The 144,179-nt window shown below is 38.8% G+C and overlaps 2 protein-coding genes across 2 annotated transcripts; both read left to right on the top strand.

Moving 5' to 3' along the window:
* Positions 1–72,108: 72,108 nt before the first annotated feature.
* LOC140248533 (desmoglein-4-like) lies at positions 72,109–95,102 on the top strand. Its single transcript, XM_072329338.1, has 16 exons — positions 72,109–72,156; positions 78,603–78,638; positions 78,986–79,114; positions 80,329–80,484; positions 80,608–80,755; positions 81,358–81,521; positions 81,847–81,981; positions 82,240–82,425; positions 82,605–82,864; positions 83,865–84,007; positions 84,211–84,426; positions 85,641–86,216; positions 88,175–88,323; positions 88,814–88,874; positions 90,936–91,144; positions 94,131–95,102. Exons 1-16 carry the CDS (start codon positions 72,109–72,111, stop codon positions 95,100–95,102), a joined length of 3,588 nt encoding a protein of 1,195 aa, XP_072185439.1.
* An 11,077-nt stretch (positions 95,103–106,179) lies between these two features.
* On the top strand, positions 106,180–126,264 carry DSG2 (desmoglein 2). Its single transcript, XM_072328727.1, has 15 exons — positions 106,180–106,323; positions 111,219–111,254; positions 111,815–111,949; positions 112,634–112,792; positions 113,038–113,182; positions 114,420–114,580; positions 115,383–115,517; positions 115,664–115,849; positions 116,774–117,033; positions 117,863–118,005; positions 118,668–118,895; positions 119,907–120,137; positions 121,117–121,244; positions 122,350–122,709; positions 124,490–126,264. Exons 1-15 carry the CDS (start codon positions 106,270–106,272, stop codon positions 125,453–125,455), a joined length of 3,327 nt encoding a protein of 1,108 aa, XP_072184828.1. The 5' UTR covers positions 106,180–106,269; the 3' UTR covers positions 125,456–126,264.
* Positions 126,265–144,179: the final 17,915 nt, after the last annotated feature.

The following is a 144,179-nucleotide window of genomic DNA, read 5'->3' as shown; positions in this document are numbered from 1 at the left end:
TCAATTATAGGGAGCTGAAATGAAAATTTGAATGCATGGAGGGAAAAAGAAAGAAAGTATGGATGAGTAACTGATAACATACAGCTGGATGAATGAAACCAATCAAACAACTGGCATTAGGGCTGGGAGAAAGGAAAAAAATAAAGAAAAAAATAAAGGTAAATACAAAAGTCAAATTTCACTGCCATTTAAATATACAAGTAGTGATCCCAGAAGTGACTTACCAGCATTGCTAATATATTTTATACAACACACAGAAAATACATTTCATAATTAACCCCTCTACAGTAAGTAAGCTTACAACTGCAGTAAATAAGTTTATAGCTTATTAACTTAAGAATATAAATTCCTTTTTTCAGTTATGAATTTTCCTTCTAGTATATGCATGTTTTTATTGTCAGTTGCATACTGATTTCCATGTCCTGTGTGAAAACAGCCTCAATAAAATCTGCTGAGGCAGATTTCACCTGTTCTGAAACTGAAGTTTATATTTGGTTGTCAGTTCCTTCAGAAAGAGTAGTAATTCTTTCTAACCTCTCAATGAAATTAATTCATAAATAATTTTAAATGTCATTAAATACTTTGAAACTGGAATTCATTATAGAGTTCACAACAGTAGACTTATTCAGACATGCAGAAACAAAACAATGGACTTCACTAGCCTCATCACCCAATGGTCTTTTTGGAGGCCAGACTGTTTATAGTGACAACTTATTCAATTGTTGATGTTCATGGTGCTTGAATTCCTTGCTTCTATCTATCATCAACTTTACTCTCCAGCCCTTCAGTCTTTCCACATCCTTTGTGCTCCACCCCATGGCTTTGGGGAAGTCCGCTTTCATGTTTTCATTCTTCAGGGAGCCGCCATCCCTTTTAGGCTCTTATTACCACAGGAGAGGAGGTTGGTACTCAGTATGGCATACAGTGAGTCAGTTAAACTGTGTTTACTGACTTCGCAAAGATAGCTTTTTTTTTTTTTTTTTTTTTTTCCTGTAGGGCAACTGTGTGTTCAAGTCTGCCTCCTTTCTCATTCTCTCTCCTCCCAGTCCTCTCCCTTCCCATCCCCAGGGCCTGAAAGGGTTAGCAATCCACATGAGACACTGCCTGAAAATTATGCAGAAAATACGTAGGGAATTAAGAAGAGGGATAGTAAGTATGAAAGGGGAACATGAGGGAAGAATTGAATTAACAGATGCAAAAGAAAATTGGAGAGGGGTGAATGAGAAGAGCAAAGAAGGTAACAAAATAAAATAAAATAAAATAAAGACTGCAAAGAATATGAAAAATAGTGAAATAACTAAGAGGCAGGAGAAAAGAAGCATGGAAGAGTGAAGGTGTCTTGTAAAGTCAGCTTGTCAAAAACTTGTTTTCAGTACTAGAGAAGAAATAAGTACTGCTTTGAGAAACATCCTACAGCATGAGCTAAAGGGCATGACTGGCATAGAGATATGCAAACAAGGAGGAAAGATATAAAAGGTACCCCACTCAAAAAAAAAAAAAAAAAAAAAAAAAAAAAAGGCATACAGAGGATGTGTAGCATAAGCCTTTCTAATGTTTGTTCTCACCTCCTTTCCTTATTAATGAGCTGTCCTTACTGAGCAGGGAGTGTTTGGCTAATGGAGTTGGAGTCTGCCCCAGGGCAGACAGGAGTGCCTCACCTCACCCAGTAGCCAGCACCTCTCCTCATTTCTGGAGTGGTGTTCACAAGCTGGGAAGAAACTTCAGGAGGATACCAGTGCACCTCCAGCAAGAAGGGGTGGCAAACTCTGTACCAAAACTTGCATTACATTCCTCTTTCAAAGAAGAGAAAAGAAGATAGCTTAAGTGCCAGTGATGCAACTTAGAAACACCTGAGCATTCCTCTCTAGAGTATGTTTAATATAACCTCCTGGAGCTTTCATAGAACTGGAATGGGGAGGCCCAGTTTTCTCATCAGCTGTGCTGTCTTCTGTAGGTGTAAAAGTACAGACTGGTTCAGACTTAACTAGTTTCCAGTCTGTAAGCAGGTAAGTAAGCCTTGGGGAAAACAAAGTTCAAGGTAGAGAGTTGTTAGTTCACCTGTAGAAAGCAAATGTTGGGGTCTGTACCATGATCTTCATGCAGATCTTATGAATTTAGCTAATTTAAAAAAAAAAAAAAAAAAAAAAAAAAAAAAAAAAAAAAAAAGACAAACAAACAAAACATTCCAGTAGTATGAGAAGATGGATTTTTCCATGTCTTTGCTTGATTTTTATGTGAACATATATAAGACAAAATGGAAATGTACCTTAGGTTTACGTGGACACAAGAGAATCAGTTATCTCAGACTGAAATGGTTAAATAGATATTGGCATTTCACAGAAGCTCATCATTTTTTGAACAAGCTATATCACACCTAAATATTCTGTTCTTTAACAGAAGAACACCTTGACAAAACTGAATTGTATGCTATCATTTATCCAAATGCAGTATGGAATATGTCATAGTAATATAATGTGCACAAATGTATTTGATTGGTGAAGAGATGTTTTAAACCAATGTAAGACAGTTGCAGCAAGCGATATAGTTTCTGATGAGTTCAGCAGTGCAAGCTCAGTCATGCCAGTTTGGTGAGAAAGCTGAACCTCACCCAGTTGTGAGATTTTGCGCTGGAACCTCAAAGTATCATGAGCAATTACATCTGAATGTGGGCAACAGCAATAGCTAAAGCAGCAAAATACTTTGTATGGGATAAAAACAGTTGACGTAAAGTCAGCTTAAGAGTTGTGGTCTTTTTTCCCCAGACAAGTTGTTTCATTGTATGTGGAACATGCCCAGCCTTTGTATGGAGTTGCTCTCCACCCCTATCAGTGGCAGAGAAGGGCCAGCACAGCTGAAGGCAAGCATAGCTCTGGTGCAAGAACACCTTAAGAGATCCTACTTTCATATAAACAGTCTTCACCACCAAGAGTTTCAAGAGCTAACCTACAGAAACAGTAATAAAGCAGAGTTGATATGTTTTCCTGTGGCTGTGTTTAATTCTGGCATGGTGTATTAGTAGAGTTTTTGTCCTGAAAAAAAGATTAAACATCCAGTGGTGGTGTTTGCAGTACTTAGAAGTGACATTTAGGACAGACTTCTTGCTAATGCTGAGTAATGTGACATAAGGAGATCTTTAAGGGCTGCCACATTTCCAGAGATTAATGATTTCAATAGAGTGATTACCTACTGTGACCACTTCTTAAGTCCTTCCTTCAAGGTGCAGCTGGAATATTTGTGGGAAATTCCCCAACACCTGTAATACAATTGGCCATCTGCCAGAGGAATCATGTAAATGCATACAACATGTGCTTAAGGTCAGCATCACCAAAGTAATCAAGTAGTGTTAATAGGAAGAATGATATCAAAGTGGTTATAATTTTTGACGCTGTCAGGAGGAAGAGTAGACAGAATTAAACAACCTGACTCAATGCCTACTGCTTTTACAGAAATCTTCCAACTTTTGATTGGTGGAGTCATCTTCTGCATCTTTGGATCATCATCTATTTTTCCTTGTTAAATAACTTATATTCATACGTAACTGTATGAAAATGAATTCAGTATTATTGTAATAAGAAGCATTCATTAGCACCATAAGTCTTTTCTCTATTATACGTGGAACTGCTCAATGTATGTCTTAGCAATGTGAATGGCATCAGCTATACATTATCAGAATTTTCAGATAAGGCCAGAACTGGTCGACTCCATTTATACATTAAAAAACCCCCTCAACTGTTGCTTCAAAATCATAGACTATTTCTTATTGTTTAGTTCTAGTAAGATGAACACAAATGACTGAAGATCAAAATTATAGCAGAAACCTTCATTTAAAATGCCCTCAGTATTATTTCATGATTTATTATTATTGTTGTTGTTGTTTAATACTCTGCTGTTGTTAGGGAGTATTAACTGACAGTAACATGCCCTAGTGCAGCAGGTAGACTTCCCAATACATATTTTTGGAAGTAGTCTTCTATGTTTAGTATCTATGCTTGCTTAATTATTTATTGTTGTAGTATTCATGCATCTTTTGATATTTTGCTGTTGTATATTCATAGGCTTAAACATAAAAGTTCCTCCTTAAATTATAAATTATCTTTCAGTGGAAGTGAACATTGTGTATGCATTTTACCATGTGCATAGAAAGATAGTAATTAAAGTCTGGCATTGAATAGCAAATGTACTGTTAATGTATGCACATCAAATGTATCACAACCATGTGCCTTTCAACTACCATCTCTTCATTGACCTCCTTCCTGTCAACTTTTCTTCACCAAGTATCTTTCCATTGTTTTTATCTCTTTACTGACAAACTAAATCAATTTTCCACTCCTGAAAATAACTCTGCAAAAACACAAGCAAAGCAAAGAAAAAAAAAAACAAAAAAAAACATTTGTATTAAATATCGAGAGAATTTTTATACAGTACATGGTTATAAAAAAGAAACACGGATTAGACACATCTTTTCCACAAGTCTTTTCCTAAAAAGTTAAAAGTTAGTATTGCTACTCTTGTTGTTGCCTGTTGTTGGACCTACTTCATTTTTCTAAATTGCTTATGTTATAATGATGGTATTAAGCATTATACCTGCACAGAAATCTGTGTGCTATTGTTCAGACTGAAAGTGAGAAAATATGCCTGAGTTTATTTATATTGTTTCAACACTTAATGCAAATTTCTAGTATAAGTTTCTGTTAATTAATTCTCCAACTACCTTCTCCAACTACCTTCTGTTTATTCTTGTAAATTAAGTGACTGATGTTTGATATTCTGGAAATGTTAGTGTCATGGAAATAATTTATGTGTACTAAATTATTATTACATGTCCTTAGGTGAGCTTTCTGTTCATACAGAATGAAAAACACAAATAAATATCTAAAGAAGAATTGAGCAATAAGTTTAATATATTCACAATTTTCTGAAAGTAAAATGAATTATTTTTATTACTGGACACTCAACTACCAGTTCAAAACACTCATGAAAAGTCACAGCTAAATTTGCCTAGTACTGACATGTTTCAAGAGTGTATCTTGTATCTTCTGAAGTCACACGGCAGTAAAGTCCATTTATAATGTATTCCTTTTCTTGAAAGAATGAAACAGAGTTTACATAGTGATTCTATCATTCCAAGACATACTAATACAATATCTCCTTAAACATCCCTTAGAGTTAAAAAGTTCTAAAAATATATATTAAGCATAATTTAGAGATCTGATATTTCTCTAATATTCAGTGAGTTAATTGTTTTAGGACAGAAAAGAGGAGCTACTATGAAAAAACAGTTTTTATTGGCTAAGAAAGAGCAATACTGTATAATTACATACACACTACCTTCTTCCTTTGAACATTTATTCCAGTGCAAAGTGTATAGTTACAAAATCTGGATAAGTAGAGAAATTTCTTGCTAATAACCAACCCACTGCTATGAAAATAAATTTATTATTGGTGTTTCATGTATTCTTAAAGCCTACACATATGCAAGCTTATACAGAGTCCATTGTATAGTTTATATGTTTGGCATGTTACATGTAATTAATATTAATGTAATTTCCATTCAGAACACTCTTATCTTAAAGCAATTTCACTTGCTGAACTCTAGTCATTGAGATTATTGCTGGTCAAGTTATACACATCATCAAATATTCTCAAGAACAGATAGATTTTTTGCTTAAAAAAGTTTACATATACTTAGTAAATATATCTATATCACATAAAATACAAAGCTGCATATCAGTATAGCCTGTGTACATAATGTCAGAATCTGTTCTGATATATTTGCCTTTCTCATCCTGTATTTAATCAACAACTGATTAGTGATGAAAAGTAAATGTTTGTGGTTACTTTTAGACCATACAACCAGAGTTCCTGAAGATCACAGAGAGACTAAAGAAGTTTGAAACTAGTTGTATATAACTGGTGATAGCAAAAGGTAGATCAGAGCAATATTCCAAAGTGTCTTGAAATTAGGCATACAGCTCTCAGCTCTATGTTGTTCTTTGTATTTCTTTTTTTCACTGTTAGTGAAATGTGAATGTGAATATGTGAAACGTGAAGAACTTTATGGGTATGGGCTACGCTAAGATTTAAAAATTGTGGTAAAGAAGTGATAATTGTTAATAGATTCTCAATTCAAAAATAAGCAAGTAGCTAGTTACACACTTAGTGTAATAATAGTAGATGATATATTTAATCAGTAAGCCAGTATTAAATAGGTCAGGACTTTCTTATAGTGTCTGCTTTTGCTATTGTCACATTACCTATGTACTGAATTTAAGCTGATAGTTTTATTGCTAGTGTAGACCATGTTGCTGGAGATGTTATGCATAACCCAAAACTTAGAACTTCCCTTTCCTCTAAGCTAGAAGTCTAAATACAGGAGCAGGTGAGAAGACATTTTTAACATCCATGTAAACAAATAATGAAGTATTCAGGCTATCCCCTGTTAGAGCAGCCTTCTTTATTTCTTAGTTCGCTTGCAATGAGAAAATTATCTTGTTGTACCCTACTAACCCACACTAGTACTGTATTGAGTTGAACCACTGAAATTGAAGAAATGAAGTTAGATTACTGTTTTATGCTACTCTTGCTCTTTACAAGAGCTTATGTATTTTGATGTAGAACAAGTAAGCAGTTATTGGTATACTTAAGTTTGGACATCAAAATAAAAAGGTTATTCTACAAAAGTAGTCCCATATGCTCCCTGATCTCTGCATGACAGGAAGTAAAAATGGTAAACAGGTTGTTTGCAAACCCCAGAAGGGAAGGCATGCATGTGTCAAGTATTAAAATTGAGAGACTATACATAGTATGTTAGAAGTTCCTATCATAACAGTTTTGATTAAGTTTGGAAAGGACACATTTAAGAAAGGTGTTCTCTTTTTAAGAGTCATCCTTCAGTATGACAGAAAGCTCTACCTGTGACTGTCATGAAAAATAAGTTTTTATTGTACATTCCCACACTTGGCAAGTGAAAAAGTGTTGCAACCATAGTTCATTTTCATCAACACTCACATATGCATATCAACATACTATTTCAATGAACACTTTGTGCCTCTGAATTATTGGTGGAAAATCACTGCCTTCCAAGGTTCATTTGGTCAGAGGACTTGTGCTTTATCCAGGAGATTGGTTCTTTGAGGCTCTCTCAGATGCTGGCAGGCAGCCAGTCCTCTCCTCATAAAAGTTTACAGGCACTGTCTTTGAGTTTGTTCATCTTCTTTGAGCATGTAAGTGTTCTTTTCACATGGTAGCAAATATGATTTTTCCTTTCACTGGAAAATTAGGATCCCACTTGCGCTGGTATTCAGTGCCCAGCTATCTTTACTGGTGCTCAGAGTAATCATTCCACATATTTCAGTGAGACTAATTATAGCTCCAGTCTGCTGTTTAGGAATGCTTTTGTGATATCTCAAAATACATTTCTGTAGCGTTCCTCAAAAGGAATTTTGTTTCAGATCTCCAATACAGTTAGAACCCAGCTCATTGATTAAATGGGACTGTATCAATGCTTTTCTGCAAAATGAAAGGCAGAATCTACACCTTCCCCTGTGTAACTGTGTGCCTGTCCCAGGGAACAGGCAGGCAATTGAAATCTGAATGTAGCTCACGTGCTCTTGGAAATGGATTATTCATCATATGTGTAGGCACTGTACAGAAGCTTGTCTTGCCTTTCACTTCTGCAAGACCAGATTTGGAAATGTTAATAGTACTACATACATGCCAGAGATACTTCATCAGATATTTCAGTTTCATGAGGAAATTTCATATGTTGTAGTATGTGCTAATTGAGTTCAGTACTTCAAAGCTTTTGATCTTTTTGTTTTGTATCAAAGCTCAGAAAATGAATTAGTAATTCCTTTATAATTTCAAACATTAGATCTGCAAACTCTTATGTGTACTATATGATGTTATGATGTGGAAAATCTGAAACCAAAAATAATAAAAACATGATGCATATATCTGCTCAAAAGGAACAAGAAACAAAGTAGAGTTAGTGAATTCTATGTTACTTTGATTAACTCTCACAAATCCATTTTTATTCAAATATTGGTAAGGTCTACCTAGATCTATTTACACTGGACTACTAGTATAAAAAATGTTTTCCTGTTCAATATGACTATTTGGACCAAGCACAGAACTATTACTATATATACATATATATATGAGATCAAGGGAGATAAGATTGGAAAAGCTGCTATAAAATTCTCATTTAAATATCAATCTTATTTCCCAACTGCTAACTTTGAAATCACAGCTCGCTGATCAGCAGAAACACGCAGCCCAGTAAACAATCTGTGTAAACAGTTTCTTAGATAGAAAACATAGCTTCTTGTTTTAAAAACATTGTTTGTACCTCTTCTTACTCAGGACCCTTAAAACATCCTCAAGACAGGTGCAGTGACGCGTAAGTGACGTATTCGCCAATTAACCCGACTTATCCCGGGACCTCTACTGTCCAGGGGAGAGACATAAACATGGATGCCATGATGTCTTCTCTCAATTTATTGCTGCGTCACATTCCTTATATACCATCCTAAATCCCACGCAGACGCGTGCACCTGCAGCACAAAACCCGATGCACGAGAGAACCTGTACACACACTAACCTAAACCCCCCGCCCACTAACTCTTAACCTACAGGCCTAACTTAGCTATTCTGGAACACTCCATCTACTCAGAACTACTGTATGCACTCATAAATCCTTGCTAAGACAACTCAGTACCCCAACAAGTAAGTTGTTTTCTTCTAATTCAGACAGAATAATTATTTACTATACATTTTATATTTTCAAAAATATTAAAACATTTCTTTATAATATGCTAGTGAGCTTCTATCTCCCATTCTCTTATGGCTTCCAGCATCAAGCTTACAATCCCAACTTCATGTCTATTGGGTATGTTGCATGCCATTATTTCTTTGGCTATGTGAAGGCATCTCAAAATTAACTAGTGACAGAGATGTATATTAAAATTATTTCATAGGTACCCTTAAGGACATGTAGTAAGATAACTTGCCTTTAAAAGGCTACATAATGTTTTCACCACAATTTTCTAGGCTTAGGTTGCTTTTCAGTGTTTACCAGCCACTCTTAAACCTAAACCCAGTTTTCCCATGTTGTTAACATAATTGCACAGAGGGAAAAGATAGATCACAGAAATCTTCCTGGTTTTTGTGTGACATGGACAGCAGTCAAAGTCTCTCTCTCTCTCTCTCTCTCTCTCTCTCTCACCTTCCTCCATGTTTTCAGGATTTTGTGTTCAACTGCTCATTTGTGTGTTCCCCACATATCCTCAGATCCCTGCAAATCCACACAGATACGTGGTTTGGCTGGCATCAGCCTCCTTTCTTATGAGCCACAAAAAGAGATGACAGCAACTGATTCCATTTCCTGGCTTTCTCCTACATCCACATTTTTCACATTAAGATGGAGACTGCAGGATTCCATGAAGCCTATTATTTATACACATGTATGGAATCAGAGCTCAGATTGGATTTGAAAGTGACCAGGACAAACCGTGTGTTCTGTGTAGAAAGTGACGCTTCAATTGGTGTTTATTATTATTAACTGCATCAATGGGAAATAGGTTTATGCTCATTTAGTTCTCTTTTTTTAAAAAAATATGTCATTTCATAAAATACAGATGGTGCTTGAGTGTCTGCTTTTATAGATAATTTATCAATGAAAGAATGACTTATTAGTCCATTTGCTGTTGATTTTCCACTGCAGACTTGCATAAAGTACCTTGGTCCTTGAGGGACAGACCCAGTCTCAGCTGGAAAGCAGCAATGCTGTTTAAAGTTACTGGGTAGAACTGGGGCGTGTGCTGCAGCTGTGCTCACTCCTCCTTAGTCCTAAATTTGAAGCACTGTTACTGCCAGGCACATAGCTTTACAGGATTATGCTCTGGGGCTGTCTTGGCTTGTTTCTTTTTACTCAAGGGAAGAGACTGTACTTGTCATTTGGCAGTATGGGTATTACTTGTCTTCATATCCAGATGCATTAATTGAATCCTATATTTTCTTCAGCATTTCTTCTTCACTTTTCTTTTTTTCCCTAATTGGAAATACCATTGCTGCACCTTTAAAAATCAGTAAAAATTAGATATTAATAATGTCCATGACAAAATTCTTTCTTTTCCTACAGCTACAGTAAAGAGTGGAAAGTACAAACATTTAGTGGGTTGTACTCCATTCCTTTCACTGACTGCAGAGTGAAGTAAAAGCAGCATATTTAATGTGCCTTTGTGTATCCTCTGAAGCATACATTTATACTTATGGCCAGAGTGATGTGCTGCTGGTAATTCTAAATTATTTCATTGTTGTTTTGTTTTTCACATGAATACCAAACCACACTGAAGTATACACCTTTAATTGTTAGCTGAAATATCAGCTTCACAACCATGGTCTGACTGGAACCAGAGAAACACAACATAAGATATAAAGTATATTTGTAATTTTTACTTCTTTTTCTTCTTCTGTATTCCTAGATTATTTTTTGTATCCTTTTCATCTGACCTTTTTGAAAACATCTGAGTTAAAAGACATAACTTAACAGGCTTCTACTTGCTTTCATTCATGACAGTTTTCTTAAGGGCAAAGCTTTATGCCAATTTCCAGTTATGATCTATGATTATTTCATAATGTATTTCATTCAAAATATCTTCTGAAAGAAATGAAACACTGAAAATCAAAAGAAAACATTAAAAGTGCATCTTGTACTCTAGTGCACTATAGAGCATTGCATTCCCTTCACTAAGCTTGTGAAAGTAACTCACTGACAGGATAGGATATGTGCTTCTGAGTGCATTTTGTCCATTTCTCACATTTTCAGCAAAATAAATTTTAGTACACTATTTAGTAGAGTTCAGTATTTCTCTTAATAAGGAGATTTCCTTTCTTTTTTGTCTTCATACACTCTACTATATTGTTCAACCAGCAAGCTGTATGTTTTCTTTCCACTGTTGCACAACACTTTTGGCACTGACTCATCTGACATGTTAGGTGCTGCTACCACAAGTATCTTGCTGACGATCTGAAGTAATAATTGAAATTGGCTGCTGACCCTGAGAAAGTAGAAGACTGTAACCAGAAGAAAATAACAAGCAGATATTTTTTACATTGATTTATTACAGGGGGTCATATTAAATGCCCTAGAATCATACTTTAATATAGTAAATGCTGTAATATCATAAATGCACAAGATAGAAAGAAAGAAAAGAAAAAGGAAATGTGATCAGTAATAGATCGTGTGTATAGAAAGAGATTTATAGGTGCCAATGAGCTGGCAATGCTCTGAAAATTCAGGAACAAGCTCTAGGCACACCAGCAGGCAGCTGGCAGCTGTACACACTGCACTAGGACATGGGAGGCCTTTGCAGATCCTCTGTGGCAAAGACTGGTGGTGCTGGAGGCATTCCCTGGCCACTTGCCTGGAAGACATGCTTTGTGCACTGACTCAGCTTCTGTGCACACCTGTCCTCATCTAGGTGGGGACAGACATGAGTCCATAGCAGGCAATGCTTACACTGGGACTAGGCTGCATACAGGCCCCACCATACACATGCTGGCAAAGGAGCTTGCATATGACTGCCCTGTGACTTAGTTCCTCTGAGGGGATGGGATGGAAAAGTGTGGTTTCTCTGTGATTACCTTAATTTGGCCTGCAGGCTGTAAACATAAATGGTTAGATTAGAATGAATTGAAACTCAACTCATGTGCTTCTTGCTCATCTTTAGGATGGCAAAAGCTATAAGTTCAGGAACTAATTTTCCAGCTCAAAAATGAAAGAAATATGGGGCATGGGAAATCAGTGAACTACTGGAGCAGGCTGCCCAGGGAAATGGTGAAATTGCTGCAGGTGTTCAAGAAACCTGTGAACGTAACACAGAGGGATATGAGTTAGTGGGCATGGAAAGGATTGGCTGGTGGTGATGGGCTGAACTTGATAATCTCAGTGGTCTTTTCCAACCTTAATGATTCTGTGATTAATTTTAGATACAAATAGCTCATATGCATACCACTCCTTACCTCCCCTTTTTTGTGAAGGTCATTAGGTCTGTCCTCCCCAAACCTTCCAAACAGTCAAAATTCAAATTTCTTTCAGAATAGGATTTTGAAGAATTTTTCAGGCTAGTATTTCTGCTTGGAAGAATCTTGCTCTATTTGTGATTCAAGTGTTTTTAAATGTCCTATTAAATCCCACCTCTGTCAGTTAAACTTTCTGACTTCCTCTGTCTCTTTCAATCTATTCCTGTGCTTAATCCTTAAATTGTTAGTGTTGTGGTTGTTCAAAATAGGTTTCAAATTTATCAGGGCAGGAACCTCATCTAAATTAGTATTCATAAAGCACCATCCACACATTCTGTACCTGGGGCACTATGCAGGTAGTAAGCACTAATGATTTTTTGGGGTAAATACAATATTTGTCTAAAAATTTTTAGAGTACTTCTTTGAAAGGAAAAAAGAAAATCTAAAGTTTACAATACAATTATGACTGGAACAGAAATGTTACTGACACAAGTTATTTAAACTTTATTTCTTTTGTTAGAAACAGAGTTCAAGTGCAGTAACTAACAGTAGATTTCACTTTAATTATCACTTATCTTTTAAATTCATTTCTTTTGCTAATTGCGTTACTACTAAGTTAAAGAAAAGTGGTATTGTCTTAAAAATAAATCCTATTTTTTAAACATAATATGAAATGTACAAGGACTGGAAGATATTTAATCATGTATTTTGCATGGTTCCACAGGAAAAGAAAAACAATTCTTATTGGTCATATATGCATATAACGTCACAAAATTTCCATGTTATTACTCTCAGCTTGCACTCTGCGGTAAGACGGAAGCACGTCACATTTTTCTTTAGGAAGTTGCTATGGAAAGGATTGCTGTAGGCTGCATGAGCTCACTAAAAAAGTGCCAGTTCATACACTGTGTTCGTATACACTTCTCTGGATCTGTTCTTGGTTACTGTCAGAGACGAGGAGCTGGGCCAGGAGGATCTGTGGTTTTCATTTGTTATGGTTACTTCTATAGCCTTAGATGTCTGTGGAAGCCTTAAGCTCATGCTATAAGAAGCAGACAAATAAATAAATAAATAAATAGCTTTTAAATAAAGCAATACAACTATTGTTTAATAATCATTCCTGATACTTTTGCAAGAACTGACATGATTTAGGAGACACATTTCCATAGACAAAAGCCTGGAGATACTCTTTTAGTGTTATCTGACCTTCTGCAGTAAACTTAGCTGGATTTCTCAGTTTGCAAATGAGAAACAAACTTCTCTGAAATGAGTGGAATGTCATAAAACTGGATTTTAAATTAGAATTGGGTGAGTAATACTGTTTTAGAGTATTGTCTCACAACTATCTTCAAAGACTTTTCTATGACCACCAAGATAAGGGAAACTTGGCTTACTGACTTCATTTGAGATTTTAGCTTAAAATTACTCAGTTTAGCTGCTTCTTCTTAATTCTAATGCAGATTGTAGTGCAACATAATTACAGTTCTGTAAAGTTGAATTTTTATGAAAACACAGAGGAAGATGCAACAGAAAACAACAGAGGGAAAGCCAGGCTTCCCCAGTGCTGTTAAAAGTCATAGAGCCTGTATTTCATGGGATTTACCAGCTTGTATTCAGCTTGGCAAAGTTTACATAGCTTTAGTGAACATCTGCTTTGAGCTGTAATATGGGGACAATGCTACTTCCAGAGCTCAGTTTCCCATTTGCCCCCAGGGCTTTTTATGCTTATATATGCCCCACCTGCAAATGTGCTTAACTAAAAGGCTAGTACTTACGAATGACGTTCAGTCAGCATTTTCACACGATCAACTTGCCAATTAAAAATGGGCTTGGTACTGAGTTTAGAAGTCAACTTAGATACTCCTAGCTTGGGCAGAGAGTTGCTTTCAGGCAGGGTGAGGCCAAGTCTGATGTTGTAGGAGGTGTCACGCCTGCTTTGAGAGACGCCATGACTCGCCTCTGTGGCCTCCGCCAGAGCACCCGCTGCAACCAGCTCTTCTCCTGGCCCTGCAGACACAGGCAAGAGCACCGTTGGCAAATGGAAGTGTGACTTGTCCCCAGCCAATGACCACATCTTCGCCTTCACCTCTTCTTTGTTTACTGGGGATTCTTTCACATCCCCTGCCTTGCTTAATGCTGTGTATGATGGGTTCAGAAAAAAATAATTTCTGTCATTGTTTTAAAATCTTTAAAATAATTACTCTGGGCACAGCCTAATTACATGTTGGTTCCGCTGCAAGAGAAAAACTGTATGTGTCTTGTACTTGATGACTGTAGAGCTCATGAAAGAGCATTTATAGTGTTTTAAGTATATTAATTACACAGTTTTATATTAATAGAGAAGATAGGAAGAACTACAAAGATGCTTTTCCTCTAGGTGACAGAACAAAACTGCTTCTTGTCTTTGGAAAAGTACACCTGCAGTAGGTTTGGTTCTGCAGTTGTTTTTTGGTTTTGATTTGAGAGGAAAATGCTTATCTTAGAGATCAAAAACATGAACGATATGGAAGAATTCTGGTGTGATGTACGTGTAAAATACACACTTCAGTATGGAAACAAACTGGATATTATTGTGCAACTTATCAGACATGCACATAACAATATTGAGTTTGTGTAAATAATTGTTAGAACTGTGAATACAAATTAGGTGTTTGTCATTTACACATACTATGTCTGATATTTGACTTATGTATTTACAGATTTACATATGAGATGTTGTGACATAGGTGTTTACCTTCTTAACTTCTCCACATAATAATGAAAATGAAAATTTCTGGATAATCATAAAGCAGAGGTTGATTATTTTAAACAATTGCAACAATTAATTTTGGTCTGTACTAATATCCTGAATTAGTCTGAATAATCATGAGGAAAATTATATTTCCCTATCACTGTCCAAATCAAACAGCAATACAAGTTCTCCCAGTGGCACCTGTGTAGACATCACTCGTCAACACCTCCTACTGTTTGTGATAGCTTTTAGAGCCTTATCTTCTGTACAAGATGAAACTTGATTCGTTTATGTCTTCCCTTTTCAAAGCAATAAGCATGAAAAAACAGAAAATCACCATGACTTACATTTTTCCGCATGTTCCCTGTCACTGTCATTCATGCTTCCAGTCATCTGTAAAAAGAGATTTTCTAAAGGAAATAAGCAGTTCTGTGAAGGAGCATCCCATCAACAAGACTGTCTCACTGTATTTTCTGTTCTTTGTTTTGTGATGTGTTCCAGAGCTCCTAAATAACATTTGATTGCTTATAATGTTGTACCATCTTTGGCATTATTGGTACTCCTATAATACAAATACATAATAACATTAAAAAAAGTCAAATAGCAACAAAATTATTCTAATAAATATTCCAGCCAGTAATTTTACTACTCTCATAAGATTTGTTTTCTTCCCAAAATTTTTATCTTATTATTCTGATTCAAACTGCGGAAAAAGATGGTTGGACTGTTGGACTAGATGACCTCATAAGTCCTTTCCAAATTTGAGATTCTATGATTCTATGAAAGTCCATACCATTGAGCTTTAAAGTACCTCTTTGTCTCGTGAGTGAAATAATTACTTTTTTGTATACACTTTCATTATGATTTTCATTCTGCATATCCTGTTCTGCTGTACTTGCTGTATAAAATAACATAAATGACCAATAAAAACAGAGTAACAAGTATTAGTGTCAACTAAAGCAGATTTACTCATGTAGTCAGAAACTAAAATGAAAAACTATGCATAAAACCTGTATACCAGTCTCCTCAGCTCTGGCATTTTTAGAATGGATAAAGTAAAAATGAAGTCATATAGTTTTATCTTTGTTGATGATGAAATTCAGAATGTGAATTCTGCCTATTCGTTATGTTTACCCTGTTCCTTATCAGATTGCAGAAGGCAAATGCACCCCATCAAATGCTGTTTTTTCAGTCAACATCCATTGGCAGGGGTCTCTAAATGAGCGGTGCTGTGCCTGGTGTCTCTCAACATAAACTCTTTACCAGCTTTCGTCACACCAGAGGATTTTAACATTAATCACCAGATCCTGTGTTGGTTAACACAGAATCCCTTTCTTAGTTAGCGACTGTGACACTGTCTTTCTTCATTCAGTAGTCAGTTGCACTCTGAGAAACACATTCACTGACTACTGTCAATCACATGTCCATTTTCAGTTTTAAAACATCTCCATCTCATAAAAAGCTCTATGCTAGCTACAGATGCCCACCTCACTCCAAGGGTGCACCTATTGTATTACTTTCATGCCTAACAACTGTGATTTTAACATCATACAAACTTTACTACTAAGTTTTGTTTTAAAAATGTATTGGTAGGTCTGGAAACGCACAGTAATGGAGGAAGAGTAGATAACAATTACATTAAGGTAACACAGGGCAGCAGCATGTTTTTAGAAATAATGGCAAATTAACTCTTAACTCTTATAGTAAAACTATTTAATCATTTTTGAAGGAGCAAAAGAGTTCCAGGGATTCAAAAAGCTGACACTTCAAGGAAATCTTTGTCCTCATTGTCTCCAGATTGATTAAATGTCATTAAAATGGCCACCCCAGAATAGACTCTCATAATCTAAGGCTACAAAAGACCTTGACAGGGTCAATGAGTCCAGCTCCTTCTTGTTGTGAGCAAAAACGTCAGAGATGTCTTTTCTCCCAAGTTATCAAATTCCCATCTCCTTATAATTAGTTGTGTAGTTCTCTGTCCTTTAATTATAACCTAATTGATGCTGTAGAAAGCTGATCCTTTCTTTCATGGCTTTCATTCACTGAAAAGTAGTACACCATTGGGTGGAACATCCATAGGTTCCTCTCTTTCATTTACTATAATAAACCTTTCCTATTACTGTAACAAGATGTTGTTAAAATACGTGTTACAAGATCAGAAGATTTCTATTATAACTTGTGGAAACAGTGTATGATCAACAATTAGAAAATTTTTGTATGAGGATACTGATTTATTGTAATATATCTATGTAAAATATAAACAAAGAGACAAAAGAATAAATAAATTCTAAATAGCAAGAAACTTCACAAATCATTGAAGACAGTCATGAGACAATGTAAAAAATGTCCTTGACACCAGAAAAAAGATAGTCTTGTTTAAAAGGAGACTTTTCAGAGACAGAGCATGGTAGCCCTAGAAGAAGCCTAACATTAGGGGAAAATAATATTTGTGCTATACATTGTATATAAGCACTTTTTTATATATATTCCAGTAAAAATGTAATTTCTGACTGTTAGAGTAAATACAATTTTGAATTTAAAATATTAAGGATTTCTATAGCAAATAAATGTCAGTTCTGATTTCAATTAGACTGACTTGTACCCAAAGATAATACCCCAAAGATTTGACTGGCCTCCAGTAGCAGAGTTGCAGATTTCAACTATATGATAGAAAGGAGGAAAGAGCATAAAGCCTGGCATCTTAAGAATGTCTCAAAAATAGGACAGAGGCAAAGATTTCTCCCTTTTGGCTTCTATGATTTGGTGCCCTTTCAGAGAATTTTGTTAAACAGAAATTCAGTCATCTGGATTGGCTTCCACACAATACCACTTTTCTTTGAATTTCTTTCTGCCTATTTTCCATACTCCATTTGAGATGGGAAGGGTATTTCCATCCCAGTATTATCTTTTAAACATTCAGCCACATTTACTTCCCATTTCAAACTTCTGTGCAAGTTTGGTCACCTATAGTCCTCTTCCTGAATTCCTTTCTCTCAGTATCTTTCTATGGTTCTCATTCCCACATTATGTTAAACATAGGCTCCTTCAGTGCTAACAAGAATTACCCACCATTTGCATGTCTGGTTCCCTTCATTCCCCTTCTGCACACTTGCTCTACTTAACTTAATCACATGTCTCCTAATTGATTGCTTTGTCTCTTTCTTGCCACCTGTTGCTGGAAAGCTCTTTTACTCTTTCCCACCGAACTTTGTCCCAGTGAGAGAAAGGTCCATCTCTGCCTTTGGATGACACTTTCCCCCTTTCCCAAAAGTAATTAATACATCATAAACTGCTTTCACAGGTTAGCTTTGTTAGACTTTCAGAATAATGAAATATCCTTCTTGATTAAAAAAGAGACAAGAGACTTTGATGAGGTACTAAAGTGCAGTTTCTTTGTAAAGTGAGGTGCCCTTTCCCACAGCATCTCACAAAGAGGTTGATACAGAGTCTTACCCTATTTATTGCCCTCTGGAGAAGTTGTGAGTTCCAGGAAAGGTACTGCTATTAGTAGAATAGCAAAGTGTTGGAAAGACTAAATAACCTCTCACATAATGTATTGCACTACTATTGAATGGATTTCTCTGTCTGTTTGCTGCTATTTAGTTTTAGTAAACTGTTACTAAGGCAAATACTTCCCTCTTCCTCAGAAAAATCAAAGTGTAAGGTCTTTGCTTTCGTTTATACCAAAGTGTCATAAATTTCCCTTTGATATCTGCTTATTATACTTCCTGGATTAACATTTGCTTATGCAAACTTGTTTCATGTGAGCCCATAATAATGGGTTCTCACCAAAATAGAAAATGTAATAGAATCATAGAATATCCTGAGGTGGAAAGGACCCATAAGGATTATTCTGTTCAACTCCTGGATCCACACAGGATCAACTAAAAATCTAACTGTATGACTGAGAGCACTGTCCAGATGCTTCTTCAATGCCAGCAGCTGAGTACTGCGATGATTTCCCTGGGGCATCTGTTCCAGTGCCCAACCACTCTGTGGTGAAGGACCCTTTCTTGATATCCAGCCTGACCCTCCCCTGTCATAATTTCATGCCATTCCTTCAGGTCCTATCACTGTCACCAGAAAACAAAGATCAGCACCTGTCCCTCTGCTACCACTGTAAGGAAGTTGTCAGTTTTCATAAAGTTTCCCCTTAAGTCACCTCTGGGCTAAACAAACCAGAGGACTTCAGCCCCTGCTCATACATCTTCCCCTCTAGACCTTTTCCCATCTTTTTAGCCCTCCTTTGGACACCTGAATAGTTTTATGACCCTTTTGTACTATAGCATCCAAAACTGCGCACAGTACTCAATGTAAGGCCACAGTAGTGCAGTGTAGAGCAGAATAATCACTTCCCTCAACTAGCTTGAAGGAAACAGTGCTGTTTTATGCACCCCAGGATATTTTTGGCCTTCCTCACTGCCTGGGTACACTGTTGACTCATGTTCAACTTGCTGTTGACCAAGATTCTCAGGTGCCTTACAGCAGAGCTACTCTCTAGTGTCTCATCTCCCAGTCTGTACGTATAGCTAGGGTTACCCCATTACAGGTGCAGAATCTGGCAATATGTCTATATATTCTGACCCTTTTTCCATTCTGCACAGCTGAGGATAACAATTTGATTAAAAGTATTATCAGTTCAGCAGTCTGAACAGTACAGCTTTCTTCTTGGAACTGAAGATGTTTTTCACCTTCCAGATAGGTAAAGCAGATCCACCAGGACCAAATAAATACTTACTCATTTAGTATCTCATCAAGGTATTTTTGAATTTCCTGTCACTAAATTGTCAAGTAAAACAGATAATGGACTGATGTATTTCACAATTAGAACCCTGATCAATTGCAGAGTATATTTCACTAGGATTTCAGATAGAGTAATATTGTAAAAGGAGTTCATATGGAAAGTAACAATACTGACTATATTACAGGTCAGATTCTTCAACATGTAACTATCTGCCTTCCCATTCCTTATACCTCGTGCATTTTCTTTCTGTCTTAAATGGGTAAGTATGTGGTTATAAGAATGAAATGACTTCTAAAAATATATTTTAGCATTTAACATAACTGACTACAAAAGATAATCTAATATATTTTCATAGCAGAGTTAAAATCTCTTAAATATTTTATATCATAATGGAAGATGTGATAAAAATATAAATGCTTATTTAAATTTGAAATATTTTTCCTACTGCTTTGTGTTTTCTTCCTTTTTTAATACAGATAATGTTTTATTTATACTCTGACACATTTACTGCAACATTCTTTGAGAATTAATCTTGAGAGACAAGCTCATAGTTATAGGGTAAGGACCCAAACATTACAGATGCACCATATAACTTTGCTGAACAAGACTTAGATAACAAACAAAACAGAATAAATCTAAAAGCAGGGCTGCTAGGTAGTAATTATCCCAAGCATCTCAACAGACTGATTATTTGCTACTTGCAGACCTCCATATATTCTGTGACTCTGTAGATTTTACTTCCATGAAATTATCCAGTTTGTCTTTCAATCTGTGCAAGTTTCTAGCAACTACAAAACTCTTACAGTAGTTTTTAATCCTAATACATTCTGCATGAGAAAAGAAAAATCTCTTTTTGTTTGTTTTGAACCAACAACTTAGAGGTTCATCTGAGGTCACTATTTCTGCAATTGAGAGAGACAATGAAAAACTGATCCCCAATCACACTTCCCATGCCACTCCCCATTTTTCATAGCGTTATCATATATCCCCTTAGTTGACTGTTTGCCAGGCTTAAGTCTCCTCAGCAGTCTAATTGGAAGTTGTTTGTACTTTTGATCATCCTTATTGCTCTTCTCTGAATCTACTGAAGCTCTTCAAGGACCAGAACTGCACAGGACACTCGGGCTGCAGAGATCAAGAAGACCCTGATAACTAGAACAAATATTTCTCATATAAACTTGATGTTTACATTTATTAAAACATTTATTTCTCTTGATTTCCTATTACAAGTCAGGATTTGAAATTCAAGGTTGACTAATGAATACAGCTTTTGGCATAGCAAATTAAAGTTTGTTTTTAAGTGATACAGCTCCAGGCAAACACATGTTTGTAAGCTGAGTTTGCCTATGCTGGAACCAGACAACATAGATCCAGTTCTAGCTTTGAATGTTTAGATAATAATGAGTCACACTAATATAGGCTGTCTTCTAGAACAGTTCAACTCCAACGCAGTAAAGGATTTATTGTAAAATATATTAAAAAGAGGCATATACACAAATAAGTCACAGGTGTGAAGAGAGCAGAATAGCCAAACACAAAATAACAAGCATTGCAAGTGAGATGTGTCATCCTAAAGATGCCCATGCCATGGTGACAGCCCAGCTGGGACCACTTGTTTTGTGATATGAACAAGAGGAATGCACACAGTAGAAGAGCATGCCCTTAAAAAAAAGGACATTTACCTTTCCCTTTTCACATAGTTTGGTGAAGTCTTTCAAAAAGTTATTTAGTGGAATTTCATCCTATACATGTGAGGGACCATTTACAACTGTAAGCAGGGAAACAAACGGGCCTGAATCATCCCTTTGTGTATGTAAGCAACTTGAGAAAATGACTCAATTTTTATTGAATTTAATATGGTTCTATTAGAATTAGAATATCCTTTTTAAGATTTTCCCAAGCATGATGCTTCAGTCAGTGTAATCAGCTCATTTGTGATTATAGCATCGCATGACCTAAACAGCTGTGCAGAGAAATTTCAACAGCTGGGCAAATCTTTCTTGAATAAAAGCTGCTTATATTTTACACAAGTATTCTTACTTTAGAAATTACTGTTTCTGAGATTTCTTACTGGCTCTTCTGTAAAATTAAAGCTATGGTGTGTGTGTTTTATTACTCTCCTTCAATAATACATAAGTTGCTGTTCTGTAACAAACTTTAGGAATCATTCAGGGAGTCCAAAGTGAAAAATTATTTTAATGGGCATTCATTTATATCTATGCATCACTCTGAAAATGAAGGCACTGAAAAAAATGTTGTCTATTTGACATCATGACTGAGAATTTGAATGACACAATATAAAGATGCTTGAAGTTCATGTTTCCTATCATATGAATTTCTAGTTTGGAGTATTCATGTCTTTTATCATGCTGCTGCAACAACTGGAGTATTTCCCCCAGCCTGTGTGTTTAGCAGGAAAGAAACTCATGGCCTACAACAACAAAATCTTCAAATTTCCTATCTTGGACTGTTGAATTCACCAGACATAACCTCCTCATTATGAGACTACATCTTGTGCCTGATAAAGTTTTACCAAATTGGCACATATCTTCAAAAGTAACTAGCATCAGGTAGCAAGTTTTCTCTGAATAAAAAAATTTTTGAGAGACTCCTGAAATCACTGTGAAACTCCTAAGTATGTAATCACTTAGCAATTTTTAAGTGTGTAATGGAGGTTTATAAGACTTCCGTGGAACAGTTTCTTTCTTGTTGAACAGGTTTAAGCTGCCATGAGTACTCCACCCATGCATATGTGAAAGGTTAGCAATGAAAATATTGTTGAAACATATAAGCCACGAATGAATTAGTAAGTATATGTCATACAAGTCCACTTTTCTCTGGGGGTACAGTCATACAGTTTTGAGCATAAGCAGTGCAAAATACTTTGCTTTGAACCAGCAAAACAAAACGAAACAAAACAAAACAAAACAAAAGACTACTAGATTTCCCCATGTGCTTTGAGGCTATTTGTTGTCCAGAGTTGAGTAGTAACATTATGCTCAAGTGTTCCTGACTTTCCAAGATACACATAAAATTGACTGAAAAGAGTCAGAATTACATTTACTTCCCAACTCATGTGCAAGTCTTCAGAAGAACTTAAATAACACTACACTACAAGGAGATGTTCAATGTGTTGCAAGCAGATTTTGCAAGATATGGGAGTCATACTGGAAAAGCCAGTGGTGAAACAGAACATACGTAAAAGGGTTGTTTCCGGGGAAAGAGCAGATAACAGTAGCCATCTGCATGTGACGCATGATGTCGTCAAATAGAGAAGCCATGTGTTCCAAAGCCTGATACATGTCCATGAGGGGACAGGCTGAGTGGGACCAAAAGTGTGAGTGAGTCTACTAAGCACATGTGAACTGACGGGTTTGGACTGGCTGTAGATGAATCCTTCAGAACTGTAATATTCTTGTTAAGGAATGAATAAGTGATAATGAATGTATGGGAGTTACCATGTTGAAATCACATATCTTTTCCTTACAGTCAGTTCACTGCAGAACTGAACAAGAAAGGACTAACCACAGTCCACTTCTACCTAGCATACAACTAGACTTCATCTCTTGAAGCTAGGCAGCCACGTACAGTGTGAAGACTTTGAAGATATTTATAGTTGGATCTGTATCACAGAAACATAGCAATGCTGACAAGATATACTGATATGGTAAAAAAGGTCTCTATGCTGTGGTTTTGCTCCACACGGTCTAATTATGATCATCCAATAACAGTAACACAGGTGGTGCCAATATCATGACAAGAGAATAAGAGGTGAGCTGAAGTGAGGAAATAAAAGCTTCTTTAAAAGCCCATAACCTGTGGCGTCGTCCCTAGGTTTACAGATACCTGTTCTGTTCACAACCAAGATGAAAGCATTGCTACATCTACTGGAAGAAAAACTAAGTTGATTACACCTTTGAACTGTTCTCCTTTATGAAACTATATTGTGAGAGACTTATTCTTTATCCAGAGTTAATGATTTAATGATGCCTTTTAATTTTAAAATCAAATATTTAACTGGGTTTTATTGTTTTTTGTTTTCTGTAATTGTTACTCTAGTGACTGACAATCACCTGTCTTACCCTGCCATTACTTCCTTGAGTAGAAACCATTTCAGGTAACAGCAAAGATTCCTACAGCCAACAATCACAGCAATTTCTTTGAAACCTTCTAGGTGATGTAGCCTGTGCACAATCTGTAATAATGCTTTTTGTAAAACAAGGCTGCATGCACCCTCCCATTATAAAGAAGCATTTGATGAGTGAAGTTCATTTTGTTCAGTGGCTAAACCATTAGGATTCCATCAGCACTGAGCCCTCCATTCTGCTTATTAATAATCTCTGTGAAAGAGACTAGCATGACCCTAAGACTTGACTGCCCCACTGAAGTCCGCACAGGTCTGGCGATAGATTTCAGTACGGCTAAGAACAATTCCTAACCACAAGAACTGGAATAGATACGTTCACATAACAAAAGTTGTGTTGGACAGGGATTTCCTCATTTTTTATCCACTTCACCAGCAGCAGGCCACATCGTCCTTAAGTTAAATGCCAAATCTTCCCATTGCACTTAGAGACAGAGCTGAAGATCTTATGTGAGGATCCTGAAAAAACAGCACTAGAAATGGGAAGGAACCCAAACTGATTACTCAGCTGTATTATGGAGGGAAAACTAGCAGTTTATCCATGGCTGTGAAGATATTAAGAAGCTATCTATCTGTTGACTGAATCTCCTGTTCAAGGCAGATACTTTAATCTTTCCTTTCTCATTACATTTAGGAAGATAGAGTTTAATCCAGATATGTATGATACTCCATCCATAGTACTTCCTTTATGAGAGTTTAAATTCATCCTCTGCCTCATTTCTACATCTCTCATAAGAGTGCCCTAGGTATTAGCCATCTGCCAAAGGAAGTTAAAAATGACCATGACAACCTGCTGTTATTTCCCATGAAACTGAGAGCTGGGAGGGTCAACCTTGAATCCTTATTCCAAAGAACACAATGTAAAATATAAAAATGTTTATTAGTAAATTGAGATGACCCACTCCACCTCCAAGTCTGTGTTCTGTGTGCCAAGAAATCGCATATAGAGACCTGAAGTAGGACATCATAGAGCTGACTAAGGGTTTCTCAGGGATAAACCTTGTCCTTATAACTTGCTTTTCCATAGTCAGACTAGCTTCCCTACATCCCATGGGAGTCTCAATGACATGGGTGCAAACAACTTTTCATCACATGTATTTGAAACACTGTAGACTGAATACTTTAAAAATATTGACTTATACATGATTATTTATTTGTTGAATCAATAAATGATTTCCATTGTCCCGTGCATATCAAGGCTATTTCACAGTCACTGCTCCTTCAAAAACTGCTGGATAAACACAGATCTCAGCAGAGATGCTTGGAGTGTAATCTGAGCCATGGTAAAGCAAAACAGTTTAGAGAAAAGAAAACAATAAAAAGGCTGTGCTGTTTCTGCTGTTTGAGTTAGCACATTGGGCCCATTAACAAAGAGGAAAAATGGGAACAACAAGAAAAATCTGCTTCTATTTTCATTTTGCTAGCTATCATGAAAATCACCATGACCCAGTTGTTTGATGAGATTTTCAATCTGAATCTTCTTTTCTGTTCTTTACATGCTTGTATGCCTTTCCCTAGGGGAAAAGCCTGCAATGATTACAGTTTGTGTATCAGCTGAGACACAGTCCTGGACTTCTGAAATTGCTGTCTAAACCCTAGGGATCCTCCTAGGGGGTGAAGGTGCTTCCAATGTATCTCCCCATATCTCCAGGAAGACTCAGGACTGACAGCAATTCATATAACCGAGATGTATGGAAATACATAACTTGTTAACCTTTCACTCTTCAGTGCACAACATAATGAGCATCACAAGGATTTGTCTATACTGAAACTAGGAATCAACTCCAAAGGACCAGTTCCACTTGGGCCATGCCACATCAACTTTCTTTGTCTGTCTCTGCCTTATCTAGAATGGAAATCAGTTTCATCTTCTCAACTTCGTGTCTCAATGGAAAATACAAACAGAAGCAGATGTGTGTGGAGAAGGGAAAGGAGTGAAGAAGTCTGAGAAAAAAAAAAGTGATGGATGGCTGATAGTGGATTTCGTTTTTTGTTAGGTACGTCCTTGCAATGATTTCTATGAGCTTTGAAGGATAGAAATGAGCAAAGTTGATAACAAAATTCAGTGGTACTTCTTTGTTCAAGCAGAATGGTTATTAGGTTGAGGGGAAGCAGAACAAGGCAATGATGTCAGGGGGTTTGTTTGTTTGTTTGTTTGTTTGTTTTTGTTGGTTTTGTTTGTTTGTTTGTTTTGTTTTGTCTTGGATTTGTTGTTTTAAAGTATAGATACTCATAGAAAATATGTTTGAGAATTAATCAGAAGTGTCAGTCAAATTTCTTTTTGCTGGTGATTTGAAATCTGGAATTCCTTATTAAAAATTTATTTCCCCTTCTTATGTTAATCATTATTAGCCATAATTTTAAAAAAATGCAAATAATTGGTGCTGTTTAATATGTTTTTATCACTGTTTTTTATTTATCTAAGGCCAGAATCTGTGTGTGGGGCACTAGTGCTTTAGATAAGTGAAGGTACATCCTAGGTGAAGCGGCAAGTAACTTACAGCTACAGTCAGCAAATGTTGTAAAGAAATAATTGAGACCTGTATGCATATACATAGTATCTCAAATGCCTCTATCACTTGGTGTCTACCTGGGTTGTAGCCGCATTCCTCTGTCATTACATTAGCATCAGTAGAGACCCATTGACACTTAAACCTCTGACGTGAGGACTGCCTGCAATGCTACTAAGCTTTAGTCATATCTGTGTCTCTTGACATTTGCCAAACAGGGAATTTGGATCCGGGGATGGCTTTAGGCTTAGGCAAAACAGGAAGCCATCTAGGTCAGTAGGCTGCCAAGTAATCACAGTGCTGGTGGCAGCACCACTGTCAGCACCAGCTTTGCGTGGGTGCCAGAGGAAGAGCATCAACTTTTCTGGCAGCTAGTATGGCTCAAGTGGCTGATCCGTGCCCTTTGCTTGGAGCATCTCATAATGCTGCTCCAGTTGATTATAGCTCAAAGGAGAGCAATTGCCTGACTCTTTTCCCCAAGTGTCATTAAGGTTTAATGCCTGGATTTTTGTATACTTTTCCAGCTTTTCCGTTGGTGAGAGAGATATATATCCACTATAAGGATCCCAAGAAATGTGATTATCACTGATGTATCAGATAAATCAGTCTCTGCAGTGAAATAACAGATAGCAATTAAGAACCAGTGAGAAGATTTTCTGACATTTATGGCTGATATCAGTAAAGAGCAGAAGACCTCTAAGGGAATGGGAAGAAGATCTGCAGAACAGGTATAGGACTAACTCAGTGGCTGGAGAATATTGTAAGAAAGTGTTTTCACTCCATGATAGGAACTTTTATCTGTACAGTGCTTTTTATACTTAAGCAAACAAGAGTCTGGCAATGTATGACATGGAATAGTAGAGATGGAGCAGATAGGAAAAATCATAAATATATACAGGAAAGCAAAATGTGCCTTGAGCATGATACTGAGATGACACATGATCAGCTAAATGATTTCTGTGGCTTTCGAGCTTATTGCCATAAGGAGAGAACACTGTGGATGGTACTGAGATCAAAGGACTTTTGATTATTACCAGTGTAGAAGAAAATGAGTCCTTCACAGAATGAGATTTGAAGGGAAGTAAGTTGGAAAGTTGTATTTGTTTCTTACATGGAGAGGTGGCAATACCTTATACAGTAGGATTAACTAAAGCAATAGTTTTATAAAATCTGAAGATCTCACTGAAATTGTTAAAATAAATACTTACAATAGAAAAAAATAAAAATTGATATAAAATATTAAAGCAAAATAAATGGTTGAGGTTAAAATGTTAAAGAAATTGGATCATTCAGTTGCAGATAACAGTCTAAATTGCAAAGAGCTCCCCTTGGGCCAGGCTACTTGACAGGCAAAACCACATGTGTATGTAAATACATATGTGAGAAAACAGTGTGTCTGTCCCAGTGTTATCTTTAATTGGAGCACTATCAAATAATCTCATTCCTTTGCTGTTAGTTATATCATGACAATTTTTGCACCACATAGCAGGTTTTTACATGTTTTCTGTTCCATTCATAGCTGCTACTTTCTTCATAAGTTCATTTCGGAAATTTGTTGTAAGTTCATTGGTGCAACATCTATTTCATCTGTTTCTGTAAGGAGAACTTTTTAAAGTGTTTTTAATTATTCTTCTCGTGTTCTTATGGTTAATTGCTACTGATAATATAGTATCATGCCCTGTAAAATGTGTGGCTTTTTTTTCTCATTTAGTGCTTTTCGGCCTCTCCACAGTTGTTTAAAAGGGTAATATTGTTAATTAGACACTAACTATTGTTAAGCAAACACTATGTCTCTCTTTGAAGCATAGAGAATTGTCTTCTAACTTCCTTGTGACAGCACATAAACCCTCAAAACAGTGCTTTCGTACAGTCAAGGTCAGACATCCTTATGACACAACCTTGCTCTTTCATTTCTTTGCAGAGGCTGTGTTTCCTAGTATTTTTATGTTCAAACCTAAAGACAAGTTCATTTCCCTCGCTCTAGAGTCCATCTGTGCAGCTCAGTTTATCACAGTGTGATACTGGGTCTATCAGTGCAGCTGGAATAGGTGTAAGACCATGGGAACACACAATTCTTTCCACCACATCAAGGCTGAGCACTCACTAAATGTTTTGTTGTTGTTTTGGAAGAGTTTTGTTGTTGTTTCTATTATAGTTAAGTTACATTTGAACAGATGACTATTAAGGCAGATTGTTGCAAAGTCACTAACTGATAGGTATTTGTATAATAAATAATAAATATGTACATAGTAGGGACAGATAGGGGTAGAACAGCATATAAGCAATTGAAGCAGTGTGTAAATACAGTGAGATACACACGTACCACAGCTGGTTTTATTGGAAAGCAAGCGGGCTGAGTGGTGATAAACATCAGGAAATTCTGCATGTTTTCTCACTTGCATTCACATATTTCCAAATGAATTATCAGTATATCAATGATGTTCTTTTTCACTTCTATAATCAAGTAAAAAAAAAAAAAAAAAAAAAAAAAAAAAAAAAAAAAAAAAAAAAGAGGACTACCGTTTGAACAAAGAAAGAATTTTTAAATTTTGAAGTTAAAAAGAGAGTGAAAGCAATCTTAAAGACAGACATTACTTGTTCTCCACGTAGTCGCAGTGATAACTGTGATATGGATTGATGGGCAACCATTAACCTTGATATGAGGTTAATTGCTGTTTTGTGTCTCTGTTCATATATAGCACTCTTCTGAAAATTTCCTGGAACATCTTATGGTAAAGAAAATATCTGAAGCCAGCTCCCCAGGGAGGGAAACCAAAGTAGAGTTGTGAACTGACTTGTCTAAGAGTATGGGTTCTGCTAAGAGCCAAAAAGGATTCATGTCAGCTAGTCAGCTAGTCTTGGTCCAGCCTTAAACCTCCAGCTGATTTCTCTTATTCAAATACTGGTTCAAGCCAAATCATTTGGCTGATGTGTCACAGAAACCAAGAATGGCTTGAGCTGGAAAGGACTTTCAGTTCTAAACCCTCTGCTGTGGGCAGGGTTGCCACCCATTAGATCAGGCTGCCCAGGGCCCCATCTAGCCTGACTTTTAACACCTCCAGGGATGGGTGTACAGCTTCTCTGGGCAGCTGTGCCAGTGTCTCAGCACCTTCTAAGTAAAAAAATGGTTAACATCTGATCTAAAACTCCCCTCTTTAATTTAAAATAATTCTACCTTTTCTATCACTGTCAGACTGTGCAAAAAGTCTTCTTCCTAAGTTCCCTTTAAGTTCTAGAAGGCCACAGTAAGGTCTCCCCAAAGTCTCTTCCAAGCTGGACAAGCCCAGTTCCCTCAACTTTTCTTATAGGAGGGATGCCTCATCCTTCTCATCATGTTCATGACCTTCCTCTGGACACACCCTAACAGCTCTACATCTTTCTTGTGCTGATGGCCCCAGGCTGATGCAGTACTCTAGATGGAGCCTCATGAAGGCTTATCCATGAGGGCAGTCACCTCCCTCTGCCTGTTGGCCATTTTTATTTTTTTTTTAATACAACTCAGGACACACTTGGCCGTCCTGGGTGCAAGTACACTCTGCTGGCTCATGTCAAGCTTTTTATCCACAAGAACCTCCAGGTCCTTCTCTGCAAGGTTGCTCTCAGTGATTTCTTCTCCCATTCTGTAAATGTGTCTGGGATTGCCCCAACCCAAGTGTGCTTGGCCTTATTGAATCTTAATAGGTTCTTTTGAGCCCACTTCTCTGGGTTGTCTACATCCCTTTGGATGTCTTCTCTTTGTTCTACTATATTAACCTCACCATTCATCTTAATGTCATCAGCATGTTTGCTGAAGGTACACTTAATCCCAGTGTCTACATTATCAATAAAGATGTTGAAGATCGTGGTTCCTAAGATGGACCCATAGGGGACACTACTCATGACCAGCCTCCACCTGAACATAGAGCCATGGACCATGACTTTCTGTTTGTGACCATCCAACCAATTCCTTATCCACTGGATAGTTTACTGTTCAAACCATATCTTCCTAATTCAGAGATAAGAATGTGGTATGGGACCATATCAAAGGCCTTGAAGAATTGAAGGTAGATGACATCAGCCACTCTTCACTCCCTCACTCCATCATAGAAGGCCACCAGATTGGTCAGGCACAATTTGCTCTTGGTAAAGCTGTGCTAGTTGTCATGGATTATTTCCTTATGGTAGTTGTCGCTGAAACTTATTTTGTGGAGAGTGTTACAGGAAGAAGTCCTCCTGAGAATTTGACAGGAAGGTGAAGCATTAGTTGAATCACCCAGGAAAGCATTTTAAATGCCAGCATCAATGAAACAGTGGTATGATTATAGTCAGCATCCCCCTCCTGAATTAATTCTCCACTCACATTCTGCAGTGCCATTCCCTCAAGAAGCTCCATCCCTGCTCTTAGGTTTTCTGTTTCAGTGATGGCTGGACATATAGATTACATGGTTTATTTGCAGTTCACATGCCAGAGTTGCTATACTAAAGGGCAAAAAAAAACCTCTGCCAGTTGCTATATGCCAAAAAACCCTAGTAAAGAGAAAAAAGAATCATTAATTCTGGGGCAGCTCCCTTGGACCTGCTTTGTTCCGCAGTGGTCAGGATGCTTGTAGGAATCTCCCATACTCTCCACCTGGAGCTGAGTTTTCTATATTTGTCAAAGACAGTAAATTTATCCAAAGGTTGCAAAGGTTGTTGATGTTTGTTTTATGTTGTTGGTGGTGGTTGGTTGGTTGGGTTTTTATTTGTGGGGTTTTTTGTGTGTGTGTGTGTGTTTGGTGTACTTTTTAAAAAAATTTTTACATAAACATCTTATTTCTTTGAAACAATAAATTGTTCCTGTCCTTCCTCTGCATCGCAGCTTTTCCTGACCTATCCTTTCCTTCTTCAACCAGTATCAAATATTTGAATCACTGCAATTCTACAACAGTTTCAACTAATGTTGAACCCCACACAAAGGAAATAGAAATGAAAAAAAAAAAAAATCAACATGATGATTGGGCTAGAACAGAAGTAAGTAAGTGGGGACTTCTGGGTGACTCTATAGCTCAGCTGCACATCCACATGAGATGTACCCAAAATGGTACCTTGAACAGCTGGGACAGCCACATGTTGACTTCTGCCTTTCAGCTACTCAGGCTTCATTATGTGTGTGGCATTCAAACACATGGCAATTTTAGGAATTGGATGTATGTGAATAGTTTTCCAAGCATTTGTAGTGGTACTTTCATATTTAAAATGTCCATAAAGAATGACAGATGGTATTTGCTGTGTACTTAGAGATGGTAGATGATTCATCCTTCCTAACATTCCCCTGATACTTCCAGTACTAAATAGAATCCATAGCAGGATAAAGTCATATTTTTTAAATTAAAATAAAATAACATGACATAACATAACAAAACAAAACAAAAAACAAACAAACAAAAACAAAACACCCAGCGTAATAATAATCTTTGGAAAGTATGCTATAGGTGATCCAGCTTGAGCTCTACTGGACTAGGTATCCTCCTGAAGTCCTTTCCCACCCTAACCATTCTGGTTTTTTTTGGCTAGAAAAGGGTTCTGCTTTTGATATATTTATCATTTTGGTATTTGTTTTTTCCCTCTTCTTTTTCATTCACACTTTTAATAGTTTGCTTATTAATAAATAAAATAGTTATTTATGAAATTCAAACAATTCTTTGATATCTTCCCCAAGACTATGGCTGTCAAGCTGAAATACCTACAGAAGTACATGCTACTTAAGGTATGATTAAAAATTTCCATTATAGATATTTCATCGGTACTGGCTCTATTTTATTTAGATACTCTTATAATATTAGGCCTGCAATTGTAGGAACATTTTAATAGTCACCTTGTCCTTGTCATATGAGCTTTGCTGTTCTCATGAGATATTAAATTTGAGGTGGAGTCTGTCATGTAATGTCTGTGGGTTTTGACTGTGACCCACAAATATGAAGACAGAATCCATAAAATGTATAAATAACTGTTATGTTTATCTTCTAGTTAAGTGGGAATAATAAATATGTGTGTGAATACATTATTCTTTTCCTCTGTTGAAATACGACCTTTGATCTTTGGTAACTACTCCCACGTGCACACCGCAAGTGCAAACATTGTCACAGAGGATGGTGTCAAGTTTCTTCCTCCTGTTTCTTTGATGTCTATAAAGCCTTGTATTTGCCTGCACAAATATTTTTTGTGTGTTTCATGCATTTGCTTTGGCATGCATTTTGCATTTTCTGGTAGTAATTTGGCTCTTTGTTGTTATGTTCAGATCTTGTTTAGGGTATCTCCAGTACAAGAAAAGGATTTAAAAAAAAAAGCATTTTCTGCTGCTCATGCCTTTCACAGGAGGGACTGCAGACTATATCTTGGCTCCAGCCATGGAGTTATACTGACCTTAAAACGTTGTTCTGTTGCAATAGAGCTGCCAGATAGCAAGTGATGGCATGTGAACATATAAGAAAGTACTCCTGTGTCCTCTAGACTATTTAGTCCTATTCAGGGTTAACTAGTCTAAGTAGGTAATCTCCAAACTTTGTACATCAGGTTGCCATGTGTGGTCTTGCCATGTTCACTAGGCTCCACAGCATCTGCTTGGCTGAGCAGTCCTCAGAGCCTTATTGTGGTCACCTGCTTGGTCCAGCTTCATGACTTTAGATTTATGGACAACCACACCAGCTACCCAGCCTTACCAGATTAAGTTGCCATATTTGTTTTATCTCGCAGCTTCAGTCTTTTAAATTGCACGACTCATGTTTCCAAGAGCAAACTTGATTTGGGACAAAGAGGTATACGTTCAATAAGCATGCAAAAGCTCATCAATTTTTATCAAGCATAAGATATTTATGCATATCCAGAAAGACTGTGCTGCCAGCTTCATGTGCTTTTGTGCCTTACCTCATAGCTGAGAAGTCACGTTTAGATCCAAGATCAAATGTAGAAGATGTAAAAACATGTAGAACGTAAAAACTAAAAGATGTAAGAACATTTTCCTCTTTCTGTTTCCCAAGACGAAGATCCCAGCCTCATTCCAGCAGGGGATATTATGATCTTACACAGTTACCAGTGAGATGCCATCATAACAATCGTTGTCTGTTTGCTCCCTTTACAGTGAAACTCCAGCATCAGTCTTGTCAGAACTCTACCCCAGATAAATGCACTGAATAGTTTCATTCCTTTTGCAAGGGTTCAAACTAGAGAAAAGTATGCATCCCACTCAGAAGCCAAGTTCCTAAAGTCATCCTTCCTTGGCTTCTGACAGATAAAAGCATTGGTACAAGCTGAGGAAAAACATAACTTCCCCTGAGGAAAAGTATAGACAAAGGAGCCATACATGAGCCAGTACTCATGTTGCTTGATGTGACTTTAAAAAGTAATTAAACAGGTAGAACACTGAAGTATGAAAAGAATAGGATTTTTAAAAAATGTCAGATATATAGAATGCAGAATATGTTTTCATTTTAATGTAATGAACTTTTCTGGAGATGCTGTATTGGAAGAACTGATTTATTCTAGTTCCAGTGGAAAAAAAAGAAAAAAAAAAAAAAAAAACAATTATGTCAGTTTTACTTAGAAGGATACTCCCTAATTTATCATACCACAACCAAATTAAGCTTGAGAACTACTAATCAGTAGATGTCTATTATACAACAAAGCATTAGCCTTAGCATGCACAATGCCTTCGGCATTCAACAGGGCATATACTGGAAATAAGAATTCTTTTGTCATTTGGCCAGGGAAGCAATTATCTTCGTAGTTCATGGTTTGTATAATCATCGGTTAAAATAAGGTGTGTCATCTACAGAAGCTCATGAAAATATTAACTTTCTGGTTCTTATTTGACAGCCATAACTTCTTAAATACTTGCAAAGTTCCTGAAAACACTGATTGTATGTTCATACTGCCCACAGTTTCACTTTCTACAGTGCTTCCTTCCCTTCCTTTCCCCTCTGAAATACACAGTATTAAAAGAGAATAGAAAATCTCAAGTCACAGTTGAAGACTTTAATCTACAAAATCTCTCTCATTCTGATCTTCTGTTTCTAATTTCATGTTTGCACAGATGAACTACATATCATCACATAGAATCACAGAATCATAGAATCACCAAGGTTGGAAAAGACTTCCAAGATGATCTAGTCCAATTCTCCATCTACCACCAATATTTTCCCACTAAACCATGTACATTAGTACCATGTCAATACAATTCTTGAACACCTTCAGTGACAGTGACTCAACTACTTCCCTTGGCAGCCCATTCCAGCACCTGACCCCTCTTCCAGAGAAGAATTTTTTCCTAATATCCAACCTTACATTTACACTCGAGATCAGCTCCTTGCTGCTATTTCCATACTAGTTGGCGAGACATTTCAGATCAGATCTCTGAGCTAGGCATGACTGGTGTGCTCCAGCTCACCTTAGGGTACTCTCAGGAGGCACTGTGTCCCTGAAAGAGTTCTCTGCAGTCTCCTCCTCTCCTTCCTTTCCAAAAGGAAGAAATGATTTATGTTCTGTGCACAGCAACAGTAGCAAATTGTGCCATCTTGTTATGTTGTTTTATATGCAGTTTATTTAGAGCTATTTACACTAAATAATGTACAGGCCATTATAAACACTACTTATTTAGAATATACTTAATCCCCACCCATTTGAATGAAGCTATAATACAGGTTATGATAGTCCACATGGATTAGAGCCCAAGGTCAAGGAACATACTGAACTTCCATTTTTATCATGTGCTACAAATTAATCCAAAATTTTTCTATTAGATAATTGCAAAGTTATATCAACAATGGTATGATAGCAAGAGAGAGAGACTTCTTTTATACATTTTTTTTTTCAGTGACTTGAGCAGAAGAAAGCTAATAATTAACGTAAAATGGCCAATGTTGTGATTATCTTTAAGACCACCATCTATGCAAAGGGTTCACAACACTTTGCATTTTAGCTAATGAAGATTGCAGGTGGTCATCATATATAATCTGTATTAACAGTCCAGTTGCTAGGAAACATTCCTCTAATTTTTTTGATTAAAACCATTTTTGGCATCACATCACTAACAAGTCTTTCTTCATACATGAGATCAAAATACTTAAAATCAAGTCAGTGAAATCACAGTCATGTATTTGAAGTATTTGAAGTTATCATTCATTTCAGATACTGTTACCTCTCTACCTATGCCAAGACCACATTTGGTTGCATTAATCTGTTGTCTGATGGCTCAAGCTAGTCTCATGAACCCATTGCTAACATCCCAGCTAACTCCCACTTTCTTCTATAAGCTGCTGTCACTTAAAAATCTTGTTTTGAAAAAAACCATGAAGAATTCTTTTGAACTTTTTATGTGGGACTTAAAAAAAAAGCCTACTTTTGCCGAAAGCCCATCCATAACATACTGAAGACAGGATGTACATTAATAAATATGTAAAAAGTAATCTAGGCTATTGCAACTTGAATTCTTCTACTTTATATTGTTGACCTGAAAAAGAACATTACTCTTCTCAAAAAGTATGAGAAGTTACATTCAAAATGAAGTAATGTAATTTTTTTATTATTATTTTTTTTTTATTACACTGCACATACATTTCCAGCATTGGAAATCAAGGGAAACAAACAAACAAACAAACAAAAAATGATTATGCACTAACTGAACAAAGAACAAAATCACACTTGGAATCAAGATTGCCTTTAAAAGCATTGCTTATTTTATTTCAGCTTTATTTTTACAGTGTTAAAAAGGTCATACAAAGTTTTCTCATTGGTATCAAAAGTATTAATTGCATTGGCATACCAGTACAAATTCTATCTTCCCAAAAGGTTGTAGAATCCTGTGTAGCCACAAAACTCAGAAGCAGTTTCTGTTTTCTTATTCATGATGGCCATAACCACGTAATAAAGTTAAGTGGCTAAAATGTTGTTTCACTGAGGGAAAGAGGATACTTGCTTGCCAACCCTGAAGAGAAAGCCAGTGTTTGATGGCCTGTGGCCATACCAGAGCATCTTGTCCAGTGACCCAGTCAGTCTGTCTCTCTGAAGGAATAGCCCTTAATAACTGGGTGCAGTATCTTATGGCAGGTGTACTTAGTGGACTAAACGCAGCATTAAAAGCCAAGCATTCCTGATCCCAGTAAGAACTCACATAATCATTCATGTATATTCCTCTTTCCTCTAATAAAGTCATGGAACCGATACCATTTCACTCTCCTTATTTTATTGGTTTGTTGATGTTTGAAATATCATTTGAGAGCGAGAAGTTCTTCATATGTCCTCTTGTGTGAAATTACTACTCATTCCTGAGTCAGATGGAAATTGTATTGTCTTTGAAGAGAATTTGCACTAAGAGACTCATCTTTCACTATTAAATTCAAATATTCATTTAAATTAACTGGTTAGCTCTCTTGCCTCTTGAAAACTCTGTATGTGACAGGTGCTGGTACTTTCCAGGACTAGTCATTACTATGACTAGTGTCTACATCCAGTCATTACTAACAGGTAGATACAGAAACACTACAGCAGAGAAGAAAATAGAAGCAGTATTTCAAATGAGAACAGAGGCAGTAGAACCAGTACCCCAAAAAAATCTAGTGCTCGGAAAAATATGTTATTGGAAACCACTTTAATAAGTGAGCTGCTATTAGTGGAAAATAAGGTTAGTGTTTTCTGTAGAGTTCTTAAACAATTGAGTGAGGGTTCTGACTGGTTCAGTTGTACAATTAGGAAAAATTTAAAAAAAATAAATAAAAAAAGAAAAAAGAAAGAAAAGAAAGGAAAAAAAAGAAAAAGAAAAAAGAAATCCAGAAGAAAGCATTGAACTGATTCAGAACACTGTAACAAGACACAAGATTGTCTCTGCAGCTTAGTTTTAAGTTGATTACTATGACAGTTTCTGTCTCAAAGTCCTACTGTTTTTCTTTGCTAATCGTCACGTAGCTAGAAGAATAGATGATTGAGATAAATCCTTTGCTTGATCACAGCAGATGACTCATAAGCAAATAAATGTATCTAGTCTCTTTTAAAAAGGTGTCTTAAAAGACATACTTTTTTAAGCTATGATGAGAGCTTCTTATTTCTAAAGGATTTATCTTTTATGATACACACTGTAATGTTTCATGCATTTTGGCTGTGTTCAGAAGAGATGTGTTCAGTATATTCGTTTTTCACGGAGCCAAAAGTTTCAGTGGTGTTTTCAGTATTGTGCTTCTTGTCTGTTCACTGCAATTGGCCTCAGCATGATCTCAAGGTCCTGGCAATTCCTGTCTCCTTCTGCGAGAGAAAATTACATTCACGTGTAACTGCAGTTGGTCAAATATCTTGTAAAACCAGTGAAATTTTTTTGAGTGCTGTAGTGTGTCATATGAAATAGCTGAGCTTAGGTAGCATCTTCTCTAAAAAGTCTACAAGTCAAAAGATAAACCTGTTAGTCAACTTTCTTAGGTGGGGACATTCTGTGAATAATTAGCCCTCAGCAATGAAACTCTGGAGACACGCCTGGGCTGAGTCTTTGATCTGTCTTTATACAGCTAGAACCGCATTATAGAGTTTATGCATTATCCTGATGTTGCAGGTGATAAAATCTATACTCTTGCATACACTCTGCAACAAATATATGTCTATTTGTGTGTGTATGTATGTATATGCATCATATATATGTTTTTTATATATATGGATACAGTGGATGCTGTAATGTTTCTTCATTGCTCATTCTGGTGTGGTTTAATCACTTTTATGATTTGTTATTTTTTCTTTCTTTCACATAAAAGATGAAACTCAGTGACACATTCTTTTTTGATAGCATCAGTTTTAAGAACAATATGTACAATAATCAGTGTGCTGACAGGGCAGGATCTGCACCTGACCTATTTAGCAGCTACACTTTTCAAAGATTGTACAATGAAATAAATTTATATCATTTATTAATCATTTATACCATATATGTTTAATTTTTAGACATCATATCCTTGTTTTAAATAGGTTTTGTTACATAAGAGAAAGATTCAGGTGATCTCATATAACTAACCAAGCTCTGCATGGTCTTTTATGGACATTCCAGAAGAAGTGTGAGCTGAATGATAATCAGTTTCTCTTTAGTTTTAATCCTTGATGCACTTCCAGCTCTATCTATAGCCTTGGGCAAATCCCCTGACTTCCCTGTCTATCTTATACACGCAACAAGTTTTACAATAATATAGAATTAATTGGTTATTTGTTTCCCAATTTGAGGATTATTAGCCTGAATCTTCTTTTGTTTTTGCTCATGTAATATCCCAGTTGAATGAATTTGTGGCTGTGCTATTTAGAGAAATTCAAACCCAGCTTCTACCCTCATACTTAACACTGCAATAGGTCTATCATTAAGTTCTACAAACACACATTGGAAATACCAATGTTGTTATTAAATTTAAAGAAATAAAAATAAAAGTAACAGAAGACTTTGCTTCTTCCCTCTCATGTAGTGATAATTACTTCTGCTATTAGAAAAAAAAAAAACAAAAAAAACCTGTTGGCTATGTACTACAACTCTAAGATGATTAGAAATGTTATTAGAAATTGTTTTCCTTACCCACTAAACTCCAAGGTTCACCAGATCATTCAGCTAATAAAATAAGCCTACTTCTGTGGAAACATGTTGTTGTCACACCAATATGTACCTATATGGTTGGGCTCTTGACCCTGCTTCAATTACATTCCTCATGTGAATACTCAAGTTAATGAGAAGTAACCATCTGAGCTCATAGCAGATAAATTATCAGTAACTGTTTGTGAGTTTTAATTCTTTCATCTCTTTTTGAGTGTTGAAGCTGTCAGGATAACTTCCACAAACCCAAGGACAAATTCAAGATGAGGAGCATTTAATTTATTTTGGCTTTCAGAATTGCCAATTTCAAGGAGTAGAGAGCTTTATGAAATTTGACATCCTTTGGAAATTAAGCTACTCTAAAAATAAAGGAATAATAAATACCACTTGCCTTCTATACTACTCTGCTGTTTAAGCAAACTAAATGTTCTGCACAGAAGGTTCAAACAACATTTTGTAATGACCACATTTTAATGTATCTGATAAAAATATAAAATGTTTTTCCTTACAGACATGAAGTGGCACATATTTCTTTCCCCAGACATAAAGCACGAACTTTCACGTATTTTCTCTTCCAGTCAAGCTTTTATGAAACTATGGTGATAAACAGTGAGGTTTATTCTCTAACTTCAGCTCCAAGGAGTTCAGTGTTAGGCCTGAGCTAGATGTCTAAAAAGGGATCAAATAATTTAACACATCAAATTTCACTTTTGTTTGAGCAGTTTTGTCCTTTTGTATCTCCATACTTCTAAGGACAAAAAACTATCCTCTGGTCCCTTGTGTACCAGGAGGTTCTGAACAGAATACCTTCATTACTTTCAAGCTGCAGAACATTGTGAATCCTGCTTGTACTCTCTGCTCTGCAATTATGACTCTGCCATGTGACATCCCAGTTGTGGGTCCTGTCCTGGGTGGCAGTGGGGCCAGTCCAGGATGCTCCAGGTGCAGGGTATCCCCTGGCTCCCTCTGCAGAAACACTGAACTGGAGGAGCCCATCTGTCTTCACAGCTCCAGTAGCATGATGCTTGCACTCTGCCATCACCTGGGCTTGTTTTGGGCTTGGACTAACATCTAATACTCCAACAACATCCAACGAATCTTGCATCTGAGCAAGGTTTCAGTCAAAAAAGTAGGGTTAGTTAACAACCTTGTTTACAGTGCTGTGGTTTCAACTTCAGGCAGTGAAAACAAGCACTTAATGGGCAATAACTTTTTTAAGAGACTTGGCAAGTAGGGGAATGTGGTTTTCTTTTGCTATATGCTGGCTCTCATGCTGAGATACCAAGTAATGCATTTAGTGAGAGGTTACTTTTTAAGGCCTATGCAAAATGTTTTATCTGAGCTGAAAAAAAAACTTCAGCTAGCATTTTAGAGCAGGATTCATGTATTAAAGCGCTCTACAAATTTTGCTAACAGGGCTGGTGACAGCAGAAGTCCAATTCATAGCTCAGAGCTAGAGCGAGCTCCATTTCCTCGTTAGCTTCACACCACAGAAGCCTTTTTTTCTTTATTTATTTTAAGTCTACTGTTCACCCTGTGGACATGCTGTGATTCCCTATGTGTCTAATTTTTAAAAGCTGTGACTCTAACCATCAGCATCTCACTTGGTGTGCTCAAGAATCACAATTATTTATCTTATTTGCCCCACACTACTAAACCTCCAGCCTATACAGCTACTAATTAGTACAGGACACACTCCAGAGAGAGGCCTGAACAGAACACAGTTCACACATAGGTTCAGGCTGTAGAATGATGGTTCTTTCAGCAAAAATAAACTAGTGGGGAAGGATGAGAAACATTCACAGTCAGAGCAGAGCAAGACATCAGAGCACACGAGGATTTCTTCCTTGTCAGTTTCTCACAGAGTCAGCAAGGTTGGGCCAGCATTTGGCCATCATAATACGCAGTTGAGTGCATTACATTAAACCAACATCAGCTTTGGTACAAGCTAACGTGCTGGGAGGTGAACTGCCACACCTGAGGAACTGGTTCACTATCACACTGGTGAGCAGCCACAGGCTGTGAGATGGGGCCGGGCTCCGCAGCGATAACTTTCTAAAATGTCTCCAAATTTATTTAAGCATGAAGCATTCATACTTCTTAGAACTGGCTAAAACTAGCTAACACAACATGACTGAGAAAATACAGGATTTCAGCATAAACTTATTTTTCATTCTACATAAAATCACAGAATGCCCTGAGCTGGAAGGGAAGCTTTTGCTTTGCCCTAGTTGGTTTGCCTGTCTGCAGGATTCCCCTTTGAGGCGTGGTTGTGCACAGCGTGCTGTGGTTAACTAGACCACGCTTCATGGCCCCGCTTTACGTCCTCTGCCTCGCTCCATACTGCGGTCACACCACAAAAGCACACAGAAATGATCTCCAGGCCATGCTACAGGCTGCAGATGAAAACTTCTCAGCGTTCACAGGAGGTTCAGATTTCAGCCTGGTGTTTTTGAAAATAGACTAGGAATGCCAGGGGTGAAATGTTTTAAGATCGTACCATATTTTATTTCCTTATGTGGTTATAACCTCCAGGCAGTAAATACAATGTGCTCTTCTACTGAGTTGCTTGAAACAAGAAATATTTTTTGTTTGGTTTGTTTGAAAAAGTGCCTGTGTACAACACAAATGAAACATATATGTATATAAACATGAAAATCACTAATATTACTGCAAGTGTAAGAATTCCCACACTGCCAATCAACTACTCATTAATATATATATATATGTATTTATTATTGAGTATGAGTCATTTATTCCAGAAATATTTCTAAATCATTTTGGTACTAGAGAGGAATTACTTTTTCCAGAAGTATTTCTATGTAATCAGATGTAGAACAGCGATACCACTTTATTGGGTCATTTAGGACTGATAATGCAAGCAGAATACATAGGAGCACCTCACCCCCCTAGTTCCTAGTTCCATCTCTGTGCTTTCACCAGCCAGCCTGCAGCAGCACTGGGCTTGTCCCAGCCTAACAGGGCACCATGTCAGGGCCGGGGTGCATTATGTCTGCACACAGGCCTATAAGGACTGCACTGAACTGGGCAGAGACAGTGAAAACAAGATTCAGCGAAATGCACTGGCATGTCCCTTCCCTTATCAGTTTTGGCAAAACGATAATAACTTCAGCAAAAAAGGAAATTCAGAGGAATAATCAATGCATGGAATTAACTGCTAAAGAAATGAGTCATATAGGTAAAATAATCATACCTCTTCAACATATGAAAATTCAGTGTTCCTGTAAATGCAAAATTGATTTTTTATAGTAATTTGAATTGTATGTGGAAACCATGAGTGTCTTCTTTTCCTTGACAAATCTAGCACAAAACCCACCAAACTGTCTGGGCATTTCTTTATTGAAAGTGAATGGAATGTGGCTTCAATTTACTGTCAGCAAATAAACCTGACAAAAAAAAAAAAATAAAATAAAAAAAATAAAATAAATTTTAAAAAAATCTCACTCTCTTGATATATAGGAAATGGATGTAAATACAAGTTCATAACTGCAATCCTTTATGTAGCTTTTTCATTGTTTTGTAGAATGCATTACGGTACAATTAACACCAGTATTTGATCATATGGAATAGATTGTTCCTCTTTGATCTATAGTACCACTTCAAGCCTTTTTCTTGTTGCATGAGACTGCATTTGCTTCAGGAAATCTGTTTAACTTTTGCCTTCTGTCATTCAAAAGATTGTATTGAAAAGATAAACCTGTTTATAAAAAATTGATTTTAGTATTTATCTGGTTAACAGCCAACACTATCTCTGTCCTTATCTATTGTTTATTTTTGTCAGTCTTTAAGCACAGTTGTTTCTCATCTCAGTCTTATGGGACTCTTCTGAGTTTCAAGGTGCTCTCTCTTTCAGCTCCAGTCATATAATTCTATGAAAGATTTTACTCCAAATGTGATAGCATATTCTCTACAAGCTGAAGTCAAAAATGGCTAATGGAACAAATATTATCGAAGAAGAATCCTCTCCAAGTACGATTAAATTTAGGAGATTAGAAACTGTCAAAATATTCTAGAAAAATTATTTTATTATTGGCAAAGAAGATCTTTTATTTCAATCTAAGATGTTGCTCTCAGAAAAGGGTTAATTATAACTAAGACTTCAGTAACACAATATTACCTATTTTTTTCACTAACATAGTAAATTAGTTTAATACATAATAAATGATCTTAAACCAAGCAGGAGCGCCATCACTCACACTTACTTCATAATCATGATCATGTTATATGTCATTGGCCACTTTCGCCATTTAGACAGGAAATGCTTTGAAAAATAAAAAGATGCCTGCAGAACAATTTAACTCCATTTACAGTCTTTCAAAATCTTTTGCTTGACAGCAGAGTGCTGCAGCCCTTATTCAGTCAAAATGTCTTTCACAATTAAACACTCTTGCTCTGTAGTCATTTGTCCATGTTGAAAGTGTGCAGAAAACAATTACAGTCATAAAGACATAAATACATAATTACTACTTATTGTTTTATAAATAACTGTAAAAGGAAAGAGTGTAACTACTTAGTGGAAAGCAACTTCTGTGAACAACTATATACACCGTGGGCCTTGTATACTTATCAACTACACCCTTTTACATCAGCATAATACTACTGATTTTTTGAAAACAGCTCTTGATAGAATTGATATTATTGAAGTGAATTGAGAAACAAGCCTCTCACCATTCTTCAAAAATTTTAATATGCATGATGAAATACATTGAATTGCATAACAATTAAGCAGAGAACAACTTGTCACGACTATTTTCTGGTATTTTCTTGGACTGCTTCATTCAGTAGAAGCTAAGCAACAGGTAGTATCTTGTTCTGTATTTAGAGTCTGTATACTTCACTATGTCTTCACTATCTACCGTATCATCAACATATAAAACCACAACAAAACAGGTGAAAAAAGTTTGCCCTTTTCACTGTTTATGTTTTCCTAATGTGTCTATCATTTTCCTGATTAGTATTCCCTCAAAAATGATATAAAACCCAACTCCAATTTGAAACGCTCACTTGTCCTTTATGCGGTAAAATGAAAACTAGGAGAAATGATTTAGCAAAGTAAATCTACCTCCAGCCAATTTTACCCACACTTATTTATCTTCCTTTTTGCAGAAAGCCAAATGAAAGTAACAACGCTGCAATGAACATTAAACAACAAATGTATTCCATCTTCAGAAAACTTTTCTTTTCAGAGGCATGCAAATATGTAGCAGTCCTAAACAAGGCCAGTAGATACTCAAAAGAGCAAGGAATGTTCTGATCTGTGTTAGTGGAATGCTATGAAAACCAAGCTGCAACATGCATGGTAATGTATAAATGCTAGGAGCGATTTACTGACATGATTTCCATATACTCAAGCCCTCTATTCAGCCCACATCTACACACACACATGAAGAATACACATTCAATTTTACTTCTACAAAACAATGAAAGGAAACAAATTCTATTCATCATAACAACTGTGAGTTTCTCTTCCCTGCTATCCATCAGCATATGTAGCCTTTATAATTTTAAAGAAGCAAGTATTTGCAAGTATCTCTATACAAAGGTAAGGTGATCTGTAACAAAACAGAGGAGGACCCTTTTCCATGCAGTTTATGAGCTTACCTAATTCCCACAGCATGGGTAATGTGCCTCCCTAGCTTTCTTTCCTTACATTTTTCCTTCCTGAGCCACCTCTTCCACCCCACCCTGACAAGCAGAGGCCTCTAAGAGTACCACTGTGGTTCCTTCAACAGTCATAACCACCACAGCCCTTCCAACTATTTGACCCTTTCCTTTCACCACCGCAGATGCACATACAGCTCTGTTCATAAAGGGCCTGGAACTGGTCTGTGTGAAGGCCCTGAAGGACTTCATCTCTGCCGAGAACTGAAATTTCGTTACTCATAGGGCAGGGTACCTGCAAGCATGTTTTTGTGAAAGCCTAAAACATTTTAGAAAAATTAACTACTTGAGCAGTCAACAGAGCATCTGAAATAGTTATGTGGTCAGCTTGGTTTTCATAGGGAAAAACAGATCCTGGGAAGTGGTGCATATCACAACTCTTCTTCAATCACAGAAGCAAGTAATGTTGAAAGAGAGAATAAGGGGTGGGAACTCCTACACTTTGCACTTCAACATCAAAACTCTTACTAGTAAATCTGTTTAAAAGGAGAAAAATTAAAAATAAAAGAAAGAAAAAAAGAAGAATCATATCTTTACCAATATGAAAACTAATCTGAAATGCAAATGAAAAACAGACTTAAAGTGCCTCTCTGTATTTGAAATAGCTAATTTCATTGTGAACTTTGTCTCTAATTTCTGCCTATGTTTAGATTCCGCACACAGAAGAAATTATTTTCTCCATACTGAAAAACTTTTTTGTTCTTTACTTCATGAAGTCATCACTCAGTTTTTAAAGAATCGAAACCAGGCCTTGCATTCCACTTTTATCAGATGCTTGATAAACTACAACTCATCCACATGGTTTTTGGGATTCGTAAATTACCACTTCACTTATCTATGCTCTTACCCTTTTTAATTTTGCATTGTTTTATAGCCAGGCCAAATATTGAGTTATACCAAGTCTGAGCTTTGTTTTAGCTTTCTGAGTGATGTGACCTGAAAGCAAAAACATGACAAATATTATTGGTTTTCTTGTTGTTGTTTGTATGTTTATTTGTTTAGTTGTTCAATGGATATAAAATGGATACTCCTCATGCTGAATAAATCACGCATTCCAATTACAACTGCAATTATCTAAACATTAAATTTGAATTCCTGTACAAAATAAAACCTCATCTGACAAAATTCTTTATTCTTCACTCTAATGTTGTTTGTTTTGTTTTATTTGTTTTGTTCTTGGTTTTGTTTTTTTCCTACAGTGAAAGTGATTGCTTCTCTTGGAATGCATCCAGAGAAGGGCAACTGGTGAGGGCTCTGGAGCACAAGTCTTATGAGCAGCGCCTCAGGGAGCTGAGGTTGTTTAGCCTGGAGAAGAGGAGGCTCAGGGGAGACCTCATTGCACTCTACAACTTCCTGAAGGGAGGTTGTGATGAGGAGGGGCTTGGCCTCTTCTCCCAGGCAACAAACAGGACCCAAGGAAATGGCCACAAGTTGTACCAGAAGAAGTTTAGACTAGACATAAGAACTTTTTCTCTCAGAGAGTGGTCAGGCACTGGAATGGCTGCCCAGGGAGGTGGTAGAGTCACTGTCCCTGGCAGTGTTCAAGAGGAGTCTGGATGAGGAGCTACAAGAGGTGGTGTAGTGGTTTGCTGTAGCTATGGTAAAGGGAGGACAATTAGACGAGATGATCTTGTAGGACTTTGCCAACCTTGTGGTTCTATGATTCTATGATTCTACGATTCTTCTTACAAAGACAGATCTAAAAGGGGAGGAATATTTATATCCTAAATGTAATGAACTGGAGATGACATTTTAGCAAACCCTTTATACAGCAGTTATCGCATAGGGTGCATATGGCGGCAATGTTGAGATGATTAAATGATGTTAAGGTACTCTATACTGTACTGTGTAAGACAAAAGAAACATTGTTGGTCCAATGCTTTTCACAACTTCTTCGTGAAATTTGTAGTTGTCACAGATATCATTGGAAACTGATTAGTAAGATATTAATAGCTAGCAGCCTCATTTAATGCCACTTTTTCTGCCTTTTTCTCATAATTCAAAATGTACTTGCTTTATGATTTGTCACAAATGCATCTCAGTGTAGACAGCCTTCTGATTTATGCAAATCAACTTGAAAGCAGAAGCACAAATAAATTCTTTATCTGCATTTAACATGGTTAGTTGCAATAAAGACAATTATTTATAAAAATGTAAATAAATTTTTGGTTCTAAGTTTTTTGTATATTCATATCCTTATCGTTTTCTTCCCATGAATTCTTATATAAAAGGTGGTAATGTAGGAATAATTATCACTGGATTTAGGGGAAGACAAAAACTTTTCCCTGTAATTACAAAATATTTCTTCTTATTAAAAGATACTAAAATACAAATTGTTGTTATTCCACAGGTTTTTTTTTAATGAACACATTCCCTTTCCATTTGCACTCTTTTTTCTTAAACTTGCACACCAGAAAGGACGAGAATTACTGTTACACCTTGGGTATTCTCCTGCCACAAAAAAAGCTGTGGTAAGTGATACAGAAAAGGGCAATAGCTGAAAACTTATGCTACAACCTTTCTTTGAGAATAAGAAGGGCAATTACTTGGTAGTGATGCAGTAGGCATGTATTTACACCATCAGGGTTTCTTGTTTGCTCTTGAAACTGACTCTTCAAACAGGTATCTGCCTCAAGTTCCTATCAAGACAAAGTAGTTAATGCCTGATAGCATCCTCTCCTTTTCTGGATCCAGTCCAATTCATGTTGAAGTCATCAGGAAAAAAATATAATAAATCTCTGGCTTGAGCAAGAGGTTAAACTGGGCTTTCTTGGGTTTGTGGTATAGCCCTGGGTGAGACACAAGCCCTGTGTCCTATGATTAATTTGTCTGTTTGCTACCTTTCAATATTACAGCAAGCCAAGTTAATACTGCATTTGGAGTGTATAATTCTTTTATGCTGTATTTCAAGGAGTTCAAAGCAAAGTCTTATTTTACGTACCCGTGTATAATTATAAAACTGAGATCATAATACTTTAGAAGCAGATAAAATCAGTAGGGTACAAAAGGATATTACAAAGCTGTTGTGCTATGCTTTTTTTCCTTCCTACTAGATAATTAACTTTCTGTTTACTGTATTATCTAGAGTAAGGACTGTGTAAGATGGTGACTGGCTGACAAAGAGTAATAGTAATAATATTCATGATATTTACATTTTTCCCTTATGATGTTTAAAGTTATGATACATGATACACCAATGACATAATACTGCATTACTGTTTTTTCTGGTTTTGTTCTATAAAGTAAAAGAAAGGAAGAATTAACTGCATTTCTGATATGAGAAAAAATATCATAAGCTAAGGTTTTTCTATCAGCATGCATTCATTTTTAGGCAGGAAAGCTTAAATTGTTGAGCAAATTCCTATGAAGAGTACATAATAAATTGTGAGCCTACAAGTCTTTGTTTCAGCTGAAACAAAGGGCAGCAACAGAAAAAGCAAAAAATAAATAAGTAAATAAATAAAATAAAATTTAAAAAGTTGCAGAAACAGCTTGAAAATCTTATATTCTACATGCTTTTTCTATGTTAAATACACAATCTGTAGTGGCTCTGAAGGAAGCCTAGCTCACTAATAATCAGATATGGACAGTAAGGAAAATGTGTTTAAGCCATTAAACACAAGCTTAACACAAGTGATTGCCAATGTTATCAAGTCACAAAATAAATTTTTAGTAATTTTTGAATGTTTTTCCTCTTCATATAAAGATCATGAAAAATTCAACTTTTGATATGCAGGATTTTTAATATTTCAGAAAATTATGCATCAGGAGGGGGTTCCTTATTAATATAATGTTTGCAGACTAGTTCTTACTTTGTTGATTGGGGTCTTCATTACAATGTTACAAACCCAAGCTGAAGCCATATTTTAAAAAAATCAGATAATTCATAGAACCAGGTTTGATAACCAGATAGTATTTAATTGTTTTTACAAAGTGGACTGAGATTAGAGGAATTTGAAAAAATAAGCAAAGGAAACATTTAAACTTTGTTTCCAAAAACCCATTGCAAGTGTCCTTGTGAACTCCTGAGATGCGCTGAAGGTGGGTAATTGCAGGAGACTGAACTGACTAAATGTGTGTTTACTACATAGATACAAACTTCTGAGCTTGGAATTTTGTTTTATTCTGCAGAGATTTGATCAGAAGTTGATGGATGCCTTATTCTAAACCAGAATCCTGCATTTGATCAGATTAATATTGCCCTGTGTGGATTGACCCATATCTACTCTATTTCCACTGAATATAAATGGTGACCCTAGATTACCTGTGTTACTAGCTCAGGTACAGATGTCACAGACATGAAAAGTTGGACTGAATTAATACAGTGAATTGAATTTTTGTTGCATTCATTCATATGTTAGACAAGTCTAATAAAAGGGCCTGAGTAAGGTACAGTATAAAATAACCAACTGAATAGGCTACTTTCTTGGAACATGGAAAAAATGAGGTATTTCTTCTGAATTACTCAAAGCAAGGTCTGAAATCTCACTAAATCTCACTGTATTACATTCTTGCAAACTGTATTAATTACAGGTCTACAATAGTCAACATTCTACTGCAAATAGTATTTAAGACTTTGGAAGATCCTCTTTTCATTCAAGTATAGTGCAGGATTCATTTGAAAAATCTCTGATAATTCAAAGGAATGAAAAAAATATCTTGTTCATTTTAGTCCCACATCTTTGTTTGCTAAAGCTTGCACCTCTAAAGAACATTTGAACATCTAATCCTTTTGAACCATGTAGGGAAATGTATAAGCAGAGCTGGAGTAATTTAAGTGGGAGTAATCTTGCTTTACACATTCATAATGCTTTTTGCTATCTGCTTAACATGACACATGTTTATCTGGTCCTTTGGCACATTAATTGAAGCAGCCTTAAATTGCCTTTGAATTTTTTAGCCTTACAATATGAAGGCTAAATTCAGAGATGATATATAAGATAAGTAAAGAACCCAGTTTGGATCTTGAGAGATTTACATGACTGGAAATTAGATAAACGCATTACTTCTAGTGTTATTTCATCTCACAACTACAGTTATTTTAAATTTACATAAAACTTAATTCCTGAAGGTGGCAGTATCATAAGCAATTCTATATATAGCCTACAGTGCATGCAGAAATCCAGAACATCACCATACAATTATAAGTGTTAATTTAACAGTAGTGCAACATATGGCCTATGAACACGTATAACTGACAGTACATTCTGTGCTAGTATTAGGTTAGAGGTCTGCACTGAGAATTTTCAGTGCCTTTCCTCTGAGACGTAAAACATGAAAAGAACATCCTTTCCCTTTGATGTCTTTTGGCAGTTCATGCCATTGTTCTTCATTAATTATCATAAGAATTGCATAACAGAAATGGTGATTTTTTAAAATACTTTTCTGGCCCAAATATTTGTTTCAAAAAGACTCTTTTACACAAAACATACATATTAAAGAGTCAAAACATAGGTACACTCTGATCTCTGTTGATAATCTCTGTGCCTCTTCAGAAACTAAAATGAATTCAGTAGTTCTGAAAGTGTTTTTATTTTACCTTATTATTCATAGTCAGTAGCTATGTCTGTGTAGGCAGGCTGGCAACAGAAAAAGGTGGGGAATAGGACGTTTCATAGCACCTGTGTCGTATACACAAAAGCATGAATCACCCATTTCTATGTAAGTAATTTTTTTTGAAATTGCTTCTGATAGCAAACATTTGAAATTGTACTAAAATCAGAGAAAAAGATTTTAATAAAATATAATGATTAGAGGATAAAACTTTGATTTAAGTGGACTGAAAAGAGCCAAGGAGGGGAAGATGTACAGGCCAGTCCTGCAAAGAATCTCACTCTGTCCTCAAAGAAACATCAGCTTGACTCCATTTTCCTCAGAAAATGAAGGCTCTTTAGAGAGGGTGAGTCCAGTTTTTCCTGCATGGAAAAACAGGGCAAACCACTTCATGCAAGCTGGCATTGCCACATGGAGGTAAAGCAGACTGTGGGCACGTTTCCAGGTGGTTCCTCCTGGAAGAAAAAGTTTGCATTATTTCTTAATAATGGCTACACTGGAATGCTGCAAACTAGCCCTCAGTTCATCCTCCCCATCATCCTGTATGTGCAGTGCATTTTCCAGTTGAGCAGGACCTGTTGCTACTGCCACACAGGCCTCTCCTTCTCTGATCCTGAGCAATGGCCGCCAGGTGGAAGTCAAGGAGAGGACCCTGTATCCCCTGCCCCAAAGGGCTTCCTGCTCTGTCACAGGGCATCCCACAATTAACTGGCTCCACAAGGCATAGATTTTTAAATTAGAAAAAGGAGAAAAATGCACAGAAATGTTTAAATAACAAGAATTATATTTTTAAAAATAATAAATATTTAACTATTTAAATAATAAAAACTTACCTGCTTGTCACACAGTTTCCACATTAAGCTCCTCTGGAGGGTTTGCCTGTGTCTTGCTCAGCCTTACCTCTGTCAGGGATTAGAGAGGGAGCTTGTGTTTCCCTCATGTTGGAACTCGGATTCTCTGCATTTTCATATCCTCCATCATCTAGCACTTCCCAAACCTGACTGAACTAGCCTAGGTGAGTCCCACGGGGCAATACTTCAAAAGACTTTTTTCTGCTTAATGTTAGCATTACAATTTACCCTCATTATTTTTAGTTCTTACAGCGAACACTCCCCAGTTTAACAGATAAGCCAGGAAGACTTTAGATAGCTCTTTGAAACTGTGTATGTAACCTCAGTAAAGATAGTTATTGAACATCATGTGCTGCATCTCCCAAATCAGCCCAGCTGAAAATGACACCAGTGTTAGCAGTCTGTTATTTTATTGAGGTGTCCCTGATGCAGCTTGTTTTGAATTGAGTTTTAAAAAAAAGAAGAATAGCAGTTCTCACTGGCATAGATGCAGATGTTAGAGATCTACCGTACTGCCTGTGGCCTCAGTCCTACCAAGGCTGAATTAGCTCATCTCTGCTGTGGTTGGACTATAGCTGGTATTGTGGCTGGGGTTTTGTTTTCACTGGGGCCACTCTGCACTCCAGACATGCTTGCAGACTGAGAAAAGAAGCTGATATGTTGGAGTGTATTGGAAAGAAAATGGAGGTGGCTGAATAGTATTACTTCAGCGATGGCAAGCATTACTTGCATGCCATTCTGAATAATCACCAGCATAAAGAATAACGATTGCAACAAGAGTCAGAAAAATATAACACAGAGCAAAAGTTAAACCAAATATTAATGAATCCTGTAATCCTCCACTAACTCTGAAGTAGACTAGTAGAAAAGTCCTGAGTGTAATCATATATCTAAACAAGATAGCACCCATATGAGGGAGAGTCCCCTCCAGACTCTCAGGAGCACAGCTTGTCCCAAGCACCCTTCTTGCAGTGGCAGTTTGTCTGTCTCCTGCCCCTGTGGCCACTCTTCCCCGGTGACCATCACCAGGGAAGGAATCCCAGTTCTGTGCTGCCTTCCACCCCTTTTTCTCTGAAAAGCAATACTTTCAGGAATCTTTTTTTTTCCTGCTTTCTACCTCTAGCTTCCATCCAGGTTATGATTGTGTAAGCTATATTTGTTTGCACACCACTTACATCTAGCTGAACAATTTAAAAATGATTTTTCTATTAGTTGCTGAGCAAAACTTTTTCCAGTAGTGGAGTAATGAATGTATACCACATATTTTGTTGAGTGGAAATGAATCTGCATTTGGTAGAGAAAATGTCCTTGCAAATTTTACACTGAAAACACTGAAACCTCTCCAGCATTTCTATGAAGATTAAAAGGTAAAAGTCTTTATCAAAAGATAAACAGAAATGTACAAAATCTTTCTGTCATCAGTAGAAAGTTTCACCATTATATTCTGTTGCTGTGCCTCTAAAAATATTCTGTGTTTTTCTGACAATATGGAAGTGGCTGGAATTCATCACAGAGATTTTCTTCAGTCAAAATTATTAACAGCACCTGATGTGCAAAGACATTGGAAGTTCACATCTGTGCTTGATGATCTAATGCATGTAAACAGATACTTTCAATTGCGAATATTTCATTATATTAATTTACAAAGACCAGTGTGTGCTACACAGGGGTTTATGTGTCCTAAAGCATGTTTGCACTTCTGCTTTTGTGTAGTTTACACAGACAAAGCCTCTAAATGAAGTGTTTCACTTGTATCTGGATTTCCGACTGTTAAGTAGATATTGGGCCTTCATGGGAACCAAGAGCTTCAGAAAATGGTTTTTAAATCAGGATGACTTGGCTTGGGAGTTTACTTTGGCTTCTGTCCAAGGAGAAAGATCCAAGAGAGCCAATTACACCTCCACACCCAGTTAGAAAGTCTGCAGGTATTAAGTTGTTTGTTAAGTAGACTCATTGCGTTAGTAATTTTAACTGTGTTTGTTCTTTGCGGAAGGCAACAGGCTTTTCCAGATCATTTCAAAACATGGCCAGGCAAAACTTGATCTTATTAAAGCTAAGTTTCCACACAAGCTTTTGCTTCTTCCTTCTCTGGTCTCACCTATGCTTTCCAACCAAAATTATTAATATAAAATATTCTGTAAACTATTTATTTTAACAAATATTTATTTCACATATTACATGAGAATCCTTTATTTTAAAGAAAACAAGCAAAATCTCAATGTCCACAGCAGATTCCTTTGCCTCCTTAGCCTGACTTTTTATGGGTATTATTTTACTTTTGCACTTCTCTCTTGCAGAAAAGTTCTGCTAGTCTTATTAAAAAAAAAAAAAAAAAAAAAAAAAAAAAAAAAAAAAAAAAAAAAAAAAAAAAAAAAGGTAAGAAAGTAAGAAAGTAAGAAAGAAAGACTCTTGCACAAGATCAGTAAATCAGATACATGCTCATTAAACTTCCTTAGACTACTACACTAAATGTTTCAGGTTATCTCAAAGCTGAAGTTCAGTTCTGAACATGCCTTATTATAGATGTGTGGTCAAAAAGCAAAGATGACCAAGTAACTGTAGTAATAATTATATGTTCCAGTTCACAGTATAGTAGTAAACTAGGAAAATGCATTTGGAATTTCAGAATGAGTGAAAAGGTTTAAAGCTGCTGTCTTTCCTCTGCTATAGCAATGAAACTTCCTAACTAGAATCAGTGAAGTGCAAGACATGCTTCAACTCACAGAGGTATAACTGAGGGTAGAGTTTAGTTCAAAGGATGTTATACCCTACAAGCCTAGCTTGTTCCTCTGGCTCAGTGAGACTTCTCATATGAAGAGGGAAAACAGGATTTGGTTTTGCAGAGGGAAACTGCTTGAACTCTTACCATATTAAACCACAGTGTAATCCAGACGACGTCTGTTATGCAGGAGTATGCAGATCTTAGCAAGAGTAATCCTCCTGGCAGAGAACTCCAACGCAATGCAGTGCCTCCAAACCTCCCATATATTATGGTGTCCGCAGACTACTGGCATATCTCAGTGAGAGGTGCAACTGTGACAATTGGATGCACAGGATTGAAGGCACAACTCTCTTGGTTTACATTTGCCTTGCTTACCTCTGTGAAAATTCTGTGCAGAATGCTGTCTTAGGGAGCTCAGCTGCTCCTCAGGCTTCGTAACTGTTAACAACACTGGCTGGGGAAGTCTCTGCTAGTTCTCTGAATGACTCAAATTCTCATGCCTATGTCTCCCAGTATGCTCAAAAACAACATATTTCAACTCACATACATTTTCTAGGTTCAGCAGCCATTGCTGTGGATTGTGATTCATTTCCAAGTCTGACACATGCAGATGCCTCTTAGTTGAATTTTTCATCTGCAATTGATGAGATAGACCTTCTTTTGTCTTATTTTATCTCTGAAGAATTTGTCACAAATTCAGCCTCAGCTTGTTTGGCAAGAAGTGGATTGGTAACATATTCAAACATAGAGTAAGCCTTGGGACTTCTTTTTCTGTCAGTCCTTCCAACACTTTGAAACTGTCTTATGTTCAAAGCAATAAAAGACCTGTGGAGCAGGGGCCCAGTGGAATGTGTGGTATTCATTATCTCTGGAAGCTTGCAAATCCTTCCTAATGAATCAGAGCTACAGAGTGATGAAGTCTTTCACGTCAGAAAGAAAGAGGCTCAGAAGACAAAAAGCCTCTGCAGTTACACAAGTTACTCAAAATCTCAAGTTCACCAAACACAGACTTACTCCTTCATTAAAATGTTTTCCTACCTAGACATCAGCAAAGCCTTTGACACTGTCTCCCACAGTATTCTACTGGAGAAGCTGGCAGCCTGTGGCTTAGACAGGTACACTCTTTTCTGGATAAAGAATTGGCTGGATGGCAGGACCCAGAGCCTGGCGGTAAATGTAGCCACATCCAGCTGATGACCGGTCACAAGTAGTGTTCTCCAGGGGTTGATACTGGGGCCTGTCCTGCACCCCCAGTAAGTTTGTAGATGACACCAAGATGGGAGGAAGTGTCAATCAACCTTGGGGGTAGGAAGGCCCATCAGAGGGCCTGGAAAAGCTAGATAGCTGGGCTGAGGCCAATGGGATGAAGTTCAATGAGACCAAGTGCTGAGTCCTGCACTTTGGCCACAACAATCCATGGCAATGCAACAGGCCTGGGGCAGAGTGGATGGAAGAATGTGTGGAGAAAATGAACCTGGGGGTATTGATCAATGCTTAGCTGAACATGAGCCAGCAGTGTGACCAGGTGGGCAAGAAGGCCAATGGCATTCTGGCTTGTATCAGAAATAGTGTTGCCAGCAAGAGAAGGGAAGAGATCATCCCTCTATACTCAACACTGGTAAGGCCACACCTCAAGTACTATGTTCAGTTTTGGGACCCCTACTACAAGAAATACATTGTTGCCCTGGAGCGTGTTCAGGGAAGGGCAACAAAGCTGCGAGGGGTCTGGAGCACAGGCCTTAAGAGGAGTGCCTGTGATTGTTGATTCTGTTGATAAGGCTCAAGGGTGACCTTATCACTCCCTACAACTACCTGATAGGAGGCTGTGGTGAGGTAAGAGTCAGCCTCTTCTCCCATGTAACTCACAATAGGACGAGAGGGAATGAATTTGAGTTGCAGTGGGGAAGATTTAGGTTGGATAGTAGAAAATACTTCTTCTCTGAGAGAGTGGTCAGGCACTGGAATGGGATGCCCAGAAAGGTGGTTTCTCCATCCCTGGAGGTGTTCAAGGAACATTTAATGTTGTACTGAGGGACATGGTTCAGTGGGAAATATTGGTGATAGGCGAACAGCTGGACTGGATGATCTTAAAGGTCTTTTCCAACCTTGGTGATTCTGTGATTCTTAATTCAAGAATGATTTATAATAACTACAGAAAATGACAGTATTTTCCATTTAATGGATAGGTTAAGCACAGAAGCCAAAATGTGAATATATTCTTGACCCCACATTGAAGAGGAAGGGTGAAAGGAGAGGGAATAAGGCATGTGTACAATTTAACCATATAATTTTCCTTCTCTATTTTTGGAAGAAAACTTTACCTCTGTGTTAAATGTTCATAAAGGTCTGCAAATGGCTCTGCAGAGAAGACAGAAAAGATGATATGTAAACAGTTCTTATTGCAAACTTCTTGTTTATGTATTATACTAGTATTGCAAACTAGGAGTAAAGACAAACTTAATAATTTGCATATTTATTTGTAATTTAGTCAAAATGGCAATGGCACATAAGTTACTGTGAAACCTGCTGAATCATTAAAACATCGAAAAATCAAAGTTTAGAGTTGGAACTGCCATGTACTACATCTAGGTCATACAACATTGTTTTTATCATCATGCTATGCAGAATAACTTTTATAAGTGGATAAATACATTTAGAGTAGATTTCTTCAGAGAGATGGAAAGCCAGCTCACTGTAGGCCTCTGTCTGATGCTCTGACATGCTGAGTTTTGTCACTCTGCACTCCCTCTGTAGTCACTGGGAGGAGACGAGCGTCTCCACCAAGCAAATCAGATCTTAGACGCTCTGATTCATCTTAGACAGGTGATTTCCTCTCTACTGACTGAACAGGGATTATGTGCTCTTACTCGATTTTCTCAAGTTAGTTGCACAAAGCTGAGGGAATAAAGGATTCCTCCAGACTAGCCAGGGCATTCTAGTATATTTTTCTCTCTTTGTTCTTTCTCCCGGAAAGCAAGTTATGTTGAATTTGTATTTAAATACCTGTATTTCTTTCTGCATATGAAAGAATAAGAAAAAAGAAAAAAGAAAAGAAAAACAAAACAAAACAAAACAAAAAACTATGAGGCTCAGGATGATATCCTTTTTCCAGAGAAACAGTTGGAATGTTTTATTATTATTCTCAAAAACACTGAGACTTTTAGGAGTGGTTTTGGGTCACTTGACCCCTTTCCTTTTTAGCCATAAATCCTGTTCTCCTACAGCTAGAATTTCCAGCCTTACTGATGGGCCTAGTTTAAATGGTAGGAGTGAAAAACCCACCTCCTTGTCAGATGTATTTGTTGCTTTTCTGGGTTGTTGCCTTTCTGCCTTTGGGAAGAAGGAAGATTGAGGGATTGTTCTTTGAATGTTTGCATGAGAAGGAAAGGAGAAGGGAGAGCAAAGAAGATTGTGGCCTGTTGTGTGGGGAAATTATGAGGAGTAGAAAGAAAATGGCATAGGACTGTTTGGTTATGGAGTCTACAGTCCCCTAGTCAATCATTCTCACAAACAGAACAAATTACTTGGAGTTTTTAAATAGTCGTTGTGCAGCTTTCTCACTTCTCCACTCTCAGAGTCTACTGTTGGTAGCATGTAATCAGCCGTATAGACACTTAAATTGAATTGCACAGTTCAGATGCAGAGAACAGGAGTGTGGAGCTCTTGATTAAAAGATGGAGACTGCAACTGAGGAAAAAATCTTGCAGTTGGGGTTGTCTTATCCTAGAAGTAAAAGAGATGGGAAAAAAAAAAAAAAAAAAAAAAAAGAGTAGTCATTGCAGGAGCTGCTGCTGATGTTACTGCATGTGACATGGAGAAGCCCATGTGCCATAAATACTTGTGCAAGGGGAAGATTTTGACATTAGAAGACTCTAAAAGTGATAAACTCAGAATCTGGATCTACATTCCAGAGATAAACAGCCTATAAGAACTGTGAAAATTTTTAAGGTGGAAATACAGCACATATTAAATAAATAACCAAGGAAAGTGATGGAATATCCAGCAAACAAAGTCTTTAAGTCAAGACCATGCATGTCTTTGAATTATGTATACTAGGTATATTTCTGAATTCTGTACTTTTTATCTGTGGCAAATGCAATTATTATAATGGTTCCCTCAAGCCTTAAAATACATGCACTTCTATCTTTGGTGTAGGAACCTAACACAGCAGGTTGAGGGGAGAATGAATTTATCACACCAACCTCTACTACTGCTCTTAAAACCACACCCCAAAGGAAAGGTGCTGGAGAAGAAATTGGTGCAGTAGGTTAATGAAAGGCAACAGTGACCAATGCAAACAAAGAATTCATCTATACTGTGCTCTGTGCTTGCACCATTCACCAAAAAAAAAAAAAAGCAACCATGTGAAAAAGCTTGTACAAATCAAATACAAAGCTTGTATACTACAGATTACTTTTTTGCAGATATTTGAAAGTTTTCCAGGTCTCTTCCACCTCTGTAAAAACTGGATAAACCTGCGATGTGTACTTTTCTGGGATAAAGAATCAAATCTGAAAACACTTAGGAAAAATGCAAAGGTTTCAATGACGTTTTCTCAAATAATTTTGAACTTACAGCAAAATCAGTTTTCAAAATATTAGTTTTCTTCCAGCAAATCAGAAATTCCAAGTTTGTGCCAACAATTATAAATACATGATTTTTATTCAGCTACTTCTAGAGATCAGCAGCAAAGGACAACAAAAGCAGAATCTGTAGTGCAGGCTATTTACTTTAACCTGATAACTGTGATAAATCATGACTGGTGTTTAACAGGATTCTTAGAAACATATTCCTAGAAAAACTATTTCAGCTCTTAATCTATGCATTTCAGTGAACTAGGTTCACAGAAGAAAATGACAACTTGCTTTTTGCTTTCTTAGTAATTTCTGTACTAAACTACTGGCTGCGTGTCTTTCTCAGCAGTTTCCAAAATCCAGTTGTACCAGTAGTGTTGGTTGCTTTATTAGCCTTCTTATAATATTTTTTGACAGCTGCTAAGAAGGATATTGGGTTGTTTGAAAAGGTCTTCTTTACACAGAAAGAACCAACACCGTTCATAACACCCAAAATTCTCTTATAAGCTTATTTATTATTAGGTACCTAGTCTCATTACACATAATATTCAGAATTATTTATCTTAGAATAAATTTTTTCTTCTTTTACTTCTTATAAAATTTTTATATATCTTTCTTTCTCTCGTGTTCCTTTCAAGTCTAAAATGTCTAAGCAAAGGAGTGGGGAGCAAAGGGACTATATCTTGTAGGCAAAGTAGCATATTCCTGCATAGCATGCAGGATTGTACGCATTGCTTTCTCACTCCATAGTTAACCTAAAGGCAACACTTCACTGCAGCATGCCTATTGCTCATGCCTCATTTTAAAGCTCAGCTGGCAGACTTGCACATCTCTGATACTCAACTGAAATGGCGGATGAGGCATTCTGACTTGTTGGAGCGCTGCTTATCGCCTCAGATGTGAAGTACTGAAACTATTTATCAGTTTCCCCAGTGACTGGTTGTTTACCTAGGTGTGTGCTTGTACTCAGTGCACCATAAGGCCACACCTCTCTGTTCTCACCACTCTCATTCCCTGCATAATTATATGTGCACCGTCATACTCTTGAGAAACTAAGTAGACTTTTTTTTATGGTTGAGGCATCAATTTTATATCTAACAATGACAAAGATGTTTAGAGCGTTTAATCTTTGCTTCTTCTGACAACATCCCTTATTCATCACAGTCATAAAGGCGCAAATTATCAGTAATGATTTTTGTTTTCAGAGCAAACTGCTAGTGTTGAATCCAAAATTTGGAAACTTACGATTGTTCTTAACACTTGCCTTTTCCATATTAGCTTCACTTTCTCACCGTATATGCATGAAGAAACCCGAATGGTTTTAAAGTATTTTGGAAGCCCGGTGAGAACAATCATTGGTCATAGATTTTTTTTATTGTATTATGAGCGATACTGTTCTCTCCAGATCTGTGTTAAGTACATTTCTAGCTGAGGGATATTGTAGGTGAACAGATAAATGGAGGAGTAGGAATGACCTTGTGAATTCACATGAATTCGGTCAAATAGTAGACAATTTAATATTGTCTGAAGTTACACAGATGTCTCACTATCATTTGGCAGATGCAAGGTATTCATACATTCTGATTACTTTCATTAATTTCTAAACATATGTCCAAGTTCACTGCCATATTTTATGCATGCATTAGATATGCTAGATAATCAGTAATAGCACTTGAAATAACCTGTGTGTCTTTCACAGAAGTGAAGAGGGCACCAGAAGTGGAAGCTCAAGGGCTTTGCAGAGGTCAGAGTGGTGAAGATCCCAGAGACAGGTGTTTGTGCAGGACATACACAACGTCTGTCTTCCTGAAAGAAACTTCCAGGAGAACCCAAAAAATACCATAGGATTCAGCACCAGTTGGTGCTACTGAGGATGCCTGGCAGGTGCTGAAGTAAAAGGTTCAGTTTGGGATTTGAATAACTCTAGCATGGACCACTTTGTCTAGCAAACATACACATGGTGTTGAACAAATGGCATCAGAAAAAAAAGCTTCCCTATAGCTGTAACAATTCATACAATGTTAAAGATAGTGTTGTGTTAACAGGGATGCATCTTTCCAACACTTTAAGAATTTGAAGTTCAGAAGCACAAACATTAGTGCATGTTCCGTGTATTTTGCAAATAAATTTTCACATCAACATTTTTCCACTGAAATAATAAAAACATATAAGTCTTTAAAGGGAAAAAATAACTGCAGGGGGGAAAAAAATAGAAATGGAAAAAAGAAAGTAAGAAAATGTCTTTCCATGTTGAGGTCTAATCACTGTTTTTTTTCTGGACTAAAGTCTCTTCAGAAGTGCAAGAATGTAAGCTGCCCAGAACTGGAAATAAGTGAAATATCAGGAAACGTCTCCAATTGTCAACTTGTTTTCTCCCCCTGCTTCCACTGTCTCATACTGTGTGTCTCTGAGTAGGAAAAGAGCTTCCTAGATTCAGGGTGGCTGGGGACTGCATGGATTTAAACCTACTGAAATTAAGTTAATCTGTGGAGCTGAGATTTGGATCAGGGGTAAGCTGCAAAGCCTCAGGAAAAAGCTAAGAGTGTAAATGGCCTAAATGAGTTAGTTGCCCGGAAAGGCACCCAAGTCCAGCTTGTTTCTCACCTATCTCCAAAGAACATATCCCTGCCATGGGCACACCACTGTTTGTCTGAACCAATTCCTCAATTACCCAGATTGGCTGGTAGAAATGTATTTCTGCCACACTGTAGTGGAGCAGGTTTTCAGTTCCCTTCACATCTGTATGAGCAAAGGAAGAGAGGCAAGAGGAACATCTCACTCAGTGAACAGGAGCAGATTTTCATCACTAAACACTGGAAGTTGTGGTGGCTGTGGTAGGTGTTATCTGGGAAAACTGACAGCACGCAACAGAAAGCAAGGATTTTCAAGAGACACACTGAAGAATACATTATTTAAACTGGAGAGCAATAAGAACTGAAACTTTGTCAGAGGGACAATATCTTTCTTCCATGTTATGTTGACCAAACAAGAAAATTAGTCTGCTGATCAAGAAGAAAAAAAAAAAACAACACTGTTTATTCTGAAATGCTGGAAAGACACAAGTAGAACACAGAACTATGTAACAAACCTACATTTCTGCACTGTGTACACAATTAATGGAAATTAATAGGTGAATAGGTACGTAAGGAGTATTTAAAAGGAGAAGCTTCAGTAAATGCAGAAGCATCTTTTTGCTTGCACAAAAATTCATTTGTGCTATGTAATGCTGGTAATTGCTTCCTTCTAATTAGACTCGTAATAGGTACCCAACCCAGTCTAGATGTTCTTCAGCAACTTGTCAGAGATGTCCATGGGCCATATTGCAACAGGAGATGACATGACCAATAGAGCAACATGCAGCAAGCCTGTCTGTAATTAAATGACCTGTGCAGGGGCTGTCACATCTTCAGTTCATGTACAGTTTGTAACTCGGGCCCACATAAACCCCTCCTGACTAAGTGTCCATCCAATGAAGGCACCAGGGCAAGAAGCATAAGGTTAGAAGCTCAGTCATTCTGACTTCCAAAACAGTCAAAAGGAGCCATCTCTGGAGACTCATCTTAGGACTGTCTTGAGTATATGACACACTAATCACTGTATATATTCACGATGCTTAAACTAGGGGGGTGCTATGTCTCTAGTCTTCAGATGGATATTTATATTTCCTTTAGGAATGTTTATCCACATAACAGGCCTATTAGGCTATAGGAAACAAGTTGCATCAGTACCAATAGCAGACACTCAAGCCAAAGTTACTAATTGCTGTTCAGCCAGTGATGATCCACTTCAGGCCTTATGGGATTTATTTCTTGGATTTAGAAATTTAAGAAATCACCACCATCTGTTCTTCAGTAGAGCATTTGCAAAGCCCAGCTATGGTGACATTTCCACATTTTCTGGTACAGTGCTTAAATGCCCCTGTGATAGCTCAGGAGAATAAATTAAAAGTATGATTCACGTAGTTTAGGTCTTCATGGGTCTAGATTCAAACCTTAGCTAGAACTAAATGAATTTGAGAAACTGATCTGTCCTACAGAAGTGAATTTTCTCTCATAGGACTAATTCCAAAGTTCAGCAAACTCAAAGATATTCCTTCTTGTGAATTCAATTTGGGGTCAGTCACTTCTCAGAGATGAAAAACAGAATACATTATGATTGGAGAGATAAAACAAGCTAATCTTCATTTTCAGCAATACACCATATTCATCCTTAATGGTACATAATGACTGTCATTTACAGGAAAGGCTGAATCTTGATTAAAAGAGAAGTTTAAAAGTCTTTCTTAGAAGGTATGTGCTTCATTTTGTTGTGTAGGGCCCCATCATTCAGTAGGTTGACAGTGAATGACACAGACAAGGTGACTAATGAACAGCTACTTGTTGTCTCTTATAACAGAGTACACTGAGTGAAATAATCAGTCCTCATGTTTAAAACAACATGAGGAAGAACATTTTCACACTGCACATAACTAAATCTGTGGAACTCATTGCCAGAGGATGTTTAGTTGGTATAAAAGTGCTAAAATAAATTAATGGAAGAAAGGCACATCAAATACAATTAGACATAGCTGTATGGATGTAATTTCCAGCTCATGAAGTTCTTAACAACCAATGACTCTTTTCTGGGTGTTCCTTTCTGAACTTGCCTATTGTACTAAGCGACTGCTGTTGGCCACTCTTAAAGCTGTTGTTTTAGAGGAAATCTTTGTCTGCTGTCTACAGCTAGTGATGTGACACATGCTTACGTCATTATCTCCACTTAACACTTCTATTAAGACATCTTCTCACAAATTTAATACACAACCATAGAAAATGCAAAGATATCTGGTTAGATTCACTATTTTATAATATTTTCATGAGCATTTGTGGAACAGTTTGGATATTACTAGTGCTCATATTAAAAAAAAAAACAAAAAACAAAAAAAAAAAAAACAAAAAAAAAAAACAGAAAGTAACAATGCTATTACATTAAAGGTGGTGCAAAATATGTAATGTAAATAAAATTTAAGACATTAAAACATACACTCTTTTACCCAATAAACAAGAATTGTAACATCCTAAAATATTTTGTTGGATGATGTGGAAAATTGTGATCATTTCACAAAGCTAGTAGTTGAAATTGAAAGAACAGGAGACACTACCAAGGAATTTCCAGTATTTACCACTGGTCACAGAATACTGAAATGCCAGTTTTCCCTCTTCAGAGGGACAGGGAAATGATCTAAATTTTACCCAGTCACTTTCATGTCCAAGGTCTATTTTTAAGTAGAGCACTGTATTAAAGAGATATATTTGACTTTACTGTTTCCAGTGGTGATATTTTAATAATGACTGCTGAACCATATGGCCCCCACTTCTTCACAACCTCAATATTCAGAGAAAGTTACACAATGAAGGTCTTCTCTGAGAACAAGACATGAAATGCTGCCAAATGATTTGGAGAGGAAAGGAAGAGCCTAAAGCATAATCAATGTAGTAAACAGTAAAACAGCAAAAATATCCAAGCAAACAACTACTAGCTACTTTCTTCAGGACCCTGGTTCACACTGGAACAAAACTATATTCAAGATATATTTATGCTATTTGCCATACTATTCACACAAAATACTATGCCTGAGCAGTCAGATTAGACAAGAAACAGCACACTTCGCTTGTGACCCACATACCTGCTCAGAACTATCAGTTGAAAATAAGTGATCACACTTCCAGTAGTGTCACGAGAGCTGGTTAGTTAGTGCTGTGGAAGCATCATCAAAGGCAGTATGTAAAGACCACTGACCATGCCTCACAGTAGTGTGTGTGAATATCCAGCCATTGTCATCTAAAACCTATACTGGGATTTCTGGAATCACCAGAAACATGCCATTAATTAGAACACAGATGTATGATCTAGACATAAAGGCACTGCTTTCCTTTCCCTCACTTGTCCTTCCTTTCTCCTTCCCAGGAAGAAGGGCAGAGAAGACAGTAAACTTGCTAGGAGTATCCACCCCACAAAACTTCCTACTCCATCTTCTCTAGCTCCATCACAGCAAAAGCTGGAGGAAGTGTGCCTCTCTGTATCTCACACACACAAGGCTTACAGGTGCAAAAGATGGCCAAAGCCATATGTAGGCTTGGAGGAAGAGAGATTATTAAATAGAAATAGAGAAAGATGGGACACTGTACCAGATAGCCTAAGTGAACAATTTAGTGCTAATTAAAACAAGAAACAAGAGTGCATGAAATAATAAGTTTAAAAAACATTGTGTTCTGAGATATGTCTGATGTTAGCCAATGGAGATTAGCAAAAGATGAATTTGTTAAAATGCCTTTTAAATTGCATCTGAAAACCCTGCCGATGTCTCTTTCAAGCTGCTGCCCAGGGTTAATGCTCTTGTAAGGCAGGGCATGCCAGTGTCATCACAGATTATTAGCTTTAGTGTCACTCCTGACATACAGCCCTCTTCACACTCATCATCTTCATCAGTTCCTACCTTCAGAACTCTCTCATCTTCCCATCCTACTCAGCAGTTTCTCTTTGGCAAGAATGGAAAATAGAAATGAAAGAAAAACTAAATGGGAGCACTATACTCCATGGGGTTGTTTGGCTTTAGGTATGTTAAGCAGTAAGGCTGGAAAAATATAACTCTGCTCAGGGTTTGGACACGGGGTATGTTTTAGTACAGTCTATTTAAATTAACTTGGGGAGTTTACTTGTATGAGTTCAGAGATTTTTTCCTGGTTTGTGCAGAGCTGATCAAAGGTTTGGTGTGTAGATACTGTGTGCTCAGGCCTGCTTCTGCTCTTTCACTTGCTTATCTTAAGTCAAACCTGTGGAAAGTGATACCTAAATTTTCACCACCTAAAGAAGATTCATCTTTAAACTACGTAAGTGTATGTGTTCATGTTTTAGATTGCCAGGCCTATATTTTCTTTTCTGTGACTAATGAATTTAGATGCTTAAAATCATATTTCTTTTGAAGAGATTCTGTGATGTTGTTACCCAATATGTTTTTCTAATTAGTAGCTCTGTTTTTTAGCAGCACTAGGCTGGTTAAGCTTGACATGATTTATAGTCATGCTACTTACTTAGATGCTAGAATATGATTTTAATAGCCTATTACTCGGTCCTGCCTGACCAATCTTTTTGTTTTTTTATGGCAGTCTAACTGCGTCAGTGGAGAAGGGAAGATCCACTGACGTCATCTGTCTGGACTTCAGTAAGGCCTTTGATATGGTCCTCCATAACATCCTTCTCTCAGAATGGGAAAGAAACAAATTTGACAAGTGAACTGTTCAGTGGATGAGGAACTGGTTGTGTGATTGTACTCAGAGAGTGGCAATCAGTCTCTCAATGTCTGTCAATGGATGGAGATTTGTGAAGAGTGGAATCCTTCAGGGTGCAGTACGTGGACCAATGCTCTCTAACATCATCAGTAACATTGACAGCGGGATCGAGTACACCCTCAATAAGTTTGTGGATGGCACCACGCTATGTGGCATAGTCAAGATGCCTGAGAAACAAGATGCCATTCAGAAAGACATAGACAGGCTCAAGCAGTAGGTGAAAATCATGAGGTAGATAAAATCAAAGTGCAAGGTCTTGCATCTGGATCTTAGCAGCCCCCACAGTCAGTAAAAGCTGGTGGATGAAAGGATTGAGGAACTTGGGGATACTGGTGGATGGGAAGCTGGATATGAGCCAGCAGTGTGCCCTTGCAGCCCAGAAAGACAACACTATCTTGGGCTGCATCAAAAGAAGCGTGGCCAGCAAGGCAAGGAAGATGTTCCTGCCCCCTGCACTGGTGAGACCTCACCTGGAGTACTGCATCCATATTACACAGCCTGGAGGAGGCTCAGGGTAGACATTATCACTTTCTACATCTCCCTGAAATGAGGTTTTAGTAAGGTGGGTGTTGTCCTCTTCTCTCTGGTAACAGTGACAGAAAAAGAGGTAATGGCCTCAAGTGGTGCCAGTGGAGGTTCAGTTTGGATATCAGGAAAAATCTCTTCCCAGAGCGGTGAGGCAGAGGCACAGGCTGCCCAGGAACGTGATGGAGTCACCATCTGTGGAGGTGTTCAAGATACATGGAGATGCAGCACTGAGGAATATGGTTAGTGGTCACAGTGGGGATGGACTGATGGTTGGACTAGATGATATTAGCAGTCTTTCCAACCTTAATGATTCAGTGATTCTATGATTTTATGAACTTTGTGCTTTGTGGATGTTGTGATGTAGAGGAAAGTCAGCTTTACACAGTCAGCACAACAGAGTGACAAGTTTGGCGTATGGCCTTGTGGAGTGCTTTGGCAGTGTAGCCTGGGCCCAGGAGCTGGTAAGTGCTACTATGCTCATCATAGCAGAGAACTGCCAAGAGCATTAACAGTGACTTCAGTGGTGGCTATCCATCATTCAGAATGAGTCATGGTTACTAAATGTAGGAAACAGCTTTCTGCAGCTAACCCTAGATGCTACTGTAAGCCCTAGAGTCATTGAATTTGACTTCACCAGAAGATAGAATTCACTAATAATAATATACATATATATAACAGAATATAGATAAGAACTTCAAAAAATAATATATGAATCAAAGGAAAATTGTACTCCAGAACTGGGAAAATAAAAGTAAGGCAGCCATGAATCCCTACTGGCTTGCAAAAGTAGAAGGCCACTGACAGACATCGTGTCCAGAGTTGGCAATATCATGATGGCATTTCTCTAATCAGTCCCATTTCAACACACTTCTTTTTAATTCTTCTCTCCTATTCCTTCCATCATGTTTAATTTTTCTAGTTTTGGTGTAAAGCTATCTTTCTCATTGGGTTCCACACACATTTTCAGCATCTCAGAAATGACATTTTCTCAGAAATCACACTTATTGCTATCAATGGTTATTGGCAATAACACTGAGCTGGAATGAATAGCAAGTAGAAATCGTCTATCTGAAGGAAGCTGAAAAAAATGCCTCGGACACAATCCAATACAATCAGATTTTAATATCCAATTTTTTTATCCAGACAAATGAACTGATAATATAACACAAATCAATGTTATTCAGGCTGATAACAAGAGATACTTCCCCATCCGAGCAACAATTTTTGTTAGGAATATCTTCTTTTGGGGCTGAGATGGATGTTTAGCTGTTTGAAATGATCATTACAAGAGAAGTCTCTAGTAAAAAAATATTTTATCAGCAACAAAATTGATCCTGCTGATTTTGAAATGTGATTCTCAAAAAACATCAAAACCAAAAGTATGCAACAAAAGATAGACCTGTATATTATATTCATTGCAGACCGTCTGTGTGCTTTACATTGCAAGCAGTTCCCAGGAGCTACAGCTCCATAAATTTAAAATAAAATATTTTAGAGGTGAGTGCACTGTCATATGCCACCTGTCACATATCCTAAAATGTAACAAGTGAGATTCTTCCTGTCCCTGCTTTGCTTGTTTCAGAAAAATTACTTCATCTTTCCATGCCTCAGGTTTCTCATATTAAAATAGGCCTAATCATGTTGACTTCCTCATCCACTGCTTTGAAAGAGATAATGGTACTCCTCATTTGCCTTCTCTTGGGTATATGTATGCTACTACAGAAACTCTGTTCTTTTACCTTCCATGTGGGACTGAATATGGCACTGGTAAAATAATTTAAATGTATGTTCCTGGTTCCCAGAAAACAGACAATTTAGGAAAGTCTTACACTAGCTTGTTCTGTTAGAATGGGGGTCTATACTGATGTAGGAATGGCAAATCTTCCAGGTAACTTCTGGAGAAACACACATCCTTTAATCAAGAAAGTAATGCCATAGTAGAAAAGTTTAATTATTTAGGTTGTTGTTGAAGGTGGGGTAGGGGGGTTGTTTTTTGTGGTAGGGTTTCTTTAATACTTCCCACATGGGAGACTTTCACTCAAGGCAATGTCTGAGAACTATTTCAAACTTCAGTTTTAGGGTGTGTTTTTGTGGTTATCTCACGTAGATCCAAGCTCTTGCTGTAGCCTGAAGGGGCTGTCCTACCCATCCTCTGCCCCTGGTTTTGCAGCATTAGCTCTTCCTCCCTGCTATCATCTGCTCTGAGATCTATTACCTTTAAAAATTGCGCAGTTTAAGCCATAAAGGAAATCTGAAAATTATGTGCTGTCCATCAGACAAGGGAATATATATATGTTCTTTACAGAGGTGGATAATGCAAAACTGTATTAATGCATATATTTCGTTCAGATAGAAAAAGAACATGAAAATATTTAATGCAAATTTCTGGGGGGTATGGGGGGAGGGGAGGGGGGAAAGCATGAAAGTTCCCTGAAAAAAAATCATACCAAATCAAAGCAAACTGAAAAATAAATGCTAATAAGTAAGAAAACATTTACAGGATGTGATCAATACTATGCAACTGAAGAACAAATATGAATAAATCAGTAACAATACAGTTAACAAAAGCAAAATATCATAATTTAAAAATTCAGTTAAATATCCACATTATTCTGCTCTATATCAGTATAATAAAGTCATCGTGAATTTATGACTAAGTTAGTTCAGTGGTTAGCATCCAAGACTGGACTATGCTGGATTTTAAAGGTGCTTTTAATTCTTTTCATGTATTTTCCCCTTAAATTCTCCTCTTCAGTTAAGGTTATGAGCTTGAGTCTTAAAACACTGAAAAATTAATGCTGGGAATGTGAAAAAAAAACACCAACAACATAGGTTGAGACTCGTCAGGGTCTGCTGGCATTATCTGGAGATGAGCAAACTGTTCAGACTGGAGAAGAGAAGGCTCTGGGGAGATCTCACCATGGCCTTCCAATACTTGAATGGAGCTTATAAACATGAGGGAGAACAACTGTTTACAAGGATGTATAGTGATAGGACGAGGGGGAATGGTTTTAAACCGAGACGGGGAGGCTTAGATTACATATTAGGAGAAAGTTTTTCCACATAGAGGGTGATGATGCACTGGAACAGGTTGACCAAGGAGGCTGTGGATGCCCCATCCCTGGAGGCATTCAAGGCCAGGCTGGATGTGGCTCTAGGCAGCCTGGTCTGATGGTTGGTGACCCTGCACATAGCAGGGGGGGTGAAACAACGTGATCATTATGGTTCTTTTCAACCATTCAAATTCTATGATTTTATGATATGAAATTTTTTCACTCCAAAAGAAAGGTGCTATTGTACCAGAGATGTAGACTGCTTAAATGCTCTCTGAAAAGAAAAAATAGGAAGTTCACTAGCTAGGCTACACTACTCAGCCTGCCACCAGGTTTTTCTGAGTTCTTTAGTATTCCCACCTGGTAACCTTGTTACTTGTCCTGAAGGGAAGGACTGCAGAGCAGCTCTCCTCGAGAAAGGCTTTATGCCAGTATCCACACTGAAGCAGAAGCTGACAACAGATTTATGCTAGTAGGAATTCTTTATCTGCAATTCAGTTTTCTCATCATCAGTGATTGCCTCCTTCTTCATGTGTGACACAAATAAGCAAAAAAAAAAAAAAAAAAAGAAAAAAAAGAAAAAACCCAAAAAAAAAACTCACAACGTCATATAGCATTTTCTTTTGTAGCCATATCACATTTCATGGTAATACCGATTCTTCAGAACATGTTAATTTACTTTTCATTCATTTTGCAAAATGATATGTAAGCTGATCAGTTTTGTTCAATTAAGAGCACTAATATAAAGTTAACAATCACAGAAACTGTTTGAAATTTGATGAAGTGAAAATTTTAGTCACGTTTTGCCATCTAGATGAGATGCAAACAGTTGTACCATTTAAACCATTCATTAAGGAAATGTATGTGGAAAGGCACAGGTCCAGAGCGGAACTGCATTACTATTATCACTGCTTTTACATGTATTTTACACCATTAACTTTTTTGAGCATCTCCCTCTCAGTGGGCACCTTACAGATTCTGTACCTTTTTGTCCTTGAAACCTGAAGAGTTTACAGAAGAGCTCTCTTATCACATTACTTTAATTGTTCTCATAAAATCAAAGTATGAATAATATCAACATTTCATCAGGATAAACAAATATATCTACTTTTTCCATGAGGGCAGTACTTAGACCAGTGCTCTCTAACATAATCAGTAACATTGACAGCGGGATCGAGTACACCCTCAGTAAGTTTGTGGATGGTACCACGCTATGTGGCATAGTCAAGATGTCTGAGAAACAAGATGCCATTCAGAAAGACATAGACAAGACAGGCTCAAGCAGTAGGTGAAAATCATGAGGTAGATAAAAATCAAAGTGCAAGGTCTTGCATCTGGGTCTTAGCAACCCCCACAGTCAGTAAAAGCTGGTGGATGAAAGGATTGAGGAATTTGGGGGTACTGGTGTATGGGAAGCTGGATATGAGCCAGCAGTGTGCCCTTGCAGCCCAGAAAGACAACACTATCTTGGGCTGCATCAAAAGAAGCGTGGCCAGCAAGGCAAGGAAGATGTTCCTGCCCCCTGCACTGGGAGACCTCACCTGGAATACTGCATCCATATGTGGAGTCCTCAGTACAAGAGAGATGTGGACCTGTAAGAGCACGTCCAGAAGAGGGCCACGAAAACAGTCCAAGGGATGGAACACCTCCCCTACAGGACAGGCTGAGAGAGCTGGGGCTGTTCAGTGTGGAAAATAAAAGCTCCAGGAAGATCTTCAACAGCCTTTCAGTATAAAAAGAGAATCTATATGAAGGAAGGAGACAGACTCTTTAGCGGGGTCTGTTGTGAGAGGACAAGGGGAAATGGTTTCAAAGTAAGAGAGGGGAGACTTAGATTGGGTGTAAGAAATAAGTTTTTTATTATAAGGATTGTGAGTCACTGGAACAGTGTCCTTGGAGACTCTCATGGTCAGGCTGGATGGGGTTCTGAGCAACCTGATGTAGCTGTAGGTGTTCCTGTTCATTGCAGGGGAGTCAAACTAGATGGCCTTTAAAGGTCCTTTCCAAATCAAAACGTTCTATGCCTCACTCCTCAGTGGGCTCAAGTAGCAAAAGTATGCCAGCTATATTGTACTTTTGAAAGTTGGAGCTTGTACCCTCCTCACAAGTCTACCAGCATAGTGATTACTCACTTTTTTTCCCTCCGGTGTGCCAGAAGGCAGTTACAAAGCCTTCAGTGCAGCAAAAAGAGATCAATTGCTGAGTAGAGGTTTCTTCATCCCTCACATATTTGTTCCCATGCTATCCCAAATGAGGCCTGAAGTGAGTACATCCTCCCTTTGCTCTCCACCACCAATCACTTCAAGCAGCTCTCCAGGTTCTCTGGCACAAGGAGTGCATTTTTCCATCTCCTTCATGTCAACAAGAGCACAACCCATAGGAAAGGAGAGGTATGGCATGCAAGTAATGAAAGCAAAAAGTCTCCTTTCTCTGTTTCTGAATGTTTCTTTGGTCCAAGAGGAAAAACACTTCCCCAAATAAATATGTTCATTTTTTTAATGACAAAAAAGTGCTTGGAGTACTGCACTTCTGGGGATAATGTGCATGGAACTGACTCCTTGCCTGACAGTAAACAAATGAACATGTATTTTTAACTCAATCATTTCTTAAAGTCTGTATTCCCCTACAGTAATATTCATAAAGCTCCTCTGTTGTACTCAGTGTAAGGAGAAAACTGGCAAATGCATTCAAAGAGAAGATAAGTTACCATTTTAATGATTCCTTATGTTGTAATTTATAAATCACTCAGTATCTTCCTCGCAAAGCTTGCCTTCTGTTTTTAAAACGTACCCTTTTGTATCTAACAAAGGGTTTCAGTGCAATAAGCATTAAGGTGTGTCTCTTAGCTTTTACCTGCAAGCAATAATGATGTTGTCAAGCATTTCAGATGAGACCAGCCCAGGATTTTGGGGTGGGGAAAAACACTCTGTTATACAGCAACTTCAGTGCTTCCTTCAGAGGGAGGCAGAGACACCTTGAAAGGCTGAGTATAAGGACATCTACCGAGTGCCTTTTTGCATAGACACCAGAGTGGGGGGGGGGAGGGAAAAGGAACAGGCTTGCAACCATAACTCAGTTGGACTTGTATCCAAGAAGTCAGATGCAATGGATTGGCTCCCTCACCGAACAGCTGCTCTTCTGTTCCTCTTATTGGTAAGTCAAATTTTACAATATCTGGAAACTTTGTCCTTGCGCCGACTGAATCCTCCTCAGCAGCTCATTACATTTCTAGGTGTAAACTAATAACGCCTCCCCTTCCCCACCAGAAAATCTTGTGAATTTAGCATGAGTCTCATTTTAAGTTGCATGTCTAAAGATTCTATAAAAGTAATTTAGGTTTTCATTAAATGCTGACAAACATTTCTTTTGATTACAATTTCTTAGTCTTTTGATGCTTAATATATAATTTTCCACGTTTAATGCTTGACTTTTCAGGAGAATGTTGTTATGGATATAATTTAAGGAGTCCCTTTTTAAAGTAAAAATAACCTGATAATCTGACTGGATATTATTTTGTTCTATATTTTTTCTTCAATTGAGAGAAGGCAAAGAGCAAATATGCTTTTCTAAACTGGATAGTTTCACAACTGGATGAATCTTATGGCTATAATCAAGAGAAAAGGATGAAATGTAGTGAAAATTATATCCAAGCAAAAATCAAGAGGTTGCCCATTATTTCACACTACAAAGAACTCCTACCTTCCAGTGAGCATGTGTCGGGGCAGCCATGTGCCAAGCAAGTGAATGCATGATGAAAGTGTCACTCCTTAGGTTTGTTTTTCTTACTGTAGAAGGAAAGTTGTGGCTATGGTGAATCGAAATAGTTGTACAATGTGTTCATCAAGGCATGGAACTTACCAAGAAATGACTTAAAGGAATTACAGTCGCCCTTTTCTCCTGCATTGTGTTGTTGTTTTTTTTTCCTTTGCATGGACTTTTTCACTCATCTGTGCTGCTCATTTAAATTCACGTAGAGCATTAGAGCCCTGAAGACTAAAAAGGATAGAATTTATTATATTGTTATGTTTTCTTGTGGCTTTTGATTTACATAATGTATTAGTTTGTTAACTTCATGTCACTGTCATCTCTGGGGCTGTGGTGGTCAGGAAAAAAGGGGTATGTTTTGTAGCATACAAAATCCTGAGACTTGCTTAGAGAAGGAAATCCATGGGTCGTATCTTGCAGGCGTCAGTAAGGTAGAACTACCTCACACAAGGCAGCTGCCAGGAAAACAGTGACTAAACTTGGCGAAAGTACGCTGTTGTTCGGATGCGTTTCTACTTGTATAATGAAGCAAGCAGGTCTCCAAGATTGGCATGTTGCACATTGTGCTAAGAGTGCCAGATTTTTATACAACATCAGTGAATATTAATTTTACTCAGTTACCTGATGTTACATACTCTGGATGGGTTAAAGTTTAAAAAAGAATTTCACTGCATTGCATTTGAATCTATCGATTCAGAGCTTTCACTCTTTTATCTTCCCTCTTCAACTCTTCAAAATTTTCATTCTTTCAGTATATTGTTTTGATTCTGACTCATTTGGGATGTGTGAAGAAAAAGGAGTGACCAGGAAAACTGACACTATATTTTGATGAGTATCAAATATTCAAACTCACAGAGGAAACGATGGTTGCTCTTGTTGTGTGCTTCCCTGCACAGCAGTGGTCCTGGTGGCATGTATAGAGTAATAGTATCTTTCAGCACCACAGAGGAAAGTGATGGACAAATTGTAGAGATTAAGTATACTATGTAAATTGTTTTAGTGCAAGACTGAAAAACAGTCTTAGCTTTTGGCTCAATTAATTTTTCATGAAAATTATCTGTCTTAGTGTGTGACTTAGTATATGGTTAATAACATGTATCAAATGAAAAGTCTGTGGAGTCATACACATTTTAGCATGCTAGTGCACTTTCGAAAAAAAGAAAACTTACCAGCTCTGAAACTAATAATTCTCCATACGTATTTCACCATTGGTGGGACTGATTCTGCAACCCCTGCTCACATGACTTCAAAGGCATTATTCTCATGAGTAAGGGAGTTCTGTTTGTGGTACTTGTGTCGACACGTTTTATGGAAATAACCTGTTTGATCAGGTATGACTCTTCTCCTGCCAGCCATCATGTGACAGCTAATAATTTTAAATTCACCACATCTCTCATATGCACTTCTGTCTGGCTATATTTTCCCATGTCTTATCTATGCTTTATTTTCCAGTTGTAAGGCACTAGTTGCACCTCCGACTCATAAGCTGAGCAGTACTTAAGAATATTTAAGGGCCCAAACTTTTCCACTTCAGTACTTGCGTACCAAACATCTATCAGGGCGTAGCCAGAGAACTGTAAGCTACTCTGAAAAATTAAAAAAAAAAAAAAAAAAAAAAAAAAAAAAAAAAAAAAAGGTTGTAGAAATAAAAAATAAAGCAGTTCTGCATCAAAAGTATCAACTAAGATGAGCTTCTTAAATCTGCAGTTACTCTCCTGAGTAAAAATGGCTCCTAAATGGCATTCAGAGCTAGAGTGTTAGTTAAAGATTGTAATGAGTCTTAAAGTGCTAAGACATATTAGAATTCTGGCTTAATCAATGATTTGTTGAGGAGAGCATGATTAGAGCATATCTAATCTGAAAAACTAAAATTTGAATGATAATGGCTTACAACATCCATCAAAATCATTTTTCTACTCATTTTTCTAATGGTTGGGCTCAGTTACTCCACGGAAATTCATTATTTCTGTATGACTTGTCTTTGCCACTTTGCTCAGTAGGAAAGAAGCAATGTCAGTGGAAACTTTCCCAAAATGGTCTTTTCTTTGAGTAAATACATTAAAAATATATGCAATTTTGGAATTTATTCCTCTGACTGACATGAATATTATTATATTTCAGATGAAATAAGAATGGGACCCTCTATCTGGGGTACAGTACAAAAAAACTGACTTCATATGCTAAGGCAGAAATAAACAGAAACACCGAACTTTTGCAGAATTACAAGACAAACTGACAGAAAAGTCATTCCCCCAAATTCCCCCCTTAAATCTGAAAGCACATTCATTAGTGACCTGCAAAAATCAAAAGTACAGAGAAAAACTGATCATTCTTTTTATTTAAAAGTTATCAAATGGCTTATTTTTAAGATTGAATTGAGTCTTATATTTCAGGTTTGGTTGTCATATTTAACATGCATAGGTACATCTTTTCTTAAAGGAGTGCAGTACGCATAATGGGAAGGGCTCATATTTCAACTCTTTGCTGGTCAAAGCTTTGGCTGAGTAAGACGTAAAAGTCTCAAAACGCTGACACAACCAGAGCTACTATGGCACCCTGATGAGTCATATAATGTATGTGAGTTCTCAGCACTCCTCCCATCACAGCCAGTAACAATACCGCTGTTGACTTCAAAGAGTGAGAAGGAGATCCAATATGAATAATGCTGGGAAGATGTTAAAGGCATGTTCAGTCATTTAGATACGAGTAGGTGGAGGAGGGAGGATTCCGTAAGTGTGTATAATATTGCTTGGCAGTCAATTGATAATTAGTTAATTTGTGTTTGTAAATTGCTTTGAAGGTGCAAAGAACCATGCACATCCTATGGGCCTAATTCTGTTCCCAGTTACATCAGAATAAACCTAGAATAACTCAAGTTTGACTCTAAGGCACCATCTTCTATACCAGGTTCATCATAATAAAATACAGGTTTTCAGGCAGGCTACTGTGAGAATGATTGTCACAATAAAAATGTCTTCTCCTTGCACTTCTCCCAGCCCACACCAGAAACAGCTTGTGCAACAAGCCTCAAGTTTCTCTGCATTTTTCAGGGACGGCATATCTTGATTTCATCCTGGTCATCTTGCAGTCCCAAGGTCTTCAAGATGCATCTCACATATTTCAGTGCCTCATATTGTTTTTATTGTCATTAATCACTGAATCTCTGGAAAGTACAGAATGCAGACAATCAGGTACTAGTTTAAAAATGACAATTCTTCACTGTTTAGAAGAGTACCAAACTAGCTTGAAGACAGACAGCAAAATGTACTTCTTCACTGGAAATTGCACTGGAAAAAAAAGGGTTTGCATCACATAGAGATGTTAAACATTGGCAGCTGGAGTTGAGGGGAGCTTTCTAACTGCTAATGAATGGAAAATATTAGGAAGGCAGGAGATTCTTCAGCACTGGATCATGTTGAATAGAACTGTTTAAGTTTAACCTGTGAACCAGGCAACTTCATCTGGTGTCTGTCTGCCCTCAATCCTGAAACACAGCAGTAAGAAAGAGAGTTACTGAATAAAGACATCAAGTTTGTCAGATCAGTATTTTCAAGAAACATCATAAACTGTACTGAGGACTCTGGATTCAAAACCATCAAGATTTCTTTAATGATTTTTCTATTAGCAACATGTTGTAGCAGGATTTTTGCCTTCACCAGTAAGGGACAAAGCTGGAAACATGGGGCCTTAATTTAAAATTGACAACATTACTGATGAATAAATTATTGGAGCTCCCATCATTGGTTCTCCAGTGGATGAAACTCCAGTGTAAAAAGGATATTCTTCATTTCTTGGAAGCAGAACTTCATATAGGCTAAGTTAGGGGGTGTCATGAATATTCATGTCCTTAAAGAAGAGAATTCTACACTTTTCTTTACAGAGACAGCCAACACAGCTTTTCACCTAGGCCTTTTAAGCACAAAAGTGACATGACTGGATGTGAAATATTAATTTCACTGTTAAATAACAGAATATGCCATAGGATGCAGTGAGCAGACAAGACTCACTGGCATTGCAGTAGAAGGTGTATACCCATAATTTTCTGGGTCAAGACAATTGCTTGCATGCCAGAAAGGATTTCAGCCTAAGGGTGGAGAGGATTTTGCTGTACTTGCCAAAGCAAGCTCTGTTATGACAGTGTGATCAAGTGATATGAAACGTTGAATCAGTGCAATTTCTGGTGACTTTATCAGTCAGCCTCTCTGGCGAGGGTGTAATCAGCACCTTCCACTCTCCCACGTTTCCCCAAGCCACAAAGGGGATTTAAAAAGTACAGGCTTTAGTTACTACCAAGGTGAAAGCACCCCACAGCTTAAATGGATTCTAATACTGCAGACTGCCTTCTCCAAGATGAGTAATGACTGCATATGGATGCTAACTGAAGATTTAAAAAGTCACCAAGATATTAAAAGCTATACTGATGTGTTTAACACAGCATGAACCTGTCTATTTCCTTTTCAGAGACCAAAAATGACTGTAACAATTTTCCTGAAAAGTTATTTGCTTAGCAGTTTGTGTCAATATCATGCTCAAAGATACAAGCAAACAAAGAAATGTACTCTGTGGGTAGTTTCATAAATATCCAGGTACTGTATGCAGCAAAGAGGCAGAGTCACATTATAAACTCTCTCTTCACAGATTAATCTAATCTCACTCTATTGCATGAAAAGATATTTTAACATGAATTAAGAGGAAAATAGTCTGTGCCTATCTTCCAGTCTTGAGTGAAAAACCTTGCAATTGTCTTGAACTTACGAAACTCCCATGACGTGAAGTTACTAACAAGGAAAAGATCACCACAGATTATATCCACACAGTGTCTGTCCTAAAATACACAAGACAGAATGTCAGTCAAAAAAAATAAAATAAAAATGAAATGAAATAACCAAACTTTACTGGGAAACTATACAAACATGGAAAATTGGTAACTGGAACCATTAGTCACATTTGGCAAGAAAAGGCAAACTCTGCAACAGCTTTTTGAGTCATGTAGATATTTTGTTTCTCCCAGTGATGAATGAAGCAAGCATCCAGTCCTGCAAATCCATGTTCTTCACCTTTCATGATCTGAAGACAGCAGAAGTAGATCCTAAACCTAAGCTCTGAAGAGATACGTTGACTAAGTGAATTTCATTTTCACACTTTATTTAGGAAGAAGGTTAATGAAACCATGCTTTCTTTTAAATTGTACTAATCAAGACATTGATGATCTCTATGATTTTAGTTTTAAAATAATTTCATATTGCACCTGATCCTCTGAACTTTATTTACTCAAGCCTTTAGTTATATAGCTAGACCTCAAATCAAAGCCCACTGAACGCCAGGTGAAATCTGCCTGCCTACTTCAGCTGTCTTTCTATTATAATTTAACCTCAAGAAAGCTTTTTCTCCTTTTGTTTAAATTGTATATTGAAGCATTTTAGGTCTACTGTGGACTAAGTGAGAAAAAGAAATTATTAGAATAAATCTTACCACTATTACTTTCTCTTTTTTTTCAGCTGAGATGGCTACAATCTAAAAATCCATGTGAAAACTGCATTTTGATAATAGGTATAACTTGAAATTTGCTATAGCACATCTCTTCACAGTGCCCTGAAAGACAGAAATAATTTTAAATGTATTAATTTTCAAGGAATTGAAATGATGGATATAGGAAAAAATAAATAAATAAACAGTATAATGAAATTTACAGAAATACTTCAGCTGTGACCTAGATAAGTTATTGAAACAGACCTCAGAGAACATACTACTCCGTCTCCGCAATTCTGCAATGTACAGAAATACTGCATTTTACCCCGCATTTTTTTATGCTAATCTTTTTATCATTCTTGCAGGTACTCTTGGATTTCAGCACAGGATTTCATGTAGAGGTAATAAATATTTCTTTAGAAACTGTTTTTTATATAATGAAACATAATTTAAGAACAACATGGAAAATACAAAGGCATTTCTGAGCTTGAAGGTTGAAAATATGTTTAAATATTAAACAGCTGCAGGTAACAACATGCCCATCCCCTCAAAAGATTTTTTCCTGCACTGGAATACTTGTAAAGTATACTTGTACAGTCTTAGAGTTTGGGACTCGCTAATGTATTAAAAACGTATATTCTATAAAAATGTATTTATTCCTTCTTGTTGGGGGATGTTTTAAATATCTGAATTAATTTAAAATATATGAAGGTTGATGATCACATGACACTGTAACTCTGTGTCAAAGGTAAAAGAATGGAATGGAAATGGAACGGCAAGATGGAAAACCTTCAGAAGACAAAAACGTGAATGGATAAAATTTGCTGCAGCTTGTAGAGAAGGAGAAGATAATTCTAAAAGGAATCCAATTGCCAGAGTAAGTAGAAAGCATAGAAGAGGTGTGCACTGACAGGGAAGCTTTTTCTAAAGACATGCTGATAAAAGACATTTAAAAGCACATTTGCTTAGAAGAGTCAAAGCAAGGAACGTAGAATAAAAGAAAGGTGACTAAGAAATTCCAGCTCAGATGAGACAGTCGCATAAGGCAAATGCGCACAGCTGCTGAGGAGTGACCAAAAGCTTCCTAGAACATTGCAGTCAATCCTCTTCCTGGAGAGCTCCAACCACAGTCTCCATATTGTGCAGTGTCTGTGTATTATTAGATCAAGATATTCTTTTCTCTCTCACTCTGAGAAACAACTTGAGTGAGCACAAGTTCATGGATGGTGACTGACTCATGTAGACAACAAAGCAAAGCGCTTGGGCTCCATGTTATAAGAAAGGCATAAAAATATTAGAGAGAGTCCAAACAAGGGCAACAAAAATGGTGAAGAGTCTAGAGTCCAAGACCTATGGAAAGCAGCTGATGTCTCTTGGTTTCCTCAGCCCACAGCAGAGAAGCCATGGGGAAAGACCTCATGGCAGCCACTGCTCCTGACAGGGTGTGGTGGGGGCAGCGCTGAGCTCTGCTCTCTGCTACAGCAAGGCCAGAGGGAATGGCATGGAGCTATATAAACAAAGGCCACCAAAAGTATGTACGTTTTCATTAGTGCATTGAAATGTCATGGAGCTGTGTCGGGGGTGGGGGGGGGGGGGTTAGGGAAAGGGTCTGCACCAGAGGCTGGTGGGCATGGAGCAGGCTGCCCTGGGCTGTGGTCATGGACCCAAGTACTAGACTTTAAGGAGCATTTGGACGAAACTGATTTTGGCTGGTGTTGTGTTGGATTCAGTGATCTTGTGGGTCTCCTCCAATTCAGGGTATTCTGTGATTTTATGATTCTATCATCTCTCCACGATAGTGTCCCTAAGGAGGTCCAGCTACTCTTGGAAGTTTCTGTCCCCTAACAGCTGCACTTCACTGCTAGGAGCCTGAGAAAGAGAAATCTTGTCCAGTACTCAAACGCAGATGCAGCTGTAGGCCGACTGTTTTGCAGAAAAGACTTGAATTTGTTCAGTAGATAGAATCTTGTGATATGTGGTTGGGAAAAAAACTGACATAAAGAATTTTTAAGACTAACAGTAGGGGAAAAGAGCACTGCAGGTGTTCTCTGCAAAGTTTTGAGTATAAATTACTATTATCTATTATTGCAGATTCGATCAGACTGTGAAGAGAATAATCCAGTCACATACAGCATCTCTGGAGTTGGAATTGATAGTGCCCCTTATGGAATATTTGTTGTTAACCCAAGAACAGGAGAAATTAATATAACATCAATAGTGGACAGGGAAGTGACCCCGGTATTTGTTGTAAGTACACCTTGATTTAATTCCCTTTTTAATGATGGATGTAGCTTGGAACAGGAGAAGCACAAGATTGCTGCTTTTCTTCCTTTGCTTTTAGTTTTAAATTGAGTAAATATCTTTACCTAGATACGCTGCTTCGCAAAACACTCAGTGACTGGTATGGATTTGGAACCACCTCTTGAACTTCGAGTCAGAGTTCTGGATATAAATGATAATCCTCCTGTATTTGCACAATCAGTATTTACTGGATCTGTTGAAGAATGCAGTATGGACAGTGAGTAGCTATGTATGCCTATTATGGTAAAGTCAGTGAAGAATCCAGAATATTGTTCATATAAACCTGGTTCCATTTCAAATATTTGTATTTGCATCCTAAATGTTGCAGTTGCAGTAGAATATTGATAAATAAGTCCCTTATTAAGTACTTAAAGTTCATATTATTGGAATCATATTGGGATTCAGTAGATACAGGGGAATAACACTGAGTGTGTTACACTTAATTGTGGTTAATGCTCATATCTGACCTTCTAGAAAATTTCATGTGGAGATTTCTTATGTAGATACCTACAGGCTCAGTACTCACCAATTTTGCATACTCCCTGTGGTGACTTAAGGAGGGTCAGCAAAAATCTTTCTTTCACCTAACATTAGGTTTTAATGTATTTTGAAGTCATTCACATTTCATCATAATCAGAACAAAATTAAGCTGCTGTTTGTCTTCATAAATGTCAACAATAAGATGGCATTCTGTCATTTTTTATGCACCAGGTATTTAGCACCATCTTTTTTTTTTTTTTTTCTTTTTCTTTTTTCCCTATAGGAACAAAGAAGATTTTATAATTTGGTTTTAATTTTTATTATTTTTTTTATTCACAGACACACTGGTGATGAAAATAATTGCATCAGATGCTGATGAACCAAATCACTTGAACTCTAAAATTGCCTTCAAGATAGAGAGTCAGGAGCCTTCAGGCCAGCCTATGTTTATTATGAACAAATACACTGGAGAACTCCATCTAGCAAATTATCTTGACAGAGAGGTACTATTTCTATTTCCCAAGTCAAATGACATGATGCTGTTGTGTATCTTTAAGAGTGATATGATGCCAGGGCACATGGGAGGGAAGCGAGGTGGAGAGGAAAGAGAGAAAAAGTGTGCCTTTAAAAATATAAAAATAAAAAAGAATTTTATTTTTTTTTTTAAAAGTAAAATGGGGAAAATACATATTTTTATATGTGTTAAAATGAAACATCAGAGGGAAATTCCTGTATAAAAAAAAAAAAAAAAAAAAAAAAGTGGCAAAACAACAGTATTTATAAGATGAAGAGATTCTTGTAACACTATAATTTCTTTCTCTGTGGCAGCAACACAGTAGTTACACTTTGGTCGTGAAGGCATCAGACCGGGATGGAGCAGCAGATGGAATTTCCTCCCATTGTAGCTGTCATGTGAAAGTTATTGATGTCAATGACAACTTCCCAACTCTTGCTCAAAGCTCTGTAAGTTTTTAAAACCAAAAGCATCGTGATCAGAAAGCACAAACCCATTTCTGCTAAGCTTCCTCTGCAAACATTTGGAGTGACACAGCTCTTTATATCTGCAATCAAAATCACACTTCACACAGAACGCACGGGGTTTTTTTATTTAAATTTTAATTAATTTATTTTTTTTTAATATTAACTGTGGACAGGACATTCTTAAACAAAATTCTCTGTGGTCAGCTGTGTTTGCTAAGAAGTATTTATCTGTCATTCCAGTTTTCAGCAAGCATTTCAGAAAATTCACTCAGTTCAGAAATTCTACGAATACAAGCCCTGGATGCTGATGAAGAGTTTAGTGACAATTGGTTGGCAGAATTTTTCTTTATATCTGGTAATGAAGATAACTGCTTTGAAATTGTTACAGATCCAGCTACAAATCAAGGAATCCTCAGAGTAATTAAGGTATGGATAAGTACTGCTATTCAGCTGTTGAAATAATCATATTAAAATTGTTTTAATTGTTAAAAAAAATAATTAACAACTCTGTCAGTCAAGTATTTAAAATAGCGTAGTTTGAATACTTTAAATAAGGTTGAAGTCCAGAAGTTTTGTTTTCTGTTTTTCCATGTTTTCTTTTTTAGGAACTGAATTATGAACATATCCCAACCCACACACTGAGCATTGGTGTCAGGAACAGAGCTGAATTCCACCATTCTGTTATGTCTCAATATCAAGTCATTGGAACACCCCTCATAGTAGAAGTAAAAAACGTGATTGAGCCACCAAGATTTAACCCATCTGCATTGATCTTATCTGTACCACAAAGAACAAGGGTGAATTATGTTGTGGGAACGTACACAGCCTTCGATGAGGACACAGGCACTACAGCAAATAATGTTATGTAAGCTCTGTTCCACATTACCCCTCAGATGGAAAAATTCTTCAAGATTACAATTGAATAAGTAATTGGTAATCTCTATCGCAGTTGAAGAAGTAGGAGGGGTGCTTACAAAGAGTATTTTAAAAACAGCAGAAAAAAAATGCTTAACAGAATAATAGAAATAGAGTAGTATATTCTTATGCGATGATTGCTCTTGTTTCCCAGCGTACTTTTCTTAGCCTTGTGCATGAAACAAAGATATTATTCTTCTATCAAGCTGCAATTTAAATAAATCAGAACAGATTTTTGTGACTTAACTTAGGAATATTCTTTTTGTGAGATCTGAAACACTAAAAATAGAGAGTCTGTCAGCATCTCTAAATAAGACAAGCAGTAAACCATAATAAGGACAACATTATAAAATCAGAATATAAGTCACTATTGGCTCACTTCATAGTAAAAACTAAATAAATTGATTTTGTATTTATTCCTGCTGAAATTCATGGCAGTTTTAATAGAAAAATACTTTGTTTTTAAACAAATATAGAAATAAATGCAGCCAAATTAAAAAAAAAAAAAAAAGAAAGTTCTTCATAAATCTGGAAAATTGTTAGCAAACACAACCATAGAATGTTATCGGAAGAGTCATGGATTTAGCAACTGATAGTATCATGAGTTCTATCAAAGCTTTACAGGATCCAGATAGATTACATTTCCTTTTGGATTGTCATATCACTTTTAAAATCTAATGGGCTCTGTGCACTTCCTTTATTCCTGGATATTTTATGGTGTACCTCTTTTGAAATCTACAGAAACCTTGCTTGAATAGGGTGAAATGCAGTGGCATCTAGCATAGCCTAAAGAAAAGTTTTCTGAAGTGACAAGTATAATTTACAAAATGAATATGAAGTAGACCACTATATCATATGGAGTCCATGCTAACTGAAATAATTTATTCCACTGAAATAACTAGGTCTTTTATTCAACTTTATTCTGAATATTTTTCCTAAACCAAATACAGATACAGTATAGGACGTGATCCAGGTGCCTGGTTCAGAATCAATCAAAACACTGGGGAAATCACATTAAGCAAAGTTATTGACTGGGAATCCACCTATGTAACAAATGGGCAGTACACAGCAGAAGTTCTGGCTATTACCAGAGGTAAGAAACAGATTTCTGAAACAAAACAATTCATTTTGTATATATATATATATATATATATATATATATATATACACACACACATATACACACATATACACACATATACATACATATATTAAATTCCATGTTTTCCCACCTGAACTCATTGTTTATAGTATCAGTATTACCTCCTGATCATAAATACCTTCTTCTTTTTACAGGGGTTCCTCGTTATACTGCTACTGGAACCATTGTACTTACAATGCAAGACACCAGAGACAACTGTCCAGTTATTAATACAGGATTAAGGAAAGTGTGTATGCATTCCCCATCAGTGATTATCACAGCAAAGAGCATAAATGATCAGTATGCCCTCCCCTTTACATTCAGCATACACGGTGAACCTCAAACCACGTGGATTATCAGATCAATAAATGGTAAGCTTACATTTTATAACAGTATATCATAGTAATAAGCTCCTATCTGTAATAACAGATTAGGATACATTTTACAAGCAAAAATGTAAAATGGTCATTAAAATATATTATTTTCACTTTAATGTGATTTTATGTTTATATGAATACAAAGAGAAATTGCTCATGTACATGTATTAATGTTAGAATTGTATATGTATTAATGTTAGAATTGAAGGAGAATCATCACATGCATCTCATTTAGTTCTCGTCTTTTAAAGGAGATGAAAAACGTGCTGGTCAAAAGAAAACAGCAAAATTGTGCATGAGTCTAACTATGATAAGCGGTTCTATTGGTCTAAACCCAATGAGGCAATTCAAAAGCAATAATTTGACACCTTTTTATTTTTATTTTATCTAAGAAAAAAGTAGATAATAATATATTTAATAATATATTTTTCTAAGTATATGACAAGTCTCATGTTAATAAAAAGTTCTTAGCTGGTCTTTATTTTTATGAGAGTCTTATGAAAATGGCAAATAAAGATTACAGGTTTTGCAGTTCATGCTTCAAATTCTTCTTGTTTATATCTCTATGAAAACACTTCAGTCTCTGAGCTTATCCAGTTTCCTCAAAGAGAAGTGGAATAGCTAATGAATTCATCAAACCTCATACTTCACCAAATGACAAAATTTGTATAACTTACTGCATGCGTAGAAGGTTATATTAAATAGTAAATATCATATCTTGGTCTCATTTTTCCTGAACTGATGCAAATGTAACATTAAATATATATATATATATATTAACAACTGAAATACCTTTTGAAAAACAGAAAGCATAAATTTATACTGGGAAAGTGAAAATTCCTAGGGAGAGAAAAGAAAGTGTATAAAAATTGCAATTTATATTAAACATCATGGGAATAAAAGTGAGGAAAATCATTTGGAAGGTATAAGAATGTGCAGTAGCATCATTTATGTTTCTGAAGCTAAAAAGTGATGACTAGACTGATCTAGCTGAAGTTTTCCAAAACTGAAAAATACCAGCATAGATCAAGATAATATTTCAGCTTTGAATAAGTACTGTCCGTGCATAAATAACTGAAGATCTAATATAAGAATGAAGAGCAAATCTAATGAAGACATTGACAATACTCACAAAAAGTAAAAAGATATTTGCAGTATTTAAAGTCAACACCTTAATCTAAACATTTTTCTTATTTTCCCCCCCAAAGCTTCCTCTGCAGAATTAATAAATCAGAACATGGACTTTTACCTTTACAAGATCTCTATCAGAGTAAGAGATAGCCAAGGTCGAACTTGCTTGCAGCCATATGTGATTCCTCTGCAAGCTTGTCGATGTGACAGTCGCAATTACTGCAGCAGTGGAGCCACAAAAATAATTATCATTGGAGGTGGTGGTGGTGCTGCTGGTGGAGGTGGTGCTGGTGGAGGTGGTGCTGGTGGAGGTGGCGCTGGTGGAGGTGGTGCTGGTGGTGGTGGAGCTGGTGGTGGTGCTGGAGGTGGTGGTGCTGGAGGTGGAGGTGCTGGAGGTGGTGGTGCTGGTGGTGACGGAAGCCAGGGTGGTGGAGGAACGGGACAAGACTATGGTGGGTACGAAGGAGGTGGCGGCATTGACTCCTACACAGACACTGACGCTGGTGGAGAAACTGGTGGTTACGACAGTTATACTGGAGTGACTGATAATGATTACGGCAGAAATGACTATGGTGGATACGCCCAAACTGGTACTACCACACTTAGCGGTCCTGCCATTGGCCTGATGTTTCTTGGTGGATTAATATTTGTTCGTAAGTATAAAATTAAGAAATTGATTCTATTAACTGTTTTAAAAGTGTATTTTTTATTTTCCTTATGGCTTTTTTGGTCAATTATTTACTTGTGAACTCCCATGGTAAACTCAGAAAGAAAGAAAAAAAAAAAAAAAAGTTTTAAATAAGAATATGTTTATATATTCATATACTACATATATACATATATTTCATTCAGAAATAATGATTCCCATTCTAAAAATTTAGGTTTTTTTCTTAGGTATTATTCTGTTCTCAGACCACTAGTCAGGGTCAAAATATTTAGCAGAAGATTCAAAAGATTCTGGGCAAGAGCTGCTCCTATTACTTTACAGCATTTGTAATGTTGTAATTTGTTCTGTAGTTACATTACTAAAACAAATGGATCAAGTCAGGTATGAAAAGATGCAAGGCACAAACTTCCTTTGAACTTTAAGCCGGATTTCACCTGTAGAAACACAAAGTTCATCAGCTTATTTTTTTCATTTTTTAAATTAAAATTATATATATATATATTATTTTTTTAAATTTTAAAAGTTTGTTTGTTTTTTTTTTTAAATTAGCTAGTGTTGCTACATAATATGTCTGTTAAAAAATAGTAATGTCTGTGATAACAGGATCAAAGCAGATCATTCATTCATTCATTCATTCTTGTGTCCCAGTATTTTTGAAGAAGCATGAGTTTAAGGGAGAATAATGAGTCAACCTAGATTTTATGCAACGTATTAACTTCAGCAATTACTTCCCAGGCCACCACAGTCATTCATAATTGTTCTTCTTTCATGATGTGAGTATCAGTGCAGAAATACTGACTACAACAACTATGGAGACCTGATTTTTTGAAAAGGGTAGTCATATTGGGTCTTGGTCTCTAATTAGTGGGAATCGACATGCAAAATTTTGAAGCTGTAAAAGGCCATCTTATTTGTAGTTCCCATGTGGTTAATGTTACAGAACAGACTACCCTCCTGCCTTCAGAAACCTCTTCTAGTCAGGGGTCTGAAATAAATACATCCTTATTAATGACGTGTGAAGTAGCACTTCGTGCACTGTATAGCCCTTTCTCTTTACCAAAGAGAAAAGTTTTGATGTTCAAGTGAAAGTTTTAGATACTTTGGTTAGTTTGCTGTAGGCAGTTGTCTCCTTGCTAACTCTGAAGGAATACTAGGTTACTAACTTAGTTATCTAGGTTAACAGGCTAAACACAACCACAGTGAATATCACAGCCCTTTCCTAAAATGAGCAACATTTTTTTTATTTTGTTTTTTTTGTTTGTTTGTTTGTTTTATGCTAGTTTTGAAAGGAATCAGCAATGCACAACACTAAATTCTTGCAAGAAATAAACATAGTACATTGCATTGAGAAACCTGACTCACTCTGTCTAATCATTGGTTAAAACTGGGATTTGGAGTTTGACTGTATTATCTTTCAAAAAAACATCAAGTACAGGCGATGTGGAAATGAAACAGGAGTGTTAGACAAAGATCACTGCAGCCAGACAGATAGCTCTCTGTTTCTATTGATTCTCTTCTAATGTGTACTTCTTTTCAATTACAATGTCTGAAGAGAAAAACATATTCATCTACATCAAGTATGAATATCATTGAATGCTATATATAGCAAGACTGGTTTTGTTTGTTTAATTTTCATGCATCTGCATCTTATACTCATTCAGTTGAGGCAGATCATAGTCTGTTCCCAGGCATATAAGCATAAAATTGGAGTAGCAGCTCTACTCCACCCTAATTTTGCTCTGCCATAACTAAAGGCAAAATTATTCTGAGTACCCAAATTCATACATTTTCAAAAGCAGCTAATGATTCTGAAAGCTAGACTTGCAGGCTGCTTAGTTTGAAACATTTTAAAAAAGACATTTCCAAAAGTTATTGGTCACTTGTAGCTATTTTTATGAAGAACAGATGTCCTAAATAGCTGTTTCCTGTTTCTTTCCTGTTAAGTGATTCCAATTTTGATGTCAATGAGTGATTGTTGTGGCTGCGGACCTGGAGCTGCAGCTGGAGTTGGAACTGGATTTGAACCTGTACCTGAATGCACAGAAGGTGCAATTCATCCATGGGGAATAGAAGGTGCACAGCCTGAAGATAGGGTCAGTACATTCTGTGTTTCAAAAGTTCACAGTAATTTGTGTTTACAGAAAAGATTCCATTTGCCTAGAAGCAAGAAGGGATGGTAACACTTTGATGTCTTCTAAAAGAAGCCTGGCATTTTCAGCCATTAACAGACAGGCATAAAAACTGATTGATTCTTAATTAGTACTTGCGGATGGAAATTTTGTGCTTCAGGTTGTACTGGTTAGCATGGCCCAACAGTTTGATCTTGTTCCCTCAGCCAAGTAATAACTGACAAGCTTTTCAAATGCAAGGTAGGGGGAAATAAGAGAAACCCTCTTCACTAATCATGTTTTACATTGACAGTGAAAAACACTTTTGGTCTTTTTTTTTTTTTTTTTTAAGAGCTGGAATTTATAACTCATTGACAGTTCAGACTGGTAATTTCTTAACTTGATTCACAAAGTCTTGTTCTTCATACGGGAATTTCAAAGTCATCATTCAAGGAATTCAAATATTGTTTTCCAGGATGTCTCACACATTCTCGCTCCAACAACAGCTGCTGGAGGTGATTTTGGTGAGCCCTCTGGTAAGAAGATCTTAAGATTTTCAATGTTTACTCTCGTTAAGCTATCTTTCAGTACTCTGTGTCCTCTGGCTCAAGGAGCACACTGTTTTCTCAGCTACAACCCAGCCCTTCCAGTCTTGCCTCCACTCCAAATTGGCACTATTAGGATTTCCAGCATGTACAAAGCATCTGAGGTTTGAGCCCTGAATATGAGTAGATTCATTTCTGCAAACTATTTCCAGCTAGCAGATGGAGGCTCTTTTCAAGATACCAGTATTAGAAGAAATCAATTTCAAGACCAAATCAAGAAAATTTTCTTTTATAACCTAGTGGTGAAAGATTAATTTCTTCCTAATTTCCAGGCTCTGCTTAGAGAATAGGATCTATTGAGTAGCCAGTTAATTAACTGCCTAATTGTGTGCAGCTTAGATATAGTGCTGGCACACAACATAACGAATGAAGTGCTTTTGTGATAAGGTTTCTCCTGGAATTTGTTATCCGTAGAGTGTATGTTTCCCCACTTCTTTCAGTAAAGATGCTGGTACACATCCATTTTCTCTAGCTTCTGATAGGAGGACACTTCACCCTGCAAGCAGCAATTTCTTTGATGAGTACTGATTAGCCAAAAATGTTATCATCTAGATATAAAGATAGTGGAACATTTAGGGTCATATATGGGAATTAACAGTCTTAATTCTCAGGGAACTTTTGCTGCTGTGACAGTTGAAAAGTTTAAGAATTTTGCCTGTGATTTACTTTATTTCCACTGTTTAGTATTGCTATATTGCTACAGTGTTAGCCCCAGGTTCAAATTCTATCTGCTGAGACCAAGATTAAATGTAAAAAAAAAGAAAAATATAATTTAGCCTATATTTCTTATTGTAAGCATAGCCAAGACTATTGTTTGCAATAACTTTATATTATATTACAGGGTAATATTTAAGATCACACTTTCATTGCTATCATACATGAAAAACTATGGAGAAGATAAAATTCGCTGGGTATGTTCTGGTTTAACCCAGCAGGTGACTCAGCACCACACAGTCATTCAACCAGTTTCCCCTTCCCAGTGCAATGGAGGAAATAATTTAAATAAATAAATAAATAAATAAGTAGAACTCATGGGTTGAGATAAAACTGTTCACTAAGATAAAGGAAAATAGTTATAACTACATATATATAAATATATATAACAAGTGATACACATATAATTGTTCACTGCTCTTGACTGATGCCCTAGGCATACTCATATCCCCATCAGAACTCTCCTTCCACATGATGTTATATGGTATGGAGTATCCCTTTGGACAATTTAAGTCAGCCAACCTGATTCCATTCCCTCACAGCTCCTTGGGCCCTTCACTGCAAATGACCTTGGCTCTGTACAATACTGCTTAGCAATAACTATAAACATCAGCATTATCAACATTGTTATTCTCCTAGAACCAAAACATAGCATCATACCAGATACTCCAAAGAAAACAATAACATCTCAGCTGAAACTGACAGTATGATTTTCTAATTTAGTATAAAGTTTATTTTCATTCTTTATTATTAACATCAGTTATGATCAACTCTTGTTCACCTGAATCTCCATTAATATTCTAACAACTAGAAAATATTAAAGGATTTACAAAGCTGTTTCTTTCAGTGACAGTCATAGAATCATAGAATGGCAAGTCTTTGACAAACTGACTTTAACTCCAGAGGGATTATATATATAGATGTATATATTTGCATAAGTACCCATAAGCATTATCTTATTTGCTAACGCAAATCCCATGGTAGTATATACATACACCAGAGAGAGAAATCTCCCCTATTACAGAAGTCAATCATTGATCTTTTAAAGCATGTATGCTCAGCCTCACAAATAAAATCCAGGTTTTATATGTCTTCCAGTATAAACGTCATTTTTATTGCAGTTTCAATGTTTGGCACGTGTGTAGAACTGTGTCTAAAATTAGTCTAAAATACCTTTAGATGATCAGTACTATCATTACACTCCTTACAAAAACAACTGACAAATTCTGCAAAAATTTTCACAGAGCACAGGAGGAATAACTTATTTTCTGTTTGCAGATATATATACAAATACATATGGAGGAGGAGGAGTAGTAGCGTCTGGTGTGGAAGAAACTACAGGAGTTGGTTATGGCACTGGTACTGGTTATGGAACAGCTGGAGGAATTTCTGGAACCGGGGAAGCAAAAGGGTCAGTTGGAGGAACAATAAAAGAATATCGAGAAGGAGGGGTGAACATGGCTTTCCTAGACAACTACTTCTCTGAGGTAATGACATGGTCTTTTTTGGGGTTATATCTGTGAGACTGTTGTTACGCTATCCTCCAAAAGTGAGATTATGGAAACACAAAATTATAGTATCACAGAAACACAGAATCATAGAAACATGGAATCATTTACATTGGAAAAGACATTTAAGATCATGGAGTCATCGACCTACCACTAAACCATGTCCCCAAGCATCACATATACATGCCTCTTAAATAATTCCAGGGATGGTGATTCCACAACTTCCATGGACAGCCCATTTCAATTTCTAACTATAAATAATTCCACTCTACTGAAACTTCTATGATACATAACTGATGTGAGAACTTAATGTATTATTAGAAAAAAACAAAACAAAATGGGATATTAATAATACTGCTTTGGAGTTGTTGGCATAGGAGTCTTAATTACTCAGCAGGACTCCTTTTTATAAAATTGGTGGAAACATTGTGGCTATTGGCAAGTACTTAAATTATTTCAACTTAATAAGTGACCATCAAATCTATCTGTTTTCCATTGTTTTTAGTGTATAAACAGAGATTTACAATGTGAAGTTGTTCACAAGTACTTATTCTAGAGATTGTTTAAGTTAGTAACTTTATCACTTAAGGAACTGCTATCATTGGCTCATTTTCTTCCATATTTTTATTGCCATTTCTGCTCCCTAAAAGACCTGTAAACAGCATATGACACAAATACACCACTTTTTAATCAGGAAAATATTAATTAGTCTTTACACACAGAGTTTACATGATTAATGGGATATATTTTTATGATCAGCATGAAATACATGTAAGATGCAGTACTTTAAGCACATATAAAACTCAAAATCATATAAAAATTTAACATCTAAAGATAATGTATCTCAAAATCTATGCAAGATTCAGTGGAGGAGATGAAATAGTGGTCCTGAAGTCCTGAACATAGATTTCATAAAGTCATAGAATCTCCAAGGTTGGAAAAGATTTACAAGATCACCCAGTCCAACCATCCACCAAGAACCAATATTTCCCAATAAACTACATCCCTCAATACAACACTGTCCTGTTTCTTGAACACCTCCAGGGATGGTGACACAACCACCTCCCTGGGCAGCCTATTCCAGTGCCTGACCACTCTCTTAGAGAAGTATGTCTTAACATCCAGCCTGAATCTCCCCTGATGCAACTTGAGGCCATTCCTTCTAGTTCTATTGCTGGTTATGTGGTAGGGGAGGCCAAATCCCACCTTAACACAGCCTCCCTTCAGGTAGTGGGAGAGAGCGATAAGGTCATCCCTCCTCTTCTCCAGACTGAGCAATCAGAGCTCCCTCAGCTGCTTTTTATAACATCTTTGCTCCAGACACTCCACCCCCAAACCCCACCCCCCACCCCAGTTTTGTTGCCCTTCTCTGAACATGCTCCAGGGTCTCAGTGTCATTCTTGTAGCAAAGGACCCAAAACTGCCCCTGGTGGCGCAGTGGTATAAAGTGCTGCTTGCAACACCAGAGGGCCCAGGGTCCGAATCCCCCCTGTGGCACAAGTGGTAGAAGTGCTGCTCTGCTACACAGAGGGGCTCGAATCCCGGGAGTTGGACTCAATGATCTCTAAGGTCCCTTCCAACTCGCACGATACTATGATACAATGATGATGAACTGAACACGGTACTTGAGGTGCAGCCTCTGATCTCTTCCCTGCTCCTGCTGGCAACTCTGTTTCTGATACAAGCCAGGATGCCATTGATCTTCTTGGCCACCTGGGCACACTGCTAGCTCTTGTTCAGCCAGGCATCAACCAATACCCACAGGTCCATTTCCTCTGCACAGCTTTCCAGCCATTCAGCCCCAAGCCTGTAGCATAGCTTGGAGTTGTTGTGACCAAAGTGCAAGACTTGATACTTGGTTATGTTGAACTTCATCCAATTGGCCTCAGCCCAGCAATCCAATCTGTCCAAATCCCTCTGCAGGGCCTTCCTCCCCCCAGGCAGATCACCATTTCCTCCCAACTTGGTGTCATCTGCAAACTTACGGAGTACACTCAATGCCCTCATCCAGATCATCAGTAAGGATACAGAACAGGACAGGCTCCAGTACCAGACCCCTGATTTCTCCAAGACTGTGATCTACACAGCTGGCCTAGGAATACTATTTATTAATTTTCAGCTTGCCATATCTATCCCCACAAATCACCTCTTCTACTGACAGTTTCGGTCTTCCAGCTCCCTGCCTCCTCTCCCTCCTGGGCCTCCATTTTTGTCTTTCTCTATGTCTTTCAACTTCACCCCTCTTTAAATTCAACTCTTTCCTTCTCTGTGTCTCCTCCATGATCATCCTGTCAGCATCAGCTTCATCCCAAAGCATCAATCTCTTTCCCGCTCAAAATGGATTCTCCACTGGGCACACCATGCCTTCCTCACTGTGGTCAACACTCACTGACCTTCCCTCTGTCCAGGTTTCCTTGCTTCTCTCCTTGCTACCCTGCTTCAGTTCTCTACCTACTACTTTGTCTGGACACAGCTGCCCAAGAAGGATTTTCCTTTCCATTCATCCCACAGTGAGACCTGCTGTCAGCAAACCGATACCACCATTCCTTGGCTGTCTTGGTTAGCTCTGTTTGTGTTATCCTCTCCCACCATTTCAAAACTTTAACAAAGGATTGTTTTTATCAAAATAAAAAATACTGGATAAGACTGTGGGGGCAAGAAGGCAGGAAATATCTAATAAAATTATTGCTAGCATATATTTCTTTTATATAAAATCTCTAGTCTCTGTAGTAACTTTTTAATAAAATCTGAGATATTAAGTGTTTTCAGAAACAAGAAAATATGAGTAGCATTTGGGTAAAGCTTATTTCAAGGTCAAAAACATTTTGATGATTTTTCTTTTGTCCTGTGATGTTCTTTTTTAGTTAGCTTGGCCCTACTGCAATAGGGAAACCTCACTATGGTTTCAGCCATCACTGTTAAAAACTTGACACTTTGTTTACTTTTCCATTTTTGCAAACTACAGAAAGCATTTGTGTATGCAGATGAAGATGAAGGTCGGCCAGCAAATGACTGCCTATTAATATATGATCATGAAGGAATAGGTACTCCTGTTGGCTCTGTTGGTTGCTGCAGCTTTATTGGAGAAGATACAGATGAAACATACTTGGAAACTTTAGGACCAAAATTTAAGACTTTGGCAGAGATCTGTCTGGGCAAGGAGATCGAACCATTCCCTGATGCCAACCCACCTTGGCCAGGTATTAACGTCAACTTTCCCAACACTGAATGTGACCTAAACCTCCCACCACCTGGAACCACAATCCTTGTTAACGGATCTGCACCTATGGCTCCCCCAGTTGGCACTACCACTGTTGTTACTGAAAACACCTATACATCTGCATCTACCGTACAGCCCCCACGGCCAATGCCTGATCCTTTGCTCCACGGCAATGTGACGGTGACAGAGACCTATGCCTCCGGTTCTCCTTCTCTTTGTGTTGATCCACTGCGTGCATCCAATGTCGTTGTAACAGAAAGGGTTGTTGGTCCCGCGTCTGCCTCTGATTTGCGTGGCATGCTAGATATCCCTGATCTTACAGATGGGTCCAACGTAATTGTCACAGAAAGAGTCATTGCGCCTAACTCCCGGCTCCCAGCATCTCTGAGCATTCCCGATTTGGTAGATGGGTCAAATGTGGTAGTGACAGAAAGAGTGTTCAGGCCTGCCTCTGGGATGCCAGGCAGCTTAATAAATATACCCTCAGAGTTATCCAATGCCCATAATGTGGTGGTCACTGAGAGAGTAGTGTCAGGGTCTGGGATGAGCAACGTGACAGGGGGAGGACTAGGAGGAGCCAGCCTGGGTGGACTGAGCAGCACGGGCCAAATGCTCAGTGCTGACTGTCACCTTGGTCAGGCAATGGGTACAGCATCCCCTGGCACCTCCCGGAGAAGAGTGACAAAGTACAGCACCGTGCAATACTCCAGCCAGTAAGGCTCCTGTCAGCACACCTCCTCAGTAAAATTACCACTTGCACCAATTAGCTGCCACCCACCAAGAATATTGTCATTATTTGTAACTACCACACAGCACTGAAATTACAGGGATTCATCCTTGAGTAAGGATCTCAGAAGGATGCCCTGTTACAAAGTCAGAAAATGTCAGTGAAAGGAAAGTTGATGTTAGCTCCAAATTTTGTTCTCTCTCTCCACAGAGCTTTCAGCATGTACATACAGGCACTAATGTTTTTGGAGAGAGATCTGATTACTAAGCAGATCAGTGAGAGGGGATCTTTGTGTGCATGCAGTATCAGCATGAATTAATGTAACATGGAAGAGTGTTAAAATACTATATTGCTAAGCGATCTCCCACTGCTAGCAGATTTAGATTCATTGCTCCTTACTGGCAAGACAAAAAGATAGCAATTTAAAATTAGTCAATACAAGACTAAATAAGCACTTTCAAATGTATCACTTTACTTTTCATGTAATTCCAGGTGCTCTGCAAAATGGCACTTTGAATCATTTGTCACCAGCAAAAGTTAAATGTAATGATCACATAAATGCAATACTTTTTCATAGCTTACTAAAGTTCTCAGTGAAACTCACACTCTTTCGTGACCTTCTATGTTGTAAATGCTCATGGCCATGAGTGTCACCAAGAATTTGCTGGAGCTGGAGCTGCAGTGTTGATGCTATAAATGAACAAGTTGCTGGCTTCATCTTTTTCAAATGCCATTACACTTTACTTAAAACTAGAAGGACTTCGGTGACAAACAGGAGCATTTAGTTGGATTTTTGTGCCAAACTATGACTACCATTTAAGTCTCCAACACAATGTTATTTTACAAGGACTATAACAAAACATGCCAGTTCTCTTTTCAAATGCTGCCAAGAAAACAAAGTCATATGAGCTTTGTGATGTGGGGAGGCAATAGCAAGTATTATAATACTGATAATGGTAGCTGAAGATCTTCATGAAAAAAAAAAAAAAAGAAAAGAAAAGAAAAAAAAAAGAAAAACTTGGGAACAACATGAATTTGCAAATATGCAATGCGAAGAACTATTATTTCATGTGTCAGTGTATTTTGCATTGATATTTTAAAAGTGTATTTGAATGTGATAATTGAAAAAGTCTTTTTGATTCTATAATCTTAATTAAATCTGGCTTTTATTTTCCCACAAAAACAGTTCTAGTGGACTCTGTTATTCTAGCAATAATTTAACATACTTTACAATATGGACTGAAGGAGCAAAATACTGAAATATAGTACCTATCTCATCTTATTTCTGTATCATATGTATAGTAAGCATAGTGTATGCAACATCGCTTCAGTGTAAATACATCAGAGTTATATGGAGGGATTGACTTGTTTAGCTAGATCACCAGATCAGTGCTTTACCTCAAGTTTTGCTACTTCAGCTTTGATGGACAGGTTAGTGAAAAGCTGAAGAGTTGCCTATGAACTTTCCACTCAACAAAAAGAAGATATTTTCATATCCAGATTAGCCCATGTCAGAACTGGATGACAAGTTTCTGAGTTTCATTTCAGGAGCAAACTGTTTAAATGATGCTTTCAGAAATGCAACCGGATCTGTTCTCAAAGACAAGATACAGAGTCAGTGCTACAGCCACTGACACCAGTGCTCCCCAGGGGCCACTGCCAAATCCAAGACTACCCTGAGAAAGGGTTCTTCCAGAACTTCAAGCTTTTCCTGGAAGCAACTGAGCATGCTAAATGCTCTCTTCTTGGTATCTGAAGTAATGCTACTTTCACTTCATCCTGTAGCCTTGATTATCACTAAAATTATGTTGACTTCAGTGGAATTATTCTCTTCTATATTTTAGTAACTACTAAAAGAATGGTTTCTGGAAGCATTCTTTAAGGAAGGAAAATAGTTGCTAATATATAAAGCTGTATGTTTTGAGATCTGGATATTACATACTAAAATTCACTATAATGCTGAAAAGATCCATTTTGTTTCACTAAATGCCTATTTACATTAAAACAACAACAAGAAAAAACACAAGTACTTGCAGTGTTTAGGGCACTCTGTACATTTAGAAAGCCTGTGCTATATAGTCAAAGCCCATTTGAGATATTTTTAATATAAAAATATATATATATATATTGTAAATATTTCCAAAATCATGATATTCAGATAAGAAATATATTTCCTAGCTGTGTTCCAAGGTCATAAATTCAGATTCCAGGAGCAGATGCTGAATCCTTTGTAGCTCCTTTACAGTAATGCTGTGTGAGGTTTGGATGTGCAAACTAACTCTGATTACTTGCATGTTTAGAAGTAGAATGGGAAGAACAAGTAGCAAAAATACTTTTCTTAAAGCACAACTTATGGTTTTGTAGTGGTTCTCTATTTTCTAGCACTGTCTTTTCCCAACTTTTTAAAAGACTGTTAGATTGTTATTTAATAAAAATTCTCAGGAAAAAAAAAAAAAATCTTACTTTTTGAATATTTTCATGATTGGCCATGAAAAAGCGACCAAATCATCCCACAGTTCATTTCTGAATATTAATTTCTATTGCTGCACATTTTTTACAGGCTTTCTTAGAACTGTTTTCTTAGTATGTCTTTGAATGTTGACTTTACTACAAACTATGGAAAAACAGTGCAAAGATGTGAACAAATACATTGTTCATTAATATCCAGCACAAATTCTTTTTCTAGCTTTATTATTAAAAACAGCAAATAGATTTATGCTAACTAACTGAGATTAATTTTGCTTCTTTTTCTTCAACTGCAGTTTAGAAGCCTGTTTGCTTTAATCCCGTTGTTCAATAAAATAAAAACAAATGAATGGATTTCAGGAAAGAAAAATAACATATAATAGTGATCTCAGTCCTGCTATAAGCCATTCAGCAAAACACTCCTAATAAAGTATCAGCAGCATGCCACACAAAGTCTATAGCTTCCTTATTTGGATTTTGTAGAGCAGGATCCCACATTTTTCCAGAGGCCCACTGAGACCTTGGCAGCACAAAAAGTATATGGCAGAGGAAGTAAATAGAGCCACAAGCTGGGGATCTCAGTAGATTTCTGTCTTGGGAACACTCTCTCAATCAAAACTGCCATCTTTGACTTTTTTTGCTCTATTCTGATTTTGTGGTAATAAATAACACGTGCAAGCTGCTGTGGTAACATACTGTACTACTTGCAAGATGAAAAGACCACTAAATCTAAGCAAATATCCAAAAGTGCCTACAATTTTGCTTGAATTAATACAACTGCGTAGTTCAAATATTCCTTCCTACTGAGTAACCAAATGCATTTTCATTCTATTTAAAGTACAGTGCAGTGTAATTGTATTTTCATAAATAAAAATACTAGAGTTTTGCTTGTAAAAATTTCTGAATGACACTGAAAAATATAATAAATGATCATTTGAAACATCATATTTTGAGTAGACTGACTTGGGAATTTTTTTATTTTCTTTTTAATCAATCAGTGGAAAATGTAGTTTTCTTTAGAACTGAAGGTTTGTGCAAACAGTATCCATTTTTAGTTCTCTTTCAGGAAAAGAAAAAAGAAAGAAAAAAGAAAAAAAAAAAGGGACTTAAAAAGTTGGGGCATCTCAAGGTAAAATTATTTCATATGTCAAAATGGTTAAGATACTTCAAGTTTGCACAGCAGAATGTTTTTTCTCACATCGCACTGGAATTCCAATTGCCCAAGTAATCATTCTCTGTATTGTTCTTTCCCGTTAGATGGCCTTCCCTGTGATACTCATCTGTTCCTCATCTCTGAAACAGTGCTTCAGAAAATCTGTAGATCAAAGAAAAGAAAGAGAATGAAAGACACTTGAACTGCAGTATATGGGCAGCCCAAGCCCACATGGACATTTGCCCAGCTGAAAATGCAAGTAGAAACTATTGAAAAGACAATTTATGCATTCTAGTTACAAATCATAAATGAAGACACAAACACAGCCTGCAGTAAAGAATCTGGACAAGGAATTACTTGAGGTAATTTCTTAACTGTGGTTTTATGTGACAGAGTTCAACTTTCCCAGCTGAATAATAATGGATTTCCTGACTAATGTCACTTTTGCCCACCTGCACCACTGACTCTCAAAAAGAAAATAGAAAGATGAGGAAGAAGCTTAATTAATTGCAAACCAATGAATATTATTATTCTTCCTCATGTTCAAATGCACTTCATTAATGATGTTCTTACTTCCTTGTTTTTTTCCTTCTGATTTAGAAATACTAGGAAATGCTGAGGCAGTTTTCAGACTTTAAATGTAAATACTTAAGGCACTATATTGGCATGAAGCAATTTTGTAATTTATCTCTCATCAAGGAATTTTAAGCTGCTTCGTTACTGCCAAGGGAACAAAGAGGAACAAAAAGATCAAGTTTGTTCTTCTTTCAACTCCTCAAATAATATTTATCCAAACTGTGGAGGATTGTTTTGTTTAAGGACTGCACAAAAATAGGAACATAAAAATTGAAAGGCCAGCCCTGTGTTACCATGAAGTACCGTCAGTCCACATGCATAGGTTTTAGCATTTGCTCATCTGGAAAATTCTTCTCTGAACACACCACCAAGTTAACCCACCACCATGGGTGTACGTGAAACGCAAGGTTAATCACAGAATCATAGGAGCTAGAAGGGTTCACAGTATATCATTGAGTCCAACCCACTGCTAAAGTGGGTTCCCTGAAATAGGTTGCACAGGAAAGCAGTCATGGTTTGAATATCTCCCAAGAAACAGACTCCACCCCTCCCTTGGCAGACTGTTCCAGTGTTCCGTCATTCTCTAAATAATTTTTACCTCAAGTTCACGTGGACCTTCCTGTTTAAACCCATTACCCTTAGCCCACTTGCTGGGCACTATTGAAAAGAACCCAGCCCCATCCACTTGATTTCCACCCAGTAGATACTGACAAGTTCCCCTCACAGTCTTCTCTAGTTTAGGCTGAACAGTCCCAGAATACCTAACCTCTCTTTCTTTCTTTTCTTTTTTTTAATTTTCTGATCTTAATATGCATATGTAGCAGAGAAAAAAACAAATGATATGAGAAAGAATGGACTCGATGAATTTAAAAGGGGGACGTTACAGAAAGAAAAAATCCTCTTTGCTCTCTTTCCATATAAGCATTTGGTGAATTTCAGACTCTGAATTTTACTACAATTGTATTTACTGATAACCAATTTCAGATGAAATTAGTGGCAGTTTAGAGCACATGACATCATAGAAGTTGCTTTTGCTCTAATTCTCAGCTCTTTGCAGCTAGCACGAGCAGGGTTTTGTAGGGCTCTTTCTTCCCAGAGGGCTGTGAACTCCAGTTACTAATTCAGTGCAGGCACTTGAAAAGTATCAGCACTAAACAAGTCAGCCTGCAGTGCAGATAAACTACCAGTGCAAATAAAAGTAGAGCCAGAGGTCAAAGCTACCCTCTCTGCTATACCATAATCACTGTAATTTAATGAGAGGTTTTCACACATAGATGGATGCTGTGATGACTCTAAGAATCTCAGTTAAACATATTCTAATGCATCAGCATCTCCCGCACTTACTGATTTGACAGACATGCACTCTCAAACAAACCAGCTGTGTGCTAAGACTATATTTTTCAGCAAAGTACTATGGTGATCTGTTGCACATCAACAGAACTTTCAGATTGCCTTTGGGAAGTAAAACGTAAAGGAACCTTCTCCATTATCACATCCACTTCCTTGAAAACTAGCAACTACATTGCAGGATCTCCATTAGGTGATAAAAATTGCCAAAAAAAAAAAAATAGTTGAGTTTATGTCCTTATACTTACAACAGAAAGTCACCCTAAACACTGTGGATTTGAGGACTTGCTTTACTTCTAATTGTTAGTCTAAACCTCAGATCAGTTAACATCTGGTTTTGTGCCTCTACTGTTCTTTTAAAACAAAACTAAGACTTTGTTTTTGCTGAGCCAAACACTTCTGATGTTACCTGATGAATTAGTGTAATGGTATACACAGTAAACTTAAGTGTATTAGCTCATGTATCTAAATCATGACATGAGGAAAAAAAACGATCAAAGATACTGTTTCTTTTTCATGACCAGGAAATGCCATATACCTATATTTACAGTTCTACTCCTTCACAGTAGTGTTGTACCACAGCAGCTGGCACTGGACCTGATATATTACCGTAAGGCCAGAAGATATGGTTTCCACAGCGCAAGTGAAATTTTTCACAGCAGTCTCATTCCCAACTACAGTCCATATTTATAGCACTGATGAATGTCCAGGGACTTAAAAAAAAGAAAAAAGGCTAATATTTCCACCAGCTGCACAGCAGGATCTTGAGCAATAGCTTGTACCTGCCTAAACATTGTCTGTTATGTAGGTTTTCCAGAAAGATAAGTCACAGTGCCCTGAAAAACAACGTCTATAGGCACCTTTAGAGCAGGCTGGGTTGCTATGCAGCTGGGAAACAACAGGAGAGTTGTTCTGCCACTCCTTGTTTTACACACATAAAAGGCCTTGTATTTCAGTGCTGTCAGGCAGTAACAAAATGCCCGTGATAAAGGCAGGAATCTGGTGCAGGCTGTCACAACCCAGCCAGACCTACAGCTCAGTAGGATTACTCACTGCTGCAGCTGCCGCACCTGGTGGGTTCCACAGCCTGGCTGTTAGGAAAGGTGAACTATAAAACTCAAGAAAGGGAGGGTTTATTTTCAGTGATTACAAGGCAATGAACAGCATAAATTTCTGTATAGAGTGTGGCAGAACTCAATGAGAGTCAGAATCAGGATCAGTGCACGCAGGAAAACAATGGCTCCATTCTGAGAGTGTGAAATATTTACTCAAAGCACCAAACCCTGGAGCTAATATACTTCTGTATTATTTTTTTCTACTTTTATTTTTCCCACCAAGGGCCCTGGTCATGCTAGCACATAGGAGATGGGAGCTATCAGGTATGGGACTCCTGATGCCAGGAACCGCTAGGGATTTTGGATACTTCTCTGCAACATGTACATTTTTTCACAGAATCTACAACACCCTAAACATATACCTCATCTCTGGAGGCACTCAAGGCCAGGTTGGATGGGCCTTGGGCAGCCTGATCTGGTGGGTGACAGCCCTGCCCAAGGTACAGGGGTGAAGCTGGATGAGCCTTGAGGTCCCTTCTAACCAAAGCCACTCTACTACTCAATGATTCTATGATATATGAATAACTAAATGTAATTTTGATGCATTTATGTGAAGCCTTGATGCACTACTTTCTTCTGGTACCTTTTTTCCAGATGAGTGGAAGTTGGGTCTCCAGTAAAGTAAAGAATCTTTAAACAATGCAGAAAAGTTTCAGGAAATAGTTTCAAACAATGGGAAGGATTTTCATAATAGTTCAACATGAATCACGATGAGATTTAAACATTTATTTGCTGAGGATATACGCTGGATTTTCCACCTTAATCCCGCTTGCTAAATACTACACTTGGGTGATGTGATTGGATCTCTTGACTAAGAGAAGAAACACAGCTTTTCTATGAGGGAAACAAAAAACACCTACTTTTCAACAGCAATAGTAGGATCACCTCTGCTTTTGTAAGAGGCAGAGCTTGCCCTTGTCCTCTGCCCCAGCCACTGCCTAGCGTTGCTGCAGGGCGATACTCAGCACAGAGGGAGTGGTCGCCACACTGGGACCAGGCAAGGCTGGGTGAGTCACCAAACCTCTTGCACAGAGGCCATAGGTGAGACCATACCTCACCGGAATGCTTGTGCTGACAATTACCAGCACCGGAAGCAAGCACTCCGCCTCTCTGGGAAAGATGTGTGTTGTTTTAGAAGATAATTTGTTCAAACCCTACATAAAGAATGCCAGCAGACTTCTGTACATCGAGAAAACAGCACCTGATGTACATCTTGGAGAGCCTCTTTCCTGGGCCAGCACTAAAGGGCATGGCTGCTTTTAAGGTTTTAAAAGCAGCAGTGAATTTCCTTTGTTCTCTGGAGCCTGTGAACTTTGAACTGCTGCTATCTCCAGAAGGAAAACAAAGATCTAATGCTGCACGGATCCTCCCATGCCTGCTGGCTTTGGGGTCAAAACTGTGGTGGGAGGAGGAAAGTTTTGCAGCTGCCAGTTTAAAGTGAAGAAAAGCTAGAAATTCAACTTCAGGGGGATACTGGCACAGCTAGGAGCTGTGTTAGAAATAAACTGATGCTGCCTGACACTTATTTCAAAACATCAGGCATTTTACTAGTGTAAAATACTAAATAGTTTTCCATACCAGGGAACAGAAGTTTCATAATATTTCAAATATTCCTGCAAGCTTTTTTCTTTTTCATGATGATTGAGAGTCTTGAGGATGTGCAGGACATGTAGGTAACACAGATGTCTACGTTCCAGTGAAATAATATGCAGAAGAGCTTTTGGTCTTGCTGTTGGCAAGTTGCTTGGAGAGATTTTCTTTTAAAGGAAATCAGTGCTAAGGATTTTTCAAATTAAATTAAATTAACTTTTTATTCCATCGTATCAGCATTCAAAAATGGTGAATCACAGCATCACAGAATCATAAAGGTTTGAAGGGACCTCCAGAGATCATCGAGTCCAACCCCCCTGCCAAAGCAGGTTCCCTACACCAGGTCACACAGGTAGGTGTCCAGGCAGGTCTTGAATATCTCCAGAGAAGGAGACTCCACCACCTCCCTGGGCAGCCTGTTCCAGTGCTCCATCACCCTCACCATAAAGAAGTTCTTGCGCACATTTGTGTGGAACTTCCTATGCTCCAGTTTCTGGCTGTTTCCCCTTGTCCTGTCTCCACACACTGCTGAAAAGAGTCTGGCCTCGCCACTTTGCCCCCCACACCTCAAATATTTATAGACCTGGATCAAGTCCCTTCTCAGTCTTCTTTTCTCAAGGCTAAACAGATCCAGTTCAATTAGCCTTTCTTCATAGAGGAGATGCTCCAGGCCCTTCACCATCTTTGTGGCCATCCGCTGGACTCTTTCCAAGAGATCCCTGTCTTTTTTGTACTGGGGAGCCCAGAACTGGACACAGTATTCCGGATGAGGCCTTACCAGGGCAGAGTAAAGGGGGAGGATCACCTCCCTCGACCTGCTGGCCACGCTCTCTTTAATACCCCAGAATGCCATTGGCCTTTTTGTCCACAAGGGCACACTGCTGGCTCATGGCCAACCTATCATCCACAAGGACACCCAGGTACCTAATGATGGTGAATATACATTTACTAACACTTCTTTAACTGGATGGACAACCAAAAGCTGTTTCAGAACTCCACAGAGCCAAGTGAATCATTAAGACAAAAGCTGTAAATCAAGATTCTTCTCTGACAACCATCTGATGTAATGAAATGCTTTCATGTTTTGCTTAAGCATCAGGCTAGGATTGGAATCTACTTCTAAATCACCATATTTGAAGTACTATAAATAAAGTCTCTCTAAGACATGCTCTATGTCACTTATCTTAAACAAGAATTACTAAAAAAGAACTCCAGTGTTTGGCTATTTGCTGTGCCTGTCATGTTGGTTGCTAGATCTGCCCAAAACTGCACACCTTCCCTAAATTCTTGGTCAACAGCAAGTGTCCTTCATTAGTTAACAGTGTGCATAGACAGCCAGGAAAGGCAACCATACCCTGGGAACCACCAAGCATAGCATTGCCGGACAGTTGAGAGAAGGGACTGTTCTGCTAATACACTGCACTACAGTACAAAAATGATGTAAAACTATTTGAGAGTGTCCAAAGGAGGGCTACAAAGATAGCAAAGGGTCTAGAGGGCAAGGTGTGTGAGGAGTCACTGAGGTCCCTTGGTTTGCTCAGCCTGGTGCAGAGGAAGCTGAGAGGTCTCACAGTGGCCTGGAGTTCCTCATGAGAGGAGAGCTCTGAACTCTGCTCTCTGTGGACAGTTAAAGGGCCTGAGGGAACAGCATGGAGCTGTGTCAGGGGAGGGACAGCTTGGTTATTAGGAAAAGGTTATTTGCCAGAGGATGATGAGCATGGAACAGGCTGCCCAGGTCATGGATCCAAGCTGTTGGAGTTCAAGGACCATTTGGACAATGCCCTCAGTCATATGGTCTGATTTTTGTGTAGTCCTGTGTGGAGCCAGGAGCTGGACTTGATGATCCTTATGTGTCCCTTCCAATACATGTTGGATATTAGGAAAAGCTTCTCAGAGTGGTGAGGCTGCCCAGGAAGGTGGTGGAGTCATGTGATGGGAATGAGTTGATGGTTGGGCTAGGGGACTTTGGGTGTGTTTTCCAACCTTAATGCTTCTGCAATTCTATGATTCTATGATTCTGTTCACTACACATTGTTACAATACATAACAGGGGAACACAGTGTATTTACTGTGAGCGGTGAGGTGTTGGAACAGGCTGTCCAGAGAAGCTGTGGATGCCCTATCCCTAGAGGTGTTCAAGACCAGATTGGATGGGGCCCTGTGCATCCTGGTCTAGTATTAAATGTAGAGGTTGGTGGCCAAGCCTGTGGCGGGGGTGTTGGAGCTTCATGATCCTTGAGGTCCCTTCCAACCCGGGCCATCCTGTGATTCTGCATCACTGAGAAGACTACAGTAAGGTTGGTTCCCTGGTAAGCATCACTGGTAGCTCTACAACCAGTTGCTTCCAAAATTATTTATGACAATTGAGAGTGATCTTAGAAAGAGCAATCAGGTAAGCACCTCGTATAACAAAGGATGTACAGGAAGTGTATTTACTTCTTTCGCCATTGTGAATAATCAGTTATGTCTTTGTCAGCATCAATTAATGAGGCGTATCCAGGAGAGATCTCTGCCGGATAGGAGTAGGAAGAATATAGCTGGAAGCACGTTAAAAAGAGGATTACGGGAATTGTCAGAAGGCTGCGCTAAAACATCTCCCCGTTTCATTTTCCCACGAAAATTCCCATTCTCCTTTCAGTCACTCATTAATTTATCGGTCGGTTGTCAGAGTTTCTTTGCACACCTCCTCCTTTCTCGGCGGGGCGGTGCCGGGGGCTCTCCGCGGTCTGGCCGGGCGGGGCCGGGCCGGGCGGGGCGAGACGGGCGCTACCTGCCCCCATCCCCGGCGCTCCCCGGCTGCTCTCCCCACCCACCCGCGGCTACTATCGCGCCCCTCGCCGGGCCGCCTCCATTTCCCTTGACGGCCGCAGGAGGTGACCCCGTCCCGGACGCGGCGTGCAGGCGGCGGCCATGTCGCGGGGCATCGCGGCGGCGGTGCGGTTGCTGGCGCTGCTAGTGCTGCTGGTGAGTCCCTTCCCCGGGGCTGGGCCGCACGGTGGGAGCCGGGAGGGAAGTGCGGGCGCTGCGCGGTGCCCCGGGGATCGTGTGCGGGAGCGGGGCGTGGGGAGGGAGCTTCCCGTCGAGGCTTTTGTAGCTCTTGGGTTCGCTTCCTGGGAAGGAGGTGAAAGGGAGATCTGAAAGTTGGGAAAAGTCGGGAAAAGCGATGAAAACGACTCCTCTGTGTCTGGAAATGGGTGGGTTTTGTCTGGGTTCCGGGAGGGTTAGGGGAATTGGTACAGCAGTCATCTTGTTCGGTGTACTGTCTGTAAACTGCATTACCTGTTCGAAGGAGCTGTGCCAGGAAGGAAAATGGATCGTATGTAACATTTACTGGAAAACTTAGAGAAAAGAAACAAAACCCTTACGAGATACATGGGTTTTCCTCTTCCATGGCCTCAACTTTTAGACCTTTTGTCCTATGGAATAGCTTTCCGTACTAGAAGCAAGTTCCGAAATGTACTGAGACCTAAGAAAGTGTGGGTTTGGTTTGGGCTGATGTTTTCTGTCTGTTTCTAGCAACTCCCCAAGAAACTTTCCTTGACATCAGAGGCATTACTGAGCAGCTCACTCTCCGTGCCTGGTGAAACACCAGCAGAGTTGGGCAGCCGCTGCCCAGGCACGGTGGAGGCCAGGCCTGGCCAGGAGCAGAGAGCTGAACAGGGCTCAGGAGGGCTGCAGGGAGCTGGGCAGGATTTCTCATGCTTCAGGTCCCAAACAGCAGGTTAAGTGGAGACCTGTTGCCTTACAGTTTTAATGCAGGATGTGATATTCCGGGAACTAAAACTGCCCTGCTTGGTTGGTGATGGGAGAGAGAAGAACTGTAGGGTGTTCCCTTTTTGTGTGTGTATTCTTGTGTGTGGTGGTTTTTAATCAAGATGAACCTATTGTTGCGGGTGAAAGTAGCTGCTTCTGTGAGCATTCAACTGGAGTCACTGGTGTCAAAAGACATGCAAAGAAGACACTGATAATTGTAAAACCCAAAGAACTGACTAAAAAGCAAAATGCTTGCAGAAAAAATACAGGTTCTTCCTTTCCTGTTTTTCCTGGGAGCATCTATTGGTTGACTGTGTTCCCTCAGTACCCGTGGTCTACATCCATAGCATCAGCCCTGAGGACTGTATGGAGGTCCCAGCAGCTTTCCCATCTCTACCTCTGACCTTTTTCTAGGAATGTCAGGGTATGCCCAGCGATGGTGCCTGTAGGGTTGAGACCAACATGGATCATGTCCAGGGCATGCACCTGGAGCCATGGCATTGTCACATAGACAGATCCGTGAAGGGTGATTGCACTAGTAGGTAGCCATCGTGTCTTCAAGAGAGGACATCTTAAAAAGTGTTCTGTATATGAGTGAGAATGGATTTGAGATTCTCTTTCCTATGGATGTTTTCTTAGGTTGTACATCCTTAATATTTGATATTTTAGACATTAGGCTGGATATGATGAAGATCAGTACAGAATACTTGGAGTCACTATTGTAATGTTACCATCAGTAGCAGTTTATTTTCAGAATTCATAGGAACAGTGCCAGAAAGCCAGCTGTATCCCGTGCTGTATCAAAAGAAGCATGGCCAGCAGCATGAGGGAGGTGATCCTCCCCTTCTGCTCTGCAATGGTGAGGCCTCACCTGAAGTACTGAATCTAGATGTAGAGTCCTCAGTACAGGAGAGACATAGACTTGTTGGAGCACATCCAGAGGAGGGCCACAAAAATGATGTAAGGGATGGAACACCTCCCTACAAGGAGAGGCTGAGAGAGTTGGGGCTGTACAGCCTGGAGGAAAGTCCTGGGGAGGATCTGGGTGGATGAGAAGTTTTCTTTTCTTATATGTGAAAGGTGATTGTCATGAAGAGGGAGTTGTGCTGTTTCCTAGTTACGTTGTCTGCGTGACAAAGAGAGAGATTCAGTTTGTGATTAAGACATCTCAGTGTAGCTGTTTTGGTGTCTGTTATAGGAAACACATGCAGTGGATGTAGGGTGCACATATTTGATTGGATCAAATTGTGCTTCTGAAGCTGATCTCCAGAGTGTGTCAGTCTGACCCTTTGGGACTGAAACTGTCCTGAGAGATGTTTCCATCACTTCTGTGGCTGTTTTTTCCACGGTGTCAGGCTAATTCTAGTCTGAAGTAAAGCCCACAAAGCTTTACTTGGGTACTGTTATGTTCTCAGCAGCAATGCTGTGATCTCCATCACTAGTTTTTAGAAACAGGTTAAACAGATGTTGGGCAGCAGATGGATGTTACTCATCCTGCCCCAGGGCAGGGAGATGAACTCAGAGATAATCATTCAGTGTCTTTTCAGTTCACTTTGGTAAGTGTACAGAATGTCCACTTGCCAGTGGTCTTCAACATGAAACTGACCAGCACAGCATGTGACAAGACCACATTTATAGGGTTTCTAGTTTCATAGCAAAGCAAATAGGCGTACACACCTTCTTGCTTACTCATTCTGCATCTTTCCAGTATAAAATGAAGCTGTGTGTTCAAAATCTGTCTCCTCAGTCACTTCCTTCACAAGACATGAGCAGGCATTTGTGCAAGAGCAGCCTTGAACTCCCTATACATGTCAGTCACTCCCTCCTTTTCCCCTGCCGCCTCACCCATTCCAGCTGCTTTCCTGCAATATTTCATTCCTTTTTTCTTACTTCAGGCTTCAGATTTTCTGACTAATTTTCTGTAACAATCCAATTGTCTTGCCAGTGCCTTCCCAGCTCCGTGTCATCAATAGATTTCATCAGTAGACATCTGGGTTTTTGTGCTGAGGCTGATTCACACCAAGTGACAGATGGGGGTTTTCCCTCCTAAGCCACTTAATAGAAGGCAGTTGTAGTATATTGAAAAAGGGAATTTCAAAGTTCAGCATGTGTAGATGATGTGACTTTTTTTTCTGAAAAATAATTCATTAATAATGTTTTTCTTAATTTTGAATTTTTAGTGTCTTCTACATATTTTCAGTAAAAATTCCGGTTATGTCCATATACGTCTTCCAGATGTATCTCTTGCATCTCAAAAATGAAATTGCCATTGTTAAACACCTATTTTAGATCTCTTTAAACTTCCTTAGGGGGTTGCCTATGGACCACAAACTATTGTAGGTTAAAAAGCAAAGAACCAAAATCGTCTTTCTTAGCAAGAAAGTAGAATGCTTGAGGCTCTTTAATAAGACTCTACTTCTAATGACTAACAGGATTTTCTCTACTTCCTTGATGGCTCTTTTATCCACTGAGATATTTGCAAACTTCAGATGCTTTAGTTTACGTTGTGGTTCTCAGGCTTCTGATACACAGAAACTTCTCTCCTGGTGCCCCATGTCTCTGTTCATTCTTTGTCCCTTCAGCTTGTGAAAGCAAATAAGGATGTTCAAGATGACACCTTGACAACTGCTTCCTAAAGAATTATTATTGTTCCTGTTGGAAAACCTTGCCTGGAAAACCAGTGTTCTCCTGTTATGCATTATCTTGCTGGTATAATCTCATAAATCAGAAAAACTAATTTTAAAAATTCATATGAATAATGAATAAGATTAAGAATATTCATAAGAAAAACTTGATGTAAGGTACAAGATCCTGCAGCCCTCACAATGCATTAGGGAACCTCCTGCTTGCTGATTTTTGTCTTCAGGATATACACACTGGGAAAACTGCTGCTTGAAAAGGTTTTGTTGTGCAAGTTGAAACCACAGTCTGCTACTTTTCCCAACCTTGTCCACTGCTGTGTAGCGTTGTGTGAGAAAGAGAGAATTAAAATATTCTATCAAGCTATGATGTAGCAATCAGTGTCAGATTGAAGGGATGAATAGTGAGAGCCCGGATAGCAGTTTGAAAACCAATCAAAAAGAAGATTTAAAGTATTTCACATATTCTCAGTGGCCTGGGTGAAGGGATAAAATCCACCCTCAGCTAGCTTGCTGATGATACAAAGCTGGGTGGAGTAGCTGACAACACCAGAAGGCTGCGCTGCTGTTCAGGGAGCCCTGGACAGGTTGGAAAGTTAAATGGAGAGGAACCGTATAAGGTTCAACAAAAGCAAGTATAGAGTCCTGCACCTGGGCAGCAATAATCAGGTAGCCAGCAGGTTGAGGAAGGTGATGCTCCCCTTCTACTCTGCTCTGGTGAGGCCACATCTGGAGTACTGCATCCAGTTCTGGGCCCCTCAGTTCAAGCAGGACAGAGAATTTCTAGAGAGTCCAACAGAGGGCCACAAAGATGATGAGAGGCCTGGGGCTTCTGCCTTATGGGAGAAGGCTGAGAGACCTGGAACTGTTCATCCTGGAGAAGACCTGGGGGATCTTGCCAATGCTTGTAAATATCAAATGGGTGGGAGTCAAGTGGATACAGTCATGCTCCTCTCAGTGACAGAACAAGGGGCTAGGGATGCAAACTGAACCACAGGAAGTGCCACTTGAACATGAGAAAGATCTTTACTGCAAGGATGACAGAGCACTGGCACAGGATGCCCAGAAAGGTGTTAGAGTCTCTTTCTCTGGTGGTATTTAGAACCTACCCAGATGCCTGTCTGTGCAAGCTACTGTAAGGAACCTGCTATAACAGGTAACTAGATGATCTTTAGAGGTCCCTTCCAAGCCCTATGATTCTATGGTTTACTGACTTCAATCGAAAATCACTTCTCTAAGCCTAATTTTCCTTAGGCCTTAGGTCAATAAAAATCACCTTTGGAGCGTCAGGGAATGCAAACACAGGATCTCTGATAATTAGACAGAGACTCCAATTGCTTACAGTTAACAAGAGGTACCTAACTACAGTGTCTTGGGGCATGCATAGCTATCCTGGGCTCTTAGTGGATAAAGAAATGTACTGCTAAAGTGACACTGAATTAATATTTATCATTACTTTCATTACAGATCTGTCTCAGTTGTGGAAATGGACTCCATTGGAAGGTAGGATTTAATGCTTTTCTTTATCAGTGCCTGAAGGTGGATCTGGAAACCAGCAGGACAGGAGGAGGAAGAGTGTCAGCGGGAATGAGGGGTAGCTGGCCAAAGATAGCTGAGACAGTGAATGGGTTTCTTATTGCATGTATCTTGTATTACAGAAGAAGCTGAGTACTGGTCGGTATTGATGGGACATTAATCAGCATAATAAGGCAGAAATAGTTGTCTGCAGCAGTATCAGTGGCAAACTTCATTCCACATCTGGTGACAAGCACTTAAATCTGCCAGAATGGGTGTACTATCAGCATACCCTGGTCATGTGAACGTGCCTGTGTATTTAAACCTTGTGCTTTATATGTCTGTCTTGATTAAAAGATTACTGTAGTTTTTCTCTTCAAACAACTTCAGGAATGTATAGTTTTAAATTGTGCTTCAGAATGCTAGTGCTGCTCTGTGATTTCAAAATTACTATTGTAAGAGTGTATAGCCTGGACTAGCACAGCAATAAAGCAGTGTATCTTAAGTAACTAGATGTTATGCTGACGCTTAGCTTTGATTTTTCACAGATTTACAATCGACATTTCAGGCCTGGCAAATTATTTCAACCCAACAGCCCAGTCAGACAGAAGCGAGAATGGACAGTCCCTCCTGCTTTCATACGGGAAGAGGAAGACAATTCCTATAGGAATCCAATTGCTAGAGTAAGCCCCGAAAAGAGATAAATACAGAATATACAGAGATGAAAATATAAAATAAAGATGTGGCTGCCCTAACCACAGACACAGATCTTTCTTTAATTTTAATGAAATATTGAATACTAGTAGAAGAATGGCACATTTCATTTAGCTTCCTTCTGTAGATGAGTTACTCTTGAAGCCTAATTTGGCTGAGTCTCTCATCTTTTCCCACTCAACAGTTTTCTTAATGCTTTTGGAAATGCAGTGTTTTTGAATTTTTTCACTCTACCACCCAACCATTGTTACTCAGCTCTGGTTCAGGTTGGCTAGCAGCTCCTAAAAGTGCTGGTGGTGATTGGACAGAAGGGTGTACATGGAGCAGTCAGACTCTTCCTTGCACTTGTATACCATCCAACTTTCTTTGTCCATGTAGTCAGAGTTTTCTTCTCCCACAGACCTCTCTGTTCTGTGGTTCCCAGCTTTTGCACTGTCTGTCACATTCCTAGTCTCCCTTGGACTAGATCTTCAAAGAGACCACGTAACTTTTTCTTCTGCTTTCATCTCAGCATCTACACACTGTAAACAATGTAGGAAAACTGTATTTAATACTAATTTTTGTTTGTTCATTACAAAAATAGCTAAAAAGATTGTCTTCTTAAACGTGGTTTTATTTACCAATTACTATTTACTCTATCATGTTCCTCCTAGATACATTCTGATTTTGAAGAAACAGGGATAGTGGTAACTTACACTATATCTGGTCAAGGAGTTACGGAACCCCCTTTTGGACTGTTTGTTATCAATGGAAAGACTGGAGACTTGAACATCACAGGGAGGGTTGACAGAGAAAAGAATCCAATACTATTTGTAAGTGGAATATTAACTTTACCCTTGTAAGTGCTCTTCTTTCCTTTTTTAATAAAAATATCTATTATTTCAATAAATTTTAACGTTTCTGGACATTTATATATGTGTGTGTGTGTGTATATACATATATATAACTGCTAATATTGTTATACATGATGTTAGTATATATTTAAATTGTGTCCATACTCACACATATGTATTACAGTTGCTCATTTTTCTTATTGTCTCTGTCTGAATCATTTCAGCTGCGAGGTCATGCTCTAGACAAGACAGGAGCAAAACTGGAAGAGCCAATAGACCTCCCAATTAGAGTTCTAGATATAAATGACAATCCTCCAGTGTTTTCACATGAAGTTTTTGTTGGTTCAATTGAAGAACTAAGTGAAACAGGTAATGTTTTATATTTTTTTTAATATATCTCTTCTGAGCTCATTCAAGGACAGAAGTGAATGTAGCCATTGAAGCAGCATATCTGTAGTAACAATAGTGCATTATCTTGCTTGTGTAGGACAGGTTATCCAAGTTTGAATGCATGTTTTTATTCAGGGCTGAGTTGTGCAGTGCGGTGAAGGGAAAGTATGCATATAAAGGTAACAGAGAACAAGACTTCCTCTTATGACAACTTTGTTTTTGGGTCAAAGCTGCCATCAAGCCTGGGACTGTAGTCTTTAACTAGACACTGCATGGAGAATTCCATCCATCTCCTGTCCTAGCAATTCCAGACTATTTTGGAGGAATTCAGCTCTGCTGTGTTTAAGAAAAGTTCTCCTTTACTTAATAGTCTAAAGAAGCACTTTGATGCTGAGAGTATATGACCATCACCCAAACCTCAGAGAACAAGTTATTGTCAATTTTCCTATTAATGACAGTAAACATAAGAACAGGTCTCGGTGCAGTAGACTGTTTCCCAGAGTAAAACATCCTAATAAATACCTGATATTATGTCCATTTCAGTGCCGTGGTAGTCTGAGGATAGAAATTACTGACCATCCATTTGATTGAGGTATTAAGTTCCCGCAGCTGCCTTTTAAGTCAGTAGCAGCCATATGGTAACTGTCTCTCTTCCTGAATTCCAGCTGATGCTCAAAGCCAAGTAATAGTGCTGGACACTGAGGTTGGCCCTTTCCAAGTAAAATATCCTGTGTCATGCATGTAAGGGGCCTGCAGCATGGGGGCCACCATTTATTTTGAATTAAGCTGTTGGAAGGCATCAGTCAGTAAAGGGCAGATGTTGTATTGATGATCATGTACAAAAGTTGTCCAGTTTCCTTTAGAATGATATATGAGGGAAACGCAATTTACTGTCTGAATAAAGTTGCCATCTCCTTTATGCAATATCCAAAGTTTTCTGTCAGAATTCTTGTGAGAGTTCAACTCGTTGGATAGTAGTGATGAGTTGAATTCTACAGCCTTCAGATCTGTGTTGAGAGTGTAATTTTTGTTTGAGAGCTTTTAACATAAAATGGATTTCAAGAACACTTGTTCAGCTCTATTAAATTAGCAAAGGTAGAGGCATCAGAAAATTGTGCATTGCATCTGGCAGCTCGCTCCTACCTGTGGCATTACAGTAAAAATACTTGCCAGTGCATGGCAGTATAACCAAGTATTGTGTTGTGGTTTTTTTCAGGTACAATTGTGATGAGGTTAAATGCAACGGATGCAGATGAACCAAATAACCTGAATTCCAAAATTGCTTTCAAGATCATTTCCCAAAGCCCTAGTTCTGCATTCACTATTAATAAAGATACTGGCGAGGTTCAAGTAGCAGCAATAAAACTTGACAGAGAGGTAAAAAAAAAAAAAAAAACATTATCTGTTGATAGCATTCTTCTGGTACTTGTTGTCACTTCTCACCTTCCTTCATCCCAGTTGGGTTTAAAGGACCATTCCTTGTCTGTCTGATGTATGTTTTCCAGTGGCTTTGGGAGGGGATGAGGTAAAGCTTGCTTTCACCCTGTCTCTTCTCTCTCCCAATGCCAGTTGGTGGCTGTTGTGTTCTGTCCCTTCTGCTGGGCAGCAGTTACATGACAAAGGGGTGTCATTTCTTTGCTGGTGAGCCTGTGGGTAGAACACCCAGGTCACCACCTGTAAAGCTGCTGGTTGAATCTAGACTTTTGTAGATTGCTGTACAAATCAGGTCCTAAAGGATAAGGGATGGTGGTGCTGTGAGTGTGTCGAAAGCCAGATATTCTTGGCAACTTTCCCTATGCTTGCATGTATTTTTACCGGCCAGCAGATGGTGATCTTTATATTAGCTCTCAGAGGCTGTGGACACCATCCTTGTATCTAGCTCTGTCTTAATGTGCAGGTATTGCTGCATCCTCTTTGTGGCTGCTGAAATTTTTCCACTTTCCATTTGAGCACAGTCTAACTCTTTGGGAGGAAAATGCAAAACTCCCAAACCCTTTTCTAAGACTCAGCTTTATTCCAGTAGAAAGAGCTATGTGTAAGATTTAATAGTAGAGAGATGAGTTTTAATCAGCCATTGCTTGAGAGATTTTGACAAAATAAGGCACAGGTAATACAGTAAGGCAACATAAATTTAGACTAGTTTGAACACTTCTTCCTTTTTATTTTCTAATTATGACAGACACAAAGTAGCTATTCTTTGGTGGTGGAAGGGAAGGACCGTGGTGGTGCAGCAGATGGGAATAGTGCAACATGCTCTTTAGAAATCAAGATTTTGGATGTCAATGACAACCTGCCTGTGCTTGAAAGTTCTGCTGTAAGTACATTTACCATCTCATTTGGTGTGTTCATACAGTTGCTGGTATCCCATTGCTTAAGAAAACCTTATGCAGACTTCTTTGTACTGACAAAATGGTGTAGATCAGGACACCTTTTTACATTTAAATCTTCTTATCCTTGCAGTTTGAAGGAAGCATTGAAGAAAACAGAGCAAATGTGGAAATTATGAGAATAAAAGTATTTGATAAAGATGAAGAATTTTCTGATAACTGGTTGGCAAACTTTTCATTTGTCTCTGGTAACGAAGGCGGCTATTTTCGTATTGTAACAGATACCAAAACAAATGAAGGAGTTTTGACTCTTGTGAAGGTTAGTGTATTCTTGGGGGACTTTAAGTATTAGAGTAATTGATTCCCTTAATAGAGATTGATGTACAAATTACTTATAGTTAGTAAATAAACTACAAATGTATGCTGTGGATGCTCCTCTTATATTATTGGGTAATTCTATACTATATTATGGTAATTCTATACCAAATAATACTTTTGTCCCACATGTTCTTTGTGGTGGCAGTATGTATCCAGTCAAACAGAAATCCACAGATCTTCCTTGTTGTTGGGCAGCAGTGCCAGTAGCACATATGCTGTAATCCTTCCCACATTTTTGCTCTCCTTGCTTGTCTCAGTTTATTTATTTCCCATGGCCACAGAGAACTGCAGGCAGCACCTATTCCATGAGCCGTGGCTACAGACTGTTTATTTTGTGGATTTCCTTGGAGCTTTCACTCCTCTTTAGTGACAGGAGCTGAAGATGCATAGTATGCTGAGTTTTATTTTTTCTTCTACTCTGGTTTCTTTACCTGAAATTTGGAAATTATTAGAAATATAATAATAATAATAATAATAATAATAATAATAATAAAATTATAAGCATTACTAAGTAACCAAGTCATTAAAAAAAAAAAAAAAAAAAAAAAAAAAAAAGCAGAATAATTCTGAGTAGGGATTCACTAAAGGTAAATACAAAATATATATGTAGGATTTGTTGCACATACCTTAGACTAGTTTAATAATGTAAAGTAATACCAGTCGTGACGTCCATGGAAAAACAAGGAATAATCTTAATGTGCTCTTGAAGAGGTGTTTTGAATTGAGAGTAACATGCTGATCTATGGTTCTTTCCACTGTAGCATCCTCCATAAGCACTGTTTAAATATTGAACATCTGGATGTTGTCTCAGTATAGAATACCATCTAATTCTGAGGGATTTCTTGTTTGTTTTTGATTGCTCTAGGCGTTAAATTATGAAGAAATGAAAAGCCTAAACCTGGGTTTCGTTGTTACAAACAAAGCAGAATTTCACAAGTCCATTAAAAAAAGTTATAAAGCACAAACGATTCCAATCAGAATTCACGTGATCGATGTGAGGGAAGGCCTTGTATTCCCTGGTGGCACAAAAATTATTGAAGTGAGTGAGAGTGTGCGAGTGAGCCAGGTCATTGGACAGTATCAAGCCCTTGATGAAGACACTGGAAAAGCAGCAGTGAACATTAAGTAAGAATCATTTTATAGCCCTCATGTTAAAATCTACATCTTACTGTAGAAATGTGTGTATTGACCTGAAGTGATTTCAGTGGCAATCTGTTCTCTCCTACGCATAATTCACAACAAAAAGAACACTGTTACTATCAATATTCTATTATGCAGAAAATGACTGACTTGAAAAATCCTACTTATTTTCTTGTAAATGATGAGTGCTTGTGTTGAAATTGTCCATATTTACATGCAGAAACATCAGGAAGGGGTATATAGAAACACACAGAAGTTGGACAGAAAGGATATTAGGGTAGATAAGCCTGCACATGCATTCATGTGGCTGTTTTTATCTTTTGAATTGTAGCTTGTCAGCTAAAACATTGCTGAACTGCCACTACAGTGGCATTTAGAAGTGATGTGAACTAACAAATGTATAAACCCAACCCTGGGTCCCTTTCTCCATGCCTGTTATACAGCCTTTCCAGGGGGCTGCTGCTCACCCATGGCTAGGAGGAGGGTCAGGGGAAGGGGAGCAACGTGACCAGCAGCATGCTTCCTCTAGAGTGGAATAAGTGTTCTCGTTTCACTCGATAACATTATCACACCTGGCCGGTCCTGGCTGCCTTGAGAGGAAAAAGCAGGTTTTAACATCCAGTGTATGCTGTGACATCCAGAGTCAGTTTATAATCTAAGGTTAATAGTTGAAAGTAATTACAGTGGCAGCAGCATCAGAGTTTGGCCTTCACTAACAAAGAGTAGGCATAGTGTGAAACTGTTTTTAATTCTGGTGGTTGTTCTGAACTTTATAAATATGTGATATTTTTATGTTTTGTGTGTTTTTCATCAGATATATCAAAGGAAGAGACCCAGCAAACTGGATCATGATAAATTCAAATACTGGTGAAATCCAGCTTGCTAAAAACCTTGATTACGAATCAGCTTATGTAGTAAATGGTACCTACACTTTTACCATGTTGGGTGTAACTACTGGTAAGTTTAGAAAGTTCTGTTTCTGCATTACTGGGTCAGGTGTCTTTTGTTAATTTCCTGGGTTGTTGTTTTGTTTTGTTTTAGGGCTTAGTTTGTATTTCTACAGATACAGTTGGTTTAACCTACCTTCAGCTGCCTAAAATTTAGATACCGAGTGCAGTTTCCAATAGGCTCTGTCTTTGGAGGAGGGACAAAGGCAACTCTATGAAATGGAATGAGCCTTGGACTGCATTCCCAGGATGCCTGTTTCTCTTTGTATGGAGATGAACTTTTAAAACAAGTTTTGTGAAGACCTAGGTGGAAGCAGTCAGTATCTCACTATGATAATAAGCAGATTTCAAAGTCCTATATTTTCTGGAAAGCTAAGTTGGAAAGAATCTCTGAGCTTCTTGTGTATCTAGTTAGAATTCTTAGTAACCTGCTTGTTATTGTGTAACTATGCGCAAGAAATACATTTTAACATTAAGGTAGTGAAATAATTTGCCTTCAGAAGAACTTTGTTAACACATTCATTGACATAAGGAATAAAACACTGCTCCTATAAACTCATTTCAGACATGTTTGTGTTTAGAAAAGCATTAAGTTTTTATTATTATTATTTTAAGACCAAATTTCTGCACCTGTCAAATATTGATTTGATTTTTCATATTTTGTAATCTTAGATCATCCTGCAAAAACAGTCACTGGCACCGTTGTTATTCAGGTTCAAGATGAGAATGATAACTGCCCAATTATTGAGAACCCTGTACGGACTGTGTGTTCAGATGCAACATTTGTTGATGTTACAGCTAATGATATAGATAGTTACCCAAACAGTGCTCCCTACAGCTTTTCTGTCATCAATAAGCCAGAAGGAATGGCAAGAAACTGGATAATTGCATCCAGAAATGGTAAGAAATAATAATATTTTGAATTACTTTCAGTTCTCTGGAGTTCTACAGGATCATTGTGCTTTGCTGATTCGAATAATTCAGCTTGGCTGATCCAGACAAAACATAATTCATACATGAAATCACATATGAGGACACGTTGCTTGTGTTCAGATGCCATCCCTCTATCAGCTATAAAAATAATCATGTTCTGGGGCCTGTTGCCTTCCCTCAGCTGGACCATTTTAATCTAGCTTGATGAATCTGCTATATGTAGATCATAAATCAAAAATTATTTTAATGAGTATTTCAAATCTAGATTAGCATTTTCTTCTTACTTTACTATTCATATATACCTGGGAAACACTTGAAGGGACACTTCAGGTAGATTGAAGGCACCAGAAAATACTTTTTTCTTCTCAGATTGATTTTTGTCATCAATAATCCTACAGTGTAACACTGCAGAGCGATCAGTTTAGGACTGAAAAAGAAATCTTACCTTTCTTCACCCTGCTTGTAGCCAGCCTAGCAGTAATTATAGAGATCACAGCTTTTCAAAACAGGGTGATATTGACCTTCCTTATCTTGGATCTCTTGGGCACCTCTTGCCCAGTCCCGTTGTAGACCTGGCATGGTAATATGTCTTCCAGTGGCTTACAGCAAGTTAATCTCCTAAAGACAGAAATTGATTTTTGTGAATTCAGCCTGTAGCTGACTGGATGAAGTGATGGTTAGTGCTCTATAAGCAATAAGGTTATCTTATGTGATCGTCTCTGCTGGCGCAAAGCTCTTGTGTGATTATTTGAGTCTTCAAGAGAGCATGGCTAGTTTGTTACCGGTATAAATTACCCGATTAAATAAAAAAACACGTATGCTACCGTGCATATAAACTTAACCTGGGTTGAATTGGCTGGTCCTAACTGGAGAGAGTTTGTTGGGAGTTTGAGAAGGTTTACACGAGTTAACTTTCTGCCCACTCATTTTGTGTTTTGTTTTGTTTTGTTTTTCATTTACCCCACCCTTCTGCTTTAGCCACCAGTGTACGGTTGGTTCCCCAGAACCTGAAGGCAGGCAGTACCGAAGTCCCCCTCCTAATACAGGATTTCCAGGGGTTCAGCTGTGTTCAGCCACAGTCCCTGCAACTGTATGTTTGTACGTGTACTGCTGACGGTGGATGCAAAGATAGAATTACTGGCACTGGGTCAGCTGTTCTGGGACCAGGAGCAATTGCACTAATCATCTTGGCGTTTTTGTTTCTGCTGCGTAAGTAATCATGTCACGTTATGTCAGAAGCACCACCACAAATAAGGTCCACAAAGCACCAGGGAATACACTGTTGTACTCCCTGTTTTTATCATCTTGATGTATTTTATGTAAACTGCTAGGCTGTGTGCAGTCATGGCAAATCTCCAGTCAGTTTCTGTAATATCAGCATTATACATTCAGCATTGAAGTTAATATGTACAGCTTGTAATATTAGCTTATAATGCTATAAATAATAGGTGGGGAAGCACTAAGGAATCCTATTAGTGTTTCCCACGCTTCCCTGTGTGAACCCTAGCTCTTCCCACTCAAGACACAGCACTCTCTCAATGTTTTTGCTAATTACAGACCCAGGTCCACTTCCTTAATCCGAGCAGTACATGATGTGAGACGTCATGTTGGTAAGACAAGGTGGAAGCTGAAAAATAAGAGAAATGCTTGCAGTCAGGGCATGGCCATATATACTAGTACTGCATTTGAAAGGGCAATAATTCATTGTAGTAGTATCACTCTAGCTATGAGAAAACAAAGTTAATTCCATGGAAGTATGTTTTCCCTCTGAAATTGAGCCATTTTGAGCTCTCCAGGTAACTGCTGTAAATGTGACCACTCATGGGAGTGTCCCATATGGAGGTGTCTTGATCTACTTAGTAACAGGACAGGAGTTAGAAATGCTGAGGTTGTACACTTTGGGGGCTGGTTTTGCTATATGAGATCTTAAGTAGCAGCATGGACAAATAGATGCACAATCAGCTGCAGGAGTGACAGGTTCATTGTCAGTTTACTGTTTAGAAAATCATCCCTGCATAAGTTTCCAGGAAATACCTTGAGCTGGGAACTTGGCTGCGGTCCTTATTTGTTCCTATGATGTTCATTAACTCATTAAAGACTTATTTCTGACCAGACATCAGTATTGGCTGTTAACACGTTTGGACACTAATCAGCCCATCATTAATGACAAACTTGTGTTTCCCTGCAGTTATTCCGCTATTACTGCTGTTGTGTCCGTGCGGTTCAGGAGCAAAGAAGGGATTTGCTGCAATACCGGACTGCAGCGAAGAGATGTTGCGTAACTGGAACAGTGAAGGAGCAGCTCCTGAGGAGAAGGCAGGTTTTCCCTAATAGCATTTTTCTTTGATTTCTATCCAAGTGCTCAGTTTTGCACTCTTCTCTACCACATAATGAGCTAATGTTTTCAACCTGCACAGCAGATTTTAGCCACACATGAATATTAATTAAAGTTAACCCCATCAGGCTCAGTTAAGGGTACATGGAAGGGGAATTCAAACAGCAGCTCTAGAAACACCAGCTGTAGTGTTAAAATCACAAAGTAAAGGTAAAGGAATCAAGCACATGCTGATAGTATCTGATTAGAAGATAAAGTGTGGGAAGAGCATCCATGCTATTTGCATCTGCAAGCCTGGAATGTTCACTGCCTGTTTGGGAGTGTATGGTAAAGCAGTGAGAGATCAGATTATAAAGCTTAGCTTCCCATCAGAGTTTCAGGTTGCATGTTAAATTACTTTCTTACGTGTTTATCTTCATAAACAAAAGATCATTTAAAAAATAATAATAGTATGATTTTAATATTATTGCATACTTTTTTAAAAGGCAGAATGTAGAAGGAATGCAACAGAAGAGAGCAGTGAATGCTAGAGGTGTTTCTTCTCTCTTTTTGTCCTATACAACCAAAAAAAAAAAAAAAGGGGCATGACACCTGCCTGTTTTTGTGTGACAATAAGAAGTAAGGTAAAAAGCTTTGATTTTAGGGCCAGTGCTCACACCAAATTCTTGATGAAAGACTGTGAACTTGACAGGGAAGCTAAGAAAAGAAGAAAGGGCCAGGTAGCACAGCAAGGACAGCAGGCAGTGCATGCTCCCCCAAAGCTGGAAGGCTGAGCACACTGGAGTTTCACAGGTCTTTTTCTTGTTTGTTTTTTTTCCCCCCCTCTTTCATTCTCAACCCTTTGAGTTTTAAGAACAGTGACCTGGGGAAACACTTCTGTGATCCTCCTTGGGAACACAGTTGTGGAAGCTGCACCTTCTTTCAGGAAGCTCTTTACTCTGCAGCAACATGAATCAGTACGAATTCGAACATGTCCTAAGTCAGCACCCTCCCAGGTTCCACCCAGCCCCGCTGCTGGTTTGGTGAGCTCCATATGCTAGACAGCCCAGCTTTCTTGTCACATCCTCGTTTGTGTTGTTCTTGCAGTCAATGCAAAGTGTCATGCTACCCACTACATTGGGGAACTTGAAAGGAGAGGCCGGAGGAGCAGCAGCTGTAACAGCAGGAGCGGCAGCAGCAGGAATGAGTGCAGAGGAAACTGCAGAAGGAGGAAGTATTTCTGTCTTTAACATAAGAGAGCAGAACAACACGATTACCAGGGAAGAATGGGAAAAGCAAAGACATGGCCTTTATGTTACTGATTACCTTACCAGAGACGTGGCAACTGGAGGGTCTGAAGGCATGAAATCTGTTGGAGCAGGGAACATGGTGGTGACTGGAGGACTCGTGGTGATGGGATCTACAGGAGCCATGAATGAAGAATTTTTAAGAGACTACTTCACTGACGTAAGCATATGACCCGAGAATAACAGTGTATTGGGAATTTATGCTTAGCATTATGAAATGCTTTTTATGTTTTTGCAAACATGAATGGATTGTATATATGTAAGCAATCCTGATAATGGTCAGTGTTGTGTGCGTGGGTCATTAAGGACTTCTGAGTTAAGCTCACGTGTGGGATGTAGACCTTGACAATGCAAAGTTTTGTTGTATCTTTGGGATCTCCAGTGATGAGACACTTCTCAGGGTTTGGGATCCAGAATACTTAGCAGTGACTGAGAAGCCAAGAGGAAGATGACGTAAGTACTGGGGACTGGAGCATATTAACTGTCCTGCAGGGAGGCACTGGTGACTCTTGATGAGTCACAGCTACAAACCTTTCACAGAGCAAGTTTTTGAAGGATAAGCCATAGATGTCAAATAGTAGAGGGTGGGTCTGCATTTTAATGATAGCTGATGAAGTGCTGGATTTGTTTGGGTGAAAGGCAATTCACCAGAAGCATATCAGGCCTATGTTGCAATCCCTTTTCTGAATTATTTTTTTGTGACCTAACCACTGAATAGTAGGATAATCCTATTCATTGCAACTATTCCTCTCTCTATAATACCCATTATTAGTTCTTAGGCTGGTGAGCTACTTACAGGGAAGGCTCCACTTCTATATACCGGGGAGTGTAGAGATTGTCCTTCACCTCTACAAATTAAACATCTTCAGTCTCTATAGCTGACTGACGATGGGCTGGGCAGGGAGTAGCTGTGCAGGTTTGAGTCACCTCAGGCTAGGGAAGGAATTGTGTATCTCCTGTATGTTCTGACTACTGAACTAGGTGAACAGACACAACAGTAGCAATTCTGCTTTCCTTCTGCTCATTTTTCTTCTGAATGTTAAGACATTCTGTGCATAGCTGCCTGCTGAAGTCTTGCAGGAGGTGTTTCTTTAGAAGCATCTCAAATGATGTGTCTGCTCCCAGGATCAAATGTAGATAAATATACATAATCAGTTTGGATCTGGATATATACCACATTACACAGATGCCTGAGCTAATACTCACTACAGTACTTCAAATGTGGCAGAAGAGTGGGTCTGAGCATGAGCCAGCAACCATTTTATTAAAGCTGGTTCAGCAGGCCCACAGGGTTTGGTCACCTTCACTCCTGCAACTGGTGCAGCTGCAAGAACATGCAAAGATTTGTGCCAGCATCAGCAGCAACCCAGTTGCAGAGCAAGCTCAGTCTGAAAGCAGCAGCAGCAGCAGCCCAGTTGCAGATATTGCCTTCAGGCTAAGCTTGTCCTGGAAACAATACAATCAGAACTTGTGAATCCTTCTTGTTCCAGAGTGATCTGGGTAGAGCCAGTGTATGCTGGAGTATGTTCCCAAACATACCAAACTGTTTAACTCAGTAATTTGTTCACTGTTTGGCTCCTTGGGTGTGATCCTGCAGGCTACAGAAGTGAAAAGAGCCATGACAGGTGATGACATGTCAGCCTTTTTTCATGAAATGTGCTCTTAAATGTTTGATAACTCTCAGACACGGCACTGACACTCTCCCACAAAGACCTAGTTACAGGTGAGAGTCATTCACAGAACCCAAGGCTTTCCATTAAATTCCTAAGTACTCTTCTCATCACTTTATTGTCCAGCTCAGACTAACTTCAAAAAAGCAAAGAGCAGTTCTAGGCGCTGCTCTGGGTTGGTTGATGGTTGCTCTTATTATAATCCCCAAGTTTACTATGTCTTGAAGTGCTGTTAATGAACTTTTGCTTTCTTTTGCTTCCCATCTTTAGAAAGCTGTCACTTTTGCGGAAGAAGACGAAGCTCAAGCTGCAAGGGACTGTCTCCTGGTTTATTCTCAGGGGGAGTCAGGCTCCCCCCACGGTTCCATCGGCTGCTGCAGCTTTATTGATGGTGATCTTGATGACCGCTTTCTTGATGATTTAGGAGACAAATTTAAGACTCTGGCAGAAATATGCATAGGCAGACGCATTGACATGAAAGACTCTAGCTCCAAGAATGAATCCAGTTTTGGTGTTAATGAGCAAAAGGCTTTCAGCTCCAAACAAGCCTCTGCCTCAGGTGGCTACTTCTCACCCACCCCATTAGCACAGGCAGGAGGTGCTGTAGGATCAGAGACCGTGTCCCAGGAGGTGATCATGGAGACAACCTCCTCATCGCAGTCTGGGCAGCATGATGTCCAGACACTCACTACACCCTACACGGAGACCAATGTCACCGTGACAGAAACATCTTATTCTGCAGGGGGCCCTACCCGCTCAGCTGCCAGCTTTTTAGATCCCCAGTTTAAGGAGAACATAGTGGTGACAGAGAGGGTGCTGGCCCCTGCCTCAAGCTTGAGGGGAATGGTGGAAATCCCCAACCTGCCATCCGGAAACAACATGGTGGTTACAGAAAGGATGGTGACATCAGAGGGCCCTGGGCTAGGAACCATAGGAGTTCAGGACCTCCCTGACTCGAAATACGTGGTGGTGAGGGAGCGGGAGACGGTGCTCGTGCCCAGCACTGAGCAGGGCTCACTGAGCTTTCCCACCTTGTCTGAAGAGCAGAGCATGGTGGTGAATGAGAATGACCTCACAGGCTCAGCAGGGTCTGGTAGAGCTGAACAGGTGCTGATCACGGACTCCCTGCTGAGCCAGGCAGGCTCTGCCATGGAGAGGGCACCTCCTGCCAGCTCCATGCTGAGCAAGTCCTCCAGAGTCACCAAGTACAGCACAGTGCAGTACAGCCGCTCCTAGTCTTGGCACCTTAACTGCTGTGTGCAGCTTTCTGCAGGCTTTGTATTGAGATCTGGATTAGTGCCTTAAAAATGACACTGATTTGCGTGTTGTGTCTTCTTCAATAAGGACTTTGGTCAAGAAGCTAGCAAAAAAATCTACTACTATTATAAAACATTGACAATGTTTTTGAAGTGGAACGATGCAAGATATATATCTTGTCTGCTGTTTTGTAACTATTTTGCTACGTATTTGCTATTTTTATTATCAAGTTAGTGTAATAATATCATGCAACTACAAGCATAATTATGGGAAAGCAGAAGAATTATAAAATCTGGTGATTGATGGCAAAGCACAAATTAGGTTTCTGAGCTGCTGTTGAGTCTATTTGCTGAACCCTCCTCCCCATTTCCCCCCCCCCCCAAGGGGCATCAGTCTCACCACATGTTCCATCTGTTACCTTGTGGATCAGAGCAGCTCCCCTGAACTGCAGCTGCACCCCAGTGAATTCATCAGAAACCTCTCCTTCCTGAGAAACCAAAGTCCTCTGGGCAGTGGTCTCCTAGAGGGTTGTCACAATTTCAGGTTATAATCATCTGTACATTAAGTAAGCAATACTTGTTCTCTTTATCCTCTGTGCTAATATGCAAGTAGCAAAAAGAGCTGAGAACTGCTTTTCTTCTGTGGGTTTTTCATTTATTTTTTGTTGTTGTTTCGGTACTTCAGTGTAAAATTTCCATTACTTGGCATAGATGTAGACTGACATGAGAAAATAAGCATTTGCACCATGAAGATTTTTCACTGACTCTTAATTGGTCATGATCTCTAAGGTCCCTTCCAACTCGCACGATACTATGATACTATGATGATGATGATGATTTAAGAATGCACAAGCAACAGACAACTTTCAGCTTTATAGACAGAGGTCCAATCAGTGGCTTCTGCTAGCAAGGTTTATGTCCCTTAGGAATCTGCTGGATCTGATTTATAAGTGCTATTAATTGACTTTTATTTCTATCTGTGAGTTCACAGATACAAGTAGAGGAATGAGGCCCAGTGCGTGTTTTTGCAGTTGCGATGATTCCAGCCTCAGAACTGCTGTGGCCTCATGGCAGCTGTCATTAGCTCTAATAGGAAAATAGAAAAGCCCCCTGTAATTTTGCAACACTTGGCGTTACTTTTCTTTCTATTAAGTCTCTGGTAAAAGAGAAAGAAGTACTGTAACATTTGGCACTATGTATATATGCACATATATTTATTTGTTTGCAGTTTGAGACATTTTAATGTGACTTTTATAGCAAAAAAAAAAAAAAAACAACAAACAAAAAAAACAAAACACAAAAACAAAGCCTGTCATACACTACTTATGTTTTATCAGAGTAGAAATGTATTGGATCAGACTACTATGTATACTATGTAGACTACTATGTGTATCTCATAACTGTAAAATCATTGAGGTACCTCGAGGGTAGTGCAAAGCCCGTGGACTGCAGAGCTTTCTGGTTGTCTCCATCTCTGCTGAGGTTTCACATCACTGTAGGTTATGTTTTCCACTGTATTTTATTCGAGGGGTGAGGCAGAAGGCGACTGGAACACATAAACATACAAAGTACAAACTGTGACTGTGCTCCTCACAGTATGCATAAGTGTGTTACAGTGGAGGAGTACTTCAAGCAAGTCGATGCACTTGCTTGGACCTGTTGCTTATTTATCACTTAAACTTTATTTTTAAAGTACGTATCTCTACTATTAAGCACACAAGCAATTTTAAGTGGTAACCAGTTGTTTTCTCTTGCAGTCAGAGAGAATGAACTTACCTCTGATTTTTTAATGGAGAGCTTATGTATTTTTATGCAATCTGAAATAAAGAACTTTACCACACTTCTTCTATTCTTCTTTCACTATTAGGCAGCTACCTGGATGAAAGCAAGGACGTTTCCACTTCAAATGCAATGTGTAGGTATAACTAGGTTTGGGATTTCCCAAATAGCCTGAAGGAAGATCTTAAAGATGCAGATATAGTAAAAGTTTCTTTCACACTAACTTACAGGCTATGAAGGGGGGGAAGCCAAACATTCATTCTGCCTGCTGCTTAAAAGCACTGAATTCTTTACATCTACAAGCAAGATAACAGCAGCCCCTACGCAGATTTACTGGGCTTTTGAGTCAAACTCTTTAAATTGATTTACACTTCTTGTACACGTGACATGGTACAAGATACTGTCTGTTTTATAGCTGCCTAAAGCTGAAGCCCAGAAGGGGCCGTAACAGTCAGGAACATGGAAATTCCAACCTCACAAAGTATTGTTTATTTACAGCTTCGCTTGCTTGGTAATCATCACAGATGTGCTAGTGCTGTAACAAATCCATTAGAGTAGATTCATTAACAGTGACTCCTGTGTCAAGAGATTACTGGTCAAAAGGAAAAACAGGCTTGTTACTGATAGTTAATTTTCATGTTATGTTGGGGTTAGGTAGAAGCATTTTTCTAAGAGCTTTTCATTTGTTTAGATTTCTACCTTTCAGTAAGAAATTCCAGTATGTGAGGCAGATGGTACAGGAAGACTTTAAATGATTGTACATTAATATTGAATAGTGAAGACAAATAATACTTAGCACTTACCATTTCATCCAATGATCTTGAGTGACCTCATAAATGAAATCAGTCTTCTCTGTCATTAATTACAGTGACTGTGGAGAGCAGTGGCATTATGTCTGCCACATCTCATGCCCTTTAATGGAAAACACACCAAAAAAAACCCAACTACTTTCATCAACACTTCAGATCGTATCAGCATGTGCAAGTGCTGGCAGAATATCCATCTGATTAAATGCATCTTTTAATGGAGCTGTGTTTTGCACATGGTTATGGGAAGAATGCACAGGCTCAAATTAATGGAAGTGCCTGGTTAGTATCCAACTAGTAGGTAACCCTGGAACTGGCCTTAGACTCTTATCTTCTGGCTTCAAAAGGAATAATCATGTCTGTAATTTTCTATCTAAAAATAACAGCACAGTTAGGCAAGGGCTGAAATACCAGAGTGACAGGGGCTGCATCCACGCTGCTCTGCGCAGAGTAATGTTTCCTGCAAAACCTTACAGAGCACACCAGGCTTCACAAGCATGACCCAGCATGCTGCAATGAGAGTGCAGCTGTGCTTCATTGTTTGCTGGGGGTTCAACCATCACCCACCATCAAAAACTTAAAGCTTGGTCAGGTTATCAGCAGTAAATCATTTAAAAGACAAAAATAATCAGCTGCCCTCCTCAGGCGGCTGGCCCTGCTGGGAAGCGTTTATGGTCTTGAAGAATCCAAGCAATCCGTCACTCTTGCAGCACCCTGGTAGCTGAGCTGCAGATACTGGCTGTCCCCTTCACTGGCCTCTTCACCCTCCTGGTGGACTTTGTGATTGCCCTGTGCTCAAGACACAGACACAAACATCTGTTCTTCCTGCCTGGTGAATGATAACAGGGGAGCCTGCCCCTGCTCCCCTAGTGGAACCAACCTGAGCAGACCTGACCTGGACCTGCTCTGAGCTGCATTCCCCCAGCCTTGCCATGCTCTGCCTGCACCCATCTCATCAGGAGCCTGGTGCTGGGCTGTGGGATCAGGGCCTTTTCTTCAGGGGTCTGAACACCCTGCTCTGCCAGCCTGGGATGTTTCAGGTGAAGAGTCAAGGGAGAGCACAGCAGTAGTTTCCTGAGGCAAAAGGAAGTAGCTTGGGAAGGTGGCAATAAGGAGAAATGGAGGTTCAGCTCTCTGCAGAGAACTATCATGCTAAATTAAAAACCTGGGGTGGGGCCCATGCTGCTGAATAAGCCATGCCCAGTGCTCCAGCCCTCCCATGAGAGCCTCTGCCAAGAAACAGCTACACAAACTCAGCCCTCATCACCCTTTAATCACACAGAGGTTTCAGTCTCCGGCTCCCAGTTTCACCAGATGGCCTCACCACATAAGCTGGTGCTTCAGGCTCTGGAGCAGGTGCAGGTGGTGGTGTCCCCAGCACATCCTATTGCTCAGCCTGCTGGCAGCTGAAAATCAAACTCAGGAGGACTCTCCCATGAGGTGAACAGATGGCAGTACAGGCTGTGCTGCTGCTCCCAACAGGGACGTTTACCTTCTGTAGCTGCTGTGAAGAGTGGTGCCACATCTACAGCTCTCTGCTGCCTCCCTGCCAAGAAGGACAACTCCTCAAGTGCTGGAGGTCCGAGTTCTTTTGCACTCTGAGTGTATATGGACAGAAGCTGTACCAACATTTGGTAGCAGACACCTATGTCACCTCCCACACTGAACTATGTCTTCATTTCTGCAGCCAGAGAAAAGACCAGAGTAGAAGAAACCACAGATGTAATTTTAAAGCAGGGCAGGGGCTGGGTTTCTGTTCCCCTATTGCGCACAAGAGTAGTCTGTAGGGAGGTTATCGTCCTTTCTTATAGGTCCCCTCTCATGCAGTTACTGAGTCTGTAATGAAAGGGCTGTGAGGGTAGGAGCCATGACAGAAAATTGTGTTTTTATTTAATACTAAGAAAGCTTTTGACATGCAACAGACTGAAGGGGACTTCCACAGTTACCTTGCATCAACTGGGGAAGCCCAGGGAGAGAGAAGTATGCACCATCCAGATGTTATAGTTAGGTCATTATTCACTTTTAGTTACTGAAGAATGTGTAACAAGTGATGGCACCGGTATTAAAATTTCCCTGAAACTCATTTCCTTGGGATACATAACAAAAAGTGTCTAGCTGAATGGTGGGAATGTCTCCAGAAGGTTCTGGGATCCATTCTGGGGAAGAAACATGCCTGGCCAACAGCTGATTCTGCAGGATACTGGAGGTGGGAAAGCTCATATCCCCTCCTACACCAGGGCCACGCTGGTTTCTGACCTATGATTCAACTGTTTCATCAGATTATTTCTTTAAGATCTGTTATCTCTAGCAAATAAAACTCAGAGACGAGCTATCTCCTCACAGTGATTAAGTAACGACCATGATTGATTTTCTGGCTAATGATTATCCCAGATCTTTGGTCTCCTGCAGGCCTTGAAATCTACCTACTTAGGCTGCCAGCCTGCTAGGAGCAGGGTGGGGGGGTGCAGGCTGGTGGGGAACGTGGAGCAGGTGGCAGCAGTGTAGTGCCAGAAAGGTGGGGCTGGGCCCCAGCACATGCAGAGGTAGAGTAGCAAGGCTGGGACATAGGGCTATAAGCAATGGGCTCCATGTAGAGCCTCCTGCCATCACTGCCTTCTCCAGCAGCCCAAGTCAGGTTGCTGCCTTCCTCACTTCCTTTGACTTCTGCAGTTCCTGGATAAACTCCCAGCACTGTCTCTCTAATGTGAGCTGGATTATTTTTTTAATCTGCAAACATTATCAGTTGCCTCTTTCTTCTTTTCGTGATACAGAAAGAAAACACGGGGCATTAGGTTTTAACTGGAGCCAAATCACATCTCCCAGATGATGCATTGCACCTGATGTAACTCTCATCTGACAGCACAGCTCATGTTGGCAGGGACTGAGTCACTCTGTGTGAAAGAGAACCCACCCTTTTGCCATTTATCATCCTGCAATACACCCAACACTTTGTCCTGCAGCCAGATAGCTTGACTTGTGCAACAACAAGAAAGACAGAAGGCTTCTCAGAGCATCGAATCTGGGCCTCAGACAGATGCTGCCAAAACAGGAACATTGAAGACTGGGACTTTCTTGATATCTATCCATCCTGCCTTCATTTTGTTCCTGTGAACAAAGTATGTGCAAGCTGAAGTAAGGATCTGTACAAATACTGGATTTTCCATACTGCTGCTAAGTTGGAGTGGGGCTGTTTCTCCTCCCCATACTCTGCCCAGCAGGAATAAAATATTTAGCATAAAGAAAATCATCACTGTTCAGAGTTTTTGAGGTATTTCATGTATATCATCAAACAAACATGCAAATCAGACTGAGGATCAGGTGGCTAAGTGTGGCTTCCCCTTAGTCTCCTTTCCCCAGTATGAAAACCACACTGATGAGTAGTGCTCATGGCTTCTCTCACTGAGCTTCCTCTGCAGTGGACAAACTGCTGTAGCTGGAGCAAATAAAACATCTTGGAGTGGGTAAAGAGCTGGAGCAGCTCTCAAGGACATGTCCTAACCAAGAGCAGGAGGATCACTGTGACATTACTGTTATTTGAAGTAATGAGCACCTAAATATTTGATGCCACATGAGACAAGTCCAAGCAGAGTGACCTCAAAGCATCCTTGCAGCTCTAGGGATGTTCTCATCAAAGAAAGAGAAAATAGTGGAACTGAACACAGGTCTTCCCTCGCATGAAGATTTCCCTTCTTACTTGAATAGAGGCCATTATAAATCCTGCTCAGTTTTATGGTTCATTCTTTTCATATTATTCCATAAAATAATTAGTGTAAAATAGTTACAGAGGAACACTCCAAATCTTCCTGTTGGAGATATATAGTTAAAAGAATTAGTAAATAAATAAATAAAGCCTGCCTTTAAGTCCCCATTCACTCCAGTTGTGCCTCCTCCTTTCAGATCAATAAAATCCCTGCAAAGTCTAAAAACAGTTGAGCACCTGTTGAGCATGAAGCCCTATGGTATTAGGTGCTGAGAAAGCAGCCACAGAAAAAACAGCCTCTTAATTTTTCCAGTCCCCTGAAGATGTGCAGTTAGCCCTCCAGTGATAAGAAAGTCTTTTAAAGGAGATATTTAAGCAAGCCATTCTGTGAGGAATGCATGCTGCCCTGGGAGAAATTTCTATCACAAATAACAGTGTTCAGTGCGAGTGAAGCTCATTCCTCCAGAAGGCACCATAGCTCAGACAGCTCTTTCTTTCTCTCCCACATATACCTTTTCCCTCTGTGCTCTAACGCAGATTAAGTGATCAAGAATTGCTATAGTCCCCCGTGCCGTCCCCTTGACAAGCGAGCTCTGTGCTGCTTTGTTTGGAGGAGTTGGACAGCCTGAGCTATCTGAGTGCATTAGGTTTCTTTGTGGAGCATTATGAAAGAGCTTCGGGCTTTCAGAGAGAAGGGAAACTGCCTTCAGCATTTAGTTTTTTCTTTCCACCTTGGTGACTGTATGATCCTTAGTTTTTATGGCTGGCTCAGTCTGACACAACAGATAAGCTTCTGAATCACAGGAACAAAGGAATGTGTGGCATTTTCCCTGGTGCAATTGAAAAAAAAAAAAAAAAAAAAAAAAGAATTGGTTCATTACATTTATTACCACTGGATGAGCAGCTACTTCCTCAGAAACACCATCAGCTTACTGTATTTCTTCAAACAGAACCATTAACACCATTCTTTCTGGACAGAAGAGCAAGAAGCCTGAACCCAAGGGAAAAGCCCCTGAAGCCCCGAGCTTGTCCAGCCTCCGGGCGTGCAGCAGAGCCCATCACACCCCCAGCTCCTTCTTGACCCGGCCGGGAGATCGCAGAAAAGGCATTTCCCTGAGAAAACTGGAGGCCTGGGGGCCTCCGACCAGAAGGTGGCAGCCTGCTGCTGCTGCTGCATGCCCTGCACCTTCCCTGCAGGCGAAACGATCAAGTAATCTTATCAAGTAATGCCTGAGCAAAGACTCCAGCGGCAGCTCTCCATCCCCCTTCACTCTTCTGCCTCACGTCTTTGCGTGGCTTTACACTGAGGCAGCGCTACAGTGTGCTGGGCTTATCCAGGCAATCAGCAAAGCTACAGGGGAAAAAGATATCCCAGAATCCCAGCTCACAGTGTGATCCCAGGTTTCTGTGTGACTCACCCTAGTTTGAATGGAATGGTTTATCAGTGACACCTTTAGAAAAGAGCCCTATCATTGTCTACAAGGGTACTGATGCTTCATCATGGTTTACTTCATGTTTTCCTCTGTATCTAGGTAAAGACACCAGGATAGTCTGGCCATTCTTTCATCTTCTGTTCAAAGCTCAGTCTGAGATGAAAAAAGTGAAACTTGCCTTAAGCTGGAGTTTTATGTTTAGTCATGGCAAGCATATAGAGAAATTACAAGGTCAGGGACAGTACTTGGGGAGCACTGATGGCTGGCAAGCTAGATGTGAGTCAGCAGTGTGTTGTCACAGCCTAGAAAGCCATCCATGTTCTGGGTAACATCAAAAGAATTGTGGCCGGCAGGGCCAGGGAGGTGATCCTGCCCCTCTGCTCTGCTCTGGTGAGACCTCACCTGGAATACTGTGTCCAGATGTGGAGTCCTCAGTACAGGAGAAACATGGATCTATTGAATCACAGAATCAGTAAAGTTGGAAAAACCCTGTAAGATCATCTAGTCCAACCATCCATCTACCACCAGTGTTGCCCACCAAACCATGTTCCTTAGTACCACATCTACGACTTTCTTGAATACCTCCAGGTACCATGACTCCATCACCTCCCTGGGCAGCCCATTCCTGTACCTGACCACTCTTTTGGAGGAAAAGATTTTCCTAATATCCAACCTGGACCTCCCCTGGCACAATTTGAGGCCATTCCCTCTCATCCTATTGTTAGTCACCTGGGAGGAGGGGCCAACCCCCAGCTTGCCAAAGCCTCCTTTCAGGCAGCTGTAGAAAGTGATAAAGTCTCCCCTGAGCCTCCTCTTCTCCAGACTCAACAATTCCAGTTCTTTCAGCTGCTCCTCTTAAGGGTTGTGTTCTAGACCTCTAACCAGCTTTGTTGCCCTTCTCTAGACACACTCCAGGGCCTCCATATCTTTCTTGTAGTGAGGGGTCCAAAACTGAACATAGTACTCAAGATGCAGACTCACCAAAGCTGAGTACTGGAGTACAATAATTTCTCTGCTCCTTCTGGCTATGCTATTTCTGATACAAGCCAGGATGTCACTGGTCCTCTTGGCCACCCAAGCACGCTGATGGTTCAAGTTCAGCCCAGCATCCACCAACACTCCCAGAGCCTTCTCTGCACAGTCTTCCAGCCACTCTGCCTCAAGTCTGTAGCACTGCATGGGGTTGTTGTGGCCAAAATGCATGATCTGGCATTTGGTTTTGCTGAACTTCATCCCATTGGCCTCAGCCCAGCAATCCAGCCCATCCTGATCCATCTGTAGGCCTTCCTACCCCCAGGCTTATCAATGTTTCCTCCAAACTTGGTGTCATCTGCAAACTTACTGAGGGTGCACTCAGTGCCCTCATCCAGATCATCAATAAAGATATGAAACGGCAGGCTCCAGTACCGACTCCTGGGGAACACTATTCATGACTGGATGCCAGCTGGACCTACCAGAGTGCATCCAGGGAAGCTCAAAATAAATGATCCAAGGGATGGGACATCTCCCACATTAAGACAGTCTGAGAGCTGGGGCTGTTCAGCCTGGAGAAGAGAAGGCTCCAGGAACAACTGAAAGCAGCCTTTCAGTATCTGCAGGGGAGCTAGAAGAAGAAAGGGAACAGACTCTTTAGCAGGGTCTGTGGTGACAGAACAAGGGAAACAGTTTCAAACTAAAAGAGAGGAGATTTAGACTGGATATAAGGAAGAACTTTTATTTTGCAGTAAGGGTGGTGAGGCATTGGAACAGGCTGCTTGCCCAGAGAGATGTCCTGGAGACACTCCAGGTCAGGCTGGATGGGGCTTTGAGCAGTAAGATCCAGCTATGCACGTTCCTGTTTACTAAAGCAGAGTTTAATTAGATGACCTTTAAGGATTCCTTCTATCTCAGATGAGTCTGTGATTCTCTGATTACTGATGCTGTCAAAACTGAGTATTCTGACAAACAGTCAGCTGCAGTGATCCAAGTCATTTTTTCTATTAGGACAAGCTGAGAGAGCTGGGGCTCTTCAGCCTGGAGAGGAGAAGGCTCTGAGAAAACCTTATAGTGGCCTTCCAGTACCTGAAGGGGGCCTACAGGAAAGCTGGGAAAAGACTTTTTTTAGGGGCAGTTAGTGACAGGACAAGGTGAAATGTTTTTAAATTAGGAAAGGGAAGATTTAGACTAGATATTAGGAATAAATTCTTTACTATGAGGGTGCTGAGGCACTGGAAGAGGTTGCCCAGAGAGGCTGTGGATGCCCCATCCCTGGAAGCATTCATGGGCCAGGTTGGATGGGGCTTTAAACTACATGGTCTAGACATGGCCTATAGCAGAGGGTTGGAACTGGATGATCTTAAAAGTCCCTTCCAGCCCATTCGATTCTATGGTTCTATGATTCTATGATTTAGATTTCTTGGGTCCCAAAAATGTAGATTTTCACTGCTCTGGTCAAAGATGGAGTTCAGACTGGAGATGATGAGTCACAAAGACTGTAGGATGACTGTAGGAGCAAAAAGAGAAAGTGCTCTATTTTTGAAGGCTGTTTTTCCTCCTTCCAGAGCAAATTCAGATGAACGATCCTACCTGATAATTTTTCTTTTTTCTTTTTTTTTTTTTTTTTTTTAATAAATGAAAGTAGACTGTTCACTGTTCATGTGGGCAGCAGCCAAAGTAGAGGCTTCACATCACTCAGAAATACACACTGGTTTCTCTTCCTGCTCTTTCTCTGCTTTCCAGCATGTCCATATTGCAAACTCTAGAGCAGACCCTGAGCACTGCATGGCAAAATCAATTACACTCATTCAGACTGAAATTCCCAAAAGCCGTGTCTCAGAAGCAGGCAACAGAAGAGACTCTGTTCAGGAAGAAAGATAGGGAGATACCTCCTGTTCTCATTCAGGGTGCTGTGCAGAGCACAGCTGGCTGCTAAGAATGGGGAGAAATAAAAACTAATTCAAGACTGGAAGAGACCCATAACATTCACATGAAAAACTTGTCCTAGGGTAGGAAATGCAATGTGAATGTTTGCCTTGTGCTTGATCAGCTGCATTAGCACATCTTAATCAGAGGAGTTCCCAATTTGGGGCTCGTTCCTCTAGGCACCACCAACCCTTGCAGGTGGCTGCTGAGCTGAAACTCAGTTCAGCAAAGCCAGAATAGTTACCTCCAAAGAGAAACTGCACCCAAAGCTATGGCAGAGGCAGGCAGCACAACTACACAAAAAAGAAACCGAAATAGGAAATTTCTCAAAGATGTAAGAAAGTTGGAGAGCTCTGAAAGATCTGAGCTCTCTAATCCATTTTACTCACTCCTTCCCATTTTCTCCCAAAAATGACCATTCAGAAGGGTAGGATCTTACTCTCTGAGACCTTCAAATAGCAGACACCATTCACCAAATCCAACAGGGTGAGCCACCCTCAGACCCTGAGGCTTGAGGCTGTTCGGGACCTGAAGGGACTCCACGGACAACAAATCTGTGGAGGGGTGAGGATGGGGCAGGGACATGGCAACTGAAAATCAGTTCTCAAGTAAGTAAATGAAATGTGTAATTACAAAAGAGCACTGAATAGAGATTTCTGTTAATCTGTGATCCCATAATCAGCTTTCGTTGCCACTTAGCAACAGAATTGCAAATTGAGGACAAAAAGCCAGGGTGACTTAACATTCCTCTTTTTGTTTGGAAGAGGGGAGAAAATGTCCCCCAGCAGGCAGAACAGCATTTTCAGGTGCAGGCTGTATTGTGCCTTTCATCTCCATTATTCAGAAACCTGCATTCCAATTTGCCTAAAGTCCAGCTCTGCTGGGCAAATAAAATTGTTTACAACAATTTTTAATCACAGAAACACAGGATTAATTCAAACAAATGTATCCATGGACTAGTGTTAAGGTCATATGTTGTAAGCAGGCGGAACATGGAAGGGGCTTGTACAAGAAATTTGTCTTTATTGGCCAACAGCAGCCCTCACACCTCCCACATCTGTGGGATGTAGGGTGCCACAGGGATGGTAGGGAAATGGCACAGGAGGCCATTACTCTGTGCCTTCAAACTCTATCCAGGCCACTGGTCTTCATCATCCTACCTTGAGAGGCACCCATCCCCAGAACTTTAAGCCTACCTCAGCTCTCTCCTAGATTACACTATTTTCTTGAATGGCACAAAAAGTTCTTTACATCTCAGCCTGATTTTCAGTTCTCCTTACCTGTTTTGAATCTTTCTACTCTTACCTTTTTATTTCTTCTGTGCTTTTTGCTAATGGGCCTGGAGCAGCCTCACATGCTGACATTTTTTGCAGTGTTTCTACAGATCTGGTCCAACAAGGCAGACAAAAGACATTCTATGAGCTGCCTGGCAGCCAGGCTTAGGCCATTTGTGAGCAGTTGGTAGGACAGCGTGCCCTGTTTGCTATTCAAATCAGAAGCAGATTCTTCCTCATAGTCCAGTTCAGATGTCTGTTTCCTTGCACGTAGCCTGATACTCAGAGACAAGGCTCCAACTTCTTCCCACCTTAAGCACTGTGCTCCTCCTGTACTGCGGGAGGGATGGGCTCCTGTATTCACAGTGCTGACCAGCAGCAGAGGAGAGCGGGGAGGTATCCCAGCCAAAGGGCAACAGAATCAACAGTTAAAAGGAAAGTTTCATTTAATATTTACATTTTAAAAGGATTAACTTTCACCAGGTTTGTTTGCCTTTCATCAAGGACGTTTGCTTTTTTTTTTTCTTTATCATTTTTACTGTACTGTTTTCCTCCAAAAGTGAACAGCCAAGACCTTCTTTTATGCCAGACACATTCACCCAGTTTAACCTACAACATGACTCTCATCCAGATTTCACCGGCCAAACTAACCACAGAGGCATATGTCTGGCCATAGGGATTACAGAAAGTCTCAGGTTCCCTTCAGTAAGGAGATAAGAGACTGGTGAGTAGGAAGGACAGAACTGGGCACTCTGCTCTTTTGCCTCTTCCTCTTTGAGGTGGTTGGCCAAAAGAGAAAACCAGAGGAATTCTGTTTTTTTCAGGGTATGGCTTCACAAAGCAAATGCACCTGTAGATGTTACTGGAGTACACAGAGATGTCTGCAAGACATAAGCATGCCATCCACAAGCCCGATCTAAGCATGCTGTTATGCATGCCACTTCAAGAGGGAGGGGAAAAAAAAATCTCTAATAAGTCATAGATAAATATGGGCTCTCGCACATTTTTCCCCAACTTCTGCATGCCAACCCTGCATTTTCAAAAACAACAAAAAAAGACAAATTGCTCAAAATAAAGGAGTGTGACAAGCAATTACACTCTTCTGCTATTTACAGCCTTCCTCATATAATGGTACAAAGGAGCAAAAATAGTACATGTTCCTCTTTTTATATGACTCTCTGTAATTTGTGGAGGAAGTTCAAAAGACCCATCAAGCTGATACTAATAACGAGAAGATCTGCAGTTCTGTCTGTAGTCAAATATTCCCCAGCTAACAGCTGTAGGCTGGTGTGCTGGTGTTATTTGCTATTTTTTTCTCATCTTAGACTATGCTTCTTTCATTGTTATTTCAAGATCTAAAGCACCTACCTGCAGAGTATCATCTTAAAGAAATGCCTCAAATTAGCTTCTTCTCTGTCACCCAGCACTGAATAACTGACAATACCAAGCTCACAGGAAATCATGGAATTGTTTGAGTTTGAGGGGACCTTAAAAGGTCATCTAGACCAACTCTCCTGCAATGAACAGGGACACCTTCAGGTACATCATGTTGCTCAGAACCCTGTCCATCCTGACCTTGGATGTCTCCGGGAGTGGAGCATCCATCACTTCTCTGGGCAACCTGTTGCAGTGCCTCACTACTTTACAATAAGTAAAAAACTTCTTCCTTATATCCAATCTAAATCTCCCCTCTTTTAGTTTGAAACCATTTCCCCTTGTCCTGCCACAACAGACCGTGCTAAAGAGTCTGTCCTTTTCTTTCTCATAGCTCCCCTTTACATACTGAAAGGCTGCAATCAGGTCATCTCAGAGCCTTCAATCATCAGTATAAGGCAGTAGTCAGTAGTGTAGAGAAGTCTTAAATAGAGGACTGAGGGAATCTTTTAGATTGAATGAGGGAAAGCAGAATACAGACATCATCCAGAGTAGGTCTTTTGTCTTCTCTCTTGATGAAGAATGCTGGCTGGCAAGGATGGATAAGGATTTCAGCCTGACAATTCAAAACTTTTTTAGGGTTCCAAGGACTTTTGGATACATTTGACAGTTACTTCAGATGGCGTGGCTACGTAAAGTGTGCTAACTATTCTGCTTGGTGTGGACAAGCTTTCAGCCTCAGCTTTCTCTGGTCAAAATGAAAGAGGATTAAAATTCCTTTGAAACACATTCAGAGGGGAAAATCACAGATGAAGAGGATTAAATGATTCTGGTTTACCAGCACATAGTTCCCTAAGCTAGTTTCCTGTGGCTCTGATGTTATGTGCTTGTGATGGAGTTTCAGGAAAACATAAAGTGCTTGTGTATCAGCAAAGGGACATACAGGGTGAGTAGCACCCACCAGTTGCCTTTGGGCTCTGCAGGAACTCTGGAGATGTCCAGAGAAAGAGTGATCCATGACTTACAGTCTTGTCTGTGTTGTTAGAGGGGACAGTACAACAATCACAGTCCAAATGAGAAGGACTTCCAGGTCTTCTGGGATGACTTTACTCAAGTGACACTGAGTTCTTCAGATATTTTAAAGGAACAAACTCTACTTCTGAAGGGAAAAAAAAAAAAGAAAAAAAAAAAAAAGTCCCTAAAAGAAAAACAAAACTTTGTCATGTTTCACTGGTAAGTTCTGCAGTACAATCTGCATTACAGAATTTAGAGATTTTAGAGTCAAGCAAAAAGTGCTTCCAGTAACTGAATACGAAAGACTTGTGGACTTATACTGAAGTCACTGACATATAGCATTCAGTGAACAACATCTGACCTTTGGACAGCTCTACTGCTAGCTCAAATTGCTGCAAGCAAGGAAAAGAAGCCTTCAGAGAAAATTACTAGAGACCTCCATATCACATGAGAGCAGTCAGTGGGAATAACACCCCAAGGTAGCTCCATGCTCACCCAGTGCTGCAGATCACTCTACTTTCACTGTTGTTTTATACACAATATTTAGAAGCACTAAGTGGTCTCACATTTCTTAAGCAAGATGTAGGAGCCTGGAACTAAAACTGTCTACCCTTCTGACATGGGTACAGGTCATCATTTCATATCTCTAGCAGAGATCTGACTGATTGCTATTGTTTTTCTCCCTGGGCATTACATCCTTCATGATGCTCAGGGAGTCAAAGATGAAGGGTAGCTTCAGTTCTGTTTGCTTTTGTTCTGAACATAGAGCATGCCTCTGCTTCATTACTGTTACTGATAAAGATTCCTTGGATGCAGAGTAAAATGGAACTGTTTCTCAGTGATGGTATGTGGCTGCACCGTGCACTGTGCAGACCAAGGAAAAGAATGTATACACTCCCCATGCAGAACAGGCACAGACACAGATCAGAGATGAAGTGCATAACCCACATGCAAAACACAGACTTGTAATTGCTGTGACTGTGAATTTAGAGCACTGGTGCAACAGCCATACCTATAAATTAGTTGAAGCCTCAGCAGCTGTGTACTTTATTTATGTGCTACAGGAAGTGTTCTGAATGTAGTTTAGAGATGGTTTGTTCTTAGTGAGAGTTGCTCTGAACTACTGACAAGCTTGCACTCTACAAATTTGAACGTGTGTGCTCCTGGATTATAATTTGGTCTCCCAGCATGGCTGACAGTGGGCTAAGGGGTTATAAGCACAGACTGAAAATATGAACATGTAGCATCTGTTGGTCCATTTAAAGTGGCAATCTGTGTTTGCACTGATGTAAGGTATACAGTACTTCATACAGAATGCCCAAGGGAAAAGAAATTGTGTGTTTACATATGCTGATAGTGATAGGACAAGTGGGAATTGTTTCAAGCTCAAGGAGGGAAGGTTTAGATTGGATGTCGGAGGGAAATTCATTACAGGGAGAGTGGTGAGGTGCTTCAACAGGCTGCCTGGAGAGGTTGTGGATTCTCCATCCCTGGAGGTGTTCAAGGCCAGGTTGGATGGTGCCCTGGGCAACCTGGTCTAGTACCAGATCTGAAGGTTAGTGGCCCCACCTGTAGCAGGGGGGTTGGAACTTCATAATCCTTGGGGTCCCTTCCAAACCAAGCCATTCTAAGATTCTATATGAAGACATGCACAAGCTGTATATTCCCTTATGGTGTATCAAGACTTGCTTACTATTTAACTTCCTGCTAACTCATGTAACCTATAACATTTGAAAGTAGGTACAAATGACTTTTCTCCTGCACTGTATATAACTGTCACAATTTACTGACAATTTGGGCACTGGAATGGGCTGCCCAGGGACATGGTGGAGTCACCGACTCTGGAGGTGATCGAGGAATATTTAGACATTATGCTGAGTGACATGGTCTAATGAGATCTACTGGTTATATGTGGACAGTTGTACTGGATAACCTTCTATGTCTTTTCCAACCTTGGTGATTCTATGATTATATGGATCCCAAAGCTACTCATTTTTGCAGTATTCCTTCACCCTGTATTTCTCATCTTACGCAAAGTGTTAGCTTTCATGTCTGCTGAGGATATAAGCAAAGACAGATTTTGTCTCAGGTGAGCTTATCTAGGAGCAGTGACTGACCTCCAACAGCTATCAACTATTTTTCTTTACTTTTCTTCTGCTTACACATCATGCTGTTGCTGGTTCTGCAGCACTGGAATAGTTCTCAATCCTTCCTCAGGAATGTTTCTCCTTGAAATGGTATAGTACACTTTGTTCTTGTCAAGGAAGTGCAAAAAAAAACAAAAGGCCAGGAGTTATTCCTGTTTCATACATTAAGTCCCTTATTTGCCTTGTCGTTACCCCTTTGCAACATTTTTTTTTCTCTTTTTTTCCCCCCAGGAGACACAGGGTTGCTTCTTCTTATCTCCATTTTCATACAGTATACACTTATTTTTTCCAGAATAGTAAATCCAGTAAATGCATTTGGAAGCTGATGTAAGTGTTCAGTGAAGCCCATGAAAGAAACAGGCACCCAGTCTGTGAGACAAAATGGGGCAGGTCTGCAGGAGGATAAAGGGGCTGGGCAGCCCTGGACACACAGTAGAGCACAGTAGGCACTCCAGCTACACTTCACTTCAAAGCTCCATACAGATGATTCCATGTGACTCTCTATATTGATCTCCAAAAAAGAAAAAACTGAGTAATTTAAATGGCACTGTAGGACAATTAGGGATTGACCAATGGCTAGTTTGGCTCTGTGCAAATTTGAAGAAGCTTTTGAAGAGCCTATCCAGGTGGACCTGCATGCTGGAAAAACAGGCATTTCCACACATCTATTTGTATTCAGGTACCAGAATGAAATGTCTGGGAATAAAGTCTTAGACTCAGCATTTTACAATCTTAAACAGCAAGATGTGGAACGAAGTACACAGCAGTAATAGCTGACACAGGACCTTCAGTAAATATATAGGTAACCTAAGAAAAGATTGTAATTTAACCCTACAGAATGTTTCTAATGGTCATAATAGGAATGGGGAAGAGTTTCACTGTCAGCAGTGATCAATAATTTGTGGACTATAACTTCAAAATTTAGTCTAGCAAAGACACTGTGAAACTCATGTTCTCTGCTATTGCCTTTTATGCTATTAAAAACACTTGCTTCATGTTGTGGATTTCCTTGTACCTTTTACTGTAAGAAGGGGACAAAAATAAATGAACAGTTTTCACTGCTAACAAAGAAACTGACCTTTAAAAAATATTGGTCTCATGGCAAGTTCTAAGCATTTTTCAGCAATACAAGAGGTTAGGGCACCAGGGCTGGTGCAAGGATCATTAAGTTAGTTTTGTGTGTAAATTGATATGGGGTTTAATTTTGCAATCACATGTCTAGACTGATGGATTAGTATGCAAACATGAATACATACTGAAGTTGAAGAATAGAAGCTTGTTTTAGAGGAAACTAACAAAGTAGAAGTGATCAGTGCCCAGCCACCTTGGAGTTGAAACGCTTCAGAGTGAAAGCCTGCTATAAGAAGGTGTCAGGTGAATTCAGAAATCACAAATGCCCCAGGAGCAACCATCATCTGTTTCTATGTTTCAGTTTTTTAGATGTTGGTCTATGTCTAAGGATCATCCTGGGATGTAACCTTGAAACGATCAAAAACTGGGATTTTTTACCTGAAACTTAACCCAACCCATCTGTCATTTAAGTCATTTGGTAACAGACTAATTGTGTTTCATGTAGTGTACAAGGTAAGGATGATTTTCTTATTTTTGTATTTCAGTGTGGTAGTATTTCCTTACTTCCCATTTAAAGAGCCAGTGTTAGGAACAAAGCAATTGGAGAATGGTTAGTAAAACTCCAAACATAGACACATTCCCTATACAAAATCAAAATGTACATCAGGCTGACAAGCATGCACTCACCAAACACCTCTGAACTCAATTTTTAAAGCAATTCTTTGAAAACTGAAACTCAGGCTCATGCACGAATCTCTCTGAGCACATTTTTTAATCAGAAAAGTACTATTCCTGGCTCTGCAGAGTGGAAAAATGGTGCATCATTAGCAAATAGCAAAATCAACGGAAAATCTCTCACTGACCTCAGCAACACCCTGATGTTCCAGAGCTCAGCCACTGCAATTCTGTGGCAGATGCCTGGAGTAAAAACTGTTCACAGAGAATCACAGGCACACAGAGTCTGTTTTCCTTTTAGAACGGTGGCCCTGTTAATAGTTCTTGACTTTTGTTCACAACATTCAGGCAAACTTAATCAAAAGGTAAATCTTAGGTCTTCCTCTTAAGTATTAATGGAAGGTAACTCCAGAAAAGTGGGGACAGGAAAAGGTGCCATACTGAAATCTCTATACTGTAGAACATCTATTTTATTTATTTATTTATTTATTTTTTTAGCTCAGAAAACCATTACATTTTTAGAATCATAG

The sequence above is a fragment of the Excalfactoria chinensis genome, chromosome 2, assembly GCF_039878825.1.
Source record: "Excalfactoria chinensis isolate bCotChi1 chromosome 2, bCotChi1.hap2, whole genome shotgun sequence".
Lineage (NCBI taxonomy): Eukaryota > Metazoa > Chordata > Aves > Galliformes > Phasianidae > Excalfactoria > Excalfactoria chinensis.
The sequence above is the reverse complement of the archived record's forward strand: the minus strand, read 5'-3'. Positions and strand labels throughout refer to the sequence as shown.

Bases quoted from the DNA above. Each gene is read 5' to 3' on its own strand.
- LOC140248533 (XM_072329338.1), top strand. From the start codon at position 72,109: ATGGATTGGCTCCCTCACCGAACAGCTGCTCTTCTGTTCCTCTTATTG. The intron at 80,485-80,607 runs GTAAGTACACCT...ATCTTTACCTAG, and splicing joins AAGTGACCCCGGTATTTGTT to ATACGCTGCTTCGCAAAACA. The intron at 82,426-82,604 runs GTATGGATAAGT...TTTCTTTTTTAG, and splicing joins GAATCCTCAGAGTAATTAAG to GAACTGAATTATGAACATAT.
- DSG2 (XM_072328727.1), top strand. From the start codon at position 106,270: ATGTCGCGGGGCATCGCGGCGGCGGTGCGGTTGCTGGCGCTGCTAGTG. The intron at 114,581-115,382 runs GTAAAAAAAAAA...TAATTATGACAG, and splicing joins CAATAAAACTTGACAGAGAG to ACACAAAGTAGCTATTCTTT. The intron at 121,245-122,349 runs GCAGGTTTTCCC...TTGTTCTTGCAG, and splicing joins GAGCAGCTCCTGAGGAGAAG to TCAATGCAAAGTGTCATGCT.